At 37.0% G+C, this 144,179-nt stretch overlaps 1 long non-coding RNA gene across 2 annotated transcripts; it reads left to right on the top strand.

Annotated features, from left to right (window-relative positions):
- Positions 1-44,535: 44,535 nt before the first annotated feature.
- Positions 44,536-113,528, top strand: LOC129619937 (uncharacterized). Of its 2 annotated transcripts, XR_008698297.1 has the most exons (5): positions 44,536-45,515; positions 59,634-59,699; positions 75,247-75,381; positions 110,571-110,670; positions 113,245-113,528. It is a non-coding gene; the product is annotated as an uncharacterized LOC129619937 (long non-coding RNA). The 2 variants fall into 2 exon arrangements; XR_008698296.1 differs by lacking the exon at positions 75,247-75,381 and having other exon boundaries at positions 44,561-45,515.
- Positions 113,529-144,179: the final 30,651 nt, after the last annotated feature.

Raw genomic sequence — 144,179 nt, 5'->3', positions numbered from 1 at the left:
TGAAGAGCAGCATTGGAGAAACAGACATAGAGAACAGACTTATAGGGGGAAGGGGAGGAGGGAGACAGTGAGATGTATGGAGAGAGTAACATGGAAACTTATAATACCATGTGCAAAATATATAGGCAATGGGAATTTGCTCTATGACTCAGGAAACTCAAACAGGGGCTCTATGATGATCTAGAAGTATGGGATAGAGAGGGAGATGCAAGGGAGATTTGGGAGGGAGGGGACATGGATGTACCTATGCATGATTATTGTTGATATTTGACAGTAAACAACAAAATGCTATAAAACAATTAACCTTCAATTAAAAAATAAAACTCCACACTCAAAAAAAGATATATATGGAATAAAAAATAATAAGTAAATACACAGTCAAATGTTTTGGAATATCTTAATTAGTATTTACTGCCAAAAATTATCTACCACTAATTTTAAGGGATTTTAAACAAGATAATGAAATTGACAGTAATAACTTGAAAAATAAGAGGAAATTAAGAGCAGTCTGTTATGTGCTTATAAAGGACACTTATTCAATAAATTTCTGTTTATTTTTAAAAAATCTAAGCATAACCATTAAAATAACAAAGTTGCTATGTCTTTTTATTCTAAGAAATCAAACAAAAGTGAGAATAAAACATCTATTTCAAAGGAGAAGATGGGAGGAAATAGAAAAAATAATAATAAAGCAAAAACTAACAATAATAAGTTTGATTTACATTTATATGAAATGGTTTTCACAAAAAATTTTATTTGCAAAGACAAGCAAGTAGAAGAATATGTATATAGTGATGTATCTGCTATTTTGATCTTTGCATATCAAAACTGGTAGATCTTAACACCATCATGAAGAAGCAAGCTATAGAATTTATTGATAAGCATATCATGACACAGTATCATAAAAGACTTCAAAAGAGGCCTTCTGCTATCCAGAGAGTCCTTGATAATCACAACATACACATACAAAAATCCAATATATTACTTATGGCTATAAGTAGCACTACTAAAATATTGCAGCACAGATGCAACCAATCTCAAGATAATTGTTGCTTTTGTGAAGAAAGGGGAAGAATGAGATTGAAAATAGTGCAAACTGAGCATCATCTCCTCAATTTTATCTGTAGCAACTATTTATAAATAATTTTGAGATTTTCATGGTAATATTTTAATGTATATTAGATTTTTGGCAGTTGTTACATGGCTTTTCATAATGTTAAGCTCTGTACTTTTCTCATGTGCATGGGTGCTAAGTCGCTTCACTCATGTCTGACTCTTTGCAACCCTATGGACCATAGCCCGCCAGGCTCTTCTGTCCCTGGGATTCTCCAAGCAGGTGGGTTCTTTACCACTAGTGCCACCTGGGAAGCCCATTCTTTATGCCCAAATATATAACAGTAATAATAATTTTAATAAAATTCTGAAATAATTTTTTTACTTATGTAAGGAATACTGGAGTACTAATATTTCTTCATAAAAGTACTGAAATAACAGACTAAAACATGTATTCTCCTGAGAAAACCAACATAACTGTCATAATATTTAATTTTCTAGTACAATTTCCAACTTTGAAATTACTAGTTCCAAAGGAATGTCAGACTACTTACACATGTCTAAAAATCCTAAATTTGGCTTAAATCCAGTATTGCCTGCCTATTCCAAATTGCAGGTGCTATTTATGCCATGTACATGAAACTACTATGTGTCAAAATTGCATTTTCCTTCTATTGTCTCAGATCACTTGGAAGCATCTTTGCAATTACAAGGATCTGATTCCCTACCAGCTCATGCTCTTAAATCAGGGGGATGTCAGCAATAAAAGAAATTGCATGTCTTTTCACATGTGAAAAATTCATCCATGGGTGCTTCACAGAGAAGTATTGTCTTCCATGATAGATGTAAGGCTTACTAGAATTAAGAGTGAGAGTGAGGGATAAAGTTAAGAAACTGTACAATTACAAGCAATAAAGGCCCAAATGAAATTAAGTGTTAATGAGTCGGGCCTTAATTGAGTTTTACTCCCACTGCTAAACTATTTAGTAAAATATATTATCACATCATATCTTTTATGATGCTTTAAAATCTGTGCTATATTAAAGCATTAGTTATTATGATACTTAAAAAATACGACTTGCTTCATTTCATAGTATTGTTTATCTGTCAAAGGCATTATTACAGCATTGCAGTTGTTAGAACTCCTCAACCTGGGAAATAAGAGTTAATTTAGCTATCATATTCACAGAAATTGCCTTTTTTAATGCAAGATTTATTTGATTTTAATTTAAAAACCTTAGTGAATTTCCCAGTAGGATAGTAATTCCACATTGGAGCACTCAATTTACATAGTATCAGAGAAGTGAATTCAAAGGAAACTCTACTCTGTCCAAAGAATTCCTGCCTTTCAGTGAATTTGTCAGGTTGATTGCTGCTGTGTTGCTTCAGTTGTGTCCAAGACGGCAGCCCACCAGGCTCCCCTGTCCCTGGGATTCTCCAGGCAAGAACACTGGAGTGGGTTGCCAATTCCTTCTCCAATGCATGAAAGTGAAAAGTGAAAGTGAAGTCACTCAGTCGTGTCTGACTCTTTGCGACCCCACGGACTATAGCCCACCAGGCTTCTCCATCCATGAGATTTTCCAGGCAAGAGTACTGGAGTGGGGTGCCATTGCCTTCTCTGAGGTTGATTGCTATATCCCAGTAATGACATGAATGGTTTGGGAATAACGGTGTGTCAAAAGAGGCAAGAAATCCTCTACATTTGGCTTTTGTTGAAGCAACTTTACTTTGAGCTTAACTCTGTCCCCAAACACCACAAACTCTAACAATATAAAAAAATTCAAGAGCAGGGAAGGAATCACTGTACTCTGCTGGTCAGTACATAACAGCTTCAAGTTAGTTCATCCAAGTTATATGCTGGCTACTGAGATTCTTCTTGGACTTCCTTGGTAGCTCTGATGGTAAAGAATCTGCCTGCAATTCAGAAGATCCAGGCTCAATCCCTGGATTGGGAAGTTCCCCTGAAGAAGGGAATGGCAGCTCACTCCAGTATTCTTTCCTGGAGAATCCCATGAACAGAGGAGCTTGGTGGGAGATTCTTCTTAGGTCCCCAAAACTACTTCAGTTTCAACACTAATTCTAAACTGAAACTTCAACTTAACCTCTTTTTTATAATATATTAAGTTGTTTTGAAATCACAAGCTTTAGATAATGGTTCTCTGTTCACAATACTGGGACTACAGCTTTCTAGATTTAGAATTCTGTTAGGATTTTTTAGCACCTGGGACAGTGACCTGCACATAGTTGGGTACGTGCATAAAAAGTTGATGAATTTATTTATGTATGCATGAATAAATTAATGAATATGAATATAACTAATTTTCCTAAGATTCACTTTCCTTGATATAAACAGAGGGATAAGATCTCTAACATTCATTGATATTATTAGAGTAAGAAAAAATTTATATAAGGAATCTGCAACAAATTAGAAGCAAAAATAATATAAACAAGAACTCAAGTACATTCCATTAAAACCTGAATAGTTTTGCATTATTTTGGGGGGCTCCAAAATCACTGCAGATGGTGACTGCAGCCATGAAATTAAAAGATGCTTACTCCTTGGAAGGAAAGTTATGACCAACCTAGACAGCATATTAAAAAGCAGAGACATTACTTTGTCAACGAAGGTCCATCTAGTCAAGGCTGTGGTTTTTTCAGTGGTCATGTATGGATGTGAGATTTGGACTATAACAAAGCTGAGTGCAGAAGAATTAATGCTTTTGAACTGTGGTGTTGGAGAAGACTCTTTGTTAGCTGTGATCTTTTCATATTTTAGAGGTATGGGGGAAAGTCAAAAGTTCTTCTAATACTGAGATTCACTTCTCAAGAAGAAAATATATCTATTTGGTCAAAATGATGGAATTGGTTACTTTTGCAGAAGTGCTAGCCAATGATGTACCCAATCAGTACATCCTAAGGGAAATTGGTCCTGGGTGTTCATTGGAAGGACTGACGTTAGAGCTGAAACTCCAATACTTTGGCCACCTGATGCGAAGAGCTGACTCATTTGAAAAGACCCTGATGTTGGGAAAGATTGAAGGAAGGAGGACAAGGGGATGACAGAGGATGAGATGGTTGCATGGCATCACTGACTTAATGGACATGAATTTGGGTAAACTCCGGGAGTTGGTGATGGACAAGGAGGCCTGGAGTGCTGCGGTTCATGGGGTTGCAAAGAGTTGGACACTACTGAACGACTGAAATGAACTGAACTGAACTGAACAGAGTTTTGCATTGAATCATATTAATTACTGGCCAAAATATTTTCCAACATGATGACAGTTCAATGTAAAGTATGTTAAATGATACCCACTAAAGCATCTTAGTGCCATTTCCCTGTCACTAAATTGCACTCAAAGTCCAGTCACTCTCTCAATGATATAACTTTTGTCATAATGGAGAACACTAGCCACATACTGTGGAGAAGGCAATGGCACCCCACTCCAGTACTCTTGCCTGGAAAATCCCATGGATGGAGGAGCCTGGTAGGCTGCAGTCCATGGGGTCGCTAAGAGTTGGACACGACTGAGCAACTTCACTTTAACTTTTCACTTTCATGTATTGGAGAGGGAAATGGCAACCCACCCCAGTGTTCTTGCCTGGAGAATCCCAGGGATGGGGGAGCCTGGTGGGCTGCTGTCTATGGGGTAGCACAGAGTCAGACACGACTGAAGCGACTTGGCAGCAGCAGCAGCAGCCACATACTGAAGAATGCATTTGGAAAATCACTGAACATCACACTGCCTCCCTATTCTACTCATTCTTTCACTGTTAGCTGTGATCTTTTCATATTTTAGAGGTATGGGGGAAAGTCAAAAGTTCTTCTAATACTGAGATTCACTTCTCAAGAAGAAAATATATCTATTTGGTCAAAATGATGGAATTGGTTACTTTTGCAGAAGTGCTAGCACAAAAGCTGGCAAGATACAAGGTCTAATAGCCAAGTAGGCATTTGTGTGTGTGTGTGTGTGAGAGGGAGAGAGAGAGAGAGAGAGAGAGACACAGAGACAGAGACAAAGAGATCATGATTTGTACATTCACTGGGGATTAAATGGCACTCCTTTGGGGGAGATTATCTATTCTTCTTTTTGTAATGAAACTAAAGCCTATGTTGGCATACTTAATGACTGCACTTTTCAAACTATGATCTAGGGATTAGGATTTCTTAAAAAATTTAAAAAAGAACAATATTATACCCACAAATGACGTTCAATTCATACTATTTATTACCAGAAATTATATGGCATCTATTGCATTTTTAACTACAATAAAACTAAAGGAAATGATTATGAGGTGCAGCAAATTCTTCAGCTGACTCTTACAATATGGGTGCAATTTTAATATAATATCTTTGATTTAGTCAATTTTAATTTAGCTCAAAAGCATTGTGAAAAGTCTAAATGAAAAACTTTATTTCCAGCTTTTAAAACTTTGAGTAATGATGAGAAAAATTAATCAAATTTAAAATTTTATATGCATTCTTAGGATGATTTTTCTATGAGGTTGATATTTTAACAGATTAGAAGGGATAATTATCTGTTTTCCCTTCCTACTATGGAATGCCACATATTGCACGCTCCCTACAAAAATGCCAAAACTATCTGAGAAAGAGGGATCCTAGAGTCAATTTATTTCAGATCACTTCCTCAGTTGCAGATTTGAAACTGATTTTGTTCAATTTGAGAGTATAGATTTAATTTTCAGGTGTTACAAATCAAAAATTGAATTTGGAGTTGATATTTAAAGATGAAATTCATGTTACAAAATTAAATGCTAAGTAACAAAATTGGCAGTTAACCTCTTTTTCCCCTAGAAAGTTAATTTCTGTTAGTAAACAGCACAAGATTGAGAGCAGTGTCATCAGGAGGCCTCTGTTCACAAGACTGATAGAGCATGGGCTGCAAGAGTGAAAGCTTCCCCATTCCACCCTTAAAATGTGGCTCAGGTGTGAATGAGTCGGTTAATCATGTGAAAACATAGTTCAATTGTGAATCAATCTCTGGCTGAGCCTGCTTGACTAGATATCTGAGGTGAAGGCTGTTGACAGCATGCGTTCTCTTGATTGACTGAAGCTGGAAAACAAAAAGGGGTGGTTAGTTCTTGTCCTTATTCCTGTCACTGACTTCCATACAACATTCTTAAAAACTTATGATAAAGCCAGAAACAATTCCAAGAAAATTAAGGTAAGATTTATACAGTCCTCTGATATTTTCTGTTCAGCCGCTCTTTATCTGCATTGCTCTGAGTCTTAGAGGCTCAGGAATGAAATTCACTGGGGAATTTTAAACCACCTTGGGGTCTGTGGGCCTGGGCCATCCTAAGTGAGATCTTATGTTTAAAATCCTCTGAAGAATGAATAATGACCAAATCCTACAGAGAGATTTTTTAAAATTTTCTTAACCTCTGCTGTTCTCAGATCCAAGTAGAATAATATCAAAGTCACATGGATTGAGATTTAAAGGAGCCCCCTCTTGCAACACCAGTACTCCTTTGCTGCTTAGATTTTGGCATTTTCCATCCTCAGGATAAAGAGAATTTACTTTGCCCCTCATCTCATAAAGGGCTTGCACTGTTTGTATACATGTCAAGACATGTTCTTTTCATCTTTTTATTTAATACAGGGCAGACACAAGTCTTTTTTAAAAACCATGCCATGTGTCACCTATTTTATAAAACCTAACCTCTTCCCATGTTCTGGAACATTGTAGACACTCAGAACTATTAGTGGAATGATTGAATGAATCACTGTCTACTTCATGAAAGACTGATTTATAAAAAGCAAGTCTTTTTTTATTAATTGTGCATTTATGTATAGTCTCTATTTAGAAACTTTAAAACTTTGATGTATTTACTGGGCTATTACCAATACCACTATTGCTGGCTCATAATAGACACACAACATTGTTTGGGAAATGAAGGAATTAGCAATCAATACTAAAATGACACTCAAATATATAATCTATTAAATTTAAAAAATATATAAAATAGATGATTCTTAATGAGAATGAAAATTTTTATTATTTTTATTACTGTATAACCACAAATTTTCACAAATGAAAAAGCTTAAGACAACATGCATTTCCTTACTCACAGGTTCTGTGTTCCCAGAGCCTAGGCATATCTAGTCTGATTCTCAGCTCAGTGTCTTCCTAGGCTGCAGTTTAGGCTACCTGTTAGCTAGAGACCTTTCTTGGCTCCTTGCCATGTGGCCCTCTCCAAAATCCTTTCAGACCTTCTCACAACATGCCAGATTATTTCTTCAAAGCTGGAAAAAAAGAGTTTGTTTCTGCAGGAATGTCCACACACTATTTTTAACAGTTATAACTTGATTAAGACAGGCCTATCTGACATAATATTCTTTTTGGTTGACTCAAAATCAACTTGTTTGGAACTTTAATTACAAAATCCCTTCAGCTTTGTCATCTAAGGCAGCCTGATCATGAGAGTAATATCATACTTAGAGATAGTCTTGTAACATATTTACAGGAGATACTATATTTCAGAGCATGACAACTGTGGAGTCTCCTCAGAATCCTGCCTACCACAAAATGTGATCATAGAATTTAAGGTTTGAGTACATAGAACACAATCTGCTATCATAAATGTTCTGGTTTTCTCTCTCTAGGCAAAGAGTAAGTTTGCATTCCCCAGCAGATCCCTTTTTGAAGTTAGAGACAGCTATTGTTTTCATCTTGGCACTGAAATGAGATTCAAAATGCATGTGTCACTTCTACAAGGAAACTTTAAAAACCTTCACTCAATTCATCACATTCCTTTCTCCTGTCTCAGTGATTGTGAAAGCTTGTGTTGAGATGAGGCCGCTCAGCCTCAGTCTTGCCTTGGTCAGCTTCCCTCTTGAGTGATTATACATGAAGTCTGTCCTCCAACAGGCTTTGGAAATGAAGCACAGGTGAAAAAGTTTTGTTGTGTTAAATCCCCCAAATCCTGGGGATCTTTGTTACTGAATGAAAATTTTGCCAACACTGAACCATCTGTGTACCACTTAGAATTCAGTGTTAAGGCACATCTTAGTCACTTAGAGCCATGAAAAACCAAGAAGCTTTCTAGAAGGCTAAGTGGGAACTAGTAATGAAAATATCTTGATAAAGAAAAAAAGACCAATTGTACTAGAAAAGGAAGCAAGGTATTAGAAGAAAACTGTTGAATAAACATCATATTATGAGGAATTTAGAGTAAAATATAAAAAATATGTATTAATAGATGCCTTTTGGTATGTCATTAGTATAAGATTATGGCTATGAGGTCATGTGGGTACAGTAATACAAGGATCAGTTAAAGGAAAGTTACTATTTCTCTTTATCTTTTAATTGAATTAATATTGTTTTCTATCATATAATTACATCTTTAAATTGTTTTTCCCCAAAACATGATTTATAAAATTTGTTAAACTGCCTTCTTATCCAATCGTTTTTATGTGAAATGTGATTTTAAAATTACATGATGCAGTTGTTCATCATTCTTCCAAAACTCTAACATGAGAAGGAAGCTATTTTCTAGCTTTGGTTATCTAGATGTTAAATAGCAGAAAAAGAAAATAAGCGGTCTGGTTAAGGACTGTTGCTATTGTTCAGTCGCTCAGTCATGTTTGGCTCTTTGTGAGCCCATGGGCTGCAGTATGCCAGGCTTCCCTGTCCTTCACCATCCCCCAGAGTTTGCTCACATTCATGTCCGTTGAGTAGGTGATGCCATCTAACCATCTCATCCTTCGTTGCCCTCTTCTCCTAGTGTATAAGAATTTTTTTTTTTAATTTCTTTTCATGGACTACCATTATAAACAATAGATCTACTTTCCCTCAACCCTGTTACTAAAAGTAATTACAGAAATAAACGTTAAATCATATGAAAAAGAATAGCAACTGGGATCCAGAAGAACGAGATTCTAGAATTGTCATTACTGAGAAATGTGTGTGTGTTGCGGGGAGTGGTGGGGGTGGGGGCGGGGGCAGAGCGTGTGCCTGTATGTGCATGTGCGCATGCGCATTCAGTCACTCAGTCACCTCCACCTCTTTGTTACCTTATGGACTGTAGCCCCTCCAGGCTCCTCTGTCCCTGGGATTTTCCCAGCAAGCACACTGGGGTAGGTTGCCATTTCCTCCTCCAGGAGATCTTCCCAACCCAGGGATCAAATCTGTGTCTCCTGTGCTGCAGGCAGATTCTTTACCACTGAACCATCAGGGAAGACCAAGAGATATGTAATCTTATATGAAATAAATAATTTTCCTATGAGTTTTCTTTCACTGTATACTGGTAGAGATATGACAATTTGATCTGAGGTTTCCTTTCACATCTGAAATTCTACATATAAAGTACTTTCACATAAATAAAAGACTAGGTTAAAAAATAGAATCTATGCCTCAAAAAAATTTTTTTTAATTTCAAATTATTTTAAACTTTTTGCACTCTTTGTTTTCATATATACTAAATATGGTTATACGTAGACATCCTAATATCTTCAGAGTCTTTTACCCTCCTGTATGTCTTATGAGTCAAATTCTCTGTGGTTAGAAAATTGAAAAGTCAATAATATTACACATAATAAGAACTTGGCTGACAGCTACTTTCAGCTTATTACTCATCTAATCTATTGACAAGACAACCAAAAACCTATTCATCAACACTTGTAATAAGAAAATAGAAAGGTATTAGAACTATGTTTATGACACCCACAAAACAAAGTTACTACTCAAATTCTGTAGGTTGTGAAATGATTTCTCCCCTAAAGTTGATTTATAAAATCTGTCACACTCTCCTGCTCTCCATTCATTTTTGTAAGTTGTGTGCTTTAGAAATTATATGATTCAGTGTGTCCACCATTCTCCCAAAGTCTAAGATAAAAAGGAAGTGGTTTTCTAGCTATGATTATCTAAGAAGTTTTGCCCTTACATCAGAAAAATAAAGCTTGGGAAAGACAGGCTTCCTTTTTTGGTATATGACTACAATGTGAATGTAAATGTATGACTGCACTTCCAGTTATTAAATTCAAGTTTAGGAGACCAGCATTGATCCATCTTAGGTTCAAGAAATAAACTGAGCTGGCTTTGACTTCCCCAGGACTGGCTTTTAGCTCTCTTTTTGGCTGTGCTCACACAAAACCCAGTTTCTCACTGTCTGGTCCAAGATATTACACCTGTGTCCCAAATGAGAATTTAAAAATTCAGAACTCCAGAAGAGATCTTGTATAGAACTTTCTTACCCCTCTTTCTTCCTTCAGCTATCTTGTTTATTTTAGGTAATTTTTCTTCTTACAGAGAAATCCTGTTGCAGAATAATTTGTTGTCAAAATAACTTGCTTGTCTAGCTACCAGAACTTTAAAATTTAACTTGTGAAAGGCAAAGGGGCAAAGAAGTGCATGTTGCCAAATTAAAGAAGTTCTTCTTCTATTTGGAGAAGAAATGTATACCTTTTAATAATTGTGAATTTTATTTTAATTCTTATAACATTGAATCGGTTTTCATGCATTTATGAGTCTCATGTATGCCACAGCCAAGTAATTTACAAGCATGTTCCATGAATATTTTTAATTTGGTAAGTACATTGTTTCTCTATGATGTTGTGAGCCACTAAATTTTTAATTTACATCATTACCACAGAAGCCTCCCTATTTTAAAATTTAAGATGTTTGTTTTTGATATTGAATTGCATATGTTATGAATATAATTTTGATATCATTTATCATCATATATTGCTTGCAAATACTTCCTTCCATTTAATAGGTGGTCTTTTCATTTTGTTGATAGTTTCCTTAACTGTGAAAAAGGTTTTCAGTTTGGTATATTCCTGATTTTTTATTTTCCCTTTTGTTTCTCTTGCTTTAGGGGACATATCCTAAAAAAGTATTGCTGAGACCAATGTTAAAGGCCATATTGCCTAAGTTTGCTTTCAAAAGTTTTATGGTTTCATGTCTTACACTTAATTCTTTAACTCATTTTGAATTTATTTTTGTGTACAGTATGAAAGAGTAGCTCAGTTTGATTCTTTTGCATGTTGCTATCTAGTTTTCCCAACATCACTTACTAAAGAGCTTATCTTTCCTCCACTGTATGGTCTTTCCTTCTTTATCGTAGATTAATTGCCCATATAAACATAGGTTCATTTCTGGGCTCTCTATTCTGTTTCATTAATTTATGTGTCATTTGCATGTGTTCTAGTACTAGATTTGTAGTATAGTTTGGCATCAGGGACTGTGATACCACTAGATCTGTTCTTTCTCAGGATTGATTTGGCTAGTTGGGATCTTTTATGTATCCATACAAATTTTTGAATTATTTGTTCTAGTTCTATGAAATACGCCACTGGTATTTTGATATGAATTGGTTTGAATTGGTATATTGCCTTGGGTAGTATGGTCATTTTAACCATTTATATTCTTCCAATCCATGAACACTGTATATCTTTCCATTTCTGTGTCATCTTCATTACTTTTATTACTCTTATAATTTTTCTAGTACCAGTCTTTTATCTCCTTGGTTAGACTTATTTTATTCCTAAGTATTTTATTGTTTTTGATGCAATTCTGAGTGGGATTATTTTCTTACTGTTTTAATAATTTTTATGGTAGTTTCTTTGTTAGTATATAGAAATACAACAGATTTCTGTATGTTAGGTTTGTAACCTGCAACTTTATCAAATTCATTGAAATGTTCTAGTAGGATTTGGGCAGGATTTTTTTTACAATTTTTGCTAATTTTGCTAATATCATTTTGAAATATCACATCATATCATCTGCAAACAGTGAGATTTTTAATTTCTCCTTTACAATTTGGTTCCTTTTACTTCTTTTTCTTATGTGATTACTATGGCTAGACTTCTAATACTATGTTGACTAAAAGTGGCCACAGTGAGTATCCTTGTCTTGTCCTTTGTCTTAGAGGAAGTACTTTCAGCTTTTCACCCTGAGTATGACATTAGCTGTGGCCTTGATTATATTGAGGTATGTTCCCTCTATATCCACTTTGTTGAGTTTTTATCATAAATGGGACCTGAATTGTTTCAAAAGCTTTTTCTTCATTTGTTGAGACAATCATATAGTTTTTATTCTCAATTTGTTAATGTGGTGTATCCTGTTGATTGAATTGGAGATATTGTGCCATCTTTGAGAAAATTTACATCTTTGAAAATCCAACTTAAACATGTGTATGATGTAATACTGTGTTTTTGAATTCTGTTTACTAATATTTTGCTGAGGATTTTTGCTTCTAGTTTCATCAGTGATATTTGTCTAGATTTGCTTTTTCTTCTAGTATTGCTTTTGTTTAGTATAGGGTAATGCTGGTCTTACAGAGTAAGTTGAGAAGCATTCCTTCCTCTAATTTTTTAGAATAGTTTTGAGAAAGACAACTGTTACGTTTGGTAGAATTCAACTGAGAAACCATCTGGTCCTGGACTTTTGTTTGTTGGAAATGCTTTTATTATGGGTTCAATTTCATGGCTGGTAAGTGGTCTGTTCATATTTTTTGTTTCTTCATAGTTCAGTCTTGGGAGGTTATACATTTCTAGGAATTAACCCATTTCTTCTAGATTTTGTCCATTTTATTAGCATATAATTACTCATAGTAACCTCTTATGATTCTTTGTATTTCTGTGATGGCTATTTTGTCTTTCATTTTTTTATTTCTGATTTTATTGTTGCCATATATATATATATATCTCCTGTACTATCTGCCCCATTTTCTATCTCTTTGTTTCTTCATGTGATTCTCCTCAACTTCTGTTAGAGAGTAGCTTCTCTTCTTCAACAATGATCCCAAGGCAGACTGAGCAGCTTCACCTGACACTAAAGAAGTGAAAAAGCAATGAAAATATAAAATATTCTCAGGACAATTAAAAGCTTTCTTTGATTTTGTCTTGCTAAAAAGGTCAAGTAGTCAACTTTTTCTATCTTATGTATTTCTGATTTAAAAGTGGAATTTCAAGGCAACAATGATGAAAATTAAAATCCATCAATTTATAGCTGCAAAATGTTTTCCAATTTTTTTCAGTACAAAATAAAGTTTATAATATGATATATATGTACAGTATTATAGACAGAGTGTCTTTATAATTTCCCAAGGGATCCTACACTAACTTCATAGGATAAATCAGAATCCTTCCATCTGCTTGAAGATAAGTCTATAAACAATTGTTCTATATTATGTCCATTTAGATTAGTAAATACATAAGAAAAATAATATAACCTTTGAAATTTTAATGTCAGATTTTAAGAAATAACTGCATTTCAATTCACATAAATCAACTGAGCTAAATTTATTGAAAATCACATCTAGAATAAATCAGTTACCTGCATGCCTGGACTTACATTCAAAACTAATTTTTTAATAATACACTTTTATATAAGCCGATTTTATTTAGCTAAAGAATCTGGTTTACCATACATGAACCACACAGTTTGACTCTATCATTTATAGAATTACAGATAATTCTTTCTAAGAGTTAAATTCTTTGTGTGAGTATTTTGTACAACATTTCATATATCAGCTAATAAAACTATCTGAGAAGCCTGTGGTACATGATACACATAAGCAAAAAAGATGAAAGGAAAGGTTAACACTTTTCAGCATCTGTCAACACTGTCTCCTGTTACATTTGATCAACTTTAAAGTAAATGCAAACACATGATATCATTTACAGTAATAAAAGCAAATGTCACACAGCAGCTAGTTTGCTTTTATCCATTCTACAGATCACTCATCACAGACCATCATGAAGTAAGGGTGACATTGCTTTCTGGCGCATCTTTGGCAGGGAATCACACTGCTTCAGCTCTTCAGTACTGGTCATTCGCCCTATAACTAATAGAAGAACCCACCAGTGTGCATTTCCTGTTTAAAATCTTTAGAAGGAAGCAGAGTAGAAAAATAATGTCACTTCTTTTTCTTTAGAAAAGGTAAAAACAAAAGAAAAAACAAGAGTACCAAATAAAATGTGAACAACTGAATGTATTAAATGCATCATTGCTTTCTGAAAGATTTAAATTTTCAAAAGGAATCAAGGATTCCTTTACCTAAAGCAGTGGTCCCAAGTGCGCTTCCTGCACTAGCCGAGTCAGCATCACTTGAGAAACATGAATGTTTTAGGGAGAATGTAAAACTTTACCAAAAACAGCAGTAATAGTTTTCAAGTAGATCACTATAATATTAACTTAAAAATGATAGTCAGGGGGTTCTTATCAAAAAGCTTAATGAGAAGATGAACACTCTTGAGAATGGAAACAACGGTCTAGAAGATCAAAAACTTATGACAGTGAGCAAAATTCCAGGGATAAGAGAGAATTAGAAGTCTTGGAGGAGAAATTGAGGAGATGGCTCATGAAAATATTTTACAACTTAAAAGAAGAAAAAGAAAACTGGAGACAAACTTCTAGAGGGGAAGTATTTGCTGATCTGATGATAGCTGAAAGTTTTCACTCAGGATTAGCAAAAAGACAAAAAGTCTATCTATGTGCCTTTGAAACTTTTGAAGTGATAAAGGGAATCTCACACACATCCTGACTTAAAGACAAGGCAAGGAAAAGAAAGGCAGTCTAATATGGGATGTTAAATCTGCAATGCTGAAAACCATAAAGCACTGCAATTAATCTATACATTCTTGAGCAAGAAGACTGGGGCCCAAGAATATTATACTGTTAAGCAAAGGGAAGTTATGTGCATATATATAATGCAAGATTAAAAGGCATTTCAACAACATGTTTAGAAAAAAATATGCTCTATTTTCAACATGAGGGAAGAGGGAAAAAATGTTGTCAGTGATGGGGCATCTTATATAGTTAAATACAAATTGATTATAAGTGTAATTTACAGTATGGTAAAAATATATTAAATAAGAGTTTTTGAAACTGAAGTGAATCTTGTGTCCAGTTTGATTGTTTTAAAATGTGAATGACAGAAATTCTAAATAGCAGTAGAATAGACATTGGCTATTTATTTTTTACTTTCTAGGAATTCCAGAAGCTATGGTCCCATTGTTCTTTTGCTGTGATTTTTGTTACTATTGCTGTTGCTGTTTTCTGTCTTTGCTGGTCCTTTCTAATCTACTGTTTGCCATTTTTGGTGTATTATCATCTCATGGTCACAAGATGGCTACTGTAGAACTAGGGATCATATTCTCACAGAACAAAGAGAAAGCAGAAAAGAGTTCACATGGTTATTTTCCTAATGCATGTTTATCTTTTTTCAGAGAAATATATAGTTTTCATACGCATGATAGCAGCCTTCCCCTAATTACTCATTGGCCCAAAGACATTGATAAGACCATTCATAAGACAATTATTGGCAAAGAAGGATACGATAATGATTGTCTTAGTGGACAATCTTTTATATGTGGAATATAAAATATGGCACAAATGAATTTATTTATGAAGCAAATAGACGTAGCAAATGTCTACAGCAAATGTAGCAATGTCTACAGAGATAGAAAACAAACTTATGGTTATCAAAGGGGAAAAGGAGTGGGAGAGGAATAAAATAGGGTTTGGGGATTAGCACATACAACCTACTATGTGTAATAAACAGTAAGGTACCATGGTTTGGCACAGGAAATTATATTCCATATCCTTTAAAAAACCATAATGGAAAATAATATAAAAAGAATATATATACATATGTATGTGTATATATATATATATATATATACATGTGAGCATGTGTGTATAACTGAATCATTTTGCTGTATATCAGAAACTAACACAACTTTGTAAATCAACTGTATTTCAACTAAAAAAAAGAAGAAAGAATTGTCCTTTTATATTTACTACTACATGTGTGCATATGTATATATGTTTACCATGCTATACACACTAATATAGTATAGTATTAACAATTTTAAAAAGCACCATAAAAAGCAAAGCAGTGTAAAGGATGTGAAGATTGAAAAAGTGATAACATATAAACGTTTGAAGTGTGTCTATTTGTACGTGGAAGAGTAAAATTAGAATCCTAAAGAATTTCATTAGTGTGAAGGAAAGGTAAGGGCAAATACATAAAGTGCTCAGATGTTGGAGATGATTATTATTTTATTCTGAAGCTATAGTCAGTATGACCTGGTACAAAATGGAAGCACAGTAATGAATGTATTTTAAATTTGATCAATTGGAATCTAATTAATTGTATTGTACCATGTTGAGAGGCTTTCATGGTAGCTCAGCTGGTGAAGAATAAGCCTGCAATGCAGGAGATTCTGATTCAGTTCCTGAGTTGGGAAGTTCCCCTGGAGAAGGGATAGGTTACCCACTCCAGTATTCTCAAGCTTCCCTGGTGGCTCAGATGATAAAGAATCTGCCTGCAACGCGGGAGACCTGGATTCGATCACTGGGTTGGAAAGATCCCCTGGAGGAGGGCATGGAAACCCACTCCAGTGTTCTTGCCTGGAGAATCTCATGGACAGAGGAGCCTGGCAGGCTATAGTCCATGTGGTCCCAAAGAGTTGGATACAGCTGAGTGACTAAGCACAGCACAGCACCATGTTGAGAGAAGCACATTGAAAGAGAAAATGAAGAAGCATCCTCAGTGGTCCTTCCTCCACTCTAACTTCATATCAGAATTTGCTGGGTAGCAGTTTAAAAATACTGATGCTCTGTCACCATCAGCGCTCTCTCTGTCAAGTGAATCCAAAACCTAAGGGTCAGATATGGATCACAATTGTTTTATCCAACGATCTTCATGAGCAACCAGAATTGATAACTACTCTTTTAGTACAAAATCAACTATAAATACATACTTTTTAACCATTCTCTCCACAGTCATACTTTGAGGACCTGTCATATGCCAGGCACTGTTCCAGGCATTGGCAATACAGTAACAAATGAAATAAAGTGCTTGTTCTCATTACTTTGACTTTCCAAAGAAAGAGGAAGGCAATATTTATGATAATACAACATGGTCTAATGAAAGAAGGTGGAAGTGGTACCCCCAAATAAGTCCCTTCTAAGGAGAGAACTGAGCAAGACAGGAATAAACTGAGGGAACAAACCAGGAGCACCCATGTGAAAGGAGGAATAGGGGCAGAGAGGAGAAGAAAGAACAATGACTTGCATCAAGAATATGTCCAACCCAAGGAAAAATTATGGTGAACAGAAAATTCCATCCTTACTTGTATTAGCATTCAGGATTAATGGTAAAACAAATATGCTTTCAGACACAGATTTAGAGGCTTTACCATTTCTGGATCATTACCCTCAGAATGTCTAAAGTGTATTCTTTCAACAGGAAGGAAATGAAGCCCAGGAGGAAAACATTTTGACAAACTTACAAAACATATGGATAAACTCTAATGAGCACTTTGATTTATAACAATTTTAGTATAAGATAAACTTAGGGTATGGAACTAAAAAATGATGGATATAAGTAGCATAGTAAAATCCCAAGAAAGATGGAACAGTCAGATCAGAGTTGAAGATTTCCAATGGGTATAGCTGTTGAGGAGAAGATGGTGATTTTGATGAACTTCAGATTTCAATTCAAGTGTATAAATGAAATTATAAACACTGTGTTATCATTAGAATAATATAGAGTCAATAACTTGAAAATGAGTTAAAAATGCAATAGAGAAAATATGATTAATCAACTAGACAATAGGATGAAAGAAAAATCTGCGAAGAATAATATGAAAACTATAAAACAAAGATGGCAAAGCATTCATGGGCTTTACTGTATTCTATTTTTGTGTTAGAAACATTTTGTAGTAAATGTAAAGAACAAAAAGATATTAAGAGCTATCATGATGTCACCAGTGTTAAAAATAAAAAGTCAAACCAGTAAGCAAAACAAAAATGAAAGTCCACTAATAAATCTAAATATATAAGGAGATTTAATATACAACAAAGCAATATATTAAAGCAACAGAAAAGGAATGATTTACTTAATCATTGATACTGGCATCAGTGGATATCTATAATGTGGGGTGATAAGAAACTGGGAGGAAAAACCTGGTTAAATGTAAAGTTCATATAGAATACTACTACACTTAATGCTGAATAGCAGGCATGCCAGTGTCATTAAGAAGTAAAATGTATTATGGAGAATAATGATGGGAATATAGGAATATTTGTCTCAAATCCCTTTGAATCCTTTTAATTATATTATTTTTGCAAATAAATGATATTATGATTTAAAACCAAAAAGGCTTATCCCAATCTCCCAGTTTAGGATTGCTATATACATACTACTATACATAAAATAGACAATTAATAAGAACCTACTGTATAAGCGCAGGGAACTCTATTCAATACTCTATAATGACCTATATGGGAAAAGAATCTAACTGATTCACTTTGCTGAATATTAGAAACTAACACTATATTGTAAATCAACTCTACTCCAATAAAAATTCATTAAAAAATAAAGTCAATTAAAAGAAAAAAGCTTAAATGCAAGTACTTCTAGAAAAGTAAACATTAAAGTAGACGCAAATAAATGTATGAACAAAATTGACATTACTTTCACTATGCAAGCACTTCCATCTAGAACACCAATGCAATATTATACATTTACCATGAATCAATTATTATTATACATTATAATCCATCTGTTAGATGTGAAAACAAGATATTTTTTGGAGTATAGTGTGGTTTCTTGTACTTGGTGAATATATCTCAGAAAAGTAATAAATTGATCTATCATTCTTGCAATTGGCCTCGTTGTCAAATACAGCAGGGTGCTGTCTTGCCCACTTTGCAGACTAGGGACCTAACAAGAAAGAACAGGAGAATGAAAAACCTTCCATAAGTATACTTCAAAGCAAATAAAAGTGATTTTGTGGCTCCACATTTGCAATTGCCTTTCTTTACAACCTCTGGAGAGCTCTTTAGCAACACTTGAATTAGGACTTTGGGCAAAGAGCCTGCTCAAAGTGAAACTGCTATGATAGTTACTCTCGACCATGGTACATGGCTTTTCTGTCCCCATTGCCAGGCTTTCCAGCAGTGTGAGCAGTCAGGGAGTACCATTAAAAACACAGACAGTAAAAGCTATGAGAGTTCCCTGGAGCAGATTAAAAAAATTCATGTGCATTTTCTCATTTTCAAAATACAATATTAAAAAGAGAACCTCATTGGAACTCAGGATATCTCTTGCATTTCAGAGATTTATCTATAAACACCACAGAGTTCTTAAACAAGGCGATTTCTTTACTACTTTGTTGTTACATTTGCCATTTATGATAATTTGGGGACACATTTCAGAGCGTGACTGTTTATTTCAATCAGTCCATAAGTGTATCTTGATTATAGAGGTGGAGAGCTGTGGAAAATAGTATTAATTTAAGGATGGGCCTGTGAGCTTGTCGTTAGCATAGTTCGTATCTAGTTAGTATTATTCCATCATCTCTGTAATGCTACATCACTAAGGACCTGTGATAGGGGATGAGTTTAATAGGAGGGGAAATTTCTGTCTTGTCTTTTAATTTGTATATCAATTTTTATAAGTCTTCTCCCCAAAGAAGTATCTGTTCAGGTTTATGTCACTGTCCTGGTTCATTTACAGATTAACAGCATGTTTTAAATTAATTTTCCTATCATGTCTTTCTATTTAAATTTAAGGCTATTTCTGATGGCTGCAATTCACTTGCTGTAAAATAAATCTCCTTTAGTCACTTCCATATTTTTATAAGTTCATTTCTGTAGACTATTGCCTCTGTTTTGGGCCAAACCATATGGTTAACCCTGTCCTACTCCCCCTCATTTTGGACCAAATTCAAATCCAGTATTTGTTTCAATGGAAATTCAATATTCACATGAGCGATTCATCAAGCAACCTCAGACTTAATTTCCAACACCATTCTCTACAGCAACCGTGTTCATGTTTACCCTTGAACTAGCCATGACCTGGGGATTCCCTGGCTCGAAAACTATAAACTCTAATGGTTTTTCTTTGACTATAACTTTTCAAGTTCACTCTTTTCCTCTTAAACCCGTGAACTTTAACCATGTAAAGACCTCTATTTGTCTGTCTGTGACTCAGTTTCCTTTTAGTTTCATGTCTCTCCCAGAACTCTCAAGTATTTAACTTGTACAGTGAATTGCTTAATTGTGTAGACTCTGGAGGGAGACAGCCTGGGCTTGAAATCTGACTCCAGTATTTATTAGCTGTGTGACCCTGGGAAGACACTTAACCCCTCTGACCCTTATTTTCCTCATCTGTAAAACAGGGATTGTAAGAGCATATATCTTTTTTAAGAAAATAAATATTTTAGATTTCTTTCATCTTTTTTAAAGGAAAAGGCCCATCATTTATGAGTGTGAAAGTGAAGCAGGGAAATAAATTATTATGTTATGAAAGTACCACTTTTTCATAAAGATAAAAATTCACCTTTATAAATACAAATTTTATCCTTCTTAATTTTTCTCTTATATATTAGTGAGACTCCACCCAAAGGTCTTCAAAGTGATTTTATATGAGTTAGCACAGACTTTATTGTTTTTAAAGGAACTAAACTAGTCACAACATTCAAAAAAATCTGAGTGTGTTTATTTAAAACTTGTCCCACCCCTGCCTCTCAAGTCGTATTTAGTTATCCTAACCCACTCCAAAGGAAAAGGAATGTGACCAGACTGAGATCACGACAGCAAACACTGCCTTTCTGACAGCGGCGCTGTCATATCTCGGCCATCTCTCATGCATACTCATGCAGGCAAGCTGGCTCAAGTTCAAGACCTCCTGAGAAGCTGATCACTCCACTTTCTCTCACTTCAGTTTAGCTGTTGGCAAAGAAAAACTCAGACATTGCTTCAGGAAAGGAGGGTAGGTAGAACAAAGGTGATTTGAAAAATATGATTTCTGAAAAATGGCAGTTCCTTTGTGTCTATCTGCTTTTCTCTCGAACAGGATATTTTTCATAAGTCCTATCTTTACCTGAAGTATTACATGGCTACATGAAACATTATTTTCCCACTCCACCCACTCAGGCTGTCAAAACAGCCTCATCTGAAGGAAGAGTAGGAGTGAGAATTATTATTTCAAAAACAAGAGTGTCTTGAAGTCTTCCTGGAAGAGAGTTCCTCCATAATTTTTGCACATCAAAGTGATAATGAAGTGAATTCAGATGTCCATTTTTTATCTTGAAAGTTAAATTCATCTTAAATTCTGAAACTAAACTACATTAAAGAATTTGAAGATTTAATTACACTTTACTGTGGGGCATTTTTTATCCCAAATCACAGTATTTAAACAGGAAATTCTGTTACTCCTATTTATTCCATGTGAAGTTTGCTTGTTGAAAAGCACGGTTTTATACTTAAAGAAGCAGATAATCTGACTTCTTGACTCTACCAACACCTCTTTGTGAGCTACAAGCAAATTACATAAACTTTGTATGCCTTGTCCCCTACCTTTATGAAATAAAGACTTGCTTTATTACCTTTTGCATTTCACAAAGGAGTTACATTGTTTAGGTTTGTTTACATATAACTGTATATTATTGCTTTGTTGCTCTTGAAAAAAATAACAGTAGTTGAAGGCAAGAATTGTTCAAGTAAGAGGCTATATCAATTATTTGAAAATCTTACCAAAGATCACTAATAACCATTTGATGTAACAAAAACTAGTGATGTATGCTTGTTACATCAAATGGTTAGTAGTGACCTTAACACAAGCATACATTAAAAATTAATATCAACTTTTATATAATACCATAGTTTGTGAGAAAAAAATAGTATATTCACAAATTAATTTCAAACATTGCCTTCTGTATCAAATGCAGCTAAGCAATGATTTAACATCTAGACAGGACATGTTTGGGACAAAATTTACAGAAACCTATATTTAGGAAAGTAAGCATGAGTGTGAGAATTTTTATCATAATCATTAGCCGTTGTCAATAGATTTGTGCACGTATGTAATTTTGAAAAGATGAATGTAAAACGGAATCCAACAAATATCTGTAAGGAAATGTATTTTAGAATTTTAAAAATCAAGCAAGAATTTATATTATCTGTAGATTTTCCCCCCATGTATTTAGGTATGCTAAAGCCTAAATCATATCCTAAAGTCCATCAAAAAAAAGATATTTCAGGATATTTTACCCATATTAGATTCATTTTTAATAAATTTTTAAATTTCAAAATCAATTTCCTTGTCCTATATGTATTCAGAATTAGCAGTGAGCTTGTTTCTCACATGCTACTGCTAAGTCGGTTCAGTCGTGTCCGACTCTGTGCGACCCCATAGACTGAAGCCTACCAGGCTGTCCCATCCCTGGGATTCTCTAGGCAAGAACACTGGAGTGGGCCACCATTTCCTTCTCCAATACGTAAAAGGGAAAAGTGAAAGTGAAGTCACTCAGTCGTGTCCGACTCTTAGCGACCCCATGGACTGCAGCCTACCAGGCTCCGCCGTCCATGGGATTTTCCAGGCAAGAGTACTGGAGTGGGGTGCCATTGCCTTCTCCAGATCACATGCTACAGTCCATAACTATTTTATTCTTGATATCTGGAGTATAAAGTGATTTTCTAGACCTGATTTTAAAACTATTCATATATATATATATGATATACATACATACATATATATACACACACATATATGTTTCATTTCTGATATTTCATATAATTAACTGTAGCCCCTTTATTTATAGAATCTTTAAGAAATTACTTTTTTCAAATTTGTAAAATTTTACCAGGAAGAAACTAAGTCATTATATTATTATCCTAGTTGAAAATGATAATAATATATTGTTAACCCCAAATCTGCATTTTATTTGCTAATATTCGTATTCTGTCACATTTCAACATGCAAGTGCTTCTCTATTTTTGCACATGAACTTTTCTTCTGTTCGTATACTGAAATTATGTCTTAGCAACTAAATATGCCATCTGGGATATTAAAATTTGTTTTTAAAAAGATATCTAGATAACAAGATGCATATAGCATATGTTTGAAGTAATAGAAAATTAAACAACTAAAAATTATTTTCTTAAAGTTCAAGAAATTACTCCTAGGGAACACTGGCCAGTTTCTATCTTGCTGTCTGGGTCCTGCTGAGATCAGCACTGTTGGATCTCAAAATCAATGTAATTCTCCTTTTGTATCAGTTCTCCAATCACTTTCCCTCTCTGTCGAGGTCATTACCCTGAGAAGCCCCTCATTAGTCCCCTAGGCCACCTTCTCTACCCTCATCAAGCACATAAGAACTCTCAGCACCTTATATCACAGGAAGCTGAGGGAAGCAAATTCACAGGAGCCTTCAACTCATCACAAAAATACAGGAATAACTACAAATGTGTTTATTGTGATTTATTCAAATCCATTCTCATTACTGAATAAGTAGGTCAGAGATGACTAATTGGTTTCAACTCACAGGCAATGCTGATCAGCTAGTAGTTTCTTGGAGGAGCTCTGTGTTGAGGAAACTTACAGGTAAAGAGTATCCTTGTCCGTATTGACCATGAGTAGAGTGTGATGTCATTGTTATTTATTATCGTTGGTGGCATAAGAAGGTCAGGTGTGACCAGAATACTACTTCACATATGTAGGAGTGTCCTCTTCTTTATTCTAAATCTACAAATCCAGTCCCCATGTTTCACCTATATTGACTACATCACACCAAGTATTTCCTCGCTCCAGACTCATTTACAAATCAGTCTTTAGAATTGGTTTGAATTAATTCAGAATTCAATCTTTAAATTACAAATGTTTGCTGCTTCAAACATACACTATTTCTGATGCTATTGTCACTGTTCCAGTTAGTTCTTTACCTGTTATTGTACAAAACTGTGCATATGCTGAAAAAATCAAAATCTTGCTTATTTTTTAATGTAGATAAGTTCTCCTAAGACTCTCTTCAAAATAGCTTTTGCAAAGTGCTTTTTAACTACATATACTTTGTTCTGTGTAATAAAAGGTTTTATAACCTTCCCAATTTATTATTTGAGTGACTATGGTCTGGTATATACTCTTTATATGTTAGTGTGAATGGTGCCTGGAAGTTGTTACCTAAATTTATATAGCCACACTTTCCTTTATTATTATTATTTTCTGTTTCCTCCTATCAAGCATTCTCCCTGGGCCTGAGGAGCTAATGTGTTTCCTTTGAAAGAAAATATTGTGCTGGAGCATTTCCTGCTTAGTATAACTGGAAATATGTTGCATTCTTGTTGAATACAGGAATGTACAAACTTGAAAAATGTTCTGTAATCATTTTAATCACCAGCATATTAGAAAAAAAGTTTTTCCTATTTGATTTAATGTGACAATGACCTCTACTTTTAAGAAGTGTGTATCACTGACAGAAACAACAAGATACTCACACAACAAAATGTGATTAAAGAAACAAGAAGAGAGCCAGGCTCAAACATGGAGTTTCATAGTTCATAATAGAAAACACACAACTACCTATTACAGTAGACAAATAAGCAAACAAATACTTGCAAATCAATTGACATTTCCCCCCCCAACACTGGTTTTGTTTTGTTTTTTTTTAACTTTACAATATTGTATTGGTTTTGCCATATCTCAAAATGAATCCGCCACAGGTATACATGTGTTCCCCATCCTGAACCCTCCTCCCTCCTCCCTCCCCATACCATCCCTCTGGGTCATCCCAGTGCACCAGTCCCAAGCATCCAGTATCATGTATTGAACCTGGACTGGCGATTCGTTTCATATATGACTTTTTTTTTTAATATTTCACACTTAAGCAAAGTTATTCAAGATATATCAGGGGAAAACGTCACATAGAATTATGCTATTTCAATCAAACCTTGTAGAATTAAATTTAAAAAAAAAAAAAAGTAAAAAGAAAAGAAATAGCCATATGTGAAAGAGACAACTGGGGATTTGAAACAAATGTTTTACCCCCACTCATAAGGAGAGAGTAATCCTGTCTCCATTATTAAAGTATTTTCCTTTTCATCACTTTCAAAGTCTTTTATCCAAGTGGAAAACAGAACAGTGTGTCAAGCACGTCCAGCTTTCACAATCATAGATTATTTAGGGTGGCTAAATATAAGCCACCCTAGCAGATATACTACCTGTGATGATGGTTGAACACTATACTACAATAATTTCACAGTGCACCTAACTTACATATATATAAAAATAATAAATGCAATATCCATACTTTTGCCCCCAAACCATAATCTGTTCCAAAAATTTACTTGACTTAGTAGATATCACTGTGTTCCTGTGATGTGAAAAGCTAATACACCTATGAAATTAGAAGTCTACAAAGATCATGGCATCCGGTCCCATCACTTCATGGGAAATAGATGGGGAAACAGTGTCAGACTTTATTTTTTGGGGCTCCAAAATCACAGCAGATGGTGACTGAAGCCATTAAATTAAAAGACGCTTACTCCTTGGAAGGAAAGTTATGACCAACCTAGATAGCATATTCAAAAGCAGAGACATTACTTTGCCAACAAAGGTTTGTCTAGTCAAGGCTATGGTTTTTCCTGTGGTCATGTATGGATGTGAGAGTTGGACTGTGAAGAAGGCTGAGCGCCAAAGAATTGATGCTTTTGAACTGCAGTGTTGGAGAAGACTCTTGCGAGTCCCTTGGACTGCAAGGAGATCCAACCAGTCCATTCTGAAGGAGATGAGCCCTGGGATTTCTTTGGAAGAAATGATGCTAAAGCTGAAACTCCAGTACTTTGGCCACCTCACACGAAGAGTTGACTCATTGGAAAAGACTCTGATGCTGGGAGGGATTGGGGGCAGGAGGAGAAGGGGACAACAGAGGATGAGATGGCTGGATGGCATCACTGACTCGATGGACATGAGTCTGAGTGAACTCCGGGAGTTGGTGATGGACAGGGAGGCCTGGTGTGCTGCGGTTCGTGGGGTGGCAAAGAGTCGGACACGACTGAACGACTGATCTGATCTGATCTGATTATAAATAATTCTGATAACTTTTCTGGTAAATCCAAAATTAGTTGTATTAAAAATATGAAGAGCTTTGATTACCTGGACTAACATAACATTTCTAATATAGCACTTTAAATGGTAACTGAGAAGAATACAAAGGGGAAGAATAAGTTACACAAGTATTAAAATAAGCTTGAAAGTTGTGGCAAGGTAACTCAGTAGATGACATAAGAAGAGACATTGTCAAAAGATATAAGGGTGAAAAAACAAAAAGATATAGGGGTATCCTGATTACTCATAGATAAAAAGGAAATAATTTTGAAATTCATATAATTGCTAAGTATAATTTTCCCATAATTTTTCAGCATTTTTTCTTATAATCTTTTCAAATATTTGAAACATTGTTTCAGGAAAAAAGATGCAGTTAAGTAGAGACACTTTGAGATAAAGGAAATAAGTACTAATAGAACACATGAATTAATACTTTAAATTATAACTAAGAAAAAAAGAAAATTATAAACTAAGTACTTTTAGCAGTGTAAATAACACTCCCTTTTTAATTAATGTCTTTAATTTATGGCATAGAGGTTTTTCATAATTTCTACAAAAGCTTTGAAAATGACTGTGCTTGTTGCTTTATTTGTCAAAAGATGTTCTCAGTCATACTATATACACCTAAAATGACCCTATTCTTTCCAAGGCATGCTTGTGTGTAAGCCATCATTTTCTTTTTTTTAGACTCTCTGATTGCACACGTTTTGGTTTGTTTTTAGATTTTGTAAAAACAAATAGGCATCCGTCACAAGGCTAATTCTTTTTTTTTTTTTTAAATTGTATTTTATTTTTAAACTTTACATAACTGTATTAGTTTTGCCAAATATCAAAATGAATCCGCCACAGGTATACATGTGTTCCCCATCCTGAACCCTCCTCCCTCCTCCCTCCCCATTCCATCCCTCTGGGTCGTCCCAGTGCACCAGCCCCAAGCATCCAGTTTTGTGCATCGAACCTGGACTGGCAACTCATTTCATACATGATATTTTACATGTTTCAATGCCATTCTCCCAAATCTTCCCACCCTCTCCCTGTCCCACAGAGTCCATAAGACTGTTCTATACATCAGTGTCTCTTTTGCTGTCTCGTACACAGGGTTAATGTTACCATCTTTCTAAATTCCATATATATGTGTTAGTATACTGTATTGGTGTTTTTCTTTCTGGCTTACTTCACTCTGTATAATAGGCTCCAGTTTCATCCACCTCATTAGAACTGATTCAAATGTATTCTTTTTAATGGCTGAGTAATACTCCATTGTGTATATGTACCACACCTTTCTTATCCATTCATCTGCTGATGGACATCTAGGTTGCTTCCATGTCCTGGCTATTATAAACAGTGCTGTGATGAACATTGGGGTACTCGTGTCTCTTTCCCTTCTGGTTTCCTCAGTGTGTATGCCCAGCAGTGGGATTGCTGGATCATAAGGCAGGTCTATTTCCAGTTTTTTAAGGAATCTCCACACTGTTCTCCATAGTGGCTGTACTAGTTTGCATTCCCACCAACAGTGTAAGAGGGTTCCCTTTTCTCCACACCCTCTCCAGCATTTATTACTTGTAGACTTTTGGATCGCAGCTACAAGCCTTTTGTTCCTGTCTGCCTGCATTCAAAATTGAAGAAACAACTCAGCATTTTTTTAAAATCTTTCTTCGTCATCCTGTAAGCAACACAAAATTTTGAAGTGTTAGTGACAACATGTTACCTGTTAATCAAACAACTCAATAATACTAATAAAGCAGGTATTGATATAAATAATGAAACTCAAGTCCATATAGATTAAATAATATCCAGGTCTCCAGCCAGCTATTGGTGCAGTCAGGCCTGAACACAATACATTGCTTGTTTTTGTTTTTTAAGTAAGTGAAACTTTATGGTACGTGAGTACAAACCTGTGTAGACAGCAGGCAACTTCACAGATATTCTTGGGTCAGATATAATAGCCTAGGTCATATGAGATCTTTGGAAATTTGGAACACACAGTTACTCTGTGTGACCCTCAGTGATTTCTTTCCACCCCATTTTTCTCTGTAGCTTGGGGGTTATGTGATCCCTCACATCCCTGCTTTTTTTCCCCCTCTAGTGAATGTCCCTGGAAAGAATCCAAGGTTTGTTGTGGTAAGCTATACAAATTCTTACTTTAAAAATATTACCATATGTATCAATTTTGTACAATATTCAGCAAAATTACTATAATGGCTTATCACAATGCTTCTATTGTATTTATTATTAATAATTTGGGAGTTTGATATTATGTACAGCATTTCTCAGAAAGGACAAACTTCATTTTATACTATAAATAAATTTTTGAGTCATGATCTGTAGCACATTGCTTGAAAAACCAAGCTCTGAAGTCAGTTCTACCATTAGTATGAATTTGAGTAAGTCACCTGACCTCTCTGAATTTAGGTTCCACAACTATGGAAATCATTAATCAGGAGTCTCATGTCACTTAATTGATGTAAAGAACTTAAAACATGTCCCAGCCTATACTTATTACCCAATATATATCAATACTCTTTATTTTACTAATATTATATTTCTAGTTGAATTTTATCTTTATGCTGCACAAACTCACAGTCTTCCAAAATCCCCTTCATTCTCACCATTGGAAATTTAATATCTCTGAATAATGTGTGTGTGTGCTCAGTTTCTTAATCATGTTTTTCTCTTTGCAACCCTATGGTCTGTAGCCTGCCAGGCTCCTCTGTCCATAGAATTTTCCCGGCAAGAATACTGGAGCGAGTTCCCATTTCCTTCTCCAAGGGATCTTCCCAATTCAGGGATTGAACTTGTGTCCTCATGCACCTCCTGCATTGGCAGACGGATTCTTTACCACTGGGCAAAGTGAGAAACCATTGAGTAATATACTAGCTTTAATTAAGGAAAGTTGAGAGATACTTCCTTTATTGAAAATGAAAGTGTTAGTCACTCAGTCTGGTCCGACTCTTTTTGACCCCATGGACTATAACCCACCAGGCTCCTCTGTCCATGGAATTCTCCAGGCAAAAATTCTGGACTGGGTTGCCATTTCCTTCTCCAGGGGATCTTCCTTACACAGGGATTGAATCCAGGTCTCCTGCATAGCAGACAGACTCTTTATCAACTGAGCCACCAGGGAATCCTAGCTTTGTTAAGTTTTCAAAACATTGTATTTCTTACTCCAAAATATTTTAGCTCTATATAATGGTTCACTGAAATGCATAATACTCTGACTTACTTTTAGGAGTTCAATTATGTAAGAATTATTTATGTATTTCTGATATAATTATCAGAAGCACAGATAAAGCAAATTGTTTTCATGTCAGCCTATGTTTGCAAGATTTATCAGATTGAGTTTTACAGAGTTTGAGTTTTGCCAAGCACAATTCACAGCGACTTCTAGCTTGAGTGTTTCTAAAATGATGCCTAAAGTTCTCATTTGATATTCCCATTCCTATAATTATATTCCTCCATGCCAAAGGAGAAATTGTTGCATGCATATAAAACAAATAATATTATATAAAACATAACCTCTTCAAAATCTCCTCCAGACCCTTGCTGCTGCTGCTGCTAAGTTGCTTCAGTCATGTCCGACTCTGTGCGACCCCATAGACGGCAGCCCACCAGGCTCCCCCGTCCTTGGGATTCTCCAGGCAAGAACACTGGAGTGGGTTGCCATTTCCTTCTCCAATGCATGAAAGTGAAAAGTGAAAGGGAAGTCGTTCAGTCGTGTCTGACTCTTAGCGACTCCATGGACTGCAGCCCACCAGGCTCCTCTGTCCATGGGATTTTCCAGGCAAGAGTACTGGAGTGGGGTGCCATTGCCTTCTCCCTCCAGACTCTTGGCATTGTATTAATACTTTATAACTTATCATGTAAAGGGTAGATCTGACGTAAGTGGTGGTTTCACTATTTAAACACTATGTTTTACCTACTTTTATTGTAAGTCCTCAGTGAATGCAAAGGGAATTTATGTTCTTGGCTTACAACGAATCTAAAGTTTGAAGGTAGAACTTGGGAACAAAATCTTTCTTGGTCTTAGGCAAATTATTTAACATTCCTCAGTGTCCATTTTCCTGTTTAAAAAATATATATGGTATGTGTATATAATAGATATATGTCTGCAATATATACATGTGTATATGTATATACTCACATAAATTTGACAAATACCAAATTTGATGTACAGGTATAGACACATATTTGATATATAGCAAATGTTTATATAGTATGTATGCGAATGAAAAATATATGTACACATGTAAAATTGATATATGTGTATACATACTTAAATGTAGATGAATATTGCATCAAATATTTTATATAATATTTAAGTATTGTGTATTTTATTAAATATTGAATATTTTATACAAAATGTATGAATGTGTGGATATTTATATATATATGTGTACAGGTATATGTATATGTATGTGTGTGTCTATATATGCACACATAAGCATTAAGGCTTATTATAAGTAAAGTGCCTAGTATAAAACTGACATATATGAGGATCTTACTCAATGTTTTTAATAGACTTAAGATACAACCTTACTCATCTTAGTCATCTTAAGTCATATATTGATACATACATCTTAGTCACTTATGGATGTGAGAATTGGACCACAAAGAAAGCTGAGCACCGAAGAATTGATGCTTTTGAACTGTGGTGTCAGAGAAGACTCTCGAGAGTCCCTTGGATGGCAAGGAGTTCAAACCTGTCAATCCTAAAGGAAATCAGTCCTGAATATTCATTGGAAGGAATGGTGTTGAAGCTGAAACTCCAATACTTTGGCCACCTGATATGAAGAACTGACTCCACTCCTTGGAAAGACCCTGATGCTGGGAAAGATTGAAGGCAGGAGGAGAAGGGGATGACAGAGGATGAGATGATTGGATGGCATCACCAACTCAATGGACACCGATTCTCTTTGAGCAAGCTCTGGGAGTTGGTGATGGATACGGAAGCCTGGCATGCTGCAGTTCATGGGGTCACAAAGGGTTGGACATGATGAGTGAATGAACTAAACTGAAGATGCAACCAGGAAAAACAACACTGTAAAACTCTTTGAAGAACAAGATATCCAGGCTCTTATACGGAGCAGAGAGGAAAAATCATACATTTTCTATAAGACGTTCTTCTAAAAGCCAAAATTTCAAGGGCATTTTATATCTTTGCTAGGATGTTCTAAAAGTCTCATGAATATGACATTGACTTAGCCCAAATGTAATGACGTGAAAAATCAATGAGATCTTCAAGGTTGGGAATTATATGAATTAGAAGATTGATGCTAGTATTGATGCATTCTCACACTTAAGATTTTAATAATGAAATGAATTGAAATTATTTCAGCATCATCAACCTACCCTGAAAGCTGATATGAGTGTTATTTAACATACTTGTAACATCATATCCTCTGAAAGTCTTGGCAGTGTGAGAACTTTAATACGAGCCTTTACCTTTGCCTGAAACACTCTTGCCCTGATATCACCTTGCTGTGCCTCTCATGATCAGGTCTGAGCTGATATCACCTCCTCAGAGAGTGCTTTCCTGAATACACTGTCAAAAATTGCACACCCATCACTCTATTTCTGTAACCTGAGTTTCTTTTTTGCTCATAATTCATCATTGCCTGACATTTATATCATGTCTTTTGTTTGTTTATTGTACATAGAACTGATAAATGTAGGGAACAGATCTTTCCCTGCTTGACACATTGCCAAGAGTAGAATAGTTGGAAGATAGCCAAATTCCAAGCAGGTCCTTAATAATAATAATAAAGTTAAATGAATGTTGGTTTTCTGGAATGAGAATAAAATGTAAATTTAAAACATATGGATGGGATCCCAAGTGTTGCAGTGGTAAAGATTTTGCCTGCCAATGCAGTAAATGCAAGAGCCATGGGTTCGATCCCTGAGTTAGGAAGATCTCCTGGAGAAGGAAATGGCAATCTGCTCCAGTATTCTCACCTGGAAAATTCCATGGACAGAGTAACCTGTTGGGCTACAATACATGAGGTTTCAAAAAGTCGAACACAACTGTGCGCACACGCAAAGCATATATAGCATGCATGTTAAAAGAAAAACAAAAGTGTGTGTGGTGGGAGGAAGAGGAACGTGATGTAGGATGTGTATGACACAAATGTAAACAATAGTATGTTTCTTGATTTACAAGCAAGCTTTATTTATGAGTAAGAAAATGTAGTCATGCACAAAATTTAATGAGTTTTTGACAAATTTATGCAACCAGAAGGCCACTTCCCTACCAAAGATACAAGGCTTCTCTCAGCCTAAAAAGTTTTATTATTCACCTCTTGCATTTAACACTTCCCATCCCCTGACCCAGTTAGATAATACTGATCTGATTCTGTTATTTTAGATTATTTTTTTATTTTAGATTTTTTGACACATAAATTTCATGTTAATATAATCATACTGTTTGTACTGTACTTTCTGAAAGCTAATATTTTGTTCAGCTCTTTTTCATTTTCTCTAAATGGTGTTGCTTGTAACATTATTTTGTTATTTTTTATTGATGAGTAGTATTTCATTCTATGGAATATACCACAATATATTATCACTTAATGATGGACATTTGCATTGCTTTCCTCTTTTGATTATTATGAATAAAGCTGCTAAAACATGAATATCTTTGTAGACATATATATATTTTTATTCTCTTACAGAAAATTGCTGAGTGAATATAGGTGGATGCTGAATTTTATAAAAAATGGTCAAACTGTTTTCCAAAGTGGTCTAATATTTTTGTACCTCCATGAGCCATATATGAGAATTTCAGATTCCCTAGATCTCAGAAACAATTGGCATTGTCAATCTATTTAACTCTGGCCATTCAATTGTGTATGACCTGCTATTTCATGTTACTCTTTGTTTTAAATATGTATATCACTAATGCTAAACTTTTCATGTGATTTTCATAATATATCTTACTTTGGGAAGATATTATTCAAGTATTATATCTATTTTTCATATTTGGATAGTTTTTCTTTGAATTATGAAACTATCATTCATTTCAGTTCAGATGTTCAGTCATGTCTGACTCTTTGCAACCTCATGGACTGCAGCACGCCAGGCTTCCATGTCCATCACCAGCTCCCAGACCTTCTCAAACTCATGTCAATCAGTCAGTGATGCCATTCAACTATCTCATCTTCTTTTGTCCCCTTTTTCTCCTGCCTGCAATCTTTCCCAGCATCAAGGTCTTTTCCACAGATCGGTTCTTTGCATCAGGTGGCCAAAGTATAGGAGCTTCAGCTTCAACATCAGTCCTTTCAAAGAATATTCAGGACTGATTTCCCTTTGGATGGTCTGGTCAGACTTCCTTGCAGTCCAAGGGACTCTCAAGAGTCTTCTCCAACACTACAGTTCAAAAGCATCAATTCTTCACTGCTCAACTTTCTTTATAGTCCAACTCTCACATCCATACATGACTACTGGAAAAACCATAACTTTGATTAGACAGATTTTTGTTGGCAAAGTGATATCTCTACTTTTTAATATGCTGTCTAGGTTAGTCATAGCTTTTCTTCCAAGGAGCAAGTGTCTTTTAATTTCCTGACTGGAGTCACCATTGGCAGTGATTTTGGAGCTCCCCCCAAAAAATAAAATAAAGTCTCTCACTGTTTGCATTGTTTCCCCATCTATTTGTCAAAAAATGACTGGACCAGATACCATGATCTTCATTATCTGAATGTTGAGTTTTAAGCCGACATTTTCACTCTCCTCTTTCACTTTTGTTAAGGGACTCTTAAGTTCTTATTCACTTTCTGCCATAAGGATGGTGTCATCTGCATATCTGAGGTTATTGATATTTCTCCCGGCAATCTTGATTCCAGCTTGTGCTTCATCCAGTCCAGCATTTCTCATGATGTACTCTGCATGTAAGTTAAATAAGCAGGGTGACAATACACAGCCTTGACCTATTCCTTTCTGATTTGGAACCAGTCTGTTGTTCCATGTTCAGTTCTAACCGTTGCTTCTTGACCTGCATACAAATTTCTCGAGAGGTAGGTCAGGTGGTCTGGTATTCCCATCTCTTGAAGAATTTTCCATAGTTTGTTGTGATCCACATAGTCAAAGGCTTTGGCATATTCAATAATGCAGAAGTAGATATTTTTCTGGAATTATCTTGCTTTTTCAATGATCCAGCAGATGTTAGCAATTTGATCTCTGGTTCCTCTGCCTTTTCTAAATCCAGCTTGAACATCTGGAAGTTTACAGTTCACGTACTGTTGAAGCTTGGCTTGAGGAATTTTAAGCACTACTTTCCTAGTGTGTGAGATGAGTGCATTTGTGTGGTTGTTTGAGCATTCTTTGGCATTTCCTTTCTTTGTGATTGGAATGGAAGCTGACCTTTTCCAGTCTGTGGCCATTGATGAGTTTTCCAAATTTGCTGGCATATTGAGTGCAGCACTTTCACAGCATCATCTTTCAGGGTTTGAAAGAGCTCAACTGGAATTCCGTCACCTCCACTAGCTTTGTTTGTAGTGATGCTTCCTAAGGCCCACTTGACTTCACATTCCAGGAGTCTGGCTCTAGGTGAGTGATCACACTATTGTGGTTATCTGGGTCATGAATATCTTTTTTGTATAGTTCTTCTGTGTATTCTTGCCACCTCTTCTTAATATCTTCTGCTTCTGTTAGGTCCATATTATTTCTGTCCTTTATTGAGCCCATCTTTGCATGAAGTGTTCCCATGGTATCTCTAATTTTCTTGAAGAGATCTCTAGTCTTTCCCATTTCTATAGAACTATAAAATTTCTAAAAATATTTTAAATGTGCAGTCTTGTCAAACAAGCATATTGGGAATATTTTTCCAAGCTTATGTTTTACCCTTCAATTTTAAGAGACTTATTTTTTTAAAAAAATAGAAGATTTAGTCATGAAATCTAGCTTATCAATTTTTCTTTTATGATCCTTGTGTTTTGACTATTATCTATAAATCTGGGCAAACCTTAAGTTTGCAAAGTTTTTCATTTTTCTCTATGTTTTAGATCTTACATTTATTTTTTATTTTCTTTTCTATTAAAGTATAGTGATTTATAATACATTAGTTTCAGCTGTATAACATAATGGTTCACAATAGTTGTATAGCTTATTCCCCATTTAAAAAAAATAAAAAAATAAAATTATTACAAAAAATGGCAATATTCCCCTTTGCTGTACAATATATTCTTTTGGTTGTTTATTTTATAAATAGTAGTTTGTATCTGTTAACCTCCTACCCATATCTTGCCCCTCTCTCATATCCTCTCCCCACTGGTAACCACTAATTTGTTCTATGTATCTGTGAGTCTGTGTCTGTTCAAACAAAATAAGTTTGTTTATTTTACTTTTTTTTTTAGATTCCACATATATGTTATAGCATAGAATATTTGTCTTTTTCTATTTGACATTTCACTAAGCATAATACCTTAAAGGTCCATCCAGATTGTTGCAAATGGCAGAATTTCATTCTCATTTTATGGCCAAGTAATATTCCAAGAAATATACTACACGTTCTTTATCCATTCATTTATTGATGAACACTTAGATTATCTCCATATTTTGGCTATTGTAGATAATGCTTATCTGAACATTGTAGTGCATATATCTTTTTGAATTAGTATTTTTGTTTTCCTGGGATATGTACCCAGGAGGAAAATTGCTGAATCACAAAGTAGTTCTCTTTTTAGGTTTTGGAACCTCCATACTATTTTCATAGTGGCAGCACCAAGTTACATCCCACCAACTGTCCCTTTTGTCCACATTCTTGCCAACATTTGTTACTTGTTAACTTTTTGGTGATAGCTATTTTGACTTATGTGAGTTTTAATTTGCATTTCTATGATGGTTAGGGATGAGTCTCTCTCACTACGTTTGTAGCCTACTTTTTAGTTAACTCAAAGATAAATTCTTCACAATCCAAACCTCAACTCCCTTTGACAGGTACCCTGATCTCGCAAATCTTTTATTTCAGCTGCTTCAGACACTCAAAGCTCTAGGCTCTGCTTTCAGGTCAGAGGGATCATGGTGTTTCTCTTGGGGTCATAGTCTCTGCAAAAACAATTGGAAAATTGTGCTAAGGTACAAAGATTGTCTGCCTCAGTTGTGAGTTTTCCTTTTTTGGAAATTTCAGTCTCAAGTTTCCTATTATTAAATGCCTGAAAACAATTGCCTTATTTATTTGTCTGGCTTTTTAAAATTTTTTCTTTTGGTAGGAGGGCTAATTTCATACCTGTTATCCTATACTGTCTGGTAAATGAAGCTTCCATTAACATGTTAATTTCTCAAAATTGTTAACTTTTCCATTTTTAGCACTAAAATAAAAATAAAATAGACTAATAAACAGTCATGTAATGCTCAAGTTATTTATGCGTCTATAAAAGAAGGATAACTTTTAATAGTTGGTTAAATATTTACTGTTAAGCATAAAATAATTTATTTCACTTTGACAACATATTCTACTAAAGCGTTTAATTCTATCAGTTTTATTTATTATAAAATACTATAGATATTACCCAAAATCATTTAAAATTATAAGTGATAACAAAAAAATACATGTAAATACTGACAAAATTAAAGAATTAAAATTGTTTTGCTATATATGGTTTATAGATGCTTATAGTAATTCTCCATTATGCTGACTCAGATATTAAAGAATCTACCTGCAGTGGTGGAGACCTGGGTTCTCCCCTCCCCTGGATCAGAAAGATTCCCTGTAGATGGGAATGGCTACAAATTCCAATATTCTTGCTTGGAGAATTCCATGGACAGAGGCACCTGGTGGGCTACAGTCCATGGAGTTGCAAGAGTCGAACATGACTTAGTGACTAACACTTTCATTTTTCATAGTAATTCCCCAGTATATCTAGAGTGTCTAGCATTGTAATCAAAAGAGGAGATTATAAATAAGATTGTAGTTTGCTTTTTACTAATGATAGTTGATTCTTTGCTATTTTTGTGCAAAGACTTACAGACTTATAGTTAAGCAGACTCATAGACTTATAGTGCAGCAAAATATTTGCTTCTTCTATGTTCTTAATCAGAGAAGGCAATGGCACCCCACTCCAGTACTCTTGCCTGGAAAATCCCATGGATGGAGGAGCCTGGTAGGCTGCAGTCCATGTGGTCACTATGGGTCTGACACGACTGAGCGACTTCCCTTTCACTTTTCACTTTCATGCATTGGAGAAGGAAATGGCAACTCACTCCAGTGTTCTTGCCTGGAGAATCCCAGGGACGGCGGAGCCTGGTGGGATGCCGTCTATGGGGTCACATAGAGTCGGACACGACTGAAGTGACTTAGCAGCAGTAGCAGCAGCATGTTCTTAATATGGGTCAGGCAAAAACTGTTCAAAATTATATGTGTATAAATACATATACATTCTCATTGAATTTTCATGCTAACTCTGTTTCTTAATATATTGGAGTATAGTTGATTACAATGTTGTGTTAGTTTCAGGTGTACAGCAAAGTGAATCAGTTATACATATATGTATACCCACTCTTTTTTTAAAGGTTCTTTCCCATATAGGCCATTACAGAATACTGAGTAGAGTCCCCTGTGCTGTACAACAGATTCTTATTAGTTATATATTTTATATATAGTAATGTGTATTTGTCAATCCCAGTCTCTGTGTATCCCTCCTCTTATCCCCTGGTAACCATAAGCTTATTTTCTACATCTGTAACTCTTCTTTTTTGTAACTGAGTTCATTTTGTTCAGTTCAGTTCAGTCGCTCAGTCGAGTCTGACTCTTGGTGACCCCATGAATCGCAGCATGCCAGGCCTCCCTGTCCATCACCAACTCCCGGAGTCCACCCAAACCCATGTCCATCAAGTCAATGATGCCATCCAACCATCTCATCCTCTGTCATCCCCTTCTCCTGCTCTCAATCTTTCCCAGAATCAGGGGATTTTCCAATGAGTCAGCTCTTCGCATCAGGTGGCCAAATTATTGGAGTTTCAGCTTCAATATCAGTCCTTCCAACGAACACTCAGGACTGATCTCCTTTAGGATGGACTGGTTGGATTTCCTTGCAGTCCAAGGGACTCTCAAGAGTCTTCTCCAACACCACAGTTCAAAAGCATCAATTATTCAGCGCTCAACTTTCTTTATAGTCCAACTCTCACATCCATACATGACCACTGGAAAAACCATAGCCTTGCGTAGACAGACCTTTGTTGGCAAGTAATGTCTCTGCTTTTTAATATGCTGTCTAGGTTGGTCATAACTTTCCTTCCAAGGAGTAAGCGTCTTTTACTTTCATGGCTGCAATCACCATCTGCAGTGATTTTGGAGCCCAAGAAAATAAAGTCTGACACTGTTTCCACTCTTTCCCCATCTATTTGCCATGAAGTGATGGGACTGGATGCCAAGATCTTAGTTTTCTGAATGTTGAGCTTTAAGCCAACTTTTTCACTCTCCTCTTTCACTTTCATCAAGAGGCTCTTTAGTTCTTCTTCACTTTCTGCAGTAAAGGTGGTGTCATCTGCATATCTCAGGTTATTGATATTTTTCCTGGCAATCTTGATTCCAGCTTGTGCTTCCTCCAGCCCAGCATTTCTCATGATGCACTCTGCATATAAGTTAAATAAGCAGGGTGACAATATACAGCCTTGACGTACTCTTTTTCCTATTTGGAGCCAGTCTGTTGTTCCATGTCCAGTTCTAACTGTTGCTTCCTCTCCTGCATACAGGTTTCTCAAGAGGCAGGTCAGGTGGTCTGGTATTCCTATCTCTTGAAGAATTTTCTAGTTTATTGTCATCCACACAGTCAAATGCTTTGGCATAGTCAATAAAGCAGAAATAGATGTTTTTCTGGAGCTCTCTTCCTTTTTCCATGATCCAGCAGATGTTGGCAATTTGATCTCTGCTTCCTCTGCCTTTTCTAAAACCAGCTTGAACATCTGGAAGTTCACGGTTCATGTATTGCTGAAGCCTGGCTTGGAGAATTTTATGCATTACTTTACTAGCGTGTGAGATGAGTGCAATCATGCATTTCCATATATAAGTGATATCACCGGATACTTGTCATTCTCTGTCTGACTTACATCACTCAATATGACAAATTCTAGGTCCATCCATTGCTTCAAATGGCACTATCTGGTTCCTTTTTATGACTGAGTAATATTCCATCATTTATATGTACCACATCTTTATCCATTCCTCTGCTGATGGATATTAGGTTTCTTTCATATCCTGGCTATGGTACATTGTGCTGCATGGGGTTAACTCTCATGCTAACTGTATAAAGTCTATATCATCATCATGTTATAGATGAAGAAATACAGGTATATTCTACTAGTGTCTTCTCATAGTACTGTGATTCTTGTCACAAAAGCTTTGTTTTCATAAAACACTGTATATCACTTTCTGTATAATAAACTACTAACTTAGACTCATTATTATGCATTTTTTTTGGTGCTGAAGGCATAAGGGAAACCAAAGAGAAAAGGTAAATTGCATTGAATTTAATCCACATGACTTAATAATATTGCTTGTCTTTTTTTAAAATCATATTTCACCTTTCCAATTTTTAACAGTCTATTAAGTATAATTGTATTTTTCTCTGCATTTTATTTTGAGCTACAGTGAAAAACTTGCTAAAAGTGAAGTTGGTGTTGTTTTCTCTTTCTACACTCTGTATCCACATTAACCAAAAAACAAATTCATATAATGATAGATATAGTTATACTGTATTCTCTTTCCCTACCTCCTACCCTATCCCCAGCTTCATGCCCTGGAAATCATCTTCCTCCTGATGTAAGTTAGGTATACATAGACAACTTCAGTAGAATCCAGTCTAAAGTGCCTCAGACTAACATCCTTAACCCACTCAGTCTCTCTAATCTATGTCCTAACAGAGTAAGGCTCATGACAACTTGAACCTTAATGTTTTAAGTCTTCTACTTGTTGGTTGATGAATCATTTTCAAGCACTTCAATTCTATCTGTGGAAAGCTTATGCTTATTTTTTAAAGTGTAACAAGAAAGCAAAATGAAACAACTCAATAAGCAGCCTACTTTCCTGCTTATGTTGCTGACACACTCTCTCACGCACAAACACAAGCATAGAATCATGTGGATTCACTCAGCTGAGCCTTTAGCCCAATTTGCAACTGAAGCCAGGGACTTTGGGAAGCGGCTCCTTTGAACGTCTATGTGGCTCTCCTGCTGTGTTCTCCCAGTCACCAGCTGTCCGGCCCTCCGGCAATCCCAGGCTTCTGCTCTTCCCTAAAGCAGTTCACATGGCCACTGTGATCCTCTCGGCTGTCTCTGATTTTAATCCCCCTTGGTCCAGGGTCTTAGAGTTTTCTGCTTCTTCCAGTTATTTCCAGGTTGAAATTAAATTTATCTTCCTTGTTCTTCCATCCAGAAGTATTAGCTGTGAGGAAAATAAAATAACACATTGTTTCATTTATTCTGCTAAATATTTTCTCAATAACCTTGTCACATTGATGCTATGTGAACACAGTGACACCTATGGGTGTAAATCTTTTGAATGCTATGTATCTATGTAGAGCCCATGGACTATCCATGAATGAAATCGACTTGTTCATATTAAACTCAGGTGTGATGAGTTACTTTGAGACCAGGATTCAGTATCCAATCTGATTTGGATCAAGTGGTTTCCACTGATTTCATAGGTACCATCCCTACCATCACTCTCAAACCACAGCCTTCCTTCTCATGACTCTCTTGTCACTAGCTCAGTAATTCTACTCTTGGTAAATACTCCCCTTTCTCATAATTTCAGGGTTTATCTGCCACGTGTCACAGGAATGGCTTATCATCTAAAGTACTCTAATGCTTTTAGCACATGTAATACACATGATGCCTAGTAATAATTAAGGAAAGCCAGCACTAAAACCCCAGGTATATCTGATTTTAAAGGCCAGACTATATTATGTTTAATGTTGGAAAAAGGGTATATATACTTACCATTGTAAATATGCAGTAGAGTTGAACAAACAAAGCTCCCATGTTTTATGAAGAAGCCAAACAAAAATCACTGTGTGTCATCCGCTGATGGTAATCCTGCTTTCTTCTCAGTGGAAACCTAAGCAATGCTTTAATAACAGTTAACTTACAGAGCAGCTGCACTGGGTATTCGGGGAAGACAACTTTTACTTCTTTTTGTTTTCTATTGCCCTAATTACTGGTTTTAACAATAAAGGGCAGCTTTTCATTTTAATTTCTACTAAGGGTATAATTCTCATTAATTAACAGTTTTATTTCTCTTTTAACTTTACATATACTTTCCTACCAACATTAGCCTTAGTGACAATAGCCCAAACCAGCAGTCTGCTTAGAGCTTTATATGGGTTAAAAGAGGCTCTGGGTAAGAATCAGCTCATCCTCACTTCTAGGAACTCAAATGTCATGTTTGCTGAGGGCAGGTCAGTCATATAATCTGGTAAAAATAGTAGCATATTTTAACTTTAAATAAAGAATGCCATATGGATTTCTAGATGACTTGATTCATTTGCTTTAATGAATATCTAATATATATCTATAATTATTTATCTCTATATATTTTTTTACAATATCCTAAATTCTTCTAGCAGAGAAGGCAATGACACCCCACTCCAGTACTCTTGCTTGGAAAATCCAGGATGGATGGAGGAGCCTGGTGGGCTGCTGTCTATGGGGTCGCACAGAATCAGACACGACTGAAGTGACTTAGCAGAAGCAGCAAATTCCTCTAGATTTTGATTTGAGCAGTTTTCCTATCAATCCATCCCACTGACAACTACAAAAGAATCTCTCAATTTTTTGCTTCCCTAAGGCTTTGCAATTGGGAACATGATTCTCTTGAAGTATAGCCACTGCATCCTATCAATGTCAACAAGAAGAAGAACTTACTCTTAGAGAAATGGTAAATACAGTCCTTTGTACGTAATACCCACTTCAAACCAAGGACCAGAAGGTCAAAACATTACAGCATGTTTGTTTAAATGTCTTCAGTTCCAATAGCTAAACCACTTCTCTTCCCAAGAATCCATGGGCCAGAATTTCAGGGAGCAAGGCAGAAAAGGCACTGAAAAAACCTATTCACCTCTTGCAATCAAAATCTCTCCTAGTCCAGTCAAAAACCCATTTTATAATGGGAAGTGTGAAAATAAGAATCTGAGGAAAAACAGCCAGTTAGTAGCTCAAGTCCTTCTGAAAGGTAAACTTTATTGATGATATGTACATAACAATGCGAAGACAGAAAAATTCCATGCTGTGTATGAAAGAGGCGACTCTTGTGGGAATTCAAAGTTGATATTCAGGGAGTGACCTATGTTTGCAATTAGTAGCCTTGTTTTACTTCCAGTTCAACCAGGAGAGAAGTAGCCTACCACATATCTGAGAAGTACATTATGTGTAGAAATCCAGGCCTCAAAATAAATGAAAATGATAAATTAATTCTACAAATAGAAGAAATAGACTAAAAGAGAGGGGTAGTTAGAAAAAATGTAGGCAAGAATCAACAGTAATATTATGAGGCAAAACAAATAAATAAATAAGGATGGACTGTGCCTTGGGAACATGATGTGAATAACGGGGAAGAACAAAACAGCAGTTTGGAAGTCAGACTGGAGTTTCATGCTTCTCTCGTTCTGTAGGACAGAAAGGAATGCTTCTAAGGATGCCTGAAGCAGAAGCAGATGGAAGCATAGAATGACCCCTTGAAACAAAATAAGCAAACAGTATAGAATATTAGTGTTTAAGATGAGCAATTTTTACTTAGTCCTTGCAACTTGGGTAATTTTAACACATGCATGTCTCATTTGCCTCATGTATTAAATAAATATATACTAATGACTTTGATTAATCTCATATAGCTTTTTTCATTGTTAACTGAATTATGTCTTATAATGCATGTGTAAAAAAACTAGCTGATGTTGACTACTGAAAGTCTATTCTTTTACCATGATGAATGATGCATTGATGTGTTGCTATGTTGATTATTTAACTCAATGCTAGTTCATAACATGTTGCTTAGTAAGCTGTGCTTTAGTGGTATTTTGTTGTTCTTGTATCTTAGAAAGTTTAGTAATAAGACTTTCTCAAAAGGAAAGGCTGAAAACATTGATAAGTAGAATGCTGGACAGTGATAAACCTATGAACTTCATGATTTTAGACAATCAGTTCAGACTATTATTTTCAGGAGTTTACAGTTCACGTTGAGAAAATAGCACTGCCCTATGGAATTCTAGAATCTGCCTGCAGTGCAGAAGACTAGGGTTCGATCCCTGGGTTGGGAAGTTCCTCTGGAGAAGGGAATGGAAATCCACTCCAGTATTCTTGCCTGGAGAATTCCATGGACAGAGAAGCCTGGTGAGCTACAGTCCCTGGAGTCACAAAGAGTCGGACATGACTGAGCGACTAACACACACGGCATGGAATTCTAGAATGGACCCACTAAGCAGGGGTCCACAAGAAGCCAAATTTCAACCCAAAGTGTAGTGACCATGGAAGGGGAATGGCTGCAGCACATCAGCTTGACTGAGCTTTTGACAGTCTTCTTCCTGGCAATAAATCCCTGACTTTCCTTTTCTTGTAACATTTATTTTAGAATACTTGAAACAGTAGCAAAATCCTCAGCTCAGCTGAGAGGTAAACCATCTTCAACCTAGAAATATCCTTTTCAAGAACCTGGAAGCCATTTCTATGAAATATAATCATCAGTAAACATGGGACCCTTACCTCTAGCCTTTGTGGAAGTGTAGAAACCTAACTAACATGTCCCATTTAGCAAACATAGGTGACCTAATCACATTTCCAACCTCCTCCCTAATGTCTTTTAGTACTTTTTAAATAGTTCATCCCAGTGCTTGCTTAAAACCACTGTCATGTTTTGTTTCAGCATCATTGAATTTAATCCCTTTCTCTACTGCAATACTTTTGATAAAGTCTTCCTTGTGTATTTAATCCACCCAAGTGAAGAAAAGTTATGACCAACCTAGATAGCATATTAAAAAGCAGAGACATTATTTTGCCAACAAAGGTCCATCTAGTTAAAGCTATGGTTTTTCCAGTATTCATGTATGGATGTGAGAGTTGGACTATAAAGAAAGCTGAGTGCAGAAGAATTGATGCTTTTGAACTGTGGTGTTGGAGAAGACTCCTGAGAGTCCCTTGGACTACAAGGAGATCCAACCAGTCCATCCTAAAGGAAATCAGCCCTGAATATTCACTGGAAGGACTGATGCTGAAACTGAAACTCCAATACTTTGGCCACTTGATGCGAAGAACTGACTCATTTGAAAAGACCCTGATGCTGGGAAATATTGAAGGCAGGAGGAGAAGGGGACGACAGAGGATGAGATGATTGGATGACATCACCAACTCAATGGACATGAGTTTGAGTAAACTCTGGGAGTTGGTGATGGACAGGGAGGCCTGGTTTGCTGCAGTCCATGGGGTCACAAAGAGTTGGACACGACTGAGCGACTGAACTCAAGTGCAGTTTTTCTTTCACAGAACTGAGAATGTGATTTACACAACATCATTTTTTGAACCCTTCCTTATCCAGATTAGTGTTTTTATTCAGTACCACCAAACTCTGATTCCTTATTATTTTCACTTCTAATCAGTGCTGCTCAGCCCTGTTCATTTGAATAATCTGAATAGTATTTAAAAATATTCATGACTGGGCCCAACCATAGAGTCAAACTCAAATGTTCCAAGGGGAGGTTGGGGTATTGTTATTATTTAAAAGTGCCCCCAGATTATAGTAATTGATGAAACTGAGAAGTACTTTGCTGCTATCTGGTCACTAAGTTACCTCCAACTCTTTGCAACGCCATAGACTATAGCCTGCCAGGCGTCTCTGTCCATGGAATTCTCCAGGCAAAAATACTAGAGTGGGTTGCCATTTCCTTCTTCAAGAGATCTTCCCGACCAAGGGATTGAACCCACATCTCCTGCTCGGCAGATGGATTCTTATCCCTGAGCCACCTGGAAAGCCTGAGAAGTACTTTACCAGAGTATATATATATATTTTTTTCTTTTCACACTATGCTTCTTCAAGAATGTAAAAATGAAATCAATCAGATTCTCATCTATCAAATTAGAATTGCCTGCCATTACTGGTCTATTTCTAGGTATCTTGATCCTAACCTCGTTGATCACATATTTGTTGACATCTAGCTGTTTCTCCTATGAAGAGAGTTAATTTCGTTATGCCCAGATTTTACTAGTTTATAAATTTTAAAAAATCTTTAAAATCAGAAATGGGGATGGGGAAAGACATAATTGACTCTTTTTTCTAATTTGGTTAATTTGATTAGTTCTTCAAATCTCATCAGAAGTACTTTATTCCGTATAATTGCTTCTCTTTACCTTAATGCTACTCATAGATGTCAGAATGGTATCACCCATGAGTCGGCTAGAACTGCACTCAGCACACACACCCATGTGTGCTGAATCAGGATGAGCCTTTAACAAGATACCCAGGTGATTCTGATGCACATTAACCTTTGTGACATACTGCTTAATCCCTTGCATAGCTTTTTGACCACTCCTCTGTGCTTCCAGAACAAACTGGGTTTCCTGTAAACCTAGCCCTTATCACAAGGAAAACCAGCTTTGGCTTGTTTGTTTGCCCCTCTAGCTGGAAGGTAAGTTATTTGACAGTAGACTTGCACTTGTTTTTTTATTACTGGTATCTAGCCCACTCTCTGGTGTTCAGTACCTCTGTTGAAAAGGTACCTTCTTAGTCATTCTTAGTCTTCCTAAATATTTTTCCTTGTTTCATTTTCTCTTTCAATTCCATTTTTTAAAATCATTTATGTAATGTTATTTTATTAGGTGATGTTAGTGATGTGGAATAGGTATACAGTAGAGAAATGAAAAATAAGATTTTAATATCCCAACACAAATTTTTTTTTTCTTCTAAAACCACTAACCTGTTTATATGTTTGGATACTTGCCTTCATGGCATAACATTTTGAAAGCTATTTTTTCATGAAGTATTTATATAGTAAACATTTCCACACTGCTATTTTTACCGCCCCCTCCCCCCTTTTTTTTGTTTTCTTTAACAGCTTACCAGAGTTGTATTAATATTCCTTTTGTTACCTAATCATTATTGACTGGACACATTTCAACATTCACTCACATAATAAAGTGCCAGCCACAGGCGTTAGTTTCTGCAAAATTTCCCCAGTCAATTATGTTAAATTGAAGTATAGTTTATTTATAATATTGTGTTAGTTTCAAGTATACAGCAAAGTGATTCAGTTATATATGTATATATTTTCAGACTATTTTCCATTATAGGTTATTACCTGTACTGAATGTTGTTCCCTGTGCTGTACGGTAAATCCTTGTTGCTTATCTGTTTTATATATAGTAGTATGTGACTGTTAATTTGCAACTCCTAATTTATCCCATTCCTTTTCCCCTTTGGTAACTATAAATGTGTTATTATTATTATTTTTTTTTTAAGATTCCATATATGAGTGATATCATATTGTCACGCAAGTGTATGTTCCTCGGTTCTTTGTCTCATCACAACAAAGATTTGGAGCAACTGACATTAAAGCCTTCGGTGCGTCACAACTCCTGGGTCTTGGACAAACCATGCTACAGCTCTTAGGCAAAACAGTGTTACAGCTCTATTTTATTTAGAAGATAGCAGGAGAGTGAGAGAGAGAGAGAGACAGAGAGAGAGAAAGAAAAGAGCGCACGCACGTGGGAGAGAGAGTCCGAGAGAAAGCGCTTTGGCTCCTCCTCTTATATGTTTTTTCCTCCACCTGGGCCTGCCCTATGCAAATGGGGCTTAGCCAGGAGTGCTGTTTGTTCTGTTTGTTCTGCCTGAAGTCTTCACTCTGGTCCTCGGACCTTCCTTGTCTTTTAGCCACCGCCATTTTGGACTCCTTTTCCCTATTCTACCTACCTAACATTCCCCCCTCAAGAGATGGGAGGCCCAATTCTTTGGGAATAGGGGCGTCGAGGTCTTTCTGGCTACTTCCTGCTGAACTGGGGCAGCGAGGGGTATTGGGCCTCCCCCTCTTGCTAGTCTCAAGCCTCAGAGTCCTTATAGCGGTGTCCAAGGGTGTGTGATATTTTCCGTGGACAGCTGTAGTTTTATATCTTTGTTGAACTGGCACTGCATGTTGTAGCTGGTTGACCTGGGCAGAGACAAAACAGGTTAGCCAATTGACAGTACATGGAATAATCATAGGCATCACCAATATATCTTAAGAAGGACTAGTAGGGACATTGGTCAATTTTAAATTCACATGGCCAGGATGGCTCAAGTCCCTCCTTGTTCAGGGATCAGAAGATCTATCTCCTGTCTGTTTTGGAGTACAGTCTCTGTCAAGTTGTGTTGGCTGCTTAGAGCTATCCTGAGAAATCTTATCCCCAGAAACCAGATTTTGGGGGTGTTCATTAGAATGACACTCATTGGTAGTTCTGAATAGGTATCTGAGATCTCTCAGGGGCTCACAGGTGTATTGGGTGTCCTCTTCTGTTTTCTTCCATGGCTTGACTCGTGAGTAGTGAATCCAGGAGTCATGTCCTGGTACCTTGACTGCTGTGGGGGTAGAAAGTATTACAGGGTAGGGGCCCTTCCATGTGGGCTGGAGTTGAGCCTTTGGGGACCCATCTTTCCAGACTTTAATTAGGACTTGAGTTCCTGGAGCATATAGTGGTGACTCTTTAGAGTCTTTTGGGTCCTGGTTCATACCCCACAAGCGTATATCCTGTTGGAATTGCCCAATGGCTATGGTATAAGACTGGAGGGTCTGAACCTCTGGATCTAGGAAGAGGTCATTGACATAAACAAAAGGTCTCCCATATAGCATCTCATAAGGACTAAGACCAACCTGTTCCTTAGGGGTGATGCAGGTGCAGAGGAGAGCTATTGGTAAAGCCTCCTTCCATCCCAGGGAGGTCTCCTGGGTTATCTTTTTTATTGCTGATTTTAAGAATTGGTTGGCTCTTTCTACTTTTCCTGAAGACTGAGGCCTGCAGGCACAATGGAGATAATAAGTAATGCCCAATGCTTTCGAGACTCCTTGGGTGACCTTAGAAGTAAATGATGTCCCATTGTCACTTTGTAATGACCTGGGCAGACCAAATCTTGGAATTATTTCATGGAGCAGTTTTTTCCTACCTCCTCAGCCTTCTCAGTCTGGGTGGGAAAGCCTTCAGTCCATCCTGTGAATGTATCTATCATAACTAATAGGTATTTATACCCTTGAGAAACTGGCATCTGGGTGAAGTCCATCTGCCAGTCCTCCTCTGGGTAGGCCCCACGTCGGTGGATGGGCTGGGCCAGCTGGGGTCTTCGAGCTCCTTGGGGGTTGTTTAATTGGCAAGTGGGACAAGAGGAGACCACCTGTCTTATAGTTGTTTGGAGGCCTGTTCCTCTGAAGGACCTTTCTAATAATCTTTGGAGGGCCTTTTCTCCTAAATGAGTAGTGGCATGTAAGGAGGTAACCAACTTCCATTGGAGGTTTCCAGGCAGAAAAAGGAGTCCCTCCTTTTGGAACCACCCCATATGATCTTCTTGAAAGCCCTCGCTCTTAGCTTTAAGAGTCTCTCCTTCAGTATATGAGGGAGTTTCTGGCAAATTAGTCTGTGGAACTAAGGTGGCAATCCCTATTGAGTCATGGTTGTGGAATGCTGCTCTCCTAGCTGCCTGATCAGCTGCTTGGTTCCCTCATGCCACTTCTGTGTTCCCTTTCTGGTGTCCTTTACAGTGGGAGACTGAAACCACAGTAGGCAGATGGACCGCCTCCAAGAGTCGAAGAATCTGATCACCATATTTGATTGGGGACCCTCGGGTGGTCAAGTGGCCCCATTCTTTCCATACAGCCGCATGTGCATGTAGCACCAGAAAGGCATACTTGAAGTCAGTGTAAATGGCTATTCTTTTTCCTTTTCCCAGCTCTAAAGCTCGAGCTAGGGCTATGAGCTCAGCTAATTGGGCTGAAGTACCTGATGGCAGAGGCTTAGACTCTATGGTCTCAAAATTGGAGACTACTGCATACGCAGCTCTTCTTTTTCCACCAAGACAAAGCTGCTCCCATCAGTGTATCAGATTCCCTCAGGATTGGTCAGAGGATCTTCTGACAATCCCTCTTGGGGTTTTGTCCAGTGGTCCAAGGTTTCTAGACAAGAGTGAAACAGGAGAGAGCCCTCGGGGGTAGGTAGGAGGGTGGCTGGGTTAAGAACCTCACAAGGGGATATAGTGAGGCCTGGATTTTCCATCAGCATTACTTGATATCTGAGGATTCTTTGATCAGACATCCATAAATGGCCTCTCCCATTTAGGAGTTGTTTTACTTGGTGGATGGTAAAAATAGTTAGTTTGCCCCCAAAGGAGAGTTTTAAAGCATCTTCTATCATGATTGCAATAGCTGCAAGATTTCAAAGGCAGGGGGGCCAACCTCAGGAAGTTGGATTGAGCCTCTTGGATAAGTAAGCTACAGGCTGGGGCTCAGATCCCAACCTTTGAGTTTACACTCCCAAGGCTATTCCCTCTTTTTCATGGACATAAAGTTGGAATGCTTTTTCTGGGTCTGGCAACCTCAAGGCAGGTGCCTGAGTTAAGGCCTGTTTTAGTGTAGCCTCTGCCTCCTTTTGAGGAGTTCCCCACATCAGTGGGATTGAATCATCTGGTCCCTTTAAACTTTCATATAAGGGCTGGGCAATTAGACCATAGTTGGGTATCCAGATTCTACAATAACCAGTTAGCCCCAGGAAAGCTCGCAATTGTTTTCGAGTCGTGGGGGAGGGCAACTGGAGGATTCCTTGTACCCGATCAGAGGACAGCCTCCTGGACCCGTGTGTAATCTGAACTCCCAGGTAAGTGATCTTTGTCTCGATCATCTGTGCCTTAGCATGGGAGACTTTATATCCCCTTTCTGCCAAGAAGTTTAGAACCTGAATTGCATGTTGTTGGGCACTTTTCTCATCTGGAGAGCAGATTAGTAGGTCATCTACGTATTGTAATATTTTCCCATTAGGTCCCAGGTCCATATCCAGGAGATCCCGGCTAAGGGCCTGTCCAAACAGGTGGGGGCTATCTCTGAACCCCTGAGGTAATACTGTCCAAGTCATCTGTTGGTGTTTTTCTCCTGGGGCCTCCCACACAAAGGCAAAAAGGTATTGGGATTCTTTAGCCAGTGGTATGCAAAAAAATGCATCTTTGAGATCCAAGACTGTAAACCATTTGGCACTGGGTGGGATTTCTCCCAAGATTACATAGGGATTGGGTACTGTGGGATGGAGGGGGACTACAGCTTCATTTATGATCTGGAGATCTTGAACCATTCGCCAGGTTCCATCTTTTTTCTTTACTGAGAGGATTGGGGTGTAACATGGCTAACTGGTAAGGACCAATAGCCCACAAGCAAGGAATTTATTTATTAAAGGCTGTAGTCCCTCCCAAGCCTCTCTTTTGAGAGGATACTGTTTCCGGTTAGGAAACCGAGTGGGATCTCGGAGGACAATGATGACTGGTTCAGCTTGGTGGGCTCATCCAGGAATCCCCTGATCCCACACCTGGGGGTTAATTTTGTCTTCCCATAGTTTTTGGTCCCTCTCTATTGAAGGTGTAATGGGTTCTTCAGTAGTAACCAGGAGCTGTAGAGCTCTAGGGGCTGAAAAACTTCCCATCACAAGGGTGGTCCCCAGTTTAGTGAGTATATCTCTTCCCAATAAGGGGGTAGGACACTCAGGGACCACCAGAAACTGGTGGTAAAATATTTGTCCATCCCAGCAACAAAGAAGTGCTCGGGTGAATCTTTCAGTAGTTGCTTTCCCTGTAGCACCCAAAATGATACAGGTTTGGGAGGAGCAGGCTCCAGAGTAGGAGATCAAGACAGAGTAGGTAGCCCCTGTGTCAACCAAGAAATTCTCGGACCTACCTGCCACATCCAGTTGCACCCTTGGCTCCAGCCCCGTGATGGTTATCTGTGACAGGTGGGCTGGCTAGAGCAGGCCACTACAGTCCTCTTGAACCATCCTGAGGGTAGGCTTGGCGCTTGACCGTGAAGCTCTTGGGTCCCGAGGGCAGAGTGCCGCTCAATGTCCCAGTTGATGGCAGTTGTGGCAAGCCGTTCTAGGAGACTTGTCAAGGTTTGGACACTCTTTGGCCCAATGCCCTGCCTGTCTACAGATCAGGAATCTGTCTCATGCCTTGTGCCTCAAGGACTCGGGGTTTGCCATAGGGCTTCTCTGGAGGGCGGCCAGCATCTGGGCATGCGTTGTCTCTTTCTTTCTCTCCTTCTCCTGGGCCTTGGCCTCCTTCTCCTGTTCCCTGTTATAAAAGGTATTGGTGGCTGTCTGGACCATCTCATCTAAAGAGGCAGCAGGGTCCTGCTGTTGTAGCTGTGTAACTTAATTCTGATATCTGATGCACATTGGGACAGGAATTTGTCCTTTAAAATCACCCATCCCTCATAAGAGTCTAAGTCCAGGTTGGTAAACTTTTGGAGTGCCTCTTTTAGCCTCTCCAGAAAGGCAATGGGGTTCTCATTGGGCTCCTGAGTTATTGCTGAGACTGGGCACAGTCCCGCAAGTAATAAGCTTCTTTCTGTTTCCATAGGTAGACTTCCTTAGGGGTGAGTCTTTCTGAAGCTTATCCTGCCCAGAACTGATGCAACCTGAGAGCCAGTCGTCCCCGGGTCAGGGTGCAGATCCCCAGGCAGGCTGAGGTGTGACAGCCTCCTAGAGATTGAATCCCCGGGCAGGTCGACGCGTGACGACCTCCTGGGACCCCTGGGACTAGAGGATCCCCGAATAGGTTGAGGCGTGACAACCTTTCGAAGACCGATCCCTAGGCAGGTCAAGGCGTGATGACCTCCTGGGACCCCCCAGGCTGGAGTTTGGGCATCCCCAAGATCTCCAGTGTTACCAATGCTGGGTAGAATTAAGAGGTTTGTTTTGCCCACTGTGGACGGGAATATATATGATGTAAGTTCGTCCTACCCAGAACTGTTGCAACCTCAGAGCCAGGCGTCCCCAGGTCAGGGTGCAGATCCCCAGGCAGACTGAGGCGTGACAGCCTCCTAGAGATAGAATTCCCGGACAGGTCGAGGCGTGACAGCCTCCTGAGAATTGGGTCCCTGGGCAGGTCGAGGCAGACAACTTCCTGGGACCCCTGGCACTAGAGGATCCCCGAACAGGTTGAGGCATGACAACTTTTTGAAGACCGATCCCTAGACAGGTCAAGGCGTGATGACCTCCTGGGATCCCCCGGACTGGAGTTTGGGTGTCCCCAAGATCTCCAGTGTGACCAGTATTGGGTAGGATTAGGGGGTTCAAGAAGGGGGAAATGTTATAGAGTATTTCCCTCCCAAGGCAACTATTTTCTGGTCGTCTCTCCAGAAGATTGTAGAGGCAGCCTTGTGGGTCTGGATGGGGCTCAGGAAAAGGGCATGAAACAGGAGGGAAGGGGGCAGAGCACAACCTTTGAAAGAATGACATAGCACAAGGGTATAATATAAACCAATTAAAATCAATTGGGTCCAAGATGACAAGTCAAATTCAAGTAAGCCTTAATCCCCAATCTATAAACCAACAGACACACCCAGAGGTGGCAGGACAGCTCCAAGGTACAAGGTCAAAAGAGAGAGGAGTGGGTGGTTCCCCAATGGCTGGGATGATCCTCTCACTTATTAGCATATGAATTCCATCCCTTCACAAAACCTAGCCAGGCCTAATACCTTGGCCTCAGCCCTTGCCCTCGGCAATGGTTCACACCCTGAAGGGTGGCTTCTCTCTGGATCCTAACAAATCTACCCTTATTGCTTTGTCTCACAATGAATTTTTGCAATGAGACATCAGAGCCTGAGTTTCATTAGTTTTGGCCGGGCTTGAGTCCTGGGAGAGAGCTGAAGGACAGGAGGAAAAAGCAGTGGGAAAAACATGCCAAGGAATCCCCTTCATAGCCCGCTGGAAAATTTGTTAAATATCTGACCAGTGCTTACAGTTTCATTGGTCTGATCTTTGGCACAGAGAAGAGAAAGGACAGAAGAACCCCCAAGGAGCTCAGAGACCCCAGCTGGCCCAGCCCATCCACCGACGTGGGGCCTACCCAGAGGAGGACTGGCAGATGGACTTCTCCCAGATGCCAGTTTCTCAAGGGTATAAATACCTATTAGTTATGATAGATACATTCACAGGATGGATTGAAGGCTTTCCCACCCAGACTGAGAAGGCTGAGGAGGTAGGAAAAAACTGCTCCATGAAATAATTCCAAGATTTGGTCTGCCCAGGTCATTACAAAGTGACAATGGGGCACCATTTACTTCTAAGGTCACCCAAGGAGTCTCAAAAGCATTGGGCATTACTTATTATCTCCATTGTGCCTGCAGGCCTCAATCTTCAGGAAAAGTAGAAAGAGCCAACCAATTCTTAAAATCAGCAATAAAAAAGATAACCCAGGAGACCTCCCTGGGATGGAAGGAGGCTTTACCAATAGCTCTCCTCTGCACCTGCATCACCCCTAAGGAACAGGTTGGTCTTAGTCCTTATGAGATGCTATATGGGAGACCTTTTGTTTATGTCAATGACCTCTTCCTAGATCCAGAGGTTCAGACCCTCCAGTCTTATACCATAGCCATTGGGCAATTCCAACAGGATATACGCTTGTGGGGTATGAACCAGGACCCAAAAGACTCTAAAGAGTCACCACTATATGCTCCAGGAACTCAAGTCCTAATTAAAGTCTGGAAAGATGGGTCCCCAAAGGCTCAACTCCAGCCCACATGGAAGGGCCCCTACCCTGTAATACTTTCTACCCCCACAGCAGTCAAGGTACCAGGACATGACTCCTGGATTCACTACTCACGAGTCAAGCCATGGAAGAAAACAGAAGAGGACACCCAATACACCTGTGAGCCCCTGAGAGATCTCAGATACCTATTCAGAACTACCAATGAGTGTCATTCTAATGAACACCCCCAAAATCTGGTTTCTGGGGATAAGATTTCTCAGGATAGCTCTAAGCAGCCAACACAACTTGACAGAGACTGTACTCCAAAACAGACAGGAGATAGATCTTCTGATCCCTGAACAAGGAGGGACTTGAGCCATCCTGGCCATGTGAATTTAAAATTGACCAATGTCCCTACTAGTCCTTCTTAAGATATATTGGTGATGCCTATGATTATTCCATGTACTGTCAATTGGCTAACCTGTTTTGTCTCTGCCCAGGTCAACCAGCTACAACATGCAGTGCCAGTTCAACAAAGATATAAAACTACAGCTGTCCACGGAAAATATCACACACCCTTGGACACCGCTATAAGGACTCTGAGGCTTGAGACTAGCAAGAGGGGGAGGCCCAATACCCCTCGCTGCCCCAGTTCAGCAGGAAGTAGCCAGAAAGACCTCGACGCCCCTATTCCCAAAGAATTGGGCCTCCCATCTCTTGAGGGGGGAATGTTAGGTAGGTAGAATAGGGAAAAGGAGTCCAAAATGGCGGTGGCTAAAAGACAAGGAAGGTCCGAGGACCAGAGTGAAGACTTCAGGCAGAACAAACAGAACAAACAGCACTCCTGGCTAAGCCCCATTTGCATAGGGCAGGCCCAGGTGGAGGAAAAAAACATATAAAAGGAGGAGCCAAAACACTTTGTCTCGGACTCTATCTCCTGCGTGCGTGCTCTTTCTCTCTCTCTCTCTCTCTCTCCCTGCCTCCCTCCCTCCCTCCCTCCCCACACACTCCTCCACTCTCTTCTCTTCAAGTCTTGGATTCTGCTGCTATCTTCTAAATAAAATGGAGCTGTAACACTGATTTGCCTAAGAGCTGTAGCACGGTTTGTCCAAGACCCAAAAGCTGTGACGTGCCGAGGGCTTTAATGTCCGTCGCTCCAAATCTTTGTTGTGACGAGACAAAGAACCGAGGAACATACACTCGCATGACATCTATGGTGCCGGGTATGCAGTAGTTTTGGCTGGGCTTGAGTCCCAGGAAAGAGCTGAAGGACAGGAGGAAAAAGCAGTGGGGAAAATGTGCCAAAGAATCCCCTTCATAGCCCGCTGGAAAATTTGCTAAATATCTGACCTGTGCTCACAGTTTCATTGGTCTGATCTTTGGCAAAGAGAAAAGAAAGGACAGAAGAACCCCCACTGGCTTGGGTAACAGTACTGGGGCTCAGCAGATAGCGCCTTTGGGACATGCTGAGGAGTAGCCTCTCCAGAGTCCCTCAGTTGTGCCCCTGCTGCCTGCCTGTTCATGGGATGTTCGAGGAAACAAGAAATGAGAGATTGTAAAAGTCCCTCCAGCCATAGGAACGAGGACCTCTTACCTTAACCAGAGGTCTTCTGGAATCTGAGACTGGGCCATGTGAGCTTTCTGCTGAGTTCGTTTTTCGCTTTACCGGTTTCCAGCACAATGGGTCTTCCCCTGCACTGGGTTTCTTCACCTTCCGCGTCTAGCGTGGGAGCTTCGCTGAGTTGGGCTCCTGCTATGCTTGGCCTCTTCCATGCAGAGGTTGTTTCAGCCAGGTTATATCCGAGTCACAGCACCACAGATGTCATGCGAGTGTATGTTCCTCGGTTCTTTGTCTCGTCACAACAAAGATTTGGAGCAACGGACATTAAAGCCCTCGGCACGTCACAGCTCTTGGATCTTGGACAAACCGTGCTACAGCTCTTAGGCAAATCAGTGTTACAGCTCCATTTTATTTAGAAGATAGCAGCAGAATCCAAGACTCGAAGAGAAGAGAGTGGAGGAGTGTGTGGGGAGGGAGGGAAGGAGGGGGAGAGAGAGAGCACGCACGCGCGCATGCACGCACGCACACGGGAGATAGAGTCCGAGAGAAAGCGCTTTGGCTCCTCCTTTTATATGTTTTTTTCCTCTACCTGGGCCTGCCCTATGCAAATGGGGCTTAGCCAGGAGTGCTGTTTGTTCTGTTTGTTCTGCCTGAAGTCTTCACTCTGGTCCTTGGACCTTCCTTGTCTTTTAGCCACTGCCATTTTGGACTACTTTTCCCTATTCTACCTACCTAACAATATTCATCTTTCTCTCTCTTCACTTACTATGATATCCTCTATGTCCATCCATGTTGCTGCAAATGGCAATATCTTATTCTTTTTATAGCTGAGTAATATTCTCAAAAGCATATTTTAATGTCTACTTAATTTCAATGAGCATGATAGGTTATTTACATTAGGACCTCAGTCTATCTCTCTAGAACTCCCAGTCAATATGTAGGTAATTGCTTTAGTGGCACTAGCTACTCTAGCTTGAAATTTTATGCTCTGTGTTAGTTTATTTTCTGTCTCTTCCACTAGAATGTAAGCACATTGAAGGTAGCAACCAAGTCAGTCAAGTTCACTAACTGGAAGAGTTTGGGGCACATAGTTTATCAAGAAATATTTGTGGAATGAGTGGAATAATGATCCATATACATAGTTTTACACTATGTTAATCTAGGTTTTCCTGGTGCACAGTACTGTAATTTTCAGTTAGAATTTGTACATGAATCACAATCCTGCTTTCAAGACTGAACATATAAATGATTTTAGTAAATTATTCTTCCCCAATTTAATTTGACTGAATAAGGGTAAAACTGATCACAGGTGCCCTTGGCCTGCAGTGGCTTGAAGCAGGATTTTGGTTCTTGGCCGGAGATTGAAGTCAGATGGTGGTAGTGAGAACACTGAATCCTAGCTTACACTAGACCAGTGGTCAGTGATAAGGATCGAGCCTGTATGACTTTGCAGAAGATGAATTTCAGCAAAGAAACGGAAGTCCTAAAACAACTAAACTGTTTATTAGAAGGAAAATGTATGTAAATAGGCACACAAAGGCAAGCTCAGAGAGAGTGGTTCCCTCCTGGAAGTTTGAATCACTTATATTGGGGCGTTTCTTCTGAGTTTCCTCTGGCCAATCATCTTGCTTTGCTTGGTTCCAAGTTCCTATTTGGTTTATGTCAAGATTATCCTCTGTGTGCATGGACATGTCTTAGCCAAGATGGATTCTAGCAAAAAGGTCTATGAGTAGTTTGACATCACTCCCTTTTTTACCTTCAAGAAGCCTTTCTGCACATGTGTAGTCAAAAAGTTCTCCTTGACTTGGAGAATGAGCAATGTGTGGTCTTTTATCTCTTAATCTAGGCAAGACTCAGCTCCTCTCTTGCTTCTGTATTTTGGAGTAGCTGTCCACAGGGGACAAACTCGAGCTGCTCAGCCTGGGGCCCATCTATCTCTTGCCTCAAAGCCACTATGGTAATAAGAACCAGAGAGAAAACAAGGAGTTAGATTTGCATGAAATATCTAAGGGTCATAAGAGCGAGAGAAGTTATCTCCTCATTTTCTCTTTCTCACTTTCTCCACTATCTCCTTTGACTGAGAATATGCACCATTTGTTAAAGCAAAATATAAGGTGTACATGGGGCTTCCCAGGTGGCTCAGTATTAAAGAATTTTCCTGCCAAGAAGGAGATATGGATTCGATCCTTGGGTCAGGAAGATACCCTGAAGAAGGAGACGGCAACCCACTCCAGTATTCTTGGCTGAGAAATCCCATGGACAGAGGACCCTGGCAGGCTGCTGTCCATTGGGTCACAAAGAGTCAGACACTGTAGCAGCAACAGCATATGGTATACATGCCTTATAGGGATTCATCATGATAAGACAAAGATTTTGTGTTTTAAGGGATGAGCATCTGGGAATAGAGTACCTGGAAAAATGCTAGCGATTTTCAGGCTGAGCTGTCTCCTTAAATACATTTCCATGGTTCATTAATTTCATAACTTTTTTTCAGTTTGTCATATCAAAATATATGAGTTCAGTACCTACAGAACCTCCTGCTTTAAAAAGAACTAAACATCCTCATAAAAGTTTAAAAAAATAAGGTGAAATTGATTCATGTGGATTATAATAGCATGCCAGAGCATCATTTATGTATCTCTAGCAAAATTCCTGGAATGTAACCTGAAAGGACTAATATGGCTAATGCAATTTGTATCAGCAATTTTAAATAAGAAAAAATATTATGTTTGATAGATGATTTGGATAGTAAAATACATTCAAGTGAATATGACACACATACATACACAATATAAGCTATTTGTAGAGTTTCTAAACCATATGTTTAAAATAAATAAATTATAAATATGTAGATAGCAGTAATATGTGCATCATGTCTAATTCCACTTTGTGTAAAACCACTGGAACATTTCAGAAGTCGTTCTTGATTGCATTTTCCTAGTATGTATACAGAAACCATGAAAGCATAACTTTGTAGGAAACAGGTGAGGTCATGCCTAAGGCTAAATTCTGATGAACTCTGATTTTTGGATTGAAATATATAGGCTAGGTTTATGAGTTGAAACTCAATCTGTAGTTTAGTCTCATTTTAGGATTCAATAGTGAAGAAGTAATCAAGTGCTAGCTTGCACACTCAACCCCTTAATTGTATAGGTGATTGCAGTCCATTATATACGTGTGTGTGTGTGAGAGAGAGAGAGTCACTCTGTCATGTCCTACTGTTTCCAATCCCTTAGACTGTATCCGCAAGGCTCCTCTATCCCTGGAATTCTCCAGGCAAGACTACTGGAGTGGGTTGCCGTTCCTGTCTCCAGTATATATACATACTGAAGTATAAAGAATTTTTTGCATTGAATTAATTAACAATTAAAAATATACTAGGATTAGTAGTCTTCTTGTTACATCAATATATACAATTGATCTTAATTTCCTGAAATCTAGTTATTGTAACTCTCTATTCCCACTGTGTGGCTCTAAAATTTTTAAAAGCTAGTTAAAAATAAATGAGATTTTCTAATCCAGGAAGAGAAAGATGAAGACATAAGACTAAAAGAGACTAGAAAATTTGATATCCTCTTACAGTGATGTATAATAATAAATACTGTAGCTTCAGGATATAAATTCACATGACCCCCTGCTGAGGGCTATGAGAAAGAATTATTTTGGCACAATCTCTGTCTTTAGAACCTCACACCTCAAGACAAACACAGAAATGAAATTAAATATGGAAAAGACATAGCAGCTGTAGAATAAAAATGTTAAATAATTGCATAAATAAACAGACATGTAATACCTTTGGGTCAAAAGAGAAAAGAAAATTATGAAAAAATAGAAAATTAATAAAATGCCATCATTTTTTGACTTAAAAATAATTATTCCACCAGTGATTAGATATGTTTAGCTGAGTAACCTCCAAATAATGTGATGGATAAAAATTCATACTCATGAGGAAAAGAGAATGCTTTATTTGATTTAATAGAAATGTATAATTATGTGTAGATTTTAGATATAGTTGACCAGGGTAAGGCACTGAGAAACTAATCACTGAATGGCAGAAGGAAATTTAAAATGTTTACAAGCAATTATTTCCAAATTATTCTCCACTCATTCCAAATACTGTGATACATACAATTTGCAAAGGTTTTAGTTAAAATACATTGTCACGTAAGTTTTTTTCCTAGTCTCCTCATTGAGGACTCCTAGAGGCAGATTTGTGATATATTTAAATCTTACCTAATTGGAAGACATAGTTTCTTAAATAAACATTTTAAAAATACGCCTAGCCCTTTAAGCTCTTTTATACTTCCACTGGTTAACCAAATATTTTCTCAAACCAGTAGACTCAGTGTTTATTATTTAGTAGTAAGCATGAGTCCTGGTGCCTTTTCAGTGGTATAATGGATGGTTGATGAACACAGGAATACACAGCTTTATTAGATATTTCCAGAAGCTTATTATCCTATGCAGGTGTGAGTGACACGCTCTACTTCCTTTTGTTAGGTGGCTACAAGATTTCTAGCACAATCAAAAATATCTTAATTGGAACAGTGGCTTCAATCTTAGAAGGTAAGTTCCTGATGAGGGAAGATGATGAAGATTGTGTGTTTGTGCCGGGGTTAGGTATCACGGAGACACAAAGAGAACTCTGAGATTATCTATTTTATCTTCTTTGTTGTTTTCTATATTTTCTTGAATTTCTACATATTTGATTTCAACCAAAATTAAATGGTTTTTCTGGTTATTTACAGTTACAGAAATTAAAAATCTGTTTCATATATTATGTTTTCACTGTGTAAACATATTCAAAATATTCAATGACATTTACTAAAAAGGAGTATATTTTTGTACATTATCATTTATTGAAGAATCTTCCTTAGGTTTTAACAGTGAAAAGCTCTAGCCCATTGAATTGGGGAAGTCTTTTTTTTTTCCTTCTATTCTTTGCTTGTATTATTATTATTTTTAAACCTATAACATACTGGCAATGTCTATCACCTCTAGCAGATAGCTAACAAAGTAAAAAAAAAAAATTTCCAATCTGTTTCTGGCCTCTAGCTTCAATTTCTATTCTGTTTCCATGGAAATGGAAACCAAATAAATAAAATAATAAAATAGAAAGACATTCTTGTGAATTTTTTAAGCTTGTGGTGATTTTCAATAAAAGTTAGTAATGGTTTTAAGTTGAGATCAAAATTTTTATTGATATTTTTATTGAAGTAAATTGACTTACAATGTTGTGTTAATTCTGCTATATAGCAAAGTGGTTCAGTTATACACATACACACACACATATATATACACACATTGTTTTTACATTCTTGTCCACTATGGTTTATCATAGGATAGTGAATATATTTCTCTGCACTGTCCAGTAGGACCTGCTGTTTACCCTTTCTATGCAAAAAAAGCTTACAGCCGCTAACCCCAACCTCTCATACCCATTCACCCCTCCCCGAAGCCCTTCCCTTGTGGTAACCACCAGTCTGTTCCTTATGTCTGTGATTCTGTTTCGGTTTCATAGTTTGGTTCATTTGTATTATGCTTTACATCCCACATGTAAGTGACGCTGTGTGATATTTGTCTTTCTCTGACTTACTTCATTTGCTATGATAATCTCTAGGTCCATCTAGGTTGCTGGCATTATTTTGTTCTTTTTATGGCTGAGTGATATTATATTGCATATAAACCACATCTTTAATCCACTCATCTGTGGATGGACATTTAGGATGTTCTCATGTCTTAGCTATTGTGAATCATGCTGCTGTGAACATAGCGGTGCATGTATCTTTTATAATTAATAGTTTTATCTGAATATATGCTCAGGAGTGGCTTGCTGGATCATATGATAATTCTATTTTTAGATTTCTGAGGACCTTCCATACTGTTTTCCTCAGTGGCTGCACAAACTTACACTCCCACAGTGTAGGAGGATTCCCTTTTCTCCATACCCTCTCCAGGATTTATCTGTAGACTTTTTAGTGATGGCCATTCTGACGGGGGTGAGGTGGTACCTCATTTTACTTTTGATTTGTATTTCTCTAACCATGCAGTGTTGAGCATCTTTTCATGTGGCTATTGGCCATCTGTAGTTCTTCTTTGGAAAAATGTCTATTTTGGTCTTCTGCTAGTTTTTCAATTCAGTTATGGGGCGGGGGGCGGGCGTTTGTTGTTGTTAAGTTGCATGAACTGCTTATATATTTTGGAAATATATAAATTTTAAGTCCTATACAATTTTAAGCCCTTGTCAGTCTCATTGTTTGCAAATATTTTCTCCCATTCTATACGTTGTGTTTTCATTTTGTTTATGGTTTTCTTTGCTGTGCAAAAGCTTGTGAGTTTGATTAGGTCCCATTTATTTATTTTTGTTTTTATTTCTCTTGCTTTGCGAAACTAACCTAAGAAAGCATTGGTACAATTTATGTCAAAGAATGTTTTGCCTGTGAAGAGAAGTCAAGTATTTTGTAGTTATTTCTTGAAACTATTTTCATTCCAGAAACTGATTACTTAGGTGGGAATATATAGCATTCTTAGGGAAAAAAATGTTGCTGGCCTTGATGTGACTTGGCCCATAGTCTATGTTAGCCTAATGACAACCAGAACAACCTGATAGATCAAGCAGTGTCCCACTGGTTCCCACTGGGGCCCTGGCCTCAGGAAAAAGGCATCCCTTACCTTGATTTGGATTAGTAGGAGATGGAGTGATGTTTCTTGAGCCAGTGGAGCGGTTGGGGAGTACAAGAAGAAGGACTGATCTCAAAATCAAAGTGGCCTGAAGTAGGAAGTGGCACCTAAGCCTTTCAGTGACAATTTGGAAGCAGCTTGGTCTCTAGAGCTGCTTAGGTTATTTCCTCATTATTTAGGGTATCTTTGTCCTTTACCACTATGCTTTCATCACATCTAAGCTCCAGAAGAGGAATATAATATTAAACTCATGCTTTTTTTTAAAAACTACTGAGAATTAGTCACTTCATTTTGTTTCCTTCATGTTATGCTGTATCAAGTATTTTGTATTCTTCTAAAATAACATCTTTGCTTCTTTTGACAAGTAGACAAAGATACTTTAAAATCAATTCTAGATTATTTTGAACAGTGCTGTTGCCTCGTAAAAACCTGTGATGGGAGTCACAGTCTGATATGGGATCTTAGCTGTATTTGTAAGATGATGGTGTAGTTTTCCTTTTGTCTTCTCCCCTAAGAGAAAAACACCCATTTTTTTACATTTTCAAAGAACAGAGCTATAATGTGTTTCATTATTTGCATGGTTAATTTCAAGTATTCTCTAACCAGATACATTTTGTTGGTTTTATATTTATTACAACCATACATTTATTATACACACCCACCCCACTCTTCCCCCTATATAGACATTTCTCTAAAACATAAGAGAACCAGGAATACATTCTGTCATAGATATATATTCTACCCCTGGCTCCCATGATCTTAACAACATTGAAGAAACCTGTACATTTTGTATTGCAAAACTCATGCCTAAATTCAATTCATGTTTTTCACAATATACTTTTATTTTACATGTTCTGAGATTTCCTGGCACTTAGAGAACTCATGATTGCACAGAGAAATTCATGAGTGAGAGCAGAGGTTGAAAGCATGAGATGTGAACTTCTCAAAATCAGATTCTAACTCACTTCTTTGCAGAATTATTATTAAACCTCTCTAGGCATCATTTTGCTAATCTGTTAAATAGGAATATAGTCTACTTGATGGGATCAATGTGAAGGTTAAATATACCTGGCATATAATTCCTGTGAAAATATGTCTTATAAGTATGTAAATTAGACAAATGGGATAGTGAAAATGAAATATAAGTGGAGTCACCATTTAAGTATTGTCCATTGTGGAGAGTAAAAAGGTGCTAAAATAATTAAAATGTGTAATTTTTAAAATATATACTGATGGGAAATGCACATATTATTTAAATATACCTATGAAATACTTCAATTCAAAAATTATTTTCAAAATATTATTATTAAAAATGAAAAGAATGTATAATCATATACATTAGACTGTAAAAATCTGTATTGATTTAGCAATAACAAATAAAATAGCAATTTTTGACACATTTTTCATATACTTTGATCAGCCCGGTCTTCTGGTTCTGTCTGTGGCAGGGTCTCTGCAGCCAATTCACTACTTGGCCTGAGAACCACTGGCCAATACAATGAACACAGCCCAAGACCAGAAGGAATTCACTGTCTTTTGTAACTTGGATTCTACTGCACTTTGTTTTATCACCAAGTACCATGTATGGCATTCTTAAAAGTTTGGCACCCCACTCCAGTACTCTTGCCTGGAAAATCCCATGAATGGAAGAACCTGGTAGGCTGCAGTCCATGGGGTCACTAAGAGTCGGACACGACTGAGTGACTTTACTTTCACTTTTCACTTTCCTGCATTGGAAAAGGAAATGGCAACCCACTCCAGTGTTCTTGCCTGGAGAATCCCAGGGACGGCGAGCCTGGTGGGCTGCTGTCTATGGGGTCACACAGAGTCGGACACGACTGAAGTGACTTAGCAGTAGCAGTAGCAGTAGCAAAGGGAAAGTTAGTTACTTCGTGACTAGACGGATTTGGCAAAAGAGAGCCAGGGTATGTTGCTAGTTATCTTTCAAACTTAACTGCATGTGTCTCATACCTGTTAGCTGAGACCATTTGGAACTTCAAAGCAAATACTCAAATGCAACTCTTAGTTATATTAATTTGTCAAGAAATGAACAATTTGGGCAAATGCTAAACTTACCAAGACATTGGGGGAACAGTTTTAATTCAGTCTGCCCCAAGAAAATCCGGTAGTCACCTAAAATATTACACTGAAATTTGTCAATAATTGTTTGAAATGTGGGGCTTTATTTAGACATAAATTATTGCAGAATTAATACTATGGGGAGTTTTTAAAGTAAATTATTATCAAGTCAAATTGAATCTCAAGTTTCTCAAGTGGGATGATGGGCAAAACATTCTAGTTTTCATTTCCCCCTTTCAATTTATTACTTACAAGATGCCACATATGTCCTATAGAAAGACAATTGTAAAAACAAGTATAGAACACTGAAATACATATTTTTTTTTCCAACAAGAAGAACAATCTGATAAGTTGATAACAACCCAAGAAGTGGTGTTTAGATGTTAGGTAGAATAATTAACCTAATCTAGGAAGCCCCTATATAAGGCATTTTTTTATTATTCTACTGTTAGAATGCTGTTGTTCACAAGCTTGTAAAAGTCTTCAGGAACACACATGCAAGATAATTTCTGTAAGATTTATTAAGTAATGGATTACTAAGTTTAGGATCCAAGCATTTCAAATGTGCTACACCATTTTTAGAGTAATAGATATTGTTCATGAAATTTGGTTGCTTTATATCTAATTAATAGATAATACTATCAGACTTCTTTATTCTTGCTAATCTGGCAGGGTGAAATTATAAATTATTGTGGTTTTTATTTGTATTTCATAATAACTAATGAGGGTAAATACATGCTTATTCCTACTGGCCACTCCTATTTCCAGTCCATCCTAAAGGAAATCAGTCCTGAATATTCATTGGAAGGACTGATGCTGAAGCTGAAACTCCACTATTTTGACCACCTGATGCAAAGAACTGACTCATTTGAAAAGACCCTGATTCTGGGAAAGATTGAAGGCAGAAGAAGGGGATGTTAGAGGATGAGATTGTTGGATGGTATCACTGACTCAAAGGACATGAGTTTGAGTAAACTCCAGGAGCTGGTGATGGACAGAGAGGCCTGACATGCTGCAGTCCATGGGGTTGCAAAGAGTCGGACACAACTGAGCGACTGAACTGAACTCCTATTTCCATTAAATTGCTTCTTTTATTTGTTTTGCCTTAGAAGAATACTTTATACTTTCTTTTTTTTTTTTTTACTTTATACTTTCAAAATGAAAATCCATTGTCAACCGTACGGCAATAGCAAATATCTTTTTCCAGTTATGTTTCCAATTATGTTTCCAAATATGACTTGTCAGGTTCCGGGTGTGACTTTTCAATCCATTGAGAAAAGAATTATGGAGAGTAGTTATAGTCTTATGCTCAATGTACTAAAATGTATTTTTCTTTTATACTTTCTACTTTATATGTTTTGCTTAAGAAATTCTTTCCTCAGCCTACTAATTAATCAACTAATTTTAAAAACATAAAAGCCTGCTGTGTTCTAATTCCCCCCATTTTCTTTTTACATATTTAATTGATTTGTTTGACTAGTGCAAATATGTCCCATATTGAGAATGGAATGTTCCTTCTACATGCTTATGATACGGATACATCACAAATTATCAGGATTCTTGGGGGAAATTAGTTCTACTTGCTAACTATTGTCAGAAAAGGTTACTTAAAATCATGTACTTAAAGTTAAGCCAAATGTTTTTGGTTTAAAAAAAAAAAGAATCCTTTCCTTCCCTGGAGCTATGAAGATAATTTTCAAAATTGTTTTAACAGTTTTTATGTTGTCTTTGACACCAAATCTTTTAACTTTATGAAATTGATTGTGTATGGTGTGAGGTAGGGATTCATATATATTTCCTCATGGAAAAAAAAATTTATTTCTGATTTACTTGAAATGATAATTCTGTCATATCAGACTGTCTATGATTTCACTTAATTCTAAATAAAGCACTTCAATGGTTCATATTTATTTTGACTATTTTTCAAGCCTCTTTTAAATCAATATTATTGGAATATATTTCACATCATACTATACATAATCTTTGTCTTTTCTTTTAACATATCTTCTAAACATTTTCCCACACTTCTATGCAATCTTTCTAAACATTACTTTAATGAAGTCATGAATCCTCTATAGAAAGAATGTTTATTGCCAAATTTAAATATTGAAGCCATAACCCCCATTGTGACTGTATTTGGGGACTCTAAGGAAGTACTTAATGTTAAATGAGGTTGTAAGTGATGATTCTGACTTTATCAGCCTAATGTTTTCTTGAGAAGTGGCACCAGAGAGTTTGTTTCTCTCTCTCTCTTTTCTTTAAAGGTACAATCTTTTTTATTTTTTCTTCAACTAATTAGTTAGTTTTAATTGGAGGATAATTACATTTCAATAACATGATGGTTTTTGCCAAACATCAACATTAATTGACCACAGGTATACATGTGTCTTCCCCATGTGGAACACCTCCCTCCTCCTTCCTTACCCTATCCCCCTGGGTTGTTCCAGAGCACTGGCTTTGGGTGCACTGCTTCTTGCATGGAACTTACACTGCTCATCTATTTTCCATATGGTGATGTACATGCTCAATGCTATTCTCTTAAATCATCCCACCCTCGACTCCTCCCACTGAATCCAAAAGTCTGTTCTTTATGTCTCCTTTGCAGCCCTGCATGTAGGCTCACCAGTACCATCTTTCTAAATTCCATATGTATGCATTAATATACAGTATTTGTCTTTTTCTTTCTGACTCACTTAATTCTGTATGATAGGTTCCAGGTTCAGCTATCTCATTAGAACAGATTCAAATAAATTTCTTTTTATAGATGATTAATACCCTATGGTGTATATGTACCACAGCCTCCTTTTCCATTCATCTATCAATAGACATCTAGCTTGCTTTCATGTCCTAGCTATTGTAAATAATGCTAAAATGAACATTGGGGTCCATGTATCTCTTTCAATTCTGGTTTCCTCTGTATTTATGCCCAGCAGACAGATTGCTGGGTGGTATGGCAGTTCTAGGCCAACTTTTTTAAGGAATCTCCACACTGTTCTCCATAGTGGCTGTACCAGTCTGCATTTCCAGCAACAGTGTAAAAGTGTTCCCTTTTCTCCACACCCTCTCCAGCATTTATTGTTTGAAGACTTTTTGATGATGGCCATTCTGACAGATGTGAGATGATACCTCATTGTAGTTTTGATTTGTATTTCTCTAGTAGTGAGTGGAGTTGAGCATCTTGTCATGTGTTTATTAGCCATTTGTATATCTACTTTGGAGAAATGTCTGTCTAGATCTTTAGCCACTTTTTGATTAGGTTGTTTGTTTTTCCTGGTACTGAGTGTCATGAACACTCTCTTGCTCTCTGCCACAAGGGGACACAATGAGAACACAGTTCAGTTTAGTACAGTCTCTCAGCAATGTCCAAATCTGCAAGCCTATGGACCACAGCACACCAGGCCTCCCTGTCCATCACCAAATCCCAGAGACTACTCAAACTCATCTCCATTGATTCGGTGATGTCAACCAAACATCTAATCCTCTATCATCCCCTTTTCCTCCTGCCTTCAATCTTTCCCAGATTCAGGGTCTTTTCAAATGAGTCAGCTCTTCGCTTCAGGTAGCCAAAGTACTGGAGTTTCAGCTTTAACATCAGTCCTTCCAAGAACACTCAGGACTGATCTCCTTTATTATGGACTGGTTGGATCTCCTTGCAGTCCAAGGGACTCTCAAGAGTCTTCTCCAACACCACAGTTCAAAAGCATCAATTCTTCGATACTTAGCTTTCTTTATAGTCCAACTCTCACAGCGATATATGACTACTGGAAAAACCATAGCTTTGACTAGACGGACCTTTGTTGGTAAAGTAATGTCTCTGCTTTTTAACATGCTCTCTAGGTTGGTCATAACTTTCCTTCTAAGGAGTAGGTGTCTTTTATTTTCCTGGCTGCAGTCACCATCTGCAGTGATTTTGGAGCCCCCCAAAAATTAAGTCTCTCACTGTTTCCATTGTATCCCCATCTATTTGCCATGAAGTGATGGGACTGTATGCCATGATCTTAGTTTTCTGAATATTAAGCTTTAACCAAAGTTTTTGACTCTCCTCTTTCACTTTCATCAAGAGGCTCTTTAGCTCTTTACTTTCTGCCATAAGGGTGGTGTCATCTGCATATCTGAGGTTATTGATATTTCTCCCGGCAATCTTGATTCCAGCTTGTGCTTCATCCAGTCCAGCGTTTCTCACGAGGTACTCTGCAAATATGTTAAATAAGCAGGGTGACAATGCTTATTTAACTTATAAGTTAAATAAGTTTTAACTTATTTTCCTATCTGGAACCAGTCTGTTGTTCCATGTCCAGTTCTAACTGTTGCTTCCTGACCTTCATACAGATTTCTCAAGAGGCAGGTCAGATGGTCTGGTATTCCCATCTCTTTCAGAATTTTCACAGTGTATTGTGATCCACACAGCCAATGGCTTTGGCATAGTCAATTAAGTAGAAATAGATGTTTTTCTGGAACTCTCTTGCTTTTTCGATGATCCAGCGGACGTTGGCAATTTGATCTCTGGTTCCTCTGCCTTTTCTAAACCCAGCTTGAAGATCTGGAAGTTCACATTTCACGTATTGCTGAAGCCTGGCTTGGAGAATTTTGAGCATCACTTTGCTAGTGTGTGAGATGAGTGCAATTGTGCGGTAGTTTGAGCATTCTTTGGCATTGCCTTTCTTTGGGATTGGAATGAAAACTGACCTTTTCCAGTCCTGTGGCCACTGGTGAGATTTCCAAATTTGCTGGTATATTGGCTGCAGTGTTTTCACAGCATCATCTTTTAAGATTTGAAATAGCTCAACTGGAATTCCATCACTTCCACTATCTCTGTTCGTAGTGATGCTTCCTAAGGCCCAACTTGACTTCACATTCCAGGATGTCTGGCTCTAGGTGAGAGATCACATCATCATGATTATCTGGGTCATGAAAATCTTTTTTGTACTGTTCTCTGTGTATTCTTGCCACCTCTTCTTAATATCTTCTGCTTCTGTTAGGTCCATACCATTTCTGTCCTTTATTGAGCCCATCTTTGCCTGAAATGTTCCCTTGGTATCTCTAATTTTCTTGAAGAGACTTCTAGTCTTTCCCATTCTGCTGTTTTCCTCTATTTCTTTGCTTTGATCGCTGAGGAAGGCTTTCTTATCTCTCCTTGCTATCGTTGGAACTCTGCATTCAAATGGGTATATCTTTCCTTTTGTCCTTTGCTTTTCACTTCTCTTCTTTTCACAGCTATTTGTAAGGCCTCCTCAGACAGCCATTTTGCTTTTTAGCATTTCCTTTTCTTGTGGATGGTCTTGATCCATGTCTCCTGTACAATGTCACGAGCCTCTGTCCATAGTTCATCAGGCACTGTCTATCAGATCTAGTCCCTTAAATCTATTTCTCACTTCCACTGTATAATCATAAGGGATTTGATTTAGATCATACCTGAATGGTCTATTGGTTTTCCCTACTTTCTTCAATTTAAGTCTGAATTTGGCAATAAGGAGTTCATGGTCTGAGCCACAGTCAGCTCCACGTCTTGTTTTTGCTAACTGTATAGAGCTTTTCCAACATTGGCTGCAAAGAATGTGATCTATCTGACTTCAGTGTTGGCCATCCAGTGATGTCCATGTGGAGTCCTCTCTTGTGTTGTTGCAAAAGGGTGTTTGCTCTGACCAGTGCGTTCTCATGTCATAACTTTATGTTTTTGCCCTGCTTCATTCTGTACTCCAAGGCTAAATTTGCCTCTTACTCCAATTTTGCCTGTGACTTCCTACTTTTGCATTCCAGTCCCTATAATGAATGGGACATCTTTTGGGGTGTTAGTTCTAGAAGGTCTTGTAGGTCTTCACAGAACCATTCAACTTCAGCTTCTTCAGTATTACTAGTTGGGACATAGAGAGAGAAACACAGCCAAACACAGCCAATGAGAAGACAGCCAATCACAAACACTGAAGACAGTTCTCATCAGGACCCAAATTAACTGACACCTTGATCTTGGATGTCACAACCTCCAAAGCTGTGGGAAATTACTTTTCTGTTGTTTAAGCCTCACAGTCTGTGACATTTTGTTATGGCAGCTGGAGGAGACTAAACAACTATGTTTTAGGATTCTTTTAAGTGTTATTAAGCATTTTGATACAATAGATAATGCTACATTGACTGTGCCAGGATAAGGATACATTGACCTTTGAGTTACTTTATATGATAAATTCTCAGGAATAGATGAAGTCAAAGGGTTTAGAGTATTCACAACTTTTAAAAATATTTTGTTAAACAATATTGTTTTCTCAATGGATTATATCATTATGAATAATAGATCAGTAGCACTAAAATATTGGAGAAGGCAATGGCACCCCACTCCAGTACTCTTGCCTGGAAAATCCCATGGATGGAGGAGCCTGGTAGGCTGCAGTCCATGGGGTCGCTAAGAGTCAGACATGACTGAGCAACTTCACTTTCACTTTCCACTTTCATGCATTGGAGAAAGAAAGGTCAACCCACTCCAGTGTTCTTGCCTGGAGAATCCCATGGATGGAGAAGCCTGGTAGGCTGCAGTCCATGGGGTCGCACAGAGTTGGACATGACTGAAGCGACTTAGCAGTAGCAGCAGCGGCACTAAAATATATCAATTGCACATTAAATTCAGAGCCTTTGTTATAACTATTTTAATATGATAATGAGATTAGTTATGATTGTACTTACTGCTTTAATTTTCAATTTACCACCTATATTCTTAATGTTCAGGTTCTCCTTAATTGCACAGATGCTAATTCTTTGGCTATAAGCAAAAGATCTCTGTTTTGATTCACAGAGCTAATCCTGTATGTATACACTTTGTTCAGTCATAGGACTTGTGTATAATTTGTTTGCAGACAAATATATACTCTTACAATACAAAAATAAATTCAAGGAAACAAGTTTACCCAATAACTTAAGTGCTATTATCACAGAATAAATAAATAAATAAAGCATGGAAGGTAAAGGCTGTTTTCAAGGCCCATATACACATGAAGAAAAGTACTCAGTTACAATATGAAAATCTTAAAAATCACATACACATATATTTGCATATGTATAAATTAACCATTAAACTAAAAATGTATAGAAAGCAATGACTTTAGTCTTATTTTAGAAGAAAAACTTGTACTAAACACCTTACATACAACCACACGATAACTGAAACTAAAAGCCTGTTGGTTACTTTTAATAGACGTTTGGTCTCTTTTCATTATTTAAGAGATGAGATGTTTTCTGAAAAGTGGCATTAAAGCTTTCAATTTGTAGTTTTCAGAAACAGGCCAGCATGAATCGCCAAGAGCCAATTACTACAAAGCAGTGGTATTCACATTTCTTTAATATTTCCCCTAACCTTATTTCTCCTGTGAGCAAAATAGCTGCCACAATTTGCACAGAATTGGCGGCCATGATCACACTGGCTGTCAAAGAGTCCCTGTGTTTCTCGCTAATTTCAAGCTCTATTGAACAGTGCTGCTATGGCAGGACCAGTGTGCAACATTAGTAGCAGTCCTGGCATGACTTGGGGATAATCTTATAGAAACTTGTGGATGTCGTTAATTAAGCACCCCCCTCCTTTCCCCTTTTGTTTAGCTTGCCTTTCTATAATAAACTAATTTTGCTACAGTACAATTCATTCTATAAGGTCAATGGCCAGCAGATAGTATAAAAAATAAGATAGACCGTTATTCCACAAATAGAAAAAATAAACTAACAGAAATCATACACCACTAAACTTGTCTCAGGGACAGCAAATGTATTTTTCCAAGCAATTTTCACAGTCTCCCTTAGAGGTCTCTCTTTCATGTACCCACTCTTCCACTAAGGAAATGCAATCTAAATGTAATCTTCTGCTGCTTCACCTGGAATCCTCTCTAGTTTGATGTAATCATCTGTTCTATGATCCCTACCTCCACTGGCAAAGTCTTTATGAGTTTACCAATGACCTCATAGGGATTCAGTTCAAATGAAAACATTTCAATCCTTTTTTTTCTTTTTTTTCATAAATGTGTATTTAACTGTTATTTCTGAATTAGCCTATTATCAGGGTTTTGATCATTTTCTTTTAACTGTGACTCTCCATTTCTAGAGTTTGTGTTTCTCTCTCTTCATCCACTTAGTAAATTAAGGTTTTCCTATGTTTTCTCCTTGTTGCTTTCTCTTCTTAGCCTTTATTTTATCTGCCTATTAATCACATTACCTCTTTATGGCTTTATCTACCACCTTGATGCTGATAACTAATACATGTGTACTCCTCCTATATTGTTCTCTTAGGAGTCTAAGCTGTATTTATACTTGCTATTTAACCTCTCACCTAAATACTAACAGAGTCTCAAATTCAATGTGTTTTAGAAATTTGTTTGGTAGTATACACTAAACCTAAACAAACATACATGCTCTTGCCCAGAATTCTACAACCTAGTCTGTATACTCCACAGAAATATATGCAAATGAACACCATAAGACATGTACAGGACTGTTTATAGTATCATTATTTATAAGAGCCATAGGTTTATTAAGTAAACTACATTATAAAATTTTTAAAGAGTGCGATATTGTACAGCATTGTGAACAAATAAAGTGTAAGAAGTCTGGCGGAGCCTGGTAGTTCTACTGTCCATGGTGTCGCAAAGAGTCGGACACAACTGAGCAACTTCACTTCACTTCACTTATAAGTAGCTGGGAGAAGTTACAAGTGGCTTTCTGAGGGACTGACAATGTTCAGTGTTCTCTGTATTGATCTGTATTCTGGTTATATGTATGACTTCTTGGTGAAAATTGATAAAGCTGCACAATTACAAAGTATGTCCTTCTTTTTAATTGAGTGATGTTTCATTTGTAAAGTGATAAAGCTATACATACATATATATCAATTTTTTCAGATACTTTTACATTATTGTTACAAAATATTGAGTATAATTCCTTGTGATATACAGTATGTCCTTATTTATTTTATATACAATACTGGGTATACATTAATCCTGAACTCTTCCCTCACTCATTTTCCCATTGGTAATGATGAGTTTGTTTTTTATATTTATGGATCTGTTTCAGCTTTGTATATAGGTTCACTTGTAACTCTTTTTTTTTAGATTCCATATTTAAGAGAGATTATATGATATTTGTCTATCTCTCTTGATTTACTTCATTTAGGATGATAATGTCTAGGCCCACCCATGTTGCTGCAAGTGGCATTATTTGATTCTTTTTTATAGCTGAGTATCATTTCATTGTGTATATATATACCACCGGAGAAGGCAATGGCACCCCACTCCAGTACTCTTGCCTGGAAAATCTCATGGACGGAGGAGACTGTTAGGCTGCAGTCCATGGGGTCGCTAAGAGTGGGACACGACTGAGCAACTTCCCTTTCACTTTTCACTTTCATGCATTGGAGAAGGAAATGGTAACCCACTCCAGTGTTCTTGCCTGGAGAATCCCAGGGATGGGGGAGCCTGGTGGGCTGCCATCTATGGGGTCACACAGAGTCGGACACGACTGAAGTGACTTAGCATAGCATATATACCACATCTTCCTTATCCCTTCATCTGTTGATAGATATTTAGCTTGCATCCATGCCTTCAGTCAGTTCAGTTCAGTTCAATTGCTCAGTTGTGTCTGATTCTTTGTGACCCCATGAATCGCAGCACACCAGGCCTCCCTGTCCAACACCAACTCCCGGACTTCACTCAAACTCATGTCCATCAAGTCAGTGATGCCATGCAGCCATCTCATCCTCTGTCGTCCCCTTCTCAATCTGCCCCCAATCCCTCCCAGCATCAGAGTCTTTTCCAATAAGCCAACTCTTCGCATGAGGTGGTCAAAGTCCTGGAGTTTCACCTTTAGCATAATTCCTTCCAAAGAACACCCCAGGGATGATCTCCTTTAGAATGGACTGGTTGGATCTCCTTGCACTCCAAGGGACTCTCAAGAGTCTTCTCCAACACCACAGTTCAAAAGCATCAATTCTTTGGCGTTCAGCTTTCTTCACAGTCCAACTCTCACATCCATATATGACCACTGGAAAAACCATAGCCTTGACTAGATGCACCTTTGTTGGCAAAGTAATGTCTCTGCTTTTCAATATGCTATCTAGGTTGGTCATAAGTTTTCTTCCAAGGAGTAAGCGTCTTTTAATTTCATGGCTGCAATCACCATCTGCAGTGATTTTGGAGCCCCAAAAAATAAAAGTCTGACACTGTTTCCACTGTTTCCCCATCTATTTCCCATGAAGTGATGGGACCAGATGCCATGATCTTCGTTTTCCGAATGTTGAGCTTTAAGCCAACTTTTTCACTCTCCTCTTTCACTTTCATCAAGAGGCTTTTTAGTTCCTCTTCACTTTCTCCCATAAGGGTGGTGTCATCTGCATATCTGAGGTTATTGATTTTTCCCCTGGCAATCTTGATTCCAGCTTGTGCTTCTTCCAGCCCAGCGTTTCTCATGATGTATTCTGCATATAAGCTAAATAAGCAGGGTGACAATATACAGCCTTGACGTACTCCTTTTCCTATTTGGAACCAGTCTGTTGTTCCATGTCCAGTTCTAACTGTTGCTCCCTGACCTGCATATAGGTTTCTCAAGGCTTCCATGCCTTGGCTATTATAAATAGTGCTACAGTGAACACTGGATTGCCTATATCTTTTCAAGTTATGATATTTTCTGTATATATTCCCAAGAGTGGGATTGCTGGCTCATATGCCCAAGAGTAGGATTGCTGGCTCATATGTTAGTACTCTTGTGCACACTTCTATGTATCATTTATCCTTCATAAATATTTAATAACATCACTTTACAAGTGATAAAATTCTCCCTCACACTATCACAAGAATAACTTTTAAAATATATCTAATCAAAACATAGGCCTACATAAAATCCTTCAAAGTTTTCTATGGACTTCAGAAAGTCCATAGCTGTGGTATAATAAAATGTCTGGTCTTTGTCCCTTGTTCCTGGGAAGCAACTTCTATACCCTTGAAACTTCCACCATCTGAGCATGAAATGAAAGATAGTTTATGGTCACGCGTCTGCCTGTATCTAGTCTCATCTTTAACCATGTTCTGGCCAAACAAAACTTCTTTTCTTATGTCTCTTCATTTTTAAAAACATTTCCTTAAGTTATTGTTTCAGATTCATTTTAATGTTTGTATTTAAAAACTCAAATATTACTTGATTCTTGAGGCAGTGAAACAATTTATCCTTTGTATTTCTATACTATTCTTTGTGTACTTCTTTTCTAGCACCTACTTAATAATTGCTATTCCTTTAATAATAATAAATTGATAAGAGCTGGGCAATGGAGGGGATCATCTTTGTGTAGTAAGGAGTATACATTAATAATAAATAAAATATTTTCCAATTTTTGCAGACTACATTATTTATGACTTATTTTACAACTGAAGAAAAGGAATGATAAGAAATTGTATAGGTGTCAGTTTAAGGTTTCCTGAAACTGAACTTCCATCTATAAATTAAGGTTTTTATCTACAGCCTGAAGTTTAAGGTGAGTAACACAAAATAGAGCAAAAGATGCTGTAAAATGTGCCCAAATGACAATGAACAAGGACCTAGAACATATTGTTATGGATATGTTTTGAAATATAACTGTACTGTATAAAAAATTGATAAACAGAAACCTCAGGTAAATTGAGTTGGGAGGCCAGAAAGAAGAGCACTTATACCCTGCAAAGTAGCAGAGCCCAACAAGAATATGAAAGGTTCTTCTTTCTGGGAAAAGACTCAGATAATGAAAAGCTGTGGACTCTAAAAAATATCTGTAAATGTTAGCTACTATAATTTTTAGTAATATGAGTGAAGTTATTAGCTTGAGTATAAAATTTAATGAAGCTTCTAAAATTTGCAACTCCAACTGAAATGGTTAGCTCCTGCTAATTACCAGTATTCATACAGTAGCCTCTAGTCCTCTTGATCGGCAGATTAAACTCTATCTTTTCTCAGTTACTGAATTTTTTGTTTACAGTTTTACATGTTTCTAGAACTTTGCCTCTGAATAAGGATAGCTGTAGTATAATGAAGAAAGTAGCTGGTCTTTGTCCCTGATTCCTGGGAGACAACTTCTATACCCCTGAAACTTCCTGAGTGATAGGAGTGTCTTTGTTATGTGGAACTCTATGGCTAGACCTGAGTTTTTGCTAATGAAGTGACTTATGATTGACTCCTAAATCTTCTTTGTTAATGAGATGACTTGTAATGAGAATACACTAACCCTGAAAGACCAATGCAATTAGATCAATGTGATTGGGGCTTCATCTTCTGGGGAAGGGGGGATCCTGGAGATTGAATTCAACCACATGGCCAAAGATTCAATAAAATATGACTGCATAATAAAATCCCAATAAAACCTCTGGTCACCGTAGGTCAGGTGAGCTTCCTGGTAGATGTGAAAATGACATGTTCTGAAGACATGGAAGTGTCTCCTTTGGGACCCTCCCAGAGCTTTCTTTTTGGGTTTCATCCTTTGAATGGCTGTTGTTTGCATTCTTTAAAAGTAAATGATCATCACAACTATAGTATTTTTCAGAGTTCTGTGAGTCATTCTAACAAATTGTTGAACCTGGGAAACTAGTGAGAAATCCTAAATTTGTAACCTGTTGGTAAGAGCATAGGTGACCTAGGAATCCTGGTGTCTGAAGTAAGGGCAGTCTCTTCAGAAACTGGACCATTAACCGTGAGATGCCACCTATTTCCAGGTAGTCAAGATCAGAATTACATTTCAGTGGCACACTAAAATGTGTGTCTGAAAGAAACTTTACATAAATTAAGGATATACTTTTTTTGACATGGTAAATACAATACCAGATGGCTCAGACTGTAAAGAATCCCACCTGCAATGTGGGAGACCAGGGTTTGATCCCTGGGTTGGGAAGATCCCCTGGAGGAGGGCATGGCAACCCACTCCAGTATTCTTGCCTGGAGAATCCCCATGCACAGAGGAGCCTGGCAGGCTACAGCCCATGGGGTCACACAGAGTTGGACACGACTGAGTGATTAAGCACAAATACAGTAGCACATACCTGGTCATTTATAGGAGGTATCTGCAACTGAGCCTAACATAGTTTCCATGAGCAATGTGAACTCAACATTGCTAGTTCTTTGAATATTTAAGGGAAGAAGCAAATATTTCCTTTATGTAAAATCTCATCTTTTAAAATGTTGTCATGTAATTTAAAAATAAGTGTTGGGCCAAAGAAATCAAAACTGTCTCATATAGTGCTTCTACAAAAATTGTATATCCTCAGTCTTACAACTTTGCAAACTGTGAAGTTTAGGGTGGTGGGGAAGGGTTGGAGGAAAGGAAGCAAGAAATAAGGGGTTTAAAAAAAGGCGGGGAAGGCAAGTTTGTTCACTTGAAAGGAAAATGTCTCACCCTTGAAAAGTTGATAAATTACTTAAAAAATATATCTCACAAATTTCAGTTAGTCTCAACATATAAAGAATCTGGAAGCCATCATACCTGTTATTACAGCAATAACAGCAAAAGGCTGAATAAACTGAAAATCAATTTCTGGATGCAGCTGAGGTCTTTGGGAAAACTATCACCTGAAAATCTTGACAGGTGAATACATAGTCACAGGTAAGATCTGCCCTCCTAGATTGAAGCAGCAAGAGCCATAAACTTAGAGGACAACTTAAATAATAATTTTGGTGAATTACTGGATACTGAGATCAAATTGCCAATATCCGCTGGATCATCAAAAAAGCAAGAGAGTTCCAGAAAAGCATCTATTTCTGCTTTATTGACTATGCCAAAGCCTTTGACTGTGTGGATCACAATAAACTGTGGAAAATTCTAAAAGAGATGGGAATACCAGACCACCTGACCTGCCTCTTGAGAAACCTGTATACAGGTCAGGAAGCAACAGTTAGAACTGGACATGGAACAGCAGACTGGTTCCAAATAGGAAAAGGAGTACATGAAGGATGCATATTGTCACCCTGCTTATTTAACTTACATGCAGAGTACATCATGAGAAACGCTGGGTTGGAGGAAGCACAAGCTGGAATCAAGATTGCCGGGAGAAATATCACTAACCTCAGATATGCAGATGACACCACCCTCATGGCAGAAAGTGAAGACAACTAAAAAACCTCTTGGTAAAAGTGAAAGAGGAGAGTGAAAAAGTTGGCTTAAAGCTCAACATTCAGAAAACGAAGATCATGGCATCTGGTCCCATCACTTGATGGGAAATAGACGGGGAAACAGTGGAAACAGTGTCAGACTTTATTTTTTGGGGCTCCAAAATCACTGCAGATGGTGATTGCAGCCATGAAATTAAAAGATGCTTATCCCTTGGAAGGAAAGTTATGACCAATCTAAACAGTATATTAAAAAGCAGAGACATTACTTTGCCAACAACAGTCCCCCAAATCTTGCTAATATAACAGAGTTCTAGTGTAATAAAAATTGATACAACAGAAAGAGTGAGAAGACTTATACTGTATTTAAGAAGAAGACAAACCAAGATTACTAGAAGAATGTGAAGCCTTTGTAACCTACAATTACAGAAAATAGACATAGCCCAATTCCCAACAAGATTAACATAAAACTTAGTACCCAATGCGATCTGTCTGTCTTTCAGTGAAATTTACAAAGCATGCCAAAAGGCAAGAGGAAACAGTCTGAAGAGAAAGAAAACATCAAATCCAGACTCATATATGATACTTATATTGGAATTAACAGATAGGGAAATTAAAATAACTATGACAAACATGTTAAGGGATTTCAAGCAAAAAAATAGACAACATGCAAGAACAGATGGTTAATGTAAGCAAAGAGATGTAAGCTCTAAGAAAGAATCAAAAGGAAATGCTAAACCAAAAACACTGTAATGAAAATAAAGAATTCCTTTGACGGACTCATCAGTAGACTGGCTATGCTTGAGGAAAGAATTACTGAACTTGTAGATATGCCAATAAAAACTTCCTAAACTGAAATGTAAAGAGAAATAAAATTATGAAGGAAACTGAGAAGAGCACCTAAGGACTGTGAGGCAATTTCAAATGCTGCATCATACACATAATTGTACCAATAAGAGAGGAAAGAATGAGGCAGAAGGAAGGTTTGAAGTTAAAATGTCTCATAAATCTTCAAATTAATGACAGAAATCTATGCAGGGGCCTCAGATAAAACTAAATAGGCTAAATGCTTAACAAAGTAACAAAAGTGACAACTAGATGTGTCATATTCAAACTTCAGAAAGCCAAAGACAAAGAGAAAGTCTTGAAAGAAACCAGACAGGGGAAAAACACTATACCTGTAGAGGAACAAAGAAAAATTAAGTTAGACATAGCAACAGAATATAAGAAGAGAGTGAAGTGAAATATTTAAGAAGCTAAAAGAAAACCACACCCTGAACTTTTATATTCTAGGAAACTATCCTTAAAAGTGAAGTAGAAGTCAAGACTCTCAGATGAACAAAATCTGAGGAATTAAATGACTGAGAACTGCTCAAAAGAACTATTAAAATAGAATATTCAAGGAGAACAAAAATAATATAGCTCAGAAGCTAGGATTTGATAAACAACATGAGAGATGAATAAGTAAATTAAAATAGTTTACTTATTGTATAATGATATAAATGTAACTTAAGTAATAATAACAATGTATTCATGTATTCAGTAACCATAATATCTATGTGAAATGAACAATAATATCTCAAAAGAGAGGAGGTAGGAATTGGGGATGCTTTATTATAATTTCAGGCTACAGGTACAATGGTAAAGTGTTATTTGAACATTAACTTGGATTAAATAAAATACATGTTGGAAACTGTTGTACAACCACTAAAAATTTTGAAAATTTTAACTGATATACTAGGAGAGGAGATAATCTGAATATGAAAATCTAAAAACTAGAAGAGACAGAGGAAAAAAAATATAACAGACAGAAAATTGTTACAAGCATAATAGATATTAATCCAAGTGTATAATCACTTAAAATATGAAAGATCTAAATACACTAATTCAAATACAGACATTGTCAGAATGGCTTACAAAAAAATGTCTGTATTGTATACAAAAATGCCATTTTAAATATAAAGATGCAGATTAAAAGTAAGGGGATATAAAAATATATATGCAAACACTTAAAAAAGCTGGAGAAGTTATATTAATTTCAGACAATGCAGACTTCAGAAGAAAAATAATTCAGACATAAAGAGGAACATTATAGAACTACAAAAAATCAATTGTCCAAGAAGATCTAAAATCTAAACATGTATGAAACATGTTAGGTGTGGCAAACACAAAACTACAAAAAGAAAGGTGCATGTCCACTGTTACAGTTATATATTTCAACATTACTCTTATGATTATTGATAGTTCAATGAGGCAGAACATCAGTGAAGATATGCTGTTGTTCAGTCACTCAGTCTTGTCTGTCTCTTTGCAAACCCATGGATTGCAGCACTCCAGGTTTCCCTGTCCTTCACTGTCTCCTGGAGTTTGTTCAAACTCATATTCATTGAGTTGATGATGCTATCCAACCATCTCAACCTCTGTCACCTGCTTCCCCTGCACCCAATCTTTCCAGCATCAGAGCCTTTTCTAATGAGTCAGTGATTTGCATCAGGTGGCCAAAGTATTGGAGCTTCAGCATCAGTCCTTCCAACGAATATTCAGGGTTGATTTCTTTTATGATGGACTGGTTTGATCTCTGCTATCCAAGGACTCTTGAGAGGCTTCTCCAGCATCAAAGTTCAAAAGTATCAATTCTTCAGCATTCAGCCTTCTTTAATGGTCCAACTCTCACATCTATACATGACTAATGGAAAAACCATTTGACTATATGGAACCTTGTCGGCAAAGTGATGTTTCTGCTTTTTAATAGCTGTCTAGGTTGGTCATTTGGAGAAGGAAATGGCAACCCACTCCAGTGTTCTTGCCTGGAGAATCCCAGGGATGGGGGAGCCTGGTGGGCTGCCGTCTATGGGGTCGCACAGAGTCGGACACGACTGAAGTGACTTAGCAGCAGCAGCAGGTTGGTCATAGCTTTTCTTACAAGGAGCAGGTGTCTTTTAATTTCATGGCTGCAGTCACCATCTGCAGTGATTTTGGAGCCTAAGGTAAGAAAGTCTGTCACTATTTTCATTATTTACCAATCCATTTGCCATGAAGTGATGGGATCAGATGGCATGATCTTTTTATAAATGTTGAGTTTTAAGCCAAATTTTTCACTCTCCTCTTTCACTTTCATCAAAAGGCTCTTTAGTTCTCATCTGCATATCTGAGGTTATTGAAATTTCTCCCAGCAATCTTGATTCCAGCTTGTGATTCATCCAGCCCAGAAGTTCACATAATGTATTCTGCATTTAAGTTAAGTAAGCAGGGTAACCATATACAGCCCTGATGTACTCCTTTCCCAATTTTGAACCAGTTCATTGTTCTATGTCTCATTCTATTACTTATTGACCTGCATACAAGTTTCTCAGGAGGCAAGTAGGGTGGTCTGGTATTTCCATTTCTCTAAGAATTTTCCACAGTATGTTGTGATCCACATAATCAAAGGCTTTATAATAGTCAATGAAGCAGAAGTAGATGTATATCTGGAATTCTCTTGCTTTTTCTAATATCTAACAAATATTGGTAATTTGGTCTGTTGTTCCTCTGCCTTTTCTAAATCCATTTTGTACATCTGAAAGTTCTCAGTTTAATTGTTGAAGTCTAGCTTGAAGAATTGTGAGCATTGCCTTGCTACTATGTGAAATGAGTGCAGTTGTGTGTTAGTTTAAACATTCTGTGGCATTGACTTTCTTTGGGATTGGAATGAAAACTGACCTTTTCTAGCTCTGTGGCCACTGCTGAGTGTTCCAAATTTGCATTAAGTGCATTAAGTGTATTAAGTGCAACACTTTAACAATATCATCTTTTAGTATTTGAACTAGCCTAGCTGTAATTCCATAACCTCCATTAGCTTTGTTCTTAGTCATTCTTCCTAAGGCCCAGTTGACTTCACCTTTTTATGTCTGGTTCTTGGTGTGTGACCACACCATCTTGGTTGTCCAGATCATTAAGACCTCTTTTGTATATTTCTTATATGTATTCTTGCCACCTCTTAATATCTTCTGCTAGATCCTTACCATTTCTGTCCTTTATTGTGCACATCTTTGCATGAAATGTTCCCTTGGTATCTCTAATTTTCTTGAAGAAATCTCTAGTCCTTCCCATTCTAATGTTTCCTCTATTTCTTTGCATTGTTCACCTAAGAAGGCTTTCTTATGTCTCCTTGCCATTCTTTAGAACTCTGCAGCCAGATGGGTATATTTTCCTTTTCTCCTTCACCTTTCACTTTTCTTCTTTTCTGAACTATTTGTAAGGCCTCCTCAGGCAACCATTTTGCCTGTTTGCATTTTTTTTTCCTTGGGGATGGTTTTTTATCACCACCTTCTGTACAATGTAACCAACCTCTGTCCATAGCTCTTCAGACACTCTGTCTACCAGATCTAATCCCTTGAATCTATTTGTCACTTGCATTGTATATTCATAAGGGATTTGATTTAGGTCATACCTGAATTGTCTGGTGGTTTTCCCTACTTTCTTCAATTTAAGTCTGAATTTCACAATAAGGGGTTCATGATTTGAGCCACAGTCAGCTCCTGGTCTTGTTTTTTTTTTTTTTTTTTTTTTTTTTGCTGACTGTAGAGCTTCTCCATATTTGGTTGCAAAGCATAGAATCAATCTGATTTTGGTATTGACCATCTGATGATGTCCATGTGTAGAGCTGTCTCTTATGTTGTTGGAAGAGAACATTTGGTATGACCATTGTATTCTCTTTGAAAACTGTTAGTCTTTGCCCTGCTTCATTTTGTTTTCCAAGGCCAAATTTGCCTGTTAATCCAGGTGTCTCTTGACTTCCTACTTTTGCATTCCAGTTCCCTATGAAGATATACTTAACATGAAAACTATGTTCTCTGTGTTTAATCACTCCTACATGTATGTATTTCCACAATGATTTGTCCATCTACATGAACATTACAAAGAAGTTTAAGTGATTGAAGTGAAATATATTCTAACTGGGCAAAAAACCTATGTTATTTTATTCTTGCTTTGATTACCAAAACAATATTTTTTAAAGGTAGTTAGAGTCTGAAGAAGCTGTCATAATGATAATGTTGAAGATTATGTATCAAAAACAAGAAAATGGCTGGAAACTCTAATCAGTGCTAGATATTCTTAGTGATACTTAGATTATATATGCATATTCTTAATGCCATTAAAACATCATTATTATTGAATTTTGTATGAGAAAAATAAATTGTTATTGTTAAATACCATAATTTTTAAACCATTTTTAATCCAATGGAGTGATTTCTAAAACAATTACTTTATTTTTTCCTGGAGCTTTAGAGAAATTTTTGTTTTATGACATTGCACTATACTTTTCAGGATTAGTAATACTAGCTACCATGTTTGATAATTTCTGTGGTTTAACACAATAGAAATTTAATTATCTTTTTTTTTTTTTTTACCATATCTGAGGACAGGTCAGAAAGTGGTCCTAGGCAGTCCTCCTCTAAATGTTAACCAGGGACCCAGATTATCTATTTAGTCATTTTTTTGCTAGATAGATACATGAATTGAGATAGAGAAGAAATGCAAAATTGTGAGAGATGACAAACAGAAGACATCACAGAATCACAAACAGACTTGTGCTCACATTACTTTGATTAAAAATTGATTATATGGTCTTCCCTAAGTGCTCAAATTTGATAGACTCATTGCATTATCTCTGCCACCTGAATATGTCAGAAAATTATTCTAATAAGTTACAGTCTACAAAAGAGCACAAGCAATGCAATGGAGAAGAGGATCAACAAATGGTGCAGGAATAATTGGGCTTCCACATGCAAAATATGAATAAATAAATCTAGGCATAAACCTTACATCCTTCACAAAAAAGTAATTCAAGATGGATAAATAAAACACAAAATATAAAATTATATAACTTCTTAAAGATAACACAGGAGCAAATCTAGATGATCTTGGATTTGGTGATTACCTTTTACATGGAAGGCCAAAAACACAATCCACAAAAAAAAAAAAAAAAAGAATTAATAAGCAGGGATTCATTAAAAAAAGAACTTTCTGTTCTGCATAAGACAGTATCGAGAGAATGAAAATGATAAGCCACAGACTTGGAGAAAATACTGCCAAAGATATCTTTGATAAACAGGAGTTATCCAAAATATACAAAGAACTATGAAAACTCAACAGGATCACAAATGACCCATTTTAAAAAATAAATAAAAGACCAAAGACTTTAATATAGTCTTCACCAAAGAAGGTATAGAAGACATTGAAAATAAGTCTACATAAAAATTGTCACGTTATATGTCATTAAGAAAATGCATATTAAAGCAGCAAAATACCACTATACACTTATTCAGTTCAGTTCACTTCAGTCGCTCAGTCGTGTCCGACTCTTTGTGACCCCATGAACCATAGCATGCCAGGCCTCCCTGTCCATCACCAACTCCCAGAGTCTACCCAAACCCATGTCCATTGAGTCAGTGATGCCATCTAGCCATCTCATCCTCTGTCGTCCCCTTCTTGTCCTGCCCTCAGTCTTTCCCAGAATCAGAGTCTTTTCAAATGAGTCAGCTCTTCGCATCAGGTGGCCAAAGTATTGGAATTTCAGCTTCAGCATCATCAGTCCTGCCAATGAACACCCAGGACTGATCTCCTTTAGGATGGACTGGTTGGATCTCCTTGCAGTCCAAGGGACTCTCAAGAGTCTTCTCCAACACCACAGTTCAAAAGCATCAATTCTTCAGTGCTCAGCTTTCCTTATCGTCCAACTCTCACATCCATACATGACCACTGGAAAAACCATAGCCTTGACTAGACGGACCTCTGTTGGCAAAGTAATGTCTCTGCTTTTTAATGTGCTGTCTAGGTTGGTCATAACTTTCCTTCCAAGGAGTAAGTGTCTTTCAATTTCATGACTGCAATCACCATCTGCAGTGATTTTGGAGCTCAGAAAACTAAAGTCTGCCACCATTTCCACTGTTTCCCCATCTATTTGCCATGAAGTGATGGGACAGAATGCCGTGATCTTAGTTTTCTGAATGTTGAACTTTAAGCCAACTTCTTCACTCTCCTCTTTCACTTTCATCAAGAGGCTCTTTAGTTCTTCTTCACTTTCTGCCATAAGGGTGGTGTCATCTGCATATCTGAGGTTAGTGATATTTCTCCTGTCAATCTTGATTCCAGCTTGTGCTTCCTCCAGCCCAGCATTTCTCATAATGTAACTGCATATAAGTTAAATAAGCTGGGTGACAATATACAGCCTTGACGTACACTTTTCCTATTTGGAACCAGTCTGTTATCCCATGTCCAGTTCTAACTGTTGCTTCCTGACCTGTATACAGGTTTCTCAAGAGGCAGGTCAGGTGGTCTGGTATTCCCATCTCTTTCAGAATTTTCCACAGTTTATTGTGATCCAAAGGCTTTGGCATAGTCAATAAAGCAGAAATAGATGTTTTTCTGGAACTCTCTTGCTTTTTTGATGATCCAGCGGATATTGGCAATTTGTTCTCTGGTTTCTCTGCCTTTTCTAAAACCAGCTTGAACATCTGGAAGTTCACAGTTCATGTATTGCTGAAGCCTGGCTTGGAGAATTTTGAGCATTACTTTACTAGCATGTGAGATGAGTACAACTGTGCACCCAAAATCCATAATATTGACAACATGAAATACTGACAAGGATGTAGGAGCAACATGAATTCTTACATGTTGTGGTATGAATGGAAATGATGGTGTCTTATAAAACTGAATATACTCTTAGAATAGAGTCCAGCAATTTCACTCCTTGGTGTTTACATAGAGGAACTAAAAATGTATATTAATATAAAAACATGTACATAGATATCTGTAGCAGGTTTGTTATTTAACAGGTTTAAAATATTTTATTATGGTAAAACATGCATGACATAATATTTACCATGTTAATTATTTTCACATTCAAGAGTTCATTGGCATGAATACATTCACACCAGTGTAATGAGCACTACCATCAATCACTAGAATTTTTTCTTCCAAACTGAAAATTTGTACCCATTTAATAACTCCCCATTCCTCCTCCCTCTTTTTCATGGAAATCACCCTTTTGCTTCTACATATATAGGTCTGAATTTGATTACTCTAGATTCTCCCCTGGTGGCTCAGCTGGTAAAGAATCCGCCTGCAATATGGGAGACCTGGGTTCAATCCCTGGGTTGGGAAAATCTCCTGGAGAAGGGAATGGCTACCCACTCCAGTATTCTGGCCTGGAGAATTCCATGGACTGTGCATAGTCCATGGGGTCACGAAGAGTCAGACATGACTGAGTGACTTTCACACTTCACATTTTTTAGATACTTCATGTAAATGGATTCATACAAAGTATGTCTTTTCTGACTGGTTTATTTTATTTGGCATGACGTCCTTAAGGTTCATCCATATTTTAGCATGTGTCAGAATTTCATTCCTTTTAAGGCTAAATAATATTCCATTGTATGTGTATACCACATATGTTGATTCATTCGTTTACTAATGGAAACTTGGGTTGAATCCATATTTAAGCTATCATGAATAGCTTGTAGCAGCTTTATTCATGATTGACAAAGCATTAAAGTATGCAAGATGCCATTCAGTAGTAAATTAATAATTAACTGTGTTATATCCAGTCAATAGAATATTCTCCAACACTGAAAAGAAATAAATTAATCAATTCATGAAAAGGCATGGATGAAACTTACATGCATATAACTAAATGAGCAACGTCAGTCTGAAAAGGCTACATGCTATACCATTCCAACTATATGACATTCTGGAAAAGACAAAACTGTGAAGATAGTAGAAAGATCAGTGGTTGCCAGAGACTAGGGGAAACGGATGAGTAGGCAAAGCCCAGGGAATTTTAAGCAGTGAGAACACTCTCTATGATTCTATAATGGTGATTACATGTCATTATACTTTGTCCAAGCCCAAAGAATGTATAACACTAAGAGTGAACCCTAATGTAAACCATAGACTGTGGGTGATATTAATGTGTCAGGGTAGGTTCATCAATTGTAGCAAATGGACTACTCAGGTGGGTGATGTTGACAATGAGGGGGGCTATGCAAATACGTGGGCATGGGCTATATAAGAAATCTCCATATCTTCTCGACTTTTCTGTGGACTTAAAACTAAAAAATAATCTACTGGAAAAAAAATCAGCCTTATCGTTAAAGTAGCACTGTGTTACATGTGAACTGAAGCAGATTTTGTAATTCACATTAGTTCAAAGCTATCAAAGATCCCATTCACTTACAAATAACCTGAGGATTAAGTGAGAAGATATAATTTGAAGAAATTGTAATTTAATCTCATAAAACCACCTTGATAATAACTGACAATTTCATTGCATAAATTTTGTGATGTGTTGAACAACGTTTGCAAGCTTTCTATACAATACAATAGATTACAATTAAAGAAAGTAGTAACTCTTGCAATATTCTCCCTAAAATTGATGTGTAAACCATAAGAATTGGCCATTTTCAAACTTGTAACAATCTAATGCTATTATCATTTAGTTTTCTCTTTAACAGAATATACTTTTAATTTTGTCTTTTCTCTGTATGTCACATTAATTTGTAGTTTTAAAAATATACTTTGACTCCATAACGTTTATAAATTGATTGATATGCACTGAGATTTGCAGTCAAAGATAAGGATTATACTGTTTTATAAAATTCTAGAAAGTTTTTTATTTCTCTAGCTCATGTAATAGTTTCCTTCTTTTTGAAAACTAAAATCTGTTTCCACAATCTGTTTATCTCCAAATTAAGCATTATATTTCCTGCAATTTTTTCTCTTTTTCAAATTATGACAGCAGTAGAATGAGATGAAAATGTGCCCTATCACCACTGAACTATACTATTCTCAGCATATTTACATGTAATTCTCCAAATTATATTTAAATATTGAAATTAAAAGTTATTAAAGAAAATGTGATGTCTTAATGTAATTAGTTTTAAATATGTGCAAGCTGATATATATTTTTTTAACCCAGCTTAAATGACTGACAAACTGCTTTAAAGCAGCCAGTCTGAAATCAGCTATCCATTATAAACAATGTGATCATTATTTGAGTATTGCAGCAGGGTATTAGATAATAATAAGGCGTCAGAATGAACTTTCTTCAAATAATTTGTATGCCTTAATGAGAATGACTTACTAGCAATGATAATTAATATAATTTGGAACATCTGATTTATCATGTTTGCATTTAGTATATAAATGCATGTAGTTTTACTGTTGAATGTACAATTTTGTATAGATATTTCAAAAATTATGTTAGTGTCTGTACTGACATTCATATTATAGAACTAATACAAGAAAAAGTTCAAAAAACAAAGGAAAGAAAAAGAAGCTTTACAGAGATTAGAATTGGCATGCCCTTCAACTGTTAGAGTTCATTTTTCCTTTAGTTAAAAAGAATCATTTGAATAAAATACATAAATATTAAAAAGGCAATTATACTTTGTTACCAGGACGACAGAAACAAAGCACATGATAAAGTAATGGGAATAATTTACAGCTCAGTGAGACAACCATAGAGACAATAATCTAATGGAAAAGGCACATTTATTTAAAAAGAAAATAAGATCTCTTATCTAAGTCTATCTTTAATTTCAACATTAGCACACCAGATGATAGTAAAGAACCCCACATTTTAAATCTTTCGTAGATGTTTTCAGTAATTCATGGGTGATTAGAAAGTAACAAAGCTACTTTAATGCAAAAAGATTCTCCTGACTAGACCAGTGATTCAATTCTACTTAGGAAGAAAATGCTTTTGCCTCCTCAGAAACCCTATCATCTTCTCTAATAAGTGATGGTTCCCTGCAAAATCCCTTACACTGCAGGTAGATCTGACTCAACTGTTAAAACTCCGCAGCTATAGTTAAAGTGAGTAGCATGAACAGCCAAATATAATAACCTCCTCAGTTGAGACTCAGAAGTTAGAAAATACTTTCAGCCTACGTAAAAGAAGGGCACATTTAAAATTAGCTTAATCTGCCATCTCTTATGATGACAGATGATAAATATTTTGAATAAGAATTTAGTAGTCTGGGAAATGTGATTCATTTGTAATTCAAGACCAGATGAGTAAAACATAAAACTAACATTAAGAATAGAATTGCAAAAACATGACTGGAACTAGTAATAATAGTTCTGCCATAGTGGATGCTTATCACTTTAGTCAATAATGTAAGTCTACATTGACCTGTGTACTTCTGATAAGCTTTGACCACATTCATATGACAAAAGACTGGCATCCTCACATATCTTAATGGCCTTAATAATGTAGAGAACACCATACTTCGCATCTCAGATAATTTATCCAAACCTAAAAATGTGTTGGGAGAGAAGGACACAGATTGTGAAGGAGGTCACTTGGCATTTTTCTGTTTATGAGATCATTGTGTTTTGATAGAGACTGAGGACTGACCAATTTTGAAGACATTATTAACAAATAAAGAAGTTAGCCAGAGGACAAGTAGAGTTAGGGTTTACAAGTATGAACAGTAGATGAGGGCTAGCACAAAGAAGAATGTTTATTGTAGTAATGATGCACATCAGGCTGCTTTTTGGATTTATCTCTGGGATCCTACAGAGAAAAAGAACTGTAATAAAAGTAGGCCAAATGAAAGAACTTTGTCACTTTATGTCAGTTTAAGAAAATAAGAAAAATATTCAGTTGTATTTTCTGGACTACAACATAATTTTGGGGGTTGGTGTGGGATATGGGAGAATATATCCTACTATTTGAGTTCAGTGTCTATCTACATAAAATCCGTACAATATTAGAAACATAAGAGAAATTCACTTGGATGGCCTGATTGTTTGAGAGTCTGGAAATCAACCTCAGGACTGACAGAGGCTACAGTGGTGGTGATGAAATGTCACCCAGAAGTGGCAGATAAGACATGGCTGTGATAGAAGAAAATGTAAATTGTGACCTTTGGGAAGGCTATGCAAAACTCTGCTGACCTAAGGGAACCAGAATGGAAATATGTAAATAGTTCAGGTTTCAGATACTCCGATAGTGGGGTCTTTTATTACTACAGCTTTGCTCTATTGTCAGGCTGATGTGGCCAGGAGTGAGAAAAATGTGAGATAATTTAGACACTTTATGAGTACTTTCCTTTCTGAATATTCTGGGTCTTTGTAAATGTTGGCAAGAAAATGAGTGGATAGCCATTCCCTTCTCCAGGGCATCTTCTTGACCCAGGGATTGAACCCAGGTCTCCTGCATTGCAGACAAATTCTTTATCATCTGAGGCATCAGGAAAGCCCACAAGAATACTTCCCTTCTTGAATATTCTGGAGCTTCATAAATTTTGGTGAAATTAGTTTAACCAATGCCAATGTGTAAATGCATATCTTACTAGGACTAATCACTAATTTTTCTGAGGCACTGTAATGTACATGATCACATTTGATCTTCATAGCACTTGTAAAATAGGTATTAACGTCCCAGTCTCTCCAATGAACCTGAGAGATTAGGTAGTTTGTCAAGGTAGGAGACAAGGTCCTAGTCAAGGTCCACTAGACAAATCTATGGCTGATTCTGATGTCTTCGTTTTGTAACACTATGGGCCCACAAAGAAACCTAGAAAAAAATTCCATCACTGTTTACAAAAATCAACATTTCCAATTCCACATGAACACATAGGTAGTACATAAGAAAAAGACTATTTTTGCTTTAAAAATAATTGTATTTCCTTCTTTTTATGTTTTCTATCAAAATCTTGAAATGTGAGAACAGCTAATACAATCCTGGTTGACCTCAAGATCCTATAGGATTATTTTGTGATTTGACTTTCATGAACAAAGAACCAAGGAAAAAGTACAAAACAAATCAAGGAATGTGTAATGGTGCTGACAAGCATCTTGCCTGGCTTCCTACCCTTATGAGACTGTCATCCCATTTCATTGTAAGTTTATAAACATCATTGCTAAGTGGAAAGCAGAGATAATTCATTCAGTTCACTTAGGAAAACCTTGAACTTCAGGTCATCTAAACTAAATCTGTTTAAACCTCAGAAGTAATGAGAGAGCAAACATAAAATTATAGAAAATTCTAATGCTATTTTCATCTCAGGGAGTTCAGAATTGCATTATGCAGGGAATATGATTAACTCCACTGAATTCCACCCTAACTATCACGTTAGAAGTGTAGGATTTATCATTAGCATAAACGGAACAAAAGCACAGGCCTGAGTCAAAGTGTCTGCAACATTGCCATCAATGGCCAGTAGGAAGGAAAGAATCTTACAAAGGAATGACAGGTGGTTAAAAGTCAAAGGAAGTGATGAAAGCTATAATTAAAACCATCAACTGTAAGTAAAAGAGCATGTAAACTACAGAGCCATTTAGTCCATGGGTGAAAGAACTTAGAATAATTATATCAAGCTAAATGAAGAGTTCCTGCTTTCTTGCACGCTCAGGCTAGGACAGATAAGGAAACTTCCAGACAGGAGCCAGGAAACCATTTCTGTCAAGTCTGGCCTAATTCACTGCTTGATTTCTAGTAACTTAAATCTCCCAAATTTCTCTTTCCGATACACGTAAGATGAGACAAAGCATATCTCCTTTGCAGACATCTGGGAAACACCAATAAAATAAAATAGTTGAAAAATATTTGAAAGAAAGACAGCATAATACAAGTACATTCCCATTAGTGTTACAGGGCATGTTTGAAAACACTCAGAGTCCAAAGTAGAAAAAACTCAGATTTGTGTTTTCTTTTTCCTCTTGATCAGATGCCTAAATTAAGGAAATCAGTTAACTTTTTAGAACCTCAGTTTCCTCATACGTAAAGTGCAAATAAGGACAGATATAGTTGAGTAGCTCAGATGAAAAAACGTACTAAATACAAGGTGGAAAATGTAACAATTCATAGAAATAAGATTGGTAATTTTAAAACTCATTTCTAATGATACACAATAGAAATAGTAATGACAAACCTGTGGCAGGAAGGTTACTGTGAAACCTATAATTCCAAATTTGTCAGAAAACCATGGGAAGGCAGCTATGGTCAGTGTCTCAGTATCTTACCATCTTTTAAAGTAATTTTAAACAGTTTCCTAAACTTTGTTCTAGTTGGTTTTCCAAACTTAATATCATCACCAGTTTCATACAATGAGAATCACATTTTAAAAAGATTATAATTTGCTTCTTTATAACTATCTAGTGCTATTGACTTTTGAAACGATGGATGGAGAACTGTAAGGAAAGAGCTGCAAATTCTCAAAATTGGGAGATAGAGCACAAATTTTATTTTAATAATAATGAAATTAAGAGGTTTGGAATTTACCTTCTTGAAATGTCATATCTAGATATTATACTTTACAAAGAAATCTAATTATTTCATAATTCACTTGCAAATTCTTTCAGGTCTTTGTAAGATGCAGGGTTGCTTTGGCAGTGACCTGAAACTCACTAATGTTGTCTGCAGATTTGTTTTGTTTGCCATGAATGATTAGTCTTTTCACAGAACAAGAAGTACATTTCCAGTTCCCATAAGCTCCTGTAGGATTAGAATTAGGTCCTCTTCACATTTAAGTTACTTGCCTAGATCCTGAAGATATTTCAGTTTGTACCTATGGATACAATTTGGATTATAACAATGAACCGTCCTAAATCTCTACTAATTGAAAGAGCCCCAAATTATAAACCCCATTAAATTTAAATTCATTAAATGTTTTGAACAGATACTTCCTTAATTTTCTTAATCTTGAGTGTATTCCAATGTATCCTCTTTAATTCTCCAGTTTATTAGCAATCTATGTAGTAGGCATTGTGTGTGCAGTCACTCATTTGTGTCCGACTCTTTGCGACACCATGGACTGTAGCCCGCTATGTTCCTCTGTCCATGGAATTTTCCAGGCAAGAATACTGAAGTGGGTAGCCATTTCCTTCTCCAAGGGATCTTCCTGACCCAGGGATTGAACACACATCTCTTGTTTCTCCTGCATTGGCAGGAGGATTCTTCATCACTTGTTGTCCAGTTGCTAGTCCTATCCAACTCTTTGCAATCCAATGAATTACAGCACACCAGGCTTCCCTGTCCTTCACTATCTCAAAGACTTTACTCACATTCATGTCTATTGATTAGCTGATGCTGTCTAACTAGCTCATCCCCTGTGGAGGGTGTTTTTACCACTAGCGTCACCTACTAGTAGGTATTAAGATAATCTATTTTCCTTCTTGAATAATCAGAAGTCATTCTAGGGAGGATAAGTTTGAGCATGACAAACTGAACCCTTCCCACCACACCCATTTCCAAAGCAGCCTCCCCTTCCTAGGATGCATTAGGTCTTTGGCTAATTTGAAAGTGACTCTATTTTATGGCAATATTTTTATTTATTTATTTTTTATGTTTTAGAATAAGATTCATTCAAACCTTTTTCTATGATCTTGGGTTTATAGATTTTTAAGTCCATAGTTGTTGTACCATTTTACTGATAAAACATTCTTTATATAGTTTTTAAATATTACTAAATAGTGGGGATGAATTCCTTCTGAAAGTGAAGGTTAACACTGTTGAGATATTTTGCTTCTCAGAATAACGCTTTGTTTCTCTCAACTGTGCAACCCTCAGACTAATTCAAATATTGAGTTGAGTTGGTGGTTTGTGCTTTTCCTGGCTTTGCTTTACAAAAATCTTAGTCTTCAAAGATGCAGAGATCTGCTGGCTTAGACAAAGCATCTCATAAAACATCAAGAGAGAGCTAGATTTTATTTTCCTGGCAGAGATCATCACAAAAAGAAAAACACACACACACACACACACACATTTCTCAATCTAGGGAGAAACAAGAAGAAAATTAAGAGAAATATTAACACACAAATGTCCTGATTAATTGAGAAAGAACTCAGGATGCAGGGCAGGAATGAAAAATTTCTATGCCCTAGAGTGTCATGGAAGGATCAGGATTTCCATGTCCTTCAGGGTGGTAGACATAACATAGAACTCACAAGAACAGAATGAATGTGGAGACCTGAATAAGCAATATCTTAGTAGAGAACTGTGGATGGAAGACCAAACAGCAGATATTGGCCTTCTTCCCAGATGGTAGATGCAAAAGAAAAAATAGCATTTCCCACAAAGCCCTTGGCACTATAAGTTCCCTCATCCCCAGATATTTGACCCAGCTCTGGGAGAAAAGGATGGATTACTCTGAGAATGAGTTTCCACTGAGTAATTAATAGCAGTTAAAATTTGATGTACATTCAAATACAGAAAATTGTTACATGCTGTGTACAATTGAGTTTTCCTAAAATGCTTCACATCTAGAATATGATTAATAAAAATAAAATGTTTTATTATTGCACATCTTTCATCTTACTCTAGATACGGAATGCTCTGCAAAAATGGCTCAGGTGTGCACAGTAGGGTTAAGTAGTTCCTTCTGCTTTCCTGTTACATCTGCATCACTGACTTCTAATACATTATAAAAGTGATTCACATGCTAAAATAAACCAGTGTTAAACAAGAATGTAATACCATTTTCAATATCTTCATATGTTGACGATAAGCACTTGAGGCTCATAGTAGGATGTACACACCACTTAGGTTAATGAAGTTAGTATGATCCAAGACATGTAGATACTAAATGTGTAGCATTATTAGGTTTGAGCATTTAGCTAAGCACTAAATCTACCTCAGTGAATTTCAGTGCAAAACTTCATTCCAGCCTCTAGAGAGTACAGCTCTCACTATCATCGTACACATGAAGTTAGAACATTTGGGTCCACTTACTCTTTGTAAAAGAGGTGACTTGCTTCTTGACTTCCAAAACCTTTAAGCAATCTATTTCTTATAATAGGAATCAAAGGTTTATTGGATGTCTTCTGAACCATCTGGGTGAGTTAAGGGTAAAGGAATCTAAAATGTATGTATTCATTTCATTTAAAATACACATGGGTTTATAAACCAATTGAAAATTACTTGGCATGAACATAGAGGAACTTGGCATAAAATATTTCCCTGAACCCAACACTTTTGACAAAGTCCAAATGCAATAAAAAAAAAAAATTGCCCGCATTTTTAGCCATGATTTGGCAGAATAGTCAAATAATAATTAAAGGAAAGAAAATATACTGAAGTAAATCTGAAAGAGATTTAAAAAAAAAAATGCAATGTAGCTTATGGAAGGCTTATGTATCTTTTCTACAATAATGGATTGTAAAGTTTGCAAAGAATAATGTTTTAGTATCTGATTATATCTGGGTTGCATTCATGTGCCTCTGTGAATGAGTCATTGCTTCCTATTGCCATCTATATGCCACACAACCTGAAAATAGTGCCCTTTCTCTTCCTCTGCTCACAGGTACGTGTGCCCCTAGTGCTCATTTTGCAGGTTTATGCACACATACATGTATACACACGAGGGCATGCACACACGTTACAAAAGAAAAAAAGTCCCTCCCTCCAAAAAATAAACACAACTATGTGTTTGTCTTTTGAATATTATGACTGTATCTATGTTGCTGCTGCTGCTGAGTCACTTCAGTCGTGTCCGACTCTGTGCGACCCCATAGACGGCAGCCCACCAGGCTCCCCCGTCCCTGGGATTCTCCAGGCAAGAGCACTGGAGTGGGTTGCCATTTCCTTCTCCAATGCATGATAGTGAAAAGTGAAAGTGAAGTAGCTCAGTCGTGTCCGACCCTCAGCGACCCCATGGACTGCAGCCTACCAGGCTCCTCTGTCCATGGGATTCTCCAGGCAAGAATACTGGAGTGGGGTGCCATTGCCTTCTCCTCTGTATCTATGTACTATGCTTCTAATCTACTGACAGAAACATCTAACACAAGTTTGAAAAATGCTTCCTTCCAACAAAGTTTTCCAGATAAAATGTAGGTTGCATGGCTAAATTTGAATTTCATATAAACAGCAAATAATTTCCTGTAGTGTAAGTGTGCTTCATGAAATATTTGGGACATGCTTATATGTGCAAAAAAAATACATTCTTTATCTGAAATTCAAATTTAACAGAATGTCCTGTTTTTCTTTCTAAATGTGAAAACTTTACTTCCAACACCTCTTTATATATGTGTTTAGAATATTAAATATTTAGCAAATATTTCAATGAATAAGTGATTCTCAAAATTCTACTATGAATTACATTCTCTTCAATATTATAACAACACGAAGGTCTTCTCTCCTAGTGATTGCAGTATAGCCAGGAGAATTAAAACTAACATACAGAGAATGCAGTATAGGTTAGCGTCTAAATTGTGTCAACTATCTATAAATGTTCTGTCTATTGAGGAGAAATGTAACGTGACCTACTGAGTTGAAAGATGTTTTCCTGATTGAGATGCACGTTGAAGAAAATGAAGAATTTTTCTATCCAGAAAGATAGAAAAGTACATTCCAGAGGAGAAGAGCATGGTTGAAAGTTTAGAGGAGAGAATAAGTGCAATATATTCAAAACATATTGTAGGTGCTCAAAGGATGGAAATAGCTAATATTAGTCAAAGATGCTTAAGGTTAATATCATAAATATATATATTTCATCTGTATCTTTCAGTCCTTTGTGAAAGATGTTCCTTTACCTCAAAAACAGAATCACAGACTCCAAGCCTTATAGTCTTTGACTTTCAGCAAAACTTAGCCAGAATAGGAAGAGATAAACAAGAGCATGGACGATGCTGATTCTCTTTTTATTCCCAGCTTTTAGCACATCTGGGCACAGTGATCAATAACGTTTATAAAGCAAATTAGAAAAAAAAAATACTAAAGAGAAGGGAAGGATAGAGGAAGGAGGGAAGGAAGGAAGGAAGAATTAAGGCATGGAGTCTTAGATGTTCTACAATTGAATTGTTATTCTAGTTGATTTTCCTCATACCCCCAGCCCAGCCAGCACACACACTAATGTGCTCCCCAAAATGATAACTTTGCTTAAGGAATGAAAGATGGGAATAGAATTTCAAAGATGCCAATGACACACAAGCAGGAATTCTGCTACCCTTTTTGTCCACTTATTTTGGAGAATGTTACTTTAAAGAGTCTCTCTAGACAATAATTCAGGCATTTAGAAAATATCCAATAAGATTCCAGGAAGGCAATTCTCTTCTTTAAATTTTATTTATTTATAATTGAAGGATAATTGCTTTAAAGCATTGTGTTGGTTTCTGCGAAACATCAACATCTATCAGCCATAGGTATACAAATGTTCCCGCCCTCTTGAACCTCCATCCCACTACCCACCCTGTCCTATCCCTCTAGGTTGTTACAGAGCTCTAGGAAGGCAATTCTCTTAAAAGCCCTCTTCAAAAATCACTCTTCTAACCAAAACAAAAAGCAAAGTTTAAGTAAATATATTTAGAGAGTAGTTACTATGAAGTTTTTAGAAGTACAATTTCTAGACATTCAAAAGATAAGGATCATGGGGTAAATGACTTCATGCAATATTCACTGAAGATTCTTGAAGTGCAGATGGGTCTGTGTTGCTTTCTAACAGAGAGCTTGTTGTGGTGTATTGATGTCAGCATCAAGTCTAAAGGTCACTGCTGGAGCTGACAAGACACAACAGCTCACTGTCAGGCAGCGAATTTTTCCATTAGGAGGAGAGAGATTTGAATATTTCCCCTGCTTTGCCGGTTTTCCGTCTCAAAATCATTATTTTACCATGTATGTATATTTTAAAGATGAATATTGCTTTCATTCCCTGTCCTCTTGATTTCTATCAGATTATTAGTGACTCCCTTCAGTACTGGTACTAGTTAGAGAAAGCCAAGTGATAAATCAGAGTGACCCTTCCTACTGATCTACCCTGTAGATATTAAATATGTATAATAAATAATATATATAGAAGACTTTCAGGAAGTAAGATGCAAAGATTCTGGAAATCTTGACAGGGTCAAACGGGTCCTGGTTATGGCTTCCAAAACCAGAAATGGACTACTTTTGCCCTACCTGGAAGAAACACTAGGCGTTTTCACCAGGTAAGACTAAGGTAAAAGAACACATCCCCATGATATATGAACCCAAAAGTTCTGTGGAAAAAAAAAAGTCCTCTATCTCTTTTATCCAGACCAATGTCTACAAGTTTTACCACCTGGAGGCATGTTGCTGTTGTTTAATTGCTAAGTCCTGTCCAGCTCTTTGCGGCCTCATGGACTGTAGCCAGCACGGCTCCTCTGTCCATGGAATTTCCCAGACAAGAATACTGGAGTAGGTACCCATTTCCTTCTCCAGAGAATCTTCCCTTCCATGTCCTTCATTGGCAGGCAGATTCATTACCACTGAGCCACCAGTGAAGCCCCAGAGGCATGTTACACAGACATTAATATTATTTAGATCTCTTTTCATTTTGAGTAATGATTTTATAGTACTTATATAAAATCACAGTGCTTATTTTTAGTTAATCGATACAATCTATATAAACAATTTTTAAATCTGTCATATCATCAAGAAAGTAAATGAAACAGAGCATCATCCATTTTTTTAAGCATGCATACTGACATATTAAATAATTTATAAATCAACAAATTTTGTTTTCTTACAATGAGGTCATATCTGTGTATTTCATTAAAAATGTTACATTTAATATTTTCTGAATTACTAGGATAAAAAGGAATTGGAAAGAAACTGAAGTTTCAGATAAATGTTCTGTTCTTTAAAAAACAAAAAAAGGACTGCACTGCCTAAAATATTCCTTTAAGTTTAAAAAGAAGTGATTGTGATAGACAATTTAGAGCTGGAGCTGTTTGTTTTTCCCTCCAAGTTTCAATTTTATGTTACCAAAACGAATCCCCACTACAAAGGATCAGAAATCAGCATTTGCACGTTGTTTTTTTCTTTCCTTCTATCACTGTCTGCTTTAAGATGCTCTTTTTTTTTTTTTTTATCATGTTTATAAGACTTGCATTTGTTTCTGTAGGAATAAACCCTTCAGTAGTTTGAGCTGAGTGAGGGATCATTGCTATATCTCAATCTGTTTTTCCATGTCTACATTCCTGATTTCTAAACTTTGGCTCATCATCTGGTTTGCTGCATGTAGGGGCAGCAAGTAGTTTTTCAATAGGACTATAAGGGATTCCCCTATGCTAATTTGTGCCACATAATAATTGTCTACTGCCTTTATAAATATAAATTACCTATGAACTGGATTACAAATTGACTATATTTTTGGATATTTTCTCCTTGGGATTTTATAGATATGGCTTAGTTTTCTGATATTAAGTCTCACTTTTGAAAGTCTAAGGCAAATTTGATTTTCCCCCTCTTTTATTCTCTTATTATTTTGCTGTGTGCATGAAAATTTCTGCAATTATTCTTGAAACTCAATAGTTAAACTAGAACATGTGTACTACTTTGTGTCAGTTTTTCGTAGAACATGTGTGATTTGATAATATCAAAATTAGTTTTTAATCTCATAGAAAGATTTTTACTACTGTCTCTGTGAATATATTTTTACTGTTCTATTTGTTGAATACTCAAGAGTAGCAACAGCACTTATACTTACAATGTGAAATAGTCTTCCTGTGTTTTCTATCTTCCTAACTGCTTTACTGTCTTTGCCTTTTTTATTTCCCTCTGCATTCAGTATACTAATCTCATGGCTTTCTTCTGTGCCAGTTATTTGTGTTTCATCCTCAACTTTTCTTACCGTGTTTTTTTTTTTTTTTTTCCAATTCTTTTATTTGTCTAACTGATGGTTTCGATTTGTTCCTCTGTTTGTTTCCATAGCTCAAGAATCTCATTCTCTGTTTTCTTTATGTGCTTTTGAATACTTATTCTACTGAACAAGGTCTTTGTAAAATTACTTTAAGGTAGAAGGTACTCTCAGGAAGTTTATAATCAAACATGAGTCTTTGTCTTTTACTGGATTTCCTTCCTCCCTCTCTCCTTCCCTTCTTCCTCCCTTCTCTGCTTCATTTCTTTCATAATATATTTTCATAATTTTCATGCACTTATGGATATAACTAGGGCTGGGAACAATGTGTGTTAGAAAACTTGAAATATTTACTGGTTCTGGGTTGGTGGATTTAAAAAAAAAAAAAAAAAAAAAAACTACCTCTACTAAGATTACACTTGATTAGTAGATGACCGTGTCCTATTTCCAAGGGGTAGAGCCATCTTCGGAGAAGGCAATGGCTCTACAGAGGAGCCTGGTAGGCTGCAGTCCATGGGGTCACTAGGAGTCGGACACAACTGAGCGACTTCACTTTCACTTTTCACTTTCATGCATTGGAGAAGGAAGGAAATAGCAACCCACTCCAGTGTTCTTGCCTGGAGAATCCCAGGTACGGAGGAGCCTGGTGGGCTGCAGTCTCTGGGGTCACACAGAGTCAGACACGACTGAAGCGACTTAGCAGCAGCAGCAGCAGCAGAGCAATGTTCAAGTTCTGTATCATCTCTGATTTTTGCCACAGATCCATTGAAATTTTGAAGTCATGGTGGTTTTTTTCTACCTCTACTAGGATTTTCAGATTCTATCATATGTTAAAGGACTTCTGTATTTATATTCTCTCCCTATCTCTCTCTCCCTCTCCCCTCTTCCTTCCCTCTTCTTTTCCCCTCTTCCCTCTCCCCCCCTTTTTTTTCACACCCTTCCCTCTGTACCTCCTCTTTCAATCCCCCTGCAATCTATCTACATATTCACTCTCCCTAAACCATGATTCATCAATGATAATTTATGCAATTCTTTTTTGTTTATTTTGATTCATCCTGCTCTCCTCTACTATTTTGGATTTGGATGACAGAGTTTGGTACTCCAGAGGGCTTCCCACGTGGCTCAGTGGTAAAGAATCTGCCTGTAATGGAGGAGACACGAGTTCAATCCCTCAGTCATTAAGATTCCCTGGAGAAGGAAATAGTAACCCACTCCAGTATCCTTGCCTGGTAAATCCCCTGGACAGAGAAGTCAGGCCAGCTGTAAGGATTAGACATGACTTTGTGACTAAACAATAACAAGGCCTTCCAGAATAGTGTGAAATTTTCTGTGACATTTATGTTTCTGAAGTTTATGGCATGGATTTGAAGCCCTTTCCTTGCTTGACTGCTGTTGGTGGATTTTGCATGTGTTTCCTAGTTCTCTGTGTGTGTATCCATGTTACTGGATGTTAATTTCAGGACTTCAGTAATGCAGTTTCACTGTGCCATATTTTATCAAATTGTATTTGTTATGTTTCCTTAATAGTATAAAATTATTACATTAATAATTTTTATCTTAAAAATCTATGTTTTTTTAAATCTACCAACCCTGAAAAATTAATTTAACACTTTAGATAATATTTTATTCTGAAATGATGTTGGTGTTCACAATATGAATATTATGCTCACTGCTTCATCAGAGGTTGTTTTTGGTAATCTGATACTGTCTAGGTCCAGGAAATGGCTCAATTCTCCCACTTCTTTTTTTTTTTTTTCTATTTAAACTATTACCTCTCTTTGATGTAAACATATGCATTATTTGTTCATTATTTTACAAGTTTGATGTCACAGCAGCTGTGAATATTAAACTCACTTGGCATTATTTGATATAATGTGGTCTATGACATGAATTAAGGGAATTATTTTTAAGTGTCATTGAAAGAAGCACAACGTTTCAAAAATTAATTGTATAGACTGCTCACATACTACAGAAAATGTGGGTGCCAGCATTTTTGTTGAAGTCTTTGTACCTAGAGCTCTGTAAGTGAAAGTACCAAGGTGGGTTGATCGGGAGACAGTTCATCTGAACTGGGGACACACAGCAGTGCTCCAGTGACTTTATAGCTTTCATTTGCAAGTATATGCTATCCAAGTCAAGTATTGATGGTAAAAAGAAGAGAAAATTAGCTATAAATTGAAACTCAGTCCCACACAAAAGTTTAAGACGTACATATCCTGAAGCATATTCTAAGGCATTTCAATTTACAACTTGTGTACTTCCCTTCTAAAGTCCTGGATCCTTTAAATTTGTTATCTCGAGTTTTCATTTTCAGATCTGTATAATCAGCAACATCTTTGCTCTGTAAGGGAAAAGTAAAAATCCCATTGCACTAGTGTCATTTTTGATGTAGTTCTTTAACAAAATAAATAAGTAAATAAGAACACACATCCAGGATGAAATTAGGCTGTAGTGAAGCCTCTAATTTTTCTATGAATGAATTGTAAAGTAAGCAAAGGGTGAGGAGAAAGTGCCATATGCTCATTTTCCAGAGGAGTGTGTCTTACCAACAGATCAGAAGTCACCTTTAAATGCTGACTACAAAGAAACCTCCAGTTGCTTCTTCTGCAGAGGCAATTTTTGCTTTCTTTTTGCTGAGCTGCCAGAAAGAGAAAATCTAAAAATAATTATTTCTGCCAATTGAGTAATTAATGATGGCCTTACCAAATGACAGTTTTATCGAATGGCATTAGGCAAGATGAATTAGATTTTTATTAAACAGTTTTTAAATGTTTCAAGGACTCCATGAAAGCCTCATGAAGACTGTTTGTGCTAAATTAGGGGAAATTGTGTTTACTTTTCATGTCAACGAAAAAGGTATAATAAATGCAATTATTTTCTATCAAAACCAACAAGTGAATACTTTGCTATTATTTGATTCATGCCTAAAATTATTATAATGGGCAAATTAATGGATGTTTATTCTTGCTGATAGACCTAAACCAGTTGTTTTTAAACATTTTATGTCTTACCACTCTTCTAGAATCTCTGTCCTTACTCTTTCCAACACATTCCTTGGATTCCATCAAACTTTTACTAACACTGAAGAATAAAAGTGTTACGTTTCTCTATAAAACTGCTTCTACTGCTCTTCCTTATTCACTGCTGAAGACACACAAAGAGGAATGGAAACTGCAATTAATGACATCATTAAAGGGGGCTAGAAGACAATAGTTAGGTATATCCTTAATATTAATGAACTGCTGCTAGTTTAGCAAAACATGTGCCAAGTTTTAGAAATCAACTTCTGCCTTTTTTTTCTATGATGCCATATTGCCTAAATCAAGAAGCAGGTCCCTAACTCGCCTAGTATAGGTCTCTCTTAATGCTAGAGTACTTCAGGGCTCAGTCTTGTTCTCTTAGTGATCTCACTAGGTCCTGCATCTTTAAAATACCATCAATAAGCTGAAAACCTCAAATTATATATCTACAGCCCAGAGTTCTATCCAAACTCTGGTCTATTTATACACTCCACGGGCTATTTAACAGCTCTACTTGGATGTCTAATAGACCTTCAAAAACTTAAAATCCCTCAAACAGAACTCCTGATTTTCCCTGAAATGCTGTGGCACTTACTAATTTTTACATCTCAGTTAATAACAAATGACAATAATAATTTTTTAATTAACATTTTAATGTTTTTTTCTCTTATACCATACATTTAGTCTGTGAAGCAATCCTGCCAGCTCTATCTTCAAAATATACATTCAATCCAACCATTTCCCACAACATCTATTAACCCCACTCTAGTTTCAGTCACCATGGTATTTCACCTGGAATATTGTAACTATATCATGGTGGGTTTTTCTCTTTACGCCCATGCCCTGCTTACCACAATCTATACTCAGCACAGTGGCCAGAAAAGCCATTTGAAATGTAAACTAGATGTCACTCCTCTGCTTAACACCCTGTGATACTGTAACATTTTACTCAGAATAAGTCTTTAAAGTCCAATTTAATTGACTCTTTTCTCTGACCATGTTGCTTATATCTCTCAATCTCACTCACCCTACATCAGTCACACAGAATTTGTAAATTTCTTTTAGAATGAATGTTAGAAGAATGTTTCCATCATGCTCTGTTTCCTTTATCTGGAACACTTATCTCCTAAATACCTTCTATACTGTTCCCTCCCTCATGTCATTTAAGCTCTTTGTCATTTTTTCCATGAAGCCTAGCATGACCTCCCAATATAATACTGCATCCTTTAGCCATCCCTACCCTTGGCACCCCATTCTCTTTCTCTCAGCTTCTTATTTTTTTTTTTAATTTTTATCTAAGTACCTTCCAGCAAGGAACACATTTTACTTATTTTTGATATTTATTTTCTGCTTATCCTGCTAGTATATATATGCTCCTTGAAAGTAATGTGTTTGTTTTCGTTACTGAGCAGAGATAATAAGGTTCACCTGTCAGCATATGCTCCAGATAGGGTATTCTGACCAGTTCAATTTTCTTCTTTTACCTGAAAGTGAGTTTGCTTCCAGGTGTAGATTTGCTTGACCCAGTTTATAGGGCTTACTATCACATGGGAACCCTTGCTGGACTGAAATTTTCACAAGCCTTTACTGCTGAACTTCCATCTGACACAACACATCTCAGTTTCATAAAGAGTACTGGGGACATTTGGCCATCTAATATTATTAATTATGTCCTAACATTTCTTAACGTTGCAACACCCTTTTGGTAATGATGTAGCCTTCCAGTATGCAGTTGCATGTTATGTTCATTTCTCATTTAGAATTTTACAGTGATATTCTTGTGCACAATCCATATACAAAATGGTATCATTTTAACTTTAATCACTGTATTTTTACTATCATAACTGTGTTTCCCTATTTGACAAAATGTTTTTTTTTTTTAATTAATAATGAGCTCAGGCTGCCAATACAAAGAGATTCATAGTGAAATGAGTAGCAACTAAAAATCATACCTTATTCAAAACTATACTAATTATGCACTTTAAAAGTTTTTTTTTTTTCCTTGAAAACTTGGGTTTTCAAAGTATAGCTCACAGTATTGTGTGATGCTACTTGGCAAGTAGAATCTCCACAGAATTAGAAACTTCTGAAACTCTTAAAGGTGTACTAATTTTGATTTTTTATAACTAATCTTATACGCAGTCTTTACTAGCAAACAGCCTCCATCTTTCAGGAAATAAAGTCAGTGGCCTGGAGAGTCCCGTGGATGGAGGAACCTGGTGGGCTGCAGTCCATGGGGTCTCGAGGAGTCGGACACCACTGGGTGACTTCATTTTCACTTTTCGCTTTTGTGCATTGGAGAAGGAAATGGCAACCCACTCCAGTGTTCTTGCCTGGAGAACCCCAGGGACGGTGGAGCCTGGTGGACTGCCGTCTGTGGGGTCACACAGAGTTGGACACGACTGAAGCGACTTAGTAGTAGTAGCATTGTATCATTGTCTTGTAGGAACTAAATAAGGAATTGTGTTTGAAATAAATCTATGGCCCATCTGCAAGGGTCCTAAAGTTATCAAAATTAAGGTTATAAGCAGTTCCAGCTTCTTTCCAATTGACAAGGGTCATTAGATGTCAGTCACAAGCATAACAAATTCCACCAGAAATAGTAGCTCATGTCATTATGAGACAAAAGAAAGATAGACTGCACCTTTTGTACATTTAGATTTTCTAAATGACTCCACCCTTCCAGAACTCTTGTCCTCAGCAGCAAGATATTGCTGTAGAATTTTGAGGAGAAAAAAACATAAAAGTGAGCTAATGAAAGTGACTTTATATCCTTTGGGAAAAAAATAAAAACTGCCCCATGAGGTAGGAAGATAGATATTAATCCATTCTTGTTGTTATTTGCTTACTAAGTCATGTCTGACCCCATAGCTGTAGCTCACCAGACATGGGAGCTCTCTCCATGGGATTTCCCAGGCAAGAATACTGGAGTGGGTTGCCATTTTCTTCTCCAGGGGATCTTCCCTACACAGGAATCAAATTGGTATCTCCTGAATTGGCAGACGGATTCTTCACTAGTAAGCCACCAGTACACTCTCTACTCTGCCATAAAATTAGAACGCTGGGCTTCATGATTTTTCAAATTTCTTTGACTTGAGAAAAACCATGATTTTCTTATTCTGGTCATGATAAATTAAGGAGGGATGGCTTGAAAGGATGGGTAGATATTGATAGTGGAAAAAGAGAAAGGACCATCACATGTTCATATGACCCAAATTGTGTCAAAGGCTATTATTTGAACTTAAGTATTTGTCATATATATCATTCAGTCATTCCTTTGCATCTACTGACAACTAGATATAAAACTTGTATTAATTTTGCTGTTTATTCTGGAAATATTAAAGGATACAGACCTACTAAGGAAGAAGAATAAAACTAACAATTTGTAAGTGAAATTCAATTGTTTATAGTAGGATTTTCAGTAAAGATAAGGCTACATAATACCCCTTTTATTTCAAAATTTTCATGTTTCACTGGATCCTTTCCTCCAGCTGACTGACTGTCTTAAACATGCATTTCTAGCTAATAGGGGACTAAGCAAACAAAACCATCAAGGTCAGGGTGAATCTATTGCCTCTGTTCTTCCTAAATGCTAGTATTTTCCCATTAGCGCACTATGGAAGTAATAAGAATCAATCTTTAAAGATAATATTTTGCAGTTTATATAGTTGAACTCACAATATTATAGATAAATGAAAAGAGCATTGGTCAATGAATGTAAGTTTCATTTTAGCTCTGATATTCAGTTTTTCCTGAATCTCAGGTGAATTTCTTTCTAGATGATCATTGTGGTTGCTTTTCTTAACAAATGAAGAGAAATGTTTAATCCTCACAGTGATTCATTTTCCAAGTATAATTACGATATACTCCTTTATTAAGAGTATGTTGTATATTCTTCTATATAACTTAGTCAATTAACTCAGAATTAAAGGGCTACTGGAAAAAAAAAAAAAAAGGCAACAACCAGGCACAATTAATTTTTCCTCTTTCTTCTCTGGAACCAGATCACTTAATGAAAATATTTAAGTTCAGTTAAAAATCAAAATAAAACAAAACAAACAAAATAAAAATCTTGCATGGCAGTAAGTTTAACAAGCATGTACTTTTCTTGAACCCAAGCAGAATGTTTAATTTATTGTATCAGAGCTCTAAATACATGCCAGTTGTGTTCACTGTGTTAGGGTAGCACAAGACTATTTCATGGTTGTTAGCCAAAATCTGTGAAACTTAATATACACATAGCCTACTTTTTGTTTCAAAGGTTGAGTTCAAATGAGGTTGAGATTTTATTTGGATTCAAAATTTCCATATCTTTATTTCCATCAATATAAAATAGACAGTCTTTCTATTTCATGTTTTAAATTCTTAATTGCTTTTAGCATCCCCACTAGTTAATAGAAAGTTAACATGTATCTCCACTGTATTTTGAGGGTCTTTTTATCTATTAAAATTCAATGAAAATGTCTTTAGTTAAATACTTTGGTAATCATATTTATAAGAAAATAGATGGAAAGATGTATCTATATTGATAAAAAGGACAGATGCAATTGCATTTATTCCATTGCATAATACAGAAAATAGATTGTTTATTTAAAATGCACTAGTAGTTAAGAAATATGATTTCTAGAGAACTGCCTGTCATATAGTAAACACTCAATAAAACATTAGCTATTCTGATTAAGTGTTTGTATTCCTACCAGTCAACTTTCCATACCCATTAATGTCTAAGGAATTATGCCATATGCTTACATTTTCCTTATTTTTTGTGATTACTATGAAAGGGAAGGCTATGTGTATGTGCTCAGTTGTGTTACACTCTTTGTGACCCCATGGACTGTAGCCCACCAGGCACTTCTGTACATGAGCGTTTCCAGGAAAGAATAGTAGAATAGGTTGCCATTTCCTTTTCCAAGGGATCTTCCCAATCTAGGGATCAAACCCACATCTCCTGTATCTCCTGCATTGGCAGGCAGATTCTTTACCGCTAGTGCCACCTGGGAAGCTCTGAAAAGGAAGGCTAAAGAGACACAAAAATCCAAGAGACACAAAAATCCAAGGGTCACAAAAAGGCTTAGAAATTTCAATTGGCAAATCTTGCTTATGCCCAAAGAATTTTTGACCACTACCCAATCTGATTGCTAATTTCAGCTTTGTACTTCAGGTTCTGTCATCTTATAGCTGGTAGTATAGCTAGTGTGCTTGAGTCTGCTTCCTTGATATGATTTAAACTTCATGAGATCCACATATCTGTATTTTTACATACCCAAAACTCTTGGACAACCCCTGATAAATTCTGGCATGCAAAATATGTGTACATTGAACATTGTACATTGTTCACTGGTTTTAAAAGGAACTATAGAAATGTTTTCTAAATAGCAAATTAGTATAGACCAGTTAATTTCATTTTCCTATTCTCCAGAACAACAAACTATCCGTTATTACCCTAAAATATTAGCAGTCAAAGTGCTGCTTGTTCTGGGCCTTCAAAATAAATAGGACATTCTTTTTATCTTTGAAAGTTTCCATTTTATTAACAATAGCTACTATTATGTCATATATGCCTTCAATATACAGTCTTTTTTCATATCGTGGACCAAGCTGATATGAATGCATGTCACCAATTCCTACCATTCGAAATACCAAATATAAATGTCAGATAAAATAATAAAAGTATAAATACTTAACAAAAGTTTAAGAAAAAATGAGATTTTCAAGTAAGGAAACAGAGGGGACATCAAGGTAGAACAGAGGTCATCAGTCGGGAACCATGAATGAAGGGTGTCAAAGGTAAATCTAGTGGTTGGAATGTGGTCATTAGGTACCTAGGGACAAAAGGCAGAGTCATGGACCAGATTCGAGTTGGCATACTGTAAATGAGCTTCTGAATAAAATACTGTCAATAAATGGAAATATGATCAGACGATTTCCAGCTTTCTGTCTCCAGAACCATTGTGTGGGCTGCTGTCTACTTAGAGTCAATACTTGCAGGGCACAGTGAGGTGAGCATTAGAAACCATTGTACTATATCATGAGCTGAAATTGTTTCCAAATTCATAATCGTCACAAAATGTAGTAGTTGCTATTTTGGAGTTACTAAGTCATTTCGGCTTTTTGTAGCCCCATGGGCTGCAGCACGCCAGGCTCCTCTGTCCTCCATTATCTCCTGGAGTTTCCTCAAATTCATGCCCATTGAGTCAGTGATGCTGTCATCTCAGACTCTGCTGCCCGCTTCTCCTCCTGCCCTCAATCTTTCTGAGAATCAGGGTCTCTTCTAATGAATCAGTTCTTCGCATCAGATGATCAGGTTTTGGAACTTCAACTTCGGTATCAAATCCTTCCAATGAATATTCAGGGTTAATTTCCTTTAGAATTGACTGGTTTGATCTCCTTGCAGTCAAAGGGACTCTCAGGAATCTTCTCCAGCACCACAATTTGAACGCATCAGTTCTTGGGCACTCAGCCTTCTTTATGGTCCAACTCTCACATCTATACATGACTATTGCCAAAACCATAACTTTGACTACATGGACATTTGTCAGCAAAGTAATGTCTCTGCTTTTTTAGTACAGTGTCTAGCTTTGTCACTGATATACTTACAAGGGGAAAGCATCTTTTTTTTTTTTTATTTTCATGGCTGCAACCACCATTTTTTCTTCTTCTATTTGCCATGAAGTGATGGGACTGAATGCCATGACCTTAGTTTTTTAATGTTGAGTTTTAAGCCAATTTTATGTGGAAACCCAACCAAAAAGATAATATTAATTTAGTTAAAATACTAAATAATATTATTTAAAAGATATCACTGTGGCCCATTAAAAGCAAACAATCCAAGACCAAAGAAACCTCCCTCTCTCCCTCTGAAATACAACACATTAAAACAACTGTAAAAAATCCCCACAATGAAAAATTATATACCACTTGAGGAAACATAACTCGATTATTCAGTTGTATGTGTCATCTTTTAAATGTTAACCACTTACTTTGCATCTCATAATCAAAACACCCCAAAGATTTTCCTTCAGTGGTGGACAAATTTAAATATCTACTTTGCTGAATTGAGTTAAAAAATCAGAATTCATAAAGTATATCCCTGCTAAACCTTAACTGCTAAATTTTGCTTTATAGTAACAAAGGCATCATTAATTGATAATACCTCAAAGCAGACATGAGGTAACTATGGTGATCTCTAGAATGTTAATTTTACCTTTTATCAAAGACTTTAAAGATTTTTAAAAGATTTTACAATCACCACATGACTGTATTTAAAACACTATAGTTTTAACCAAATAAAACGTATTTTGAAATTGTTTCATTCATGTTGTCTGGAATGGCAACGTTTATTTTTTTTTTTAAAGCTGAGTAGTTTTCCATTGTCTGCGTGAATGTGTGTTTATGTGTGTGAGAGTGAGAGAGAGAGAGAGAGACTGTGTGTGTATACATCACATTTTCTTTCCCAATTCATCTGTCAATGGATACTTAGTTTGTTTCCATAGCTTTGCTATTCAGAATAGTGCTGCAATAATTATGGGAATACAGATGTCTCTTTGAGGTAGTGGATTTTATCTCCCTTGGATTTACCCAGAAGTGGGACCTCTAGATCATATGCAAGTTTTATTTTTAGCTTCCCTAGGAGTTTCCATACTGTTTTCCATAATGTTTTTATCAGATGAGTTTCATCTGAGTTTTCATATCAGATGAGTTTTCATCTGAGTTTCATCAGAACTCAGGTGAGTTCCCTATGCTGCTGCTGCTGCTGTTGCTAAGTCGCTTCAGTCCTGTCCAACTCTGTGTGACCCCATAGAAGGCAGCCCACCAGGCTCCCCCGTCCCTGGGATTCTCCAGGCAAGAATACTGGAGTGGGTTGCCATTTCCTTCTCCAGAGTTCCCTATGAGTTTTCCATAATGTTTATACTTATGTTTCCACCAATAGTGTGCAAAGTTTCACTTTTCTAAACATTTTTACCATCGTGTTTATCTCTTTTCTTTTTTAGAATAGACTTCCTAACAAATACGAATTGATACCTCTCTGTGGTTTTGATTTGCATCTGTCTGACGGTTGGTGCTGTGGGGTACCTGACCTGTTGGGTATTGGTATGTCTTCTTTGGAAAAATAAATAGTTGTTTAGGGACTTTGCTCATTTTTTTTAAAATTTGGTTATTTGTTAGTTTTGCATTTAGGTTGTATAACTTTTTATATCTGTAGTTTTTCCAGCAATATTACCATTGTTCCTTGTATTTTGGGGAGTCATTTTTTACAACTGATTTCAGAAAATGTGTCACCTTATTTTATAAAATCTATTTTATACTGGGGGTCAAAAGACAAGATTTTGTGTCCAATGCCTTCCCATTTTATTGAGCTCAGGATTTTTGCTCTTGCTGTTTGTACACCTCCATATCTACTTAGTCATTATTTGTGCCTATTTTAGAGTTGGTTTTTTGATTAAAGCTCGTGGATCCGTTTATCAGAAAGATAAATTATTTGCTATGATTTACATTAGTATTCTACTCCAAATCTTTCATAAATATGCTTCATTTTCATTTGTATGATTCTAGCTTTCTCAAAATGGCAACCCACTCCAGTGTTCTTGCCTGGAGAATCCCAGGGACGGTGGAGCCTGGTGGGCTGCCATTTCTGGGGTCGCACAGAGTCAGACACGACTGAACGACTTAGCAGCAGCAGCAGCAGCTTTCTCAAAGGCAATATGTGAAACAAGTCAATAGCCTGTGTGTAATTGACTGCCATTAATTTGAAATATGTGAATTTAAGAACAACCTTTATACATATTCATTAAGATGCCATCCTTCACTCTCAGTGATTAAGCTCTAGGCACGTCACTAATAGGATATTTGCTGTTTATTGTTTCTTTGTGGTCACGATGAATTTGGGCTGATCCACTCCATGGTCTTTAGTCTATTTTTTTCCTTTGACTAATGGGCCATATCTGGCATGGCAGGCCTACAGATATTATCCCCTGACTTAATGGAAGATTTTTAAAAAGGCCACAAAGTCTATAATGCTTTATTTACTAGAATTTAATAAAACACAAATTTATTATGAAACAGTTACCAAATCAAAAATTGAGACTACTCTAGATAACTTTTTAGCCAAAATAAAAATTAAATGTATGTAAACATTACTGGCATTCTATGTACAGTAACCATATTATACAAATTAATGTGTAGTTGACAATATCAAATTAATATGCCAATAAAGTATGCCCTTTACTTATTAAGTAAGAAAAAAAAATCAGTTTCATAACATGTTATGTCACATGTACTGGCTATGAAACACTCGTCTTTCCCTCTTCCCCTCTTTTTTTTTTTTTTTAAGTAAGCTGGGACTTCAATTTTGTTTTATCAAGAGAGACATATAAGAGGGGACATATAGTAGGAAAACACAACAGATCTTCCCTTGTGTCTTTGTTTATTGGCCCTCCTAGCACAGTAATCTCCCTTCACCCCTGCAGCCATTCCTTCCAGTCCCCTGCTATTTCAGATACTCCCAGAACCAGCTTCAGTCAGCTCTACAGCCAGGTAGAACCTGCCTCCAATTTGTGTCTGGGAGACCATCCTCCTCCAAGAATCTGGATTCTAATGTCCCCTTTGTTTCTCCAACTAAATGAGTATTGTTACCTTCCTGTAGTGATTAATACTTTGTTATCTCAATAATTATTTTTTGTTTGTTTGCAACCTTCCAAACATCTTTGTAACCAATCTTCTATAATAGCAGATTCTGTTTGTTGAAATAGACGATAATGCTTCCATTTTTTGATTCTTCCAATAGACTTACAAGAGAAACTTAACTTTCCTGGAGATTAGCTAATTTTAGTTGAAAAATAAGTGAAAGTCTTCAGTCTATAATCTACCTTTGAAATGTCAATCCAACAGTTAACTCTATTTATACCAATTGCTTTCTTCTTTTACTGTGAGATTTAAAAAAATAAGACAAAATACATAAACTTTGAGAATTTAAATGACTATAGTAGGTATACTTGGGTTTTGGATTTTACTTTGTTTTTGCTCTGATCTGTGAACTTTAGGGAAATTATCCCTCCTCTCCACCAAATATATACAACAAGCCAATTGATTTTGATTTGCCAATCACAGTACCACATTTCTCCTAACTGCAGAACTACTAGTCAAATTTCCTTTCCCAAGAATATTTAGAGTACAGGCTCAGAGGTAATTTGACTTGAATGGCAATGTCTAAGAAATGATGTATGCATTTCAACTTTTAGGTTACTGTCCATAGTTTGATTCTTTAACTCTTCCTTCTGTCCGGTAGCTACAAAGTATTTTTTGTTTGTCTAAGTAAATATTTATTGATTTCTCAATATATGCAATATATGATAGTTCTTTAATTAGACAGTGATGTCTCTTTTACATTTTAAAAAATATGGAATGAGAGAATCAGATCTGCTTTAACATTTTCATGCATTGGCAAAATTTTGAAGTATCATTTTAATATGAACTTCAGGAATTTATTTGGCACTCTATAACTGTTTAAGTATGGTATTTATTCTATTTAAGAAGTTGATTTAGGTGATATATGTGAAGCTTTTTTAAGGATAGCAAAATATGTGGAGATAAAATTATGGCTTTAGTTCTCTTACTTGATTTTGATACACAGGACATTTACTGGTGTCTCTCTAACTTTATTTACAGTCACTCAACAAATATTTATTGAGTTTGTCCCATATGCTCCATGCTCGGCCCTGTGGGGAGTGTTAGGGACGAAGAGTTTAACAGGATTCTGTCATCAAACAGCTTCCATGTTTGTGGGAAAGTTGGAAAACCACAGTAGTGCTGTGCAGCATGATGCCATCCGTTCTAACAGAATGCACTGGACGCTTCAGAGGCACAGATGAATGGCATCTAATCAGCCTAGGAGGAAGGAAAAAATTTATAAGAGGATGTGATAAGAAAATAAGAAAAAAAAAAAAGAAAAATTAACCCAAAGGAAAAGAATTCTGAAACTTTGCTATGTAAAAAACCAAAGAATTTATAAAGGAAATATGTCAGATCGGGCAATAGGCAGGATCCATTGATCTTTTTTGGCATGCTAAACTGCGTTTTTTTGCTTGATATTGTTGAAGAATGAAACCGTGATTAAATTACTCAAAAGCCCATCTAGATCTTTTTTTTTTTTTTTTTTAAGATTGCGGTATGAGGTAAATGACTTATACTACTTCTTCCTTTGATTAAAAAGTATTCGACTATTAAATTTAGCAGTAGTTTACCCATTGTAAATGCATTACTAAATAATCGTTGCCCTAAAATTTCACTGTTGGTGATCCTTTAACATAAATTTGTTCTGCAATCAATAGTAATTTTGTATGTATGGAAATCAACCGATAAATAAATGAGATACATATCATTAGAAACATGAATAATGGTTTACATTTGGAATGTAAGATGGGAATAGTCACAACCCAGTTATGTATAATATGGGATATTTATTCATTTTATTTTATTGAAGCAACCACTACTAACATTGCTTTACTGAGTCTCAAAAGCACTGAGTAGTGAGGGACTTGTCATTAATAATATACCAGTTTAAACAAATAGTCATTCAAACACTTTTAGTTTAAAACTCTGTCTTAAAGTCTAAAGTTTGTAATGGATTTCTTCTCAGTTAAATATTTCTTCCACAGGGACCCATGCCCTCTCACTACACATTCTGTGTCCTAACCCAATGAATTACCCTAATTATCATTTGTTATGTTTAAACCTTTACTGAGTGGCTTTTAAATTAAGTTCTAATCTATTTCTCTTTCTGTCTCTCTCATCTCTATTAAGTTACTTCTTTGTCTCATCTCTATCATTCAATCTATATTTATATCTCAATCACTTGTATATTTCCTTTGCCAGATAAGTGCTGACTTCATCCAATGTTAGTTTTTAGCAATATGAGGGAAGGATCTTTCTTTGTTTTTATGCAGTAGGAGTGAGAAATACTTGTTCATTTTTAACCAAAACCTTGGAGAATGTTTTTCCCCTTGGTCTCTCTTTGGCCTAAATAGTTTAAATTCTATCCAACTGGGAATCAATGGCTAGTAAAGATGATGGATTTAGGCTACCATGATTGCCTTAGGCTAATCATCTAAGGGCAAATGAATAGTGGATATCAATCACAGAATCCACTATAAACAAATAACATTTTAGTTAAATGAACCTCTAGTGCTTAGATTTAGAGTAACTATAACTTGATTTTTTCACACCTTTTGCACATCCCTGGGGCAGGAAGATCCACTGGAGGAGGGCATGGCAAACCACTCCATTATTCTTGCCTGGAGAATCCCATAGACAGAGGAGACTGGTGGGCTACAGTCCATAGGCTCGCAGGGAGCTGGACTTGACTGAAGCGACTTAGCAGGCACAATAATTACTCACTTAAGATAAGGGAGGTTCAAGAGGGAGGGGACATATGTATACCTGTGGCTGATTCATGTTGACGAATGGCAGAAACCAACACAATAGTGTAAAGCAAATATCAATAAAATATTAAAGAAAAAAAGATGTATATATGGATGAATGAATGGATAAATCAATATAGACAAAGAGAGACATAGAGAAGGGAGGAGAAGTGAGAGAATATTTTAATCTGATAAAAAAAGGAATGAATGTTTCATAAATTTAAAATAACTTAGATGTTCAGACTAGCTTTGGGACCTAGGGCAAGACCATTATTACATCCTAATAATAGAAGCCAATTCAAAGAGTTCTTGTGAGAATTGAATGAGATAATTCATTTAAAACCATAATCCATTATCTCACCACCCAGACTTAATTATGGTGTATTATTTGTATGCTTCTGCATTCTCTACTCCCAGACACATATGAAAACACAGTTTCCTTTTGTTGTGCTGGTTCACAGAGCACATTGTCAGAAAATGTGTAAAAGGTCATCAATGGTTTGGGACAAAGGTGAAAATCCAATGTCTGTGTCAGTTATGGCTACAATAGCTTCTTCAAATCTATTTTCTATTATTGTTTACTATTGTCCTCTACCTTTCTTATCTGTGTTTGTCTTTGTACCATTTCTGTTTTTCTTCTCTTTCAGATTTCAGCAATTCTTTGGCTACCTAAGTCCCCACTTACACAAAGTATTGGACTTGGAATGAAAATGCCCTAATCTTACATCATTCCTTTACTTTAATTCTATTCAGTTCCATTCAGTCACTCAGTTGTGTCCGACTCTTTGCGACCCCATGAATCACAGCACGCCAGGCCTCCCTGTCCATCACCGACTCCCAGAGTTCACTGAGACTCACGTCCATCGAGTTAGTGATGCCATCCAGCCATCTCATCCTCTGTCGTCCCCTTCTCGTCCTGCCCCCAATCCCTCCCAGCATCAGAGTCTTTTCCAATGAGCCAACTCTTTGCATGAAGTGGCCAAAGTACTGGAGTTTCACCTTTAGCATCATTCCTTCCAAAGAAATCCCCAGACTGATCTCATTCAGAATGGACTGGTTGGATCTCCTTGCAGTCCAAGGGACTCTCAAGAGTCTTCTCCAACACCACAGTTCAAAAGCATCAATTCTTCGTCACTCAGCCTTCTTCACAGTCCAACTCTCACTTCCATACACGACCACTGGAAAAACCATAGCTTTGACTAGACGGACCTTTGTTGGCAAAGTAATGTCTCTGCTTTTGAATATGCTATCTAGGTTGGTCATAACTTTTCTTCCAAGGAGTAAGTGTCTTTTAATTTCCTGGCTGCAGTCACCATCTGCAGTGATTTTGGAGCCCCCCCCCCAAAAAAGTCTGACACTGTTTCCACTGTTTCCCCATCTATTTCCCATGAAGTGATGGGACCAGATGCCATGATCTTCGTTTTCTGAATGTTGAGCTTTAAGCCAACTTTTTCACTCTCCTCTTTCACCTTCATTAAGAGGCTTTTGAGTTCCTCTTCACTTTCTGCCATAAGGGTGGTGTCATCTGCATATCTGAGGTTATTGATATTTCTCCCGGCAATCTTGATTCCAGTTTGTGCTTCTTCCAGTCCAGCGTTTCTCATGATGTACTCTGCATAGAAGTTAAATAAGCAGGGTGACAATATACAGCCTTGACCTACTCCTTTTCCTATTTGGAACCAGTCTGTTGTTCCATGTCCAGTTCTAACTGTTGCTTCCTGACCTGCATACAAATTTCTCAAAAGGCAGGTCAGGTGGTCTGGTATTCCCATCTCTTTCAGAATTTCCAGTTTATTGTGATCCACACAGTCATTAGCCTTGTAGAAATAATGATAGACTTGTAGATAGATATGAATTATATGCATGTTTTGGGGTAGAGAGGTACGTTACCAAATGTTAGTTAACGCAAAATTGAAAGCATTCCTTCAGACACTGACAGAATTAACTGAATCAAACTTTGAGTGGTTATTTGCTGCTGCTGCTGCTGCTGCGTCACTTCAGTCGTGTCCAACTCTGTGCGACCGCATAGACGGCAGCCCACCAGGCTTCCGTCCCTGGGACTCTCCAGGCAAGAACACTGGAGTGGGTTGCAATTTCCTTCTCCAATGCATGAAAGTGAAAAGTGAAAGTGAATTTGCTCAGTCGTGTCCGACTCTAGTGACCCCAGGGACGGAAGCCTACCAGGCTCCTCCATCCATGAGATTTTCCAGGCAAAAGTACTGGAGTGGGGTGCCATTCCCTTCTCCATAAAAACTATATTAATTCAATTAATGTGTAGAGAACCGACTCATTGGAAAAGACCATGATGCTGGGAAAGATTGAAGGCAAAGGAGAAGGGAGCAAGAGAGGATGAGATGGTTGGGTGGCATCACTGACTCAATGGACATGACTTTGAGCAGACTTAGGGAAATGGAGAAGGACAGGGAAGCCTGGCATGCTGCAGTTCATGGGGTTGCAAAGAGTCCGACATGCCTTAGCAACTGAACAACAACAATTCAATTAATATTTGAAGTACCAATGATATGTCAAGGCTTCCCTGGTGGCTCAGTGGTAAAAAAAATCTGCCTGCCATGCAGGACACACAAGTTCGATCCCCTGGAGAAGGAAATGGCAACCCACTCTAGTATTTTTGCCTGGGAAATCCCATGGACAGAAAGCCTGGAGGGCTACAGTCCATGGGGTCACAAAAGAGTGGGACATGACTGAGAGACTAAGCAACAACAATGATATGCCAGGAAATGTCATCAGTATAGTGAAGCAAGTGAAAATATAAGTGATAAAACCCCTACCCTCAATACCTGACACTGTGTTAAGTACATTTTAAACAATGGTAAGTTATTTTAAAACTGAGATTAGTTAAGTATTCAGAAGTGGATGACTTTTCAAACACTTCAGAATATTTTGCTAGCTATTAACAAGGAAAGAGTGGGCTTTTATGAGGAAGACTCTGTTAATAACATGTAACCTGAATATAAAAGTAAAACATCTTATTTTTCTGGTCTGTTACCTGTGAAAACTTTAAAGTTAGGCATAAAAATCAATATAAAAGGGGCACAGCAAGCTTGGAGAATAGTGCTAGATATTTGACAATTCTTAATGATACATGTCAGTCCATCCTAAAGGAGACCAGTCCTGGGTGTTCATTGGAAGGACTCAGCTGAGGCTGAAACTCCAATATTTTGGCCACCTTATGTGAATAGTTGACTCATTGGAAAAGACTCTGGTGGTGGGAGGGATTGGGGACAGGAGGAGAAGGGGACGACAGAGGATGAGATGGCTGGATGGCATCACCAACTCGATGCACATGAGTTTGGGTGAACTCTGGGAGCTGGTGATGGACAGGGAGGCCTGGCGTGCTGTGATTCATGGGGTCACAAAGAGTCGGACATGACTGAGTGACTGAACTGAACTGAATGATACATATACTAATGAAGATTTGATTTTCTCTGTTTCTAGCTTATGATCTCACATATAGTTAGACATATTTTATCTGTCTGAAACCGAGGGAAATAATGACTTAGAATGGTCCTACAAAAAAATTATCTAATGTATATACCATATTAATTTTAAAATTTTATAACTTGTGTCAGCAACCATGTTACATTAATACTACACTTTCAGAATTCAGGTATAAAGTTTAGCTCATGATATCAATGATAAATAATTCTGGGTAAAAATGTGAAGCCCCCATATATTAAGTTAATAAAGCTTCATTATCCAGACCTGCACATTTATTTTACCCCTTTTTCCCCCCTCATACACAAATTCGAAGATGGTGAAGAATAGATTTTGTCTTTAATAAAACCCATGTACATTTCAGAATCTAGAATATTAGTGTCTTAATGGTAGGTGCCACCTTGGGACTCAAATGCCATATTTTATAGCTTAGAAAAGTGAGACATTTAAAAGTTTACAGTTTATTTCTTATTACCTTAAAATAAATGTGGGAAAAAAATCCTATTCTACCCACGTACAAATGCTTTCTATAATCTGACAGTTTGGAAAACTGCTTTGTAAAATGAGTTTTTACAATATGCTACTTTCTTTGATTACTTTATGTCATTTTCCAAATATGTTTAGACTTGCACTCATATTCTAAAGAAGCTGTCACACAAAGATATCCCATGTATAAATCTAAATAATGAACAACTCATGTGGGCAACTTCATAAAACTTTCTTGTTAAAGTTGCGGGATTTCTCTGCCTAATCTCCCCAGATCAGCCCAGCGCTGTTGTCAAATAAGTTATTCTCCAATTAAGATGAAAGTACTGTTTAAGTACACTATTGAAATAATTGATAATACATAATAATAACTTAAATAGTGGAAATTGATAAGTGTGCTCAATTTTCTGCTCTTTAGTAAATATTTTTTACTGCTTCTACTAATAAATAGTTGATCAGAAAGGGGTAACAATGTTGATTGACTTAATTTGTAACTGGTATTTATTCTGCAACACTTGAAGTGCTAACATTTATCAATATGATCACAAAACCAATAAATAAAAGAACTAGAGTAGTAAGACTCAACTTCTGGCTTTATAACAAATTGTCAGGATAAAAAACTGAACAAACAAGGCAAATAAACAGAATAAATACTTTTGATTGTCTCCACCAAGTCAATCCCCTCACACTCTGATCCACTGAACATAAAATTAGCAAGTGGAGTATTGAAGAAACTCCCCAGGGAAACGTTGGTATAAAAACATCAAATTGTATACTTTAATTAGACTGTAATTTTTCTTTGAGGGGGAATACTATCATCTTTGCCAAAGAAGGAAGCATTTTTATGCCAAAGTTAATATAACAATCCTGAAATTTGAACTTATCCATTTAGTGGAAAGCTTGCAGGAAGTGACAGACTCAAACATCTTGCTGCTTAACTTTGATATGTCTATAATATTTGGGCAAAATTCTCATTATTTCTTTTATGAATTTGAAAAAGCACTTATTTATTTTTATGTTTTGGAAGTTGAAATGTGTTCCTGAATGTGAGAAATCCCTTTTACTTCACCATATGCCATCTTGTCTTTTTGACACTCTGAGCCTAGAAATATCTCGAATGTGCAGACTTCTGATTTCCAACTTATCTGCTGCCAAGAAGGGAAGTGGGTATCTGAAACTCAGCCACAGACCTTGGCAAATTTCAAATTCAGATGAAAACTTTCACTTTAAAATTGTGCTCAAAAGTTAAAAGGGATTTTTATGTCTAATTTGCGTTCTATTCCTCTATTCCTATTGTAGGATTGAGTGAAAATTATTATAGCTTGCTTCAAAAGGCTTTTTTTGTCCCCCTCCTGGGGAAGTTTTGATAGATTAAGAAGTGGATTAAAGTTTCTATCATTTTGCTTTTGAATTTGGTAATGTAAAGAGTGAAAAATTCCTGCTAACTGACTAGAAACATTGTTGAAGAAAGCAAATCTTTGGGGACATTTTAATAGTGAATATCACTAGATTTTTTAAAAGTATTTTAGAAAATGTCTAGTCCATAAAGCATGGCTTATCCATCAATAGCATAAAATATCTATGATGCAGCATTTTCTATCTCTAAACTCTTTTGTGGTGACTAAAAGATTGCTCTAATTAAAACTCAAAGAAATAAAGTCACATCAAATGTTTCTTCACTAGAAAATCTAGGTTTTTGTCATCTTATAAATAATATTGTACCACAAAATCAGGAAGTTTATAATTGAACAGAAACAATGAGATATCTAGATTTCAGATGGAAAAAAAAATTTAGATAGTTGATTCACTCAGGAGATAATTTATGTCATGTATTATATATGTTTTGACTTTAAACAGTTTTAAAAGGCAAAAACAAAAAAAGCTTTGAATTCTAGAAATGACAGTTCATGATACTCTAAATCCCTCTTGCTAGCACAACATAAAACATAGCTGAATTCACAAAAAAGAAAGAGAAATCTTCATGTGTCAAAAGACAATAATAATTAATAGCTGCTTGGGGTGTGAGAGGGTGCTTGTCTCAGCAATTTGGGGATTGAAAAGACGTAGTTCCCACAAGGAAGCAAAGAGTACAGCCTTTGTATTCAGTGGTATGGGAATTGAGATTAAGACTTCTGACACAAAGCTACACCCTGAAAAGATCACAGTTTCAGTAGAAAGATACTGCCTATCTTTAGGAACCTAAGTATTCTTGTGTCTCTGTGTAATTTCCAGGAGACTGGGGCATGGGGAAAGATTTCCTTGAGAATTCATTTTATCTCCTGAACATCAGAGTTTAGATTTGATAATACCTAAGCTAAGGGACGGAGAAGGCAATGGCATCCCACTCCAGTACTCTTGCCTGGAAAATCCCATGGATGGAGGAACCTGGTAGGCTGCAGTCCATGGGGTCGCTAAGAGTCGCACACGACTGAGCGACTTCACTTTCACTTTTCACTTTCACTTTTCACTTTCATGCATTGGAGAAGGCAATGGCAACCCACTCCGGTGTTCTTGCCTGGAGAATCCCAGGGACGGGGGAGCCTGGTGGGCTGCCGTCTCTGGGGTCACACAGAGTCGGACACAACTGAAGTGAGTTAGCAGTAGCAGTAGCAAGCTAAGGGAAATGCCTTAAGAAAAAGTTGTCTGTCCTAATATATTAGGACCAATAATATACCTGATTTCTTGGCAAAAAAACAAACAAACAAACATAAAAACACTTTGGAAGCACATCTATACAAAATATCAATGGATGACACTAAATTAAATGTATCAATAATGAATGTAAAAAGAGGAAAAAAAAGCCAATTAGAAGGGAGACAATTTTTATATGGATAGCAAACAAAATCTGTAGGTTCCCGAAGTTATAAAAGAGGTATAGGTATTCTCAGTTGCTCGGTCATGTCTGACTCTTTGTGACCCCATTTACTGTAGCCCACCAAAATCCTCTGCCCGTTGTAATTTTCGCCACAAGGATACTGGAGTGGGATGCTGTTTTCTGCTCCAAAGAATGTTCTCAACCTGGAGATCAAACCCTTGTCTCTTACATCTCCTGCATTGGTAGGTGGCTTATATAACTCTGAGCCACCTGAGAAGAGTTAGAGAGAAAAAGATAGTATACCTATAATAAAATCCCACAAAGTAAACTTTAAGTGAGAATATGTTATTAGGAATAAAAATGGTTTCTCTATAATAATTTAATGAGATGATGAGAATGTGTGTATGCCAAAAAGCATAAATCTCAAAAATAAACAAATATAATACTGTCCTAATTAAAACACTACCAAGAGTTTTGTTGCTTTTTTTTTAAGATAAGATGCTCAATACAGATTAAGAGAATTTTGAAAAAAGTCAAAAAATAAATGTGTGTATTATGAGATATTGAGGCTCACAATTCTATAATAACTAAGACAATGAGATATTTAGTTAGGACCAGAAGGGAACAAAATGAGATCAAGAAACAAGTTCCAGCATACACAATTATTTAATCTACGATAGCAAATGGCATTTCAAATCAGTGAGGAAAAGTCAATCCAATTTAATAATGGTTCTGAGATAATTAGAAAATACATTGTTAAAATTTATCTTTTAATCACACTATTTTATTTAAAATGCCACAAATATGTTATTCATATATCTAAATGGGAGATAATTTAATAACTATAAGAAAAAATCAAATTGCTTTATTATCTTAAAAAGGAAAAACTCTCCCAAGTATAAAAGCAAAATATCAAAGCCATAAAAACTTTTATATAAAAATTAAAATAGAAAACATTTTACTCATATCATAAACAATATTTAGTTGTAAGACATTATAAAATAAAAAATGATATACTGTAAACTTAACCACTTAAATTTATAGGCAATTTATTCTCTTGTTCCTCTGCCTTTTCTAAAACCAGCTTGAACATCTGAAAGTTTGAGGTTCACATAGTACTAAAGCCTGGCTTGGAGAATTTTGAGCATTACTTTACTAGCGTGTGACATGAGTGCAATTGTATGGCAGTTTGAGCGTTTTAGGCATTACCTTTCTTTGGGATTGGAATGAAAACTGACCTTTTCCAGTCCTGTGGCCACTGTTGAGTTTTCCAAATTTGTATCTATTTTTGCTTTATTGACTGACTATGCCAAAGCCTTTGACTGTGTGGATCACAAGAAAGTGTGGAAAATTCTGAGAGATGGGAATACCAGACCACCTGACCTGCCTCTTGAGAAATCTGTATGCCTGTCAGGAAGCAACAGTTAGAACTGGACATGGAACAACAGGCTGGTTCCGAATAAGAAAAGGAGTATGTCAAGGCTGTATATCGTCACCCTGCTTATTTAACTTATATGCAAAGTACATCATGAGATACGCTGGGCTGGAGGAAGCACAAGCTAGAATCAAGATTGCCAGGAGAAATAGCAATAACCTCAGATACACAGATGACACTACCCTTATGGCAGAAAGTGAAGAGGAACTAAAGAGCCTCTTGATGAAAGTGAAAGTGGAGAGTGAAAAAGTTGGTTTAAAGCTCAACATTTAGAAAATGAAGATCATCGCATCTGGTCCCATCACTTCATAGCAAATAGATGGGGAAACAGTGGAAAGAGTGGCAGAGTTTAATTTTGGGGGCTCCAAAATCATTGCAGATTATGACTGCAGACATGAAATTAAAAGACACTTGCTCCTTGGAAGAAAGGTTATAACCAACCTAGACAGCATATTAAAAAGCAGAGACATTACTTTGACAACAAAGGTCAGTCTAGTCAAGGCTATACCTTTTCCCCTGGTCATGTACGGATGTGAGAGTTGGACTATAAAGAAAGTTGAGTGCCGAAGAATTAATGCTTTTGAACTGTGGTATTAGAGAAGACTCTTGAGAGTCCCTTGGACTGCAAGGAGATCCAACTAATCCATCCTAAAGGAAATCAGTCCTGAATATTCATTGAAAGGAGTGATGTTGAAGCTGAAACTCCCATAATTTGGCCACCTGATACGAAAAGCTGATTCATTTGAAAAGACCCTGATGCTGGGAAAGATTAAAGTTGGGAGTAGAAGGGGACGACAGAAGATGAGATGGTTGGATGACATCACCAACTCGATGGACATAAGTTTCAGCAAACTCCAGGACTTGGTGATGGACAGGGAGGCCTGGCATGCTGCATTCCATGGGGTCGCAAAGAAGCTAACAGGACTGAGCGACTGAACTGATAGCTCAGTTGATAAAGTATCTGCCTGCAATGAGGGATAAACTGGTTTAGTTCCTGGGTAGGAAAGATCCGCAGGAGAAGGGATAGGCTACCCACTCCAGTATTCTTGTGCTTCCCTTGTGGCTCAGCTGATAAAGAATCCACCTGAAATGCAGGAGACCTGAGTTCAACCCCTGGGTTGGGAAGATCCCCTGGAGAAGCAAAAGGCTACTCATGCCAGTATTCTGGCCCAGAGAATTCCGTGAGGTTGCAAAGAGTTGGACAGACTGAGTGACTTTCAATTTTTTTTGCTCATATAATAAATTCAGTGACAATGAGATACTATTTTATCCCATGGTACTGGCAAATAATTAAAAATGAACTTTTTTCATTGTTGATATGTTATGAAGAAAGATACTCTCAAATGCTTGAATTTTGAAGGGTAATTTCATAAAAATTAAAATATTCGCATTAAGTGAATCCACTTAAATATTGGATATAGGAGAAATATCATTAGTAAAAGTGAAAATGACCTAAACATTTATGACAGAACTTGCCAATGCCCTCTAAATGGCACATATTCAAATTTGTTTTTCAGAGAGGCACATGTGTCCTGTTTAAGAATATTTATTTACTCAATGGCAAAAATCCTTTTATAATGCATACATGTACCAAATCATTGTGTTATGTACTTTGAATATCTTACAATTGCATTTGTCAATTGTATATCAACAAAGCTGAAAAAATAAAAAATACATGAAGCAAGTAAAAAATAGTATTTTATTTATAAATTATTGAAATAATTTTTAGCTAACTTAGACAAATAAAGGGGAACATTTCTGAGAAAACAAGCCAGGAGTCCATTTACAGAAGTCCAGTGTAGGCTCATCAAGTGAAAATGTGAAAGGGTTAGTTGCTCAGTTATGTCTGACTTTTTGCAACCCCATGGACTGTAGCCTGCCAGGCTCCTCTATCCATGGAATTATCCAGGCAAGAATACTGGAGTCAGTTGCCGTTCCCTTCTCCAGGGGATCTTCCCAACGCAGGGATCGAACCCTGATCTTCTACATTGCAGGCAGGTTCTTTACTGTCTGAGTTACCAGAGAAATCAAGCTAGCTTCATCAAGCATAGGACCAAAAAATGGAAAAATACTGAACACAAAGTTACTTTTTGACTTATTATCTCCTTGCTTTTCTATACATTCTGGATTGCAAATCAGCTTTTTTCTATTCTTGTTGTTGTTGTTCAGTCGTTCAGACATGTCCAACTCTCTGCGACCCCATTGACTGAGTACATCAGGCTTCTCTGTCCTTCACTGTCTCCCAGGGTTTTCTCAAAGTCATATCCATTGAGTCAATGATGCCATCCAATCATCTCATACTCTGTTGCTCCCTTCTCCTCCCACCCACAATCTTTCCAAGCATCAGGGTCTTTTCCAATGAGTTGACTCTTCATATTCTTTAGTCTACATAAAGAATATAGTTTCTGGAGGTACTTGTTGCATTTTTAAACACCTACATGAATTGAATTGCTATCCTAATTGAAAATTCCCAGAAGTTAGAATTGGGTTGACCTAGTTTAGGCCAGATGTCTACTGCTGATCCTTATAAAGATTCAGTGCTTTTAGGTTTTACTCCTGGAAGCAGAAGGAGCCATTCTAAAGGGGAGGTGGGCATCATATGATTTTTGCCTCAACTTCAAAAATGCTTAAAAGAATGTGTGTGTATATAGAACTGAAAAAACTGGCTTACTCCTGAGCCAGTTCCTATGATAAATCAGGGGTGCTTAAGAAAAAAAGTAAATTTTTAAAGTAGACATTGAAAAATTGGAAAGAGGATTTAATATGTGAAAGATTTGCTCATTATGGTTCAGTTTGAGGGAGCTTTGAGAGCAGAGTTTACATGACAGAGGGGCTATGTTTTACTATTTTTACCATCAAGCCTGTTGTAAAGTTTGCCAATGAAGATGGTAGAGTTGATGCAATGTGGAGGACTGACTGAAGATTTGGAAAAAGGAAGTAAATGTGGAGAAAAATGAATCTAAGATAACTTTATCAAAAAAGCTCAGTTCAGTAGAAAAAAATAAATAAGGCCCAGGTTATGTAGCAAGTAAAACCAGAGTTAGGGGACTGGATGTTTTAATGAGGTCAAAGTGCAAGTGTTAAGAGTTATGGGATTGACCATCCTGGAAGGTCAAGAGGTGATAGAATGTTGGAAGTGGAATTTAAGATTTCAAAGTGGAATTTTCCCATTGGTGTCAAGGTTCATAATAGTCTTGGCAGGCATTGTTGAAATACACTGATTTTAAAATTCAGAGGAATCAAGAAAGTCAGTGAACTTTGTTGCCAGACTTTAGCTTTTTGGGTGAATTTGGACATTGAGCTTGCTCACAATAGATTTTGCATGTCTATAGTCTAAGTGCCTTTAAAGTTAACACTGAGTGTAAAAGATCTGATTCTGGAGCCTCATTCTTTAAACTTCGACTCTCTATAACCTGTCACTTATATCCTTTGACCAGACTAATATAATCAAGCTGAACAACTGACAACTGGATCAATAATCTTTCTGATAATTAAATAGTCTGAAACTATAAAAATAATGACATTTATGAAGCCTGGTTGAGAGCAGAACGATTGAGGCTAGTATACAGCATTATTTAAGAACATCCCTAATAAACCTTATCAAAATAATTTAAAATTTTTAGAAAAGACTTAGTCTCCATTTTTACCTATTAACTCTCGAATCTTTATTTTAGTACACATACCAATTCATACATATAATTTACTTTCACTGTGGTCAAACCAAGGGCATTACTTTTAACTCTCATGTATAATCTTATTTTACACAAGTTAAAAATAGCTGTATATTAAAAAAAAAAGTGTCATAAAGTAAGTTCTGTTCTGTGCTTAACCATTAGTGAAAAAGGAACACACTGAAGCTTTACTATAAGTGGTCCCCTGATTTCCATTCTGAGTTACTCTATTGTATAGGAGAAAGGAATAGTTTTTTCTGTTTCTAGTTATAACTCCTCTTAGGCAGCCTTAGAAGAGCTACCAAATTCTCTAGCAGCCAGTGTTTTAAGGACAGTTAGTGCATTGGAGAAGGCACTGGCAACCCACTCCAGTACTCTTGCCTGGAAAATCCCATGGGCGGAGGAGCCTGGTGGGCTGCAGTCCATGGGGTCGCTAGGAGTTGGACACCACTGAGCGACTTCACTTTCACTTTTCACTTTCATGCATTGGAGAAGGAAATGGCAACCCACTCCAGTGTTCTTGCCTGGAGAATCCCAGGGATGGAAGCCTCGTGGACTGCCATCTATGGGGTCGCACAGAGTCGGACACGACTGAAGCGACTTAGCAGCAGCAGTGCATTGGAATATTCTAGTAAACTTTTTAACCAGCTTTTAGATAACCCTCAAATCCCTGTGAAATAATCTTATGCTCCTTATACTTCTTTTTCAGTATGTATACACTGTAGCTTGCTGTAATGTAATTGTTTATCAACTTCCTTTTTACCGTAAGATAATGAAACCAGTCTCCCCGATCCTGCCCTTTTCCATTTATTTAACATGAGCCATCTTACTGTTGTTCTTCTTAATAGAATATTCATTCTGCTTTTTTCTTCTCTCAAAAGAGTCCCACTTTGCACAGTAAAATTATATGAGCACCCTAGTCATTCATATATATTTATTCCTACTTTCTTGCTCTGTTAGACACTATCTCACTTTAAACCCAATCTCTTCCTCCCTACTTTGGCTTATGTTTTGGTTACACCAGCCACATAGGAAAATAACATCAACAACTGGCTTAAAATGAAACTATTTCTTTTCTTAAATGATTCTATGGGTTGGCCCTCCACTCTTTTGTGTCACATCATGTTGATTAGGGCAATGGGATAACTGGAACGTCCAAAATGACTTCGTTCATGTGGTTGACATTGGTGCTGGCTTTTAGGAAGGAGCTCAGCCAGGGCTGCTGTTGGGGCCCTCACTTCTCACTGGATTCCAAACCAGGAGGAATAGACTTCAGTTCTAAGAAGGGAAGTCATATTAAGAAAGAGCACATGGGATGGGAAGGAAATGGTTCTGTTAGTCTTTGGGAATATTCTTTACCAGGACCAGCTTAATCAGGGTGACAAGCAGAATTCCAAAATCATCCCAAACATTCTGACTGCAGTGTAAACATCCCCTTTATAATCCCCTCTCCTTGACTATTTCCATGATGGCTCAGTGGTAAAGAATCCACCTGCCAACACAGGAGACAGGTTCAATCCCTGGGTTGGGAAGATCCCCTGGAAAAGGAAATGGCAACCCACTCCAGTATTCTTGCCTGGACAAGCCCATGGAGAGGAGCCTGGCTGGCTACAGTCCATGGGGTCACAAAGAGGCTAACATAAGTTAGCAAGTGAGCAGGCACATGTATGCATTCCTTGAGTGTAAATGGGGCTTGTGAATAAGACTGTACTGTTACTTCAATAATTAGGTTGCATTATAAGGCAAAAGGAGAAGGCAATGTCACCCCACTCCAGTACTCTTGCCTAGAAAATCCCATGGATGGAGGAGCCTGGTAGGCTGCAGTCCATGGGGTCTCGAAGAGTCGGACACGGCTGAGCGACTTCACTTTCACTTTTCACTTTCATGCATTGGAGAAGGCAATGGCAACCCACTCCAGTGTTCTTGCCTGGAGAATCCCAGGGACGGGAGAGCCTGGTGGGCTGCCGTCTCTGGGGTCACACAGAGTCGGACACAACTGAAGTGACTTAGCAGCAGCAGCAGCATGAGGCAAAAAAGAAATACGATAGTTACTCCTGTGATTCTGTTGTTGAAGCTGCCTGGAGATTTTCCTGCTGACTTCTAGCACCTGATGGCAGCAGCTAGTAGCCAAAGTAACTCCAAGTTGAGGCTCAGAAACAAACTAGGGACCTCAGAACTATTAAAGGAAGAATTGAATTCTGCCTCAGTTCAGTTCAGTTCAGTCCCTCAGTCACGTCTGACTCTTTGCAACCCCATGGACTGCAGCACACTAGGCCTTCCTGTACATCACCAACTCCTAGAGTTTATTCAAACCCATGTCCATTGAGTTAGTGATGCCATCCATCAGATCTCATCCTCTGTCATCCCCTTCTCCTTCCGCCTTCAATCTTTCCCAGCATCAAGGTCTTTTCCAAGGAGTCAGTTCTTCTCATCACCTAGCCAAAGTATTGGAATTTCAGCTTCAGCATCAGTCCCTCCAATGAACACCCAGGACTGATCTCCTTTAGGATGGACTGGTTGGATCTCCTTGCAGTCCAAGGGACTCTCAAGAGTTTTTTCCAATACCACAGTTCAAAAGCATTAATTCTTCAGCACTCAGTTTTCCTCATAGTCCAACTCTCACATCCATACATGAATACTGGAAAAACCATACCTTGACTAGATGGGCCTTGGTTGGCAAAATAATGTCTCTGTTTTTAATGTGCTGTCTAGGTTCGTCATAATGTTCCTTCCAAGAAACAAGTGTCTTTTAATTTCATGGCTTCAGTCACCATCTGCAGTGATTTTGGAGCCCAAAATATGAAGTCTGTCACTATTTCCACTGCTTCCCCATCTATTTGCCATGACATGATGGGACAAGATGCCACGATCTTCATTTTTTGGATGTTGAGTTTTAAGCCAACATTTTCACTCTCCTTTTTCACTTTCATCAAGAGAATCTTTAGTTCTTCTTCACTTTCTGCCATAAGGGTGATGTCATCTGCATATCTGAAGTTATTGATATTTCTCCCAGAAATCTTGATTCCAGCTTGTGCTTCCTCCAGCCCAGTGTTTCTCATGATGTACTCTGCATAGAAGTTAAATAAGCAGGGTGACAATATACAACTTTGATGTACTCCTTTCCCAATTTGGAACCAGTCTGTTGTTCCATGTTGAGTTCTAAGTGTTGTTTCCTGACCTGCATGCAGATTTCTCGAGAGGCAGGTCAGGTGGTCTGGTATTTCCATCTCTTTCAGAATTTTCCACAGTTTATTGTGATCCACAAGTCAAAGGCTTTGGCATAGTCAATAAAGAATAAGAAGATGTTTTTCAGGAATTCTGTTGCTTTTTTGATGACCCAACAGATGTTGGCAATTTGATCTCTGGTTTCTCTGCCTTTTCAAAAACCAGCTTGAACGTCTGGAAGTTCACGGTTCACATACTATTGAAGCCTGGCTTGGAGAATTTTGAGCATTACTTTACTAGCATGTGAGATGAGTACAATTGTGCAGTAGTTTGAATCTTCTTTGGCTTGCCTTTCTTTAGCATTGAAATGAAAACAGACCTTTTCCAGTCCTGTGGCCACTGCTGAGTTTTCCAAATTTGCTGGTATATTGAGTGCAATACATTCACAGCATCATCTTTCAGGATTTGAAATAGCTCAACTGGAATTCCATCACCTCCACTAGCTATGTTCATAGTGAATTCTGCCTACAACCTGTATAAACTTGGAAAATATCCTGAGCCTCAGATGAGCTGGTAACCTTGACCAACACCTTAGTTTCAACCTGATAGGACCTTGAGACCAGGACACAGGCAAACATTTGACCCACTGTAACTATGAGATAGAAAATTTGTATTGTTTTTATACTGCTAAATTTGTGGTTGGTTGTTATATGGCAGTGAAAATTTATACAAAAAAATTGTCTTCGTCTGCTTATGCTTCTTTAATAAAATATCATAGACTAGGTGGCTTCATAACAAAGTTAATTTCTTACAGTTCTGGTGGCTAGATGTCCAAGGAATTCAAAATTCCAGCATGATCAGTTTCTAAAATGTTTCACTTCCTGGCTTGTAGGTGGCCACTATCTTGCCATGTTCTCATGTGGTACGGAAAAAAAGAACATGTCATCTAGTGTCTCTTCTTATAAGAGCTATGATCTTACCATGAGACCCCTACCCTCATGACCTCATCTAATGCTAATTCTACCCCAAAGATCTCATTTTTCAAATATCACATTTGGAAATACGTAATTTGCAAATATCACATTCTTTCAACATAGGAATTTGTGGGAGGAGGGCATCATTTAATCCACATCAGTAGGGGAAAAGAAATGGTTGATTTCCTTGCTGTGCACAAACTGCTGCTGTTTTCAGCCTAGGCAGGTGTCTGTAATTCTCCAGTTTGCTTTCATCTGGAATCAGATAGACCTAAATGCTAATAATCACTACAGCTCTGCCACATAGTCATTTATTTATCTTTAAATTTATGTCCCTCATCTGTAAATGGAGAAGGCAATGGCAACCTACTCCAGTGTTCTTGCCTGGAGAACCCCAGGGACGGGGGAGCCTGGTGGGCTGCCGTCTATAGGGTCACACAGAGTCATACACTACTGAAGCATCTTAGCAGCAGCAGCAGCAGCATCTGTAAAATAGAGTTAATTGTCATTTCAAAGTTGCTAAGAAGGTTAGAGACAGCATGTAAAGTCCCTACTGGTGCTTGGCACACAAAAGAAATTCAAGTAGTGAATGTCATCATTAGTATTTTATGTGTCACCCCACTCTTTGAGCACCAGTTGTTACAATCTTTTCTGCTGTTGTAGAACTTACTGTTAATAAGACTTCCAAAAGTTCAACCTTATTTTGACTAATGGTCAATTATTTATAAAAAAAAAAAAAAGAATCTTGATTTTCTTCCTATATTATGCTCTGGCAAAGAACTAAACTTACTTAAGTGATATAAATTGATGCTGAATTTGTTTTTGTTGATACCCTGATAGCTTTATTTAGTTGATCTACTACATGATGTCGGTTTCAAACCAATCCTTTGGTTTTATTCTTTCTGCCCATTCATCATCCACAATCCTATCCATCACAGTAGAAAACATTCTCTAATCCTTTAGGAATGATGATAACTAAGGAAAATATGATTTGTCCACATTAATATATACAGTAACAACAAGTAATTATATAATAAACTTCCCTCTTTATAAAGAGGAAATAGCATAACCTCTCTAAGAAACATGAAGTATTCTGAGGTTTGATCTTTCTTAAGGCGTATCCCATTGTGAGAGCAATAAGTAGCAATATTCAATGCCTAAATAAGTGTTTCCTCTTATTAACCAAACTTACCCTTAAAAATCAGCCTTTAAGTTTTGGTGAAAATGTGTTCTTGTGTGAAGAAATCCAGATATACCAAATACATGGAAGTTAGACACAATAAGAGGGCTTCCCAGGCAGTGCTAGTGGTAAAGAACACACCTGCCAGTTCAGGAGACATAAAGAGAGGTGGTTTGGATCCCTGGGTCAGGAAGTTCCCCTGGATAAGATTCTTGTTCACAGTAAGATGTTTCAAATTGAAAAGAAAAAAATAAATGAGTAATCCTTATAGGGATCAAGACCATCCCCAGGAAAAAGAAATGCAAAAAAGCACAATGGCTGTCTAAGGAGGCCTCACATATAGCTGTGAAAAGAAAAGAAGTGAAAAGCAAAGGAGAAAAGGAAAGATATAAGCATCTGAATGCAGAGTTCCAAAGAATAGCAAGGAGAGATAAGAAAGCCTTTCTCAGAGATCAATGCAAAGAAATAGAGGAAAACAATAGAATGCGAAAGACTAGAGATATCTTGAAGAAAATTAAGATACCAAGGGAACATTTCATGCAAAGATGATCTCAATAAAGGATAGAAATGGAAGTAGAAGATATTAAGAAGAGGTGGCAAGAATACACAAAAGAACTGTACAAAAAAGTTCTTCATGACCCAGTTAATCATGATGGTGTGGTCACTCACCTAGAGCCAGACATCCTGGAATGTGAAGTCAAGTGGGCCTTAGAAATCATCACTAGGAAAAAAGCTAGTGGAGGCGATGGAATTCCACTTGAGCTATTTCAAATCCTGAAAGATGATGCTGTGAAAGTGCTGCACTCAATATGCCAGCAAATTTGGAAAACTCAGCAGTGGCCACAGGACTGGAAAAGGTCAGTTTTCATTCCAATCCCAAAGAAAGGCAATGCCAAAGAATGCTCAAACGACCACACAATTGTACTCATCTCACATGCTAGTAAAGTAATGCTCAAAATTCTCCAAGCCAGGCTTTAGCAATATGTGAATTGTGAACTTCCAGATGTTCAAGCTGGTTTTTGAAAAGGCAAGGGAACCAGAGTTCAAATTGCTAACATCCACTGGATCATCAAAACAGCAAGAGAGTTCCAGAAAAACATCTATTTCTGATTTATTGACTATGCCAAAGCCTTTGACTGTGTGGATCACAATAAACTGTGGAAAATTCTGAAAGAGATGGAAATAACAGACCACCTGACCTGCCTCTTGAGAAACCTGTATACAGGTCAGGAAGCAACAGTTAGAACTGGACATGGAACAACAGACTGGTTCCAAATAGGAAAAGGAGTACGTCAAGGCTGTATATTGTCACCCAGCTTATTTAACTTCTATGCAGAGTACATCATGAGAAACACTGGGCTGGAGGAAGCACAAGCTGGAATCAAGATGGCAGGGAGAAATATCAATGACTTCAGATATGCAGATGACACCACCCTTATGGCAGAAAGTGAAGAAGAACTAAAGATTCTCTTGATGAAAATGAACGAGGAGAGTGAAAAATTGGCTTAAAACTCAACATTCAGAAAACTAAGATCATGGCGTCCGGTCCTATCACTTCATGGTAAATAGATGGGGAAGCAGTGGAAACATTGAGAGACTTTATATTTTTGAGCTCCAAAATCACTAACAATGGTGATTGCAGCCATGAAATTAAAAGACACTTACTCCTTGAAAGGAAAGTTATATCCTACCTAGACAGCATATTAAAAAGCAGAGATATTACTTTGCCAACAAAGGTCCATCTAGTCAAGGCTATGGTTTCTCCAGTATTCAGGTATGGATGTGAGAGTTGGACTACAAAGAAAGCTGAGCACCCAAGAATTGATGATTTTGAACTGTGGTGTTGGAGAAGACTCTTGAGAGTCCCTTGGACTGCAAGGAGTTCCAACCAGTCCATCCTAAAGGAGATCAGTCCTGGATATTCATTGGAAGGACTGATGTTGATGCTAAATTCCAATACTTTGGCCACCTGATGTGAAGATTTGACTCATTTAAAAAGACCCTGATGCTGAGAATGACTAAGGGCAGGAGGAAAAGGGGATGACAGAGGATGGGATGGTTGGATGGCATCAACGACTCAATGGACATGAGTTAGGGTAGGTTCCGGGAGTTGGTGATGGACAGGAAGGCCTTGCATGCTGCAGCTCATGGGGTCACAAAGAGCTGGACATGACTGAGTGAGTGAACTGAACTGAACTGATTACATAAAAAGACAACAAGTATGACTCAGATTACAAACAAACAACAAATTGGCTTTCCTTTAACAATAAATTTTCTGTGATTTAATTACATAAAGTAACTATCCCCAGAACAAAGAAGCAAATTGATTTTTAAAGGCCATGATATTCCTTTGTAGCTTTATCTTACAGATACTATAAAGTTTATAAGATTGATGAAGTCTGCTAATATTAATGATAGAGAAATTTTAAAAATACGTTGTAATTTGTCAAATAACAAAAAATTAAATATGAGCAAATTAATTGGAGCTCTATTTGAGAGAGCAGTTAAGGTTTACAAAACCTGAAACAATTTTAATGATCTTTTCTTACTATGAGAAGTTCCAGTGAAAACAGAAATCTTTAGCTAAACTTTATCAAGGTTTTATACTGTGAAATATTAGCAAATTCAGTAAGTTCAGCAAATTAAAGTCATCTTTATCTGAAGATTTGTTTCTCTGCCAGGTGCCGGAAGCCGGCATATTGCATATTGAGTGAGGATCTGGAATAGCTCAACTGGAATTCTATCACTGCCGGGAGCCAGCGTGAGGCACTCCGCCCATGACAAAGGTCATGAGGAAGGAGGCTCGTCATACGCAAAGGCGGGATCGAGCCTCAGGAGTCCCCCTGGAAATTCTCGAGCATCTACCCCCAAAACCAGAGTCTGCCTACTTTCTGTTTTGTGCTTTCACCTACACCTCTGACTTTACGGGGGGCTGTCTCCCACTACCTCTCTCTGAAAAAAGAGTTAGCTTACAGCTCCAGTTAATAATTCCTGGGTGTGACAGTGTTTCAACCTACAAACTCCTTTGGAAATCCTCTAGCCTGCCTGAATAGGTTTTTCCGGCCACATGTGATTGTTCAGAGCCTCCCAACTGTGAGAGGCAGGAGATGTTCTAAACTGCCTAAACACAGATTCCTTTGAGTAGTTAAAAGATTGATTAGAAATTGTATTGGTGAAGGGTTTTTCACTTGTTGGGCCAATGTTTGCTGCTAAGTCTCCATACTCCTTACCTACTGTGTCCTTGGCAGTGTATTGATTGATATAATGGGTGTATAGAAATGTAAAATGCAGCTTTGTCCAATGCTTTTTGGAAGGCTGGCGCCTGACTTTGGAATAATCACCTTTAGAGAAAGATAAGTTTCTTAAAATGTTAACAGGCCTCCTGACCAGAAGATGATGTCTATCACCTGAACTTTTGCATATGATAAGTTTACAGGAAAAAAGCCTGGCTTGCTGCATGACTCTACCCCTTCCCCCATTATCCTCTATGCATAACTTAAGGTATAAAAACTACTTTGGAAAATAAAGTGCGGGCCTTGTTCACTGAAACTTGGTCTCCCCATGTCACTCTCTCTCCCAAATTCCAGCTGAGTGTCCATCTGGAGCGCGGATGTCCTCTGCGACCATTTATTTGCCTGGGCTTCTAAGACCCACTCGAGAAGGTGTCTAAGGTGGGGCACCTTCCGCTATTCGAGAGGGCGCCTGCGGCCTCCGTGGTCAGAGCTAACCTGGTGTCACGGGTTATATTGATTTTCCGCGTAAACCAAGCCACTCAGCTTCTTTTCTCCACTGAATTTTCCTACTGAGCTATCCTTATTTCAGCCGCTTTTCTCCACTGAATTTCCTCACTGAGCTATCCTTATTCTATTACTCTTTAAATCTTTGATAAATATTTATAAATAAATAAGTCGCCGACGCCGTCCCCGCTTCGAATACCCTGGATCAGCCGGGGCTGGACCCCGGCAGCCAGGTCTATTAACATGCAGTCCTTTTTGTGTGCTTGAAAAATAGTTGGACCTGATTTCTCTGGTGTGGAAACTGAATATCCATGAATATTCTCTCACCTGTTTTCAGACTTCAGTACGTGTGCTTCAGAGAACAAGGAGGAAGGAGACTTTGATCAGTTTCTTGTTGAATAACCTCTGCTGAGTTAAATTATTATAAACAAGTATTATTAACAAATATTCTCTATCAATTCCACAGAAGTAGAATACAGCAATGTACACAGTACGTTTTCACTGTGAGTTCAGGTAACCATCAATCACCATGTGAACAGAATGAATAATCATTTCTAGAGCATACACACTTTTTCACAGTATATATATTAATTAGACTTGAGATCAGAGTTTGAGGTTTTTATATCTAATGATGCTATAATTGAAAATATTATTTTGGTAAATATTTATATATCATATTATGAATCTGTTAAAAGGCATATCAAGTCTCAAACTGTTCACACTTCTAGGATTGTACAATGTACAGGAAACCTTGTTTTGTCAAAGCTCAGTCACTCATCAGAAAAGTGTCCTGGCATTTCTATAGATATTCTACATTTGAGGTTTCCCTTTTTTAAAGAAAATTTATCCACATGAATTCATTAGGGAAATAATATATAGTTGAATTAGAACAGAACAAAATTATTGTTATCTGAAATCTTTAGAAAAATATAAAAAATGAAAACCTTATAAGTTTATCAAATATACCATTTTTGTCACTCAGAATATTTTTTGTAAAGCATTAAGGAAAGTTCCACAAATGCAATAATTGATGTTCCAAGAGATGCATGGTAACTGATTTATTAGTTAGATAGACAACTTAGTTAGAAAAGACAAGAAAGAGAGAAAGAAAAAATAAATACACAGATGATCAATCTGTCCAAACTAATATTTATACTTATAATACTAAATTTTCCATTTCCTTCCCTATGTTGCTTAATAGATATTGGTAGTTGTGAAGTAAATTGCACATGGTTATTTGCCAGCCTTATTATTTCATTAAAAATGAACATATGTATTCTTTTTAATATCCCTTATATACAATATATATGCAATATATGTACAGTATGCATTTACATATGTATATATATGCACAGGTACATATATATATATTTTTTTTTTTTTTTTCTAACCAAAACTTTGGGTTATTGGACCAAGTACTTTCCATCTTACTGGACACATCTTTTATTTCAAATTGGGAAAAGTCTGAGAAGTAAGCAATCATACAGAAAATAGAGTTGAGAAAGTCAGTGTACTAAAATTACAGTACAGCAGATATAATGAACAGGAAACAAGCATGGAAACAAATACTGTACTCCCTTCCTTCTAGAAAAGAACCCACAGGCTACTTCTTAAAACAGTGAAGAACATAGGTCTCTTCTGTGAGATAACTTTTCCTTTTGGAAAACTTATTATTCTTGCAACTTTATACCTGATTAAGAGAAATGAATTAGTCCAAGATGGGTTAGTCAGTGCATACATATCATCAAACTAGAAAAAAAAGAAAAAACCTCAAAGCATGTTTTTTACAGAGTGACTGACATGTGACTCTGGACTTTCTTTGGATATATAATCTTGAAATAAGACACTGTCTGGCATGTATAAGGAAGATGTCATAATTCACAATGAGAAACATACCAGAGGATTTTCACTGCAGAATACATGGCCAATTATGTGTCCAGCCTTGTCTTCAGGTCTGTTCTGATGCCAGAGAAATTCTGAGATATAAGAAAAGTTTCACTACTGTTTGGATTGAATCTTTTTGGTTAACCTAACATGTGTTAACTAATTACAGAAATAGTCACTTCTCTGATTTCACTTTGCAACTGATCTAAAAGATCCTCACTAATAAGAATTATGCTCCAATTTTCTGTGATCCACAAGGAAAAATTTTTAAGGGTGACCCTACTATCTTTATGAAACTGTCTACTTTTCACCATGTCTGATCTCTGGAATTATGCAGTGAGAACTATTCAGAATAGGGACTGCTGATGGTAAGCAAGATAGAACTCTCACCAGAGAACTCAGCATGTAACAATTTGTGTATTAGGATGCGTTAGGTCATGTTGAGGTAATGAAAACCTCAACCCCCTCCCCCCACATGTCCATCATGGCTTGCCAGGGACTCAATTCTTCAGTCTGATGATATATTAGGCATCTAGAACTTTGTTGGGTACTGTGGTAAAGAACTGTATAAGATGGGTTGCACACTGACAAAGACTTGTGTCTAGAAGTGAAATCCATTCCTTCATTAATATTTATCCACCAAAGCCTGTTACATAACCATGTCTAACTTCAAAGGGAAGGAGATGGCACCATCCTACCAGGTGCTGGAAGAAAGAATGGGGATGTTTGTAAACTGTCCTAAAGTTACCATGGTTTATAATGAAAAGTAACATCTTTTCAGCTCTCTTATATATTTTAGTGGACTGAAAAGCAAATGAAATATTTCTTAAAAGTTGAGAAACGGTGGTTTGCTATGCTCTATTTTATTGAACAGAGACCATAAGACCTCACCTAATTGTGAGAACATAAATTATCCTACTATTGATGATATATTTATGAAGTAATGATGCTACTGATTCACTCCTGAAATAAAATTTTAAAATCTCTTAAAGATTAGTTTTTGAAAACTATGATTGTGGATTAAATGATCAGCTAATATCAGAAAACTTTTTTTTTTAAGATAAATGACTTCTCACCTTAAATATCATTTCATCTTAAGATTCTTTTATCATGTAAAATTTAGTTAAGAGCACAACCAGTGTTAAAATCATTTTATCTGTAATTGACCCTCCTGACAATTCTTTTTTAAACTCTTTCCACCCTGAGCTTTCCTTACCATGATTACTTATGTTTCTTCTTTTGCCTCTGGGTTACTTCTTAGACTTTTGCCTTAGTGCCTTTGTTTTGGCCCTGTTTCTCAACAGTGGCGTCAACCATGTACCAACCACTGTCCTCTTCTTCCTCACCTTTCTTACTATTGCCAGGCAACTTCCTTGATTTTAGTTTCATTGAGTCACAAATCATCTGATGACGGGTTTCAAATCAAGTTCTCCAATTCTGAGACATCTCCTAATCTTCAGATTCATATCACCAGTTGTTTGCTAGATAGCGTTCTATAAATAAAACTAAACACTTCAAAAGTTGAACTAATTTTTACCTTCTATACCACAGTGTAGAAGGTAAAAATATTCTAATTTTTGTATAAAAAATATTGATAGCTGTCTGCATCATATTTCTAGAAGCTTCCAAATTATTATTGATTCCTCTCTACTCTCCTATTTCCACATATTTGGTTCCCAGGTTCTCTAATACTTGAATTTGAAACACTCATTGATATTCATCAATCATTTTTTCAGTCTTTCCCATCAGTTTCTTGGTCCCTGATCTAAGTTAAACTTTTGTCACATCTAGCACCTTGAAAAGATCTCCTCATCTTTACATACTGTCTCATCCATTACATCTTTCACACTGTGAAAATATTTATTTTCCTAAACATGAATCTGATCACTTCACTGCCTTCAGAACATGTTCAAAAGTTTTCCTTCCCAAACTCCTCAGAATGGCACATGAGAGTCCTTATTCAGACAGTATGTTTATTTACCACTGCATCTCTTTCCAGCACCATGAATCCTATGCTCCAATGACTCTGGACACTTCCTTCTACCATGATGCAAAGGTTTCAAATCTTTGTTTTCAAATCCTGTTGTTCAGTAGCTAAGTTGTTTCCAACTCTTTGTGACCGCATGGACTGCAGCATGTCAGGCTTCCTTGTCCTTCATCTTCTCCCCTTTCTCCTCCTGTCTTCAATCTTTCCCAGCATCAAGGTCTTTTGCAATGAGTTGACTCTTTGCATCAGGTGGCCAAAGTATTTGAGCTTCAGTATCAGTCCTTCCAGTGAATATTCAGGACTGATTCCCTTTAGGATTGACTGGTTTGATCTTGCTGTCCAAGGGACTGTAAATCAAGAGTCTTCTCTAGCACTCCAGTTTGAAACATCAGTCAAATCTTTACCTGCATAATAATCACCAGGGAAGCTTGATGCAAGTGATTCTCTGTCACTATCCAGAGATAACTGGTTTAGATATTTGGGGGAAAATCCAGGAATTGGTAGTTTCCCTATATATATGACTATGCAATACAGTCCAGGTGATCTATGGATAGTAATTTGAAAAAGTTTGCATAATGTATTATGCCATGATATTTTTACCCTAGTTGGCTCTTTCGGCCTGGAAATTACTTTCTTTTCTTTTTGTCTACATGAGTTGCTTGTTCATTTTTCCAGAACCAGCTCTGAGAATACTTAGTTCAACTTTATCAGCTGTTCTTTGCTCCCTGCCTCTGTAGGATTTTATATTGTTTTATCTTTAAATTTGCTACATTTTAAAGTCATTGTTTGCATTTCTGACTAACCAACTATATTGACAATCCTTGATGGCAGCATTTCCATTTCAGTTCTAGTCTAAAGCAGATGTTTAATAGCTATTTACTGCATCTAACTGAACACATTCTGCTTCTTTGTGGATATGATTTCTAAAGGGGAACACTATGCACCAGAGAAAACACATGTCAAAAACACCAACAAGATGTTCTTTGTTACATTTAAATAAGGCATTTTATCAGACTGGCAGATGACAGAATGCATTCAACAGATGACAGAACAGGATTCAAGTTTATCTCAGTTGGCTGGAATCACTGGAATAAAAATTGTATGAACAAATAGAGTAACATATTTAGGTGACCAAATTTTAATAGTTCATATGAAAAATAATAAGATTTTACCTGATGACAAAAGCAGTATGACTCAAGGATGTTATTTGACTGGTAATGAAGCTAAAATCATTTCAGGCTGCATTCATAAAATATGGTACCCCAGTCACCGGTTCAAAGGGTCTCTCTGTAAGCTTCACTGAAGGGTTCAAATATTAAATATGTTCATACTGTGCCACCAGACAGGGATATTACTAAACCAGGACTAGCCTAGCGCATCAGTAAGAGAATATGCAAACAGTTTGGGAATGATCACTTGATATATTGTTGAAAGGCCTGCTTGGAAAGGAGAGAAGAGTAAATGGGGAGTGGCATCTGTTTTCAAATGTGCCAAACAGTATCATGGAAAAGAGATCCAAGGAACTGGGATCAAAGTCATGCTCTGAGAAGGCAAAATTTAGCTCAGAATACATTTCAGTTTGATTTTTACATTGGAATAAATATGCCATGAAATAACAAATTCCCTATTCTGGAGGATTTTCAGCACATCTGTCATGGAAGCTTACCTCTCCTTACCTGAGTGAGCCTTGTACTAGATGGTATCTAAGTTACCATCCCAGGATCCTAAGGTTCCTATTTTATGAGTGTAAACTTGTTTGCTGTCATGTGTGACATGTTTTTCCAAAAGTTTCAAAATTCTTGCTCAAATTTAATAAGTATTAATTTCACATAAAACACCCCATTGTAAGCTTTCCATCTAATCTTATCCCAAGCTAGTAAAAACTCACCACACACACACACACGCCCCGCTTCATACATGGTTCACCTCTAGAAGTGCTGCCACTATGCCAGCTTCACATGTGGGATCTTCCTCACTCTCATTTCTCAGATGTCCTTTCTTGGTCTGATGCACAATAACAGGGTGACCGTCTCGTTCCTCTCCCACTGACCTAGCCATGCTTGTGAATTGGGTCATTTCACAGAGCAGACTTGTTTTCACTGCAATCACCTTTTCTCAGCCACCTTCACTTTATTTTTACTTTATTTTGCACCTCTGGCTGAATTTTGCCTAATAAAAATACTTTTCAGGTAGAGAAAAAAATTCCTTGGATGATCAAGTTACAGTCATTATATTAAAGGACTGAGGATTATTATCAGAATGGAAGATATACAATTTTAGAAAATAGGGAATTTTGTGGAAAGGTAGCTGTGGGATGCCTTGTAACTTAAAAGGAAGACACTTGGGACAGCTTTGGGGGTAAGATCAATAAACAAGTAATGATAATTGTTGAAGATCTTTATAATTTATGAAATATTTTGCAAATATTATATCACTGAATCTTTACAGCAAAGTATATAAAATGAGCATTATTAACCTTTCTGCAGTTGGAGAAAGAGTGCTTAAGTAACTTGCTTGAAATCACATCAGTAATCCATGGCAGAGCTAGACCTGAAATCAGAGTTTTTGATTCTGAATTATTCATTCATTTATTTGGTAGATACATGCTTATGTAATTTCCACAATAATTGTAGAAGCTTTGTTTGAAGGATAAGGGAACCAAGGCTCTCAGAAGCAAATGAACTTTCCTAGGGGAAAATAATTAAGAAATGTTAGAGGTGGAATTTAGTCCCTGTTTAATGATATCAGAGTCTGTTCTCCCTTCAGGCTTCAGTAGGTAGAGAGTGGACTCTAAATTTTGTCTGTTACATTTAATTTACCTTTCTATCACTGTCTGAGTTTGAAGATAATCCCTAAAGTAGGAGGGTAATCAAGATTTTGGGCACTACTTTGGAAAGCTGGAGTCATCCTCTTCAATTTGTTTCTTCTGCCATTCTTTATTGGCAGCTTAACCATGTTTTGTCCCTTGCTTTGCTAGCCCATGGTGATTTTCTCTTTATATTCTAGTAGTTTTTCTGGTTATAATGTAAAATCTTGGTAAACTATTAACATATATGTAAAGTCAAGACTGATGGAAGAGTGACATATTGTATAGAAATTCATGGCGAAAGGACCTGGTGTCAGCTAATGCTGTTTGTGCACAGTTCTGATTGCTTTAGCAAGCTGGGAAACCCAGAGCAAATTTCTAAATTCCTAACCCACTGACACTCATCTGGATTCTCAAGATTATTTAAAACCTCCATTATAGTAGGAAGCATAGTTCTTAGGACAACACAAAACAATGCTTGTAAAAGCGCTTATTATGGTGCCTGGCACGTAGTGCATACAATAAAAATTATCTAGGTGATTCCGTTAAATTATTGTGTTATAGCCAATGATGACTGGACATAATCAAGAAAAAAAGATATAAAAGAAATATTTTGAAAGCAATTTCTATTTCTTTTAGAAAAGAAAGTTCAAGAACTTAGGGTGACAAAAGTCTTACAATGACTGATGTCAAATCTGGGCATTCAATTCAGAATCTTGAGGCTTTGTTTTGCTTCCAAAATGTAGACATCCAAGAGAAACACAGAAGAGACAGAAATGTAGCCCTGTAACCTAATAATAATGCACGGCTGAGCCCTTCTGGCACTACTAATATATTTTCAGTTTCAGATGGCTTTAAAGCAAATTTCTCAAATATACTTCAATCTGGTTAGATACACAGCATGACAATAGCTACGTAGAAAAATCAGAGTTTATGGTTCATCAGAAGTCTATTTTAGTTATGTGCAGAATGTCTGCTATACTCATTCATGGCTGCGCTTTAAAGACTTGGCCGTTAGACATTTATACATCCATTAATTAGCAGCTAGGCATGATTTAAAGGATAATGTTCCTGGCGTTCAGTGTATATGAAGCAGTAAACAGCTTTTGTAGAAGATTAAATGCTGTAGCAAATCGGAGACATTTGGTGACCCCCAGCAGCCATTTGTTGCCAGAAAACTGCAATGCTACAATTATTGTGCCAGGGGAAGAAACATATTCAACTAACTGATAGCACAACAAACAGAAGAATGCGTTTGGATTTGCCTCTTGCATGTTTAGAAATATGGCTCCTTTTTTTTCTCTCTCTCTCTTTCAATTGAATTCCATTTGAAGAAAAGTTCATATGTCATTATATACAATGTATTTAAACATACCCTGGATTGAAAGGAGTTAACATTTCTGGAGATCAATGTGTATTTGTAACTGAGAAGTTAGGGTTATGCAACTAACATGAAAAATTATGAAAATCCTATTTATTTGTCTTATTAGCATGAATTTAAATCCAAAAGAGGTTTTTCCTATTCCTATTTATAGACTGTCAGTAAAAATATAGGTGTTATACTAAATATGTATTTCTAAATACAGTA

Source organism: Bubalus kerabau, chromosome 9 (assembly GCF_029407905.1).
Source record: "Bubalus kerabau isolate K-KA32 ecotype Philippines breed swamp buffalo chromosome 9, PCC_UOA_SB_1v2, whole genome shotgun sequence".
NCBI lineage: Eukaryota > Metazoa > Chordata > Mammalia > Artiodactyla > Bovidae > Bubalus > Bubalus kerabau.
Note: the sequence above shows the minus strand (reverse complement) of the source record. Positions and strands in the feature narration are given on the sequence as shown.